This window comes from Lethenteron reissneri, chromosome 26 (genome assembly GCF_015708825.2).
Source record: "Lethenteron reissneri isolate LAM-NWPU_2019-01 chromosome 26, ASM1570882v1, whole genome shotgun sequence".
In the NCBI taxonomy this organism is placed as follows: domain Eukaryota; kingdom Metazoa; phylum Chordata; class Hyperoartia; order Petromyzontiformes; family Petromyzontidae; genus Lethenteron; species Lethenteron reissneri.
Window position 1 is genome coordinate 15,276,143 of NC_083804.1, and position 121,965 is coordinate 15,398,107.

The 121,965-nt window shown below is 49.4% G+C and overlaps 4 protein-coding genes across 11 annotated transcripts; all 4 read right to left on the minus strand.

Annotated features, from left to right (window-relative positions):
* Positions 1 to 1,062: 1,062 nt before the first annotated feature.
* LOC133347983 (trinucleotide repeat-containing gene 6B protein-like) lies at positions 1,063 to 52,481 on the minus strand. Of its 8 annotated transcripts, XM_061560753.1 has the most exons (23): positions 52,207 to 52,481; positions 39,063 to 39,171; positions 38,543 to 38,567; positions 23,846 to 24,175; positions 23,271 to 23,324; positions 15,049 to 16,758; positions 13,885 to 14,090; positions 13,326 to 13,406; positions 12,497 to 12,554; positions 11,761 to 11,885; positions 11,451 to 11,564; positions 11,155 to 11,274; positions 9,108 to 9,182; positions 8,207 to 8,504; positions 8,057 to 8,167; positions 7,368 to 7,565; positions 6,972 to 7,118; positions 6,700 to 6,834; positions 5,878 to 6,042; positions 4,661 to 4,864; positions 4,289 to 4,374; positions 3,830 to 3,969; positions 1,063 to 3,400 (listed from the first exon to the last, which is right to left on the minus strand). In XM_061560753.1, exons 2-23 carry the CDS (start codon positions 39,129 to 39,131, stop codon positions 2,971 to 2,973), a joined length of 4,881 nt encoding a protein of 1,626 aa, XP_061416737.1. In that variant the 5' UTR covers positions 39,132 to 39,171; positions 52,207 to 52,481; the 3' UTR covers positions 1,063 to 2,970. The 8 variants fall into 8 exon arrangements, with proteins under 8 accessions (XP_061416737.1, XP_061416736.1, XP_061416735.1 ...); XM_061560752.1 differs by having other exon boundaries at positions 8,057 to 8,504; positions 23,846 to 24,172; XM_061560751.1 differs by having other exon boundaries at positions 8,057 to 8,504; positions 9,108 to 9,179.
* A 3,634-nt stretch (positions 52,482 to 56,115) lies between these two features.
* RBBP6 (RB binding protein 6, ubiquitin ligase) lies at positions 56,116 to 79,599 on the minus strand. Its single transcript, XM_061560727.1, has 18 exons — positions 78,268 to 79,599; positions 77,824 to 77,920; positions 75,356 to 75,386; positions 72,857 to 72,901; positions 72,477 to 72,565; positions 72,270 to 72,366; positions 71,445 to 71,587; positions 70,084 to 70,253; positions 69,399 to 69,502; positions 68,531 to 68,802; positions 67,739 to 67,826; positions 67,145 to 67,217; positions 66,757 to 66,817; positions 64,477 to 64,911; positions 63,559 to 63,657; positions 60,701 to 62,160; positions 59,434 to 60,628; positions 56,116 to 58,131 (listed from the first exon to the last, which is right to left on the minus strand). Exons 1-18 carry the CDS (start codon positions 78,431 to 78,433, stop codon positions 56,550 to 56,552), a joined length of 6,207 nt encoding a protein of 2,068 aa, XP_061416711.1. The 5' UTR covers positions 78,434 to 79,599; the 3' UTR covers positions 56,116 to 56,549.
* A 12,373-nt stretch (positions 79,600 to 91,972) lies between these two features.
* On the minus strand, positions 91,973 to 101,098 carry CACNG1 (calcium voltage-gated channel auxiliary subunit gamma 1). Its single transcript, XM_061560896.1, has 4 exons — positions 100,704 to 101,098; positions 96,483 to 96,554; positions 95,916 to 96,053; positions 91,973 to 94,543 (listed from the first exon to the last, which is right to left on the minus strand). The coding sequence occupies exons 1-4, from the start codon at positions 100,945 to 100,947 to the stop codon at positions 94,311 to 94,313; spliced, it is 687 nt and encodes a 228-aa protein (XP_061416880.1). The 5' UTR covers positions 100,948 to 101,098; the 3' UTR covers positions 91,973 to 94,310.
* Positions 101,099 to 102,173: 1,075 nt separating this feature from the next.
* LOC133348034 (voltage-dependent calcium channel gamma-2 subunit-like) lies at positions 102,174 to 118,706 on the minus strand. Its single transcript, XM_061560856.1, has 4 exons — positions 117,229 to 118,706; positions 111,066 to 111,149; positions 108,562 to 108,702; positions 102,174 to 108,016 (listed from the first exon to the last, which is right to left on the minus strand). Exons 1-4 carry the CDS (start codon positions 117,443 to 117,445, stop codon positions 107,379 to 107,381), a joined length of 1,080 nt encoding a protein of 359 aa, XP_061416840.1. The 5' UTR covers positions 117,446 to 118,706; the 3' UTR covers positions 102,174 to 107,378.
* Between the last annotated feature and the right edge of the window lie 3,259 nt (positions 118,707 to 121,965).

Consider the following 121,965-nt stretch of genomic DNA (forward strand, 5'->3'; position numbering starts at 1 on the left):
TACGGGCAAACCGCATGGATTGACAGGTATGCTGTTTTTCGTGATACTGCATTGGAAATGGTGTACAAGCAACACAAACTTTCGTTAATAACACTGCCCTAAACGTGTTTTTTTAATGGGCAACGTTTTAGGCAGCAGCCTTTCTTCACAGAAAATGTCCCCGTCATGAAGGGCCATTGTCGAGATTGCCTATAAAGATGTGGCATTGTCCGAAACAGGTTTTCCATTGTGTGGAGTTGAATACATTTATTATAGCCAAGCAACCCATGTTGTACGGTCTTAATACAAACCCTCTGACCAGAGGAAGTGTCACAAATTGGCTCTCATCCCCTGTGCGAGCTCGAAACCGCCACCATACCTCAATATTCATGCATCAATCATAAAACAACAGCCCATTAATCTTTCTAAAAACTGTAGGGATCGTTTGAATAAAGTGCATGAAAGCACAACGGGAAAAAAAAAATCTATAAAATGCACAATTACTTTGGCAAGATAACTTTTTATTTTTACTAGAAATATCACCATAACCAGTTTTTTTATTGCTCTGTTGTGAATGTGGGACACGTTAAGCTTATTTTTCAATGGCAATGACGGCTTCACTAAATAGTAGCAGATACAATATTTGAACGTTCAGTGGCATTGCGTGGTAGGCATGGGCCCTGGTGCTAGGAGTGAAATAGGGGTTCCCTATCCAATTTTCCTCCTTTCGTAGCCTGCCATCTGCGCCCATGACCCCCCCCCCGGTGCCCACTACACCGCCTACACACTTCATAGCTACACCATTGTGAAGGTAATTTTCCATTTTTTTTTCAATTTCGTGACCTTTCAAACAGTTTTTTATATTTTTAACCAGGATTTCGCTGCAAAACAGCCTCAGGCTCACGTTGTCAGTTTGCAAAATGCCATCTCCCCCAAAATATGGCAGAAACGACATTGTCGACAAAACATCAGACCTGACGAAGAATCGGATCGATTGTCTCACACTGCTCACACCTAGATTAAATGTAAAAATACATAGATATAATGAAAACAACACACACAAGTGCAAAAGAGAACACGCAATGTATTTTTGTGATTTTAATATTAAGCAGCAAAAAGATAACATTTTTCCATTAAACCAGTAATTCAGAGTGCCTCTCCCGCTCACGTCCCACAAAATAGGTAAGCGGAGGTCTTTGCAGGTCGGGTCTCTCAGGACCCTGCATTGATTCACGTTTTCATGTCACAAGGCAAACACGTTTGATGCTTTCTTATCTCGTTTTTTTTTGCTCAGCGTTTTAAAACTCAACGTTTCAGAGCCGCACAACTCGGCAAAAAACACAGTAACCCTACCGCACGAAAATGCTGCATCGAAAGGAAACGGTTTTTTCTTCTTCAGCAAAACGATAAAATAATACAACACTAATCCAACCACCCCCCTCCCCAAACAACAATGAAAAAACTGTAAATACTCCTCAAACATTATGTGTAACCAAGCATGAGCATTTTAGATAGCCCAACAACAAAACAGATTCTTCTTAATCTAAATGCCTCTAAGGAGATGCATAGTGCGAGGCCCGTGCCCCATGGGACCCGGGTGGGCTTGAGGGTGTGCCCCCTCAAACAGGATCACCAGCCGATATTCTTCTGGCATTTGGCAGGAACCAGGGACCAGGGTTTGTGGAATACTCTGCAATGTCAGTGCTTGTTTAATTTTATTTTTAAAGATTTTTTGTACTTTTATATATAATCTTAATTCATACACTTCTTAAAAACTTGTTTTTATTTTCCTTTCTTTGTAACATCCTGAAAGGTTTATTTTTTTTTTTCTGACTCAGTGTTTCAGCGAGGTTTCCTGAGAACCAGGAACGCAGTTTTAGTCATCTTTTTGTTTTTTTTGGAAGTAAAAAAAGAAATAAAAATACTGGAATACGTGTTACCTTAGTATGCGTTCTACAGCCATGAGCCAATGATTTGAACTGAGTTTTAAATCAGCTCTCCCCCCCCCCACCCCCCGTTATTATGGAAGAGTAAACTTTCTCTGCAAGAAGGAAACAAATATATAGAAAAAAATTACTAAAGGAACCCATGACTACGGACACACGACGACTAGTATGGGCTGTAAACACTCGGTATAAGGACTCCATGCCCCTGACGTCACCGTCAACAGTTAAAGTGCTGTCACTGGTGGCGGGCAGCTCGGCCTTTGTTGCCGTCCACGGGCCACCCATTAGCATTCTGTTTAATTCTCTTTTGTATTTTATGTGTGTAAATAACATGGTGCAATCAATACAAGCTGTAACTTTTTTTTGTATTTTTTATATATTTTTAAATTTGTGTTATTTATCCAAATTTTTTTTTTACTAAACTGAAACGTCATTTAAAAAAAACACTTATACACACACACACGTTTGCACACACGCACGCGCACACAACCATCTTCACTCCGAGATGTGTGAAAGGTGTCACCAGCGACGGTGAATCAATCCCCTTCGGTAAACATTCAAATGCGTACGCACGACGCCCGTATTGCGTTGGTAAGGAGAGAAAAAAGCCCAACCAGCATTCAGTGCAAAGTAAGGAGCTGGGAGTCCCCAGGCTGCCCCTGTGGGCTCGCCCGTCAGACAGGGGGGCGAACACACAGCCGTGTACCAATGCCTCCATCTCATGGGAGAAGGAGAAGTGACATCTTGGAAGAGAGTACAACGTCATCATTAACATTTTTTTTACCTTTTTCACATTTCAGCATTGGCTTGCACGATTCAAGTATTCAAGACGATATGTTTTTTGGAAAACAAAAATGAAAAAAACATATCGGACGAACCTACAAAACGTACGAGAACGTATACCTACAGTACACGCTATGTGAAGTACGGTGTTCCACATTTCACTGCACTTCAATGTGGAACCCGAGTTAAAATATAAACACTTGAAATAAAAATAACAAAAGTAGTGTAGACTTAACAGCACGGTCTTGGGTTTGGGAGAATTCTAGTGGGTGTCTCCACCACCGAGCAGGTCTCCAGGCAGCAGCGGGGATGAGGCAGGGATGCTCCGTGGCTCCTCATGCCCCACCTTGGGGGCCCCCACCCCCCATAGGGTGTCCGTCCCATAGTGCGGGGCCCCCCAGAGGGATGGGGAGGGAGGGGGCATGTCGCTGTTCCAGCGTCCGAGGCCCACGCCCCCACCGCTCCCACCCACAATGCCATTGCCACCCCCGCTGGTCCGGCTGAAGGGGGGTGGCACTGCAGTGACCCCTGCCCCCAGAGCCGAACGCTGAGCTGGGCCGGTTGGCCACCCAGATGGGGTTGACGGGGGACCCATGGAGGGAACCATCGGGGACTGGCCCTGGGCCAGGTAGCGACTCGCCTCCTCCTCGCTTGCCAACTCCGCAACGATCGTCGTGTTACCCAGCACGCACCTGGCCAAGCACATAACCCACAACACAGCTCACCACACACACTACCCAGAATGCACATCTCCATATTACCTGGATTGCACCTGGCCACTCTCTCCACCATGCACACTACCATACTACCCAACATGCACTTGACTGCACTATTCAACCAGTAGCTAAGTGAACCAGAATTCAGATAGACCAGCATACATCTGAACAAAGATGAACTCGACTCATATTCTTGGTTCTTTCGGTAAAGTCACGTAGAAGGGAAATAATAAAATAATAATATTTATCTTTTTTTATTAATAATATCTATATTATTTTATTACTTCCATTGTACGTGACTTTACCAAAAAAACCAAGAATATGAATTCCTGCAGTCACGAAAGCTTTGAATCAAAAATTAACTCGACTATAAAGCCTGGCAGTGCGTGTGTGCGTTATGCTCACATGTGCAGGGACTTCTGTGCCTTGCTGGCCTCCTGGCGCGAGCTGTAGTGCACGTGGGCACTGCCCTGCGGCAGGTTGAGGTGAAAGGTCAAGAGCGGCCCGTGCTGCATACACAGAGTCTGCAGCGTCGAGCCGTCGATCTGCAGCCAGAGGCAAGAGAAGGGAAAAGGAACAGGCCGGATTTATAGACAAGGGCTGGCGTAATGAGTGGTTCACTCACAATCAATAGGTCATGGGTTCAAACCCGGACGTGGCGCGACTATATAATGCCCCTGGGTCAACCGAATGAGGACATCTTTTGTGGGAAGTCAACAGTGGTTGTCAATAGAACAGAACGGTTTCTGACATTAGCATGAGGAATTTCACTCATCGGTTCTTGATTGACAATCAACACTTGTCCGCGCACACTTTAATTTTGACTTTGCAAATCAACGTCAGAAAAGAGTCTTGTGTGCCCACCTGTGGGGTGAGGTTGCGCAACACCAACCAGGCACTGTTCCTGCCTCCCCCTGGTGCTGACCCTACCTCGTTATCCCAGGCTCCTCCTGCACGCACGTGCACACACAAGAATAAGGCGCACGCAAGTGGCAACAGCACACACAGGGCTCAAACCAACCAATAATTTTCATACCTTCATAAAAATGATCAAATTAATAAGGATACCTTCATATATTCCTCACTTGCTGTGTAATTTAATCTAAAGCTTACTGTGATACTCTTAGGGTTTTTCGGTAAAGTTACGTAGGTAAAAATAAAATAAATAGAAATAATAATAGAAATAAGTAATAATATACATTTAAATAGACCACAAAAGCGGGAATGTAATCTTACCTGGGGTCAAAGTTCTTGACTCGGCATTGGCCCACAGGTTCCCAGGTCCGCCCCAGGGTGAAGTGGGCTTCTGATTGGTCAGTCCCGGTGGCGGTCGCGGTGGAGGGGCTTGGCTTTTGGGGACCTTCCAAGGGTCGTGAGAGGTTAACGAGGGCCGGGCCTGGCCTAGGGTGGACCACGATGACTTGATGTCATGGAGCTTGGCTGTTTTGGGTATCGGGACAAAACAAACATTACATCATGATGGTCATAAAAGGAATCCTCTATGTGTGCCATTAAAATGCTCGTAACCTAGGTTACCGTGAATCAACATTTGCAGCTCTGGATTGAATGTCTCATATCATCTACCAGAATTTCACGGCCTTCAGCTATTCCTCTTCCTACCCACTTCAATGACACATAGTAAACTCATCTGTGAAAAGCCAATTTAGCTGGACAGTATTGTGGGTGATTCGAATTTTTTATATGGACACAAACATGTAAACTGTGTATTCAACCGATACAAAAAGTATTTCCTTCGTGCAGCACACAGGCGTGGTGATGTCACAAACCACACCGTGCTGTTTTCAATTACGAATTTGATGATGTGAACCAGGTGTGGACACTAATCGAGGCCAGAACAGCTCTGCTCCAAAAAATACACTGCTCAGGGAAACAAGGCAGCAGCAGTTTGGCTCTCCTGTGACCAACCACTGCCCTGTTAACAGGGGTCTCTGTGAGCAACATAGATGACAAGATGGCAAAAACTAAACATGCCTGATTTTGCTAATTCCCAACCAAACACTAGCCCCTACCCAAAACTAACGAGCCAACCAGCCCACTAGTACTAGCTGTCCAACTGACCCTATTTTAACCAAGCAGCTAACTATCCACTATGACGAGCTTTGTCCTCCTCTATTCATGTATGTTGAGCTTCTTTTGCACCGTACATAGCCAACCGTGCTACTGACCGCGGACCAACTAGTCAACCAGCACAATAGAGTTGAACGTGTAGGCTTTGGCCACCCACAGTGGTGGTGGGTTTAACGATGCATTTATATTCATGCGATCTAACCCAAAAAAACCCTCTATTGTGTATTCACACCACTCTCACCGACCAACCCTACCCCCCCCACCTCCAATGTTTCGCCAGGGCTACTCTTAACCGTTTTTTTTTCAGCTTGGCGGTGTCGATTCTCCCAAAGTCCTTGTTACAACAAACAGGCGAGCGTCATTACCTGTGGCGCTCAGGTCGGAGGGGGAGCCCCCGCCGCCCCCGTAGGCCGCACGCCGGTACACACTGGGAGAGGCGGAGCCCCCACCCAGGGACCAGGCACTCGAGCAAGGCAGGGCGGTGGGGGGCAGCGGGGGCGAGGCAGGGGGACCGCCAGCTGATACAGCCACTGGTCCCCAGTGGATAGACGGGGTACGGGTAGGGTGGCCAGGGTAGAGAGGCAATAGCTCATTTTAAATGTTATGGGTGAGGTACACGTCATGATTGGATGTTTAGATGCTGTGTGAGTGAAGTGTTGCGATGTCACGGGTTCAAGTGACTATTTCTTGCGAGAATTTTCCGCTTTACATTCTGTATTCACAAACATGTATTTCTAAAATGTTTCTGCTAATATTGCATGTTGTGAAACAGTGCCTCAGATAAGAGGTGTGTTTTCTTTTTACAAGGAAACGATTCAAGATTTTAAAATAGATATATATTTAGATCCAACATTTTTATTGAGGATCATTTCCCGCCCTTATCACTCCTAAATTGTTATTTGCTATGGGTCTTTTCCCATTTTTTATTTCAACGGAAAAAAATATTTGCTTTCATTATTATGATCAACTTCAAGTAAATAAGTCAAATTATTTTGCAAGGGTTGTTCATTTAATACAAATGCCCTTAATTCCAAAGCCAAATAAAATGAAAGGGAACATCAGGGATCAGAAAAGGCTCCGTTAGTGAGTCCTCAAGTCAAGGGATTGAGTGAGAGTAATTGCCGTAGAATTCAGCTCCATTCCTACGACGTATCGGGTCGCTTCACAGCGCGAGACTGTCAACTGACCGGGGCTGACGCTTGGGAACATGCAGCGGTCGGCCTGACTGCTGGAGGTTAGGCTGCTGGGGTCACCGGTATCGCTGGGGTCAAGGCTATCCTCAGGGCTCTGTAGTCCCTTCCAGGGCTCCCCAGGGTGGAACTCTGTGTGTGGAGGAAGAAAACAAGGAAATGAACACAGCAGGCAACAACAAGCTGAGCGAACCAATCCACTAAGGAGGAGGCTCTCTCTCTCACTGGGTCTGCTCGCTTCACCCAGGGATCATGAGAGTGCAGCGTACCGGGCGGCCAGCTCCCTGAGCTCGCTCCGTTTGACACCTTCTCTCCAGGCGCCTTTGAGCTGGACCAGCACTCCGAGGGGTCGGATGTCATATCCCGGCAGGGTGAGAGGTCGTAGGGGTCAAAGGGAGAGTCATCCAGCGGAGAGTCTGGGGGGGCGGGTGAGAGGACAGGAGAGCGGTGAGACAGGCAAGGCTGTTATATGGAGTTGCATTTACACGAAAGGCGGAGTTCTCTTTTTTTACAACGCATGGTTTTAAGAAATTGTGTTTTCCCTTTAAATGAATGCAGATGACAATGTAAGTGCACACGTTCACATGTTGGTGACCCATCATCACCTTTGCTCAAGGTCGATCACACTGTGTCGTCACCCACGCTGTCCCGCAGCGCTCGCTCACCATGTTTGCAGGGAGCGCCGTGGTCCATGGAGGGACCCCCATCCCCAGAGCCGTCCAGGCTGTGAGGCAGGGTCCAGCGGCGTAGGCGTGACTGCCCGGGCTGCATGCCATCCCGCGGGGAGCTCCCCACGGCCACGGAAGCCGGCCCCCCTGGCAACGGCCCGCCCAAATCACCCACGCCCAGCGAGGAGGGGAAGCCTGGGGGTGCGCCGAGGCAACAAGGGGGAGAAAAGAGTGAGACCCTACCTGCAGTTCAAACGGAACTTTCAGCAAATAATGAGAACAGACGTCTTGAAAAAAATACAAAAGGGATTGAAGGTGTCCTAATAAACAAAGGAAGCATGAAAGCAACAAAAAGGACATTCCCCTCTGGGCAATTTGGAATAATAGCACTTGAGAGAAAAATGTAACCTTAGAAAATAATCAACATACTAATGTGTATTTACACCTAACAAGATCACTAATGTGAATTTGTTAGGTGGTTTCTGTACAAATCCATGAATATGCATCATTGTGATTGTATGGTTCTGAATGTCTGTATGCATGAGAATGCTAGTATTTGTACAGCACACTTTTTAGTGTGTATGTGCATGTTAGTGCTCGTGTTTGCATGCGTCTGTGCGTGTTGTGTTAAATCGAGTGTGCATGCGTTAAAGAGTGTGTGCTAGTGCCTGCATGTGATTGCGTACCCCTGCGATCTCCTGGTGGCTGTCCCTGTCTCCAGCTCTTCCGCCGTCCAGGTGACCCAAGGCTGGGCCCCCGCCCATAGGGAGCTCCTCCCCCTGGCATCACACCCATGCCTCCCCCCATCACCCCAGGACCGCCCATCACCCCTGAGCCTCCCCCCATCGGACCCGGCCCAGCCCCCATGACATTGCCGGGTAAAAAGGGTAGGCCATGAAGTGTCTGAAACGCTGGAGACCTTTGACCTTCTGATCCTGGGTGCATGGGAAAGGCTGAGGGGTCGAGAAGAGAGGTAGGAGAAAGGCCATCCAGGGGGGGTGGGGGTTTGGAGGAGGCTGGGGGGCCGTGAGCGGGTCCTGGAGGAGGACCGGGAGGACGGCCGCCCAAGAGCTGCGCCAGCTGCCGCTGCTGGATCTGCTGCTGCTGCTGCATGGCACTGATGTTGCGCGACACCTGCACACACACAACACAGACGGAAGGGAGGGGCATGGACTCTAAATGTTCGGTCGCAGGCGTGGTGCATGTGACACCACCAACTCATTCGATGTCCTGGCCTGTACAGGCACTTGCTAACAGCACGAGTCTCTACATTGTATAAAGACGCATTGGGGGCCATTGGCTGCGTATACGTGTTTGTGTGGTGCGCAGGATGACACAGCGACTGGTCAGCTCACTGCGTTGCACACCTAGAAACCTGGGTCTAATTACTGAAAAGAGGAAATCGTCAGCATGTCCTGAGTCCTGCCAAAGTTGACAAAGCCCTAAACGAGTGTCTTGTGTGGTGTGAATGTCAGCACCGTGTGCGCGAGAGTGGTGCTCATCACACCACCCTCTTGTTTGCCACGATGGCCTTGACAGGTGTTAAGTACTCGCAAACAGCACGTGTCCCTAACAGTCTACGTAGGCTAGACGGGTAATCTTTTTCTGCGTCTAGATGAACGCATTTGCTCAAGTGTATATGCATGTATGTTAGGATTCACAGGAAGGACCTGTGTATGTGTGTCTCTGCGTGTGTCTGTGTGTGTGTCTGTGTGTGTCTGTGTGTGTGTGCAGTACCTGCTGCTCTTGGTGGCGGAAGGCAGCACCGGGAGGACGCGGGCACTGCTGCAGCAGCAGCTGCTGATACGCCTGCTGGACGGTGGAGAAGACGCCAAAACAAATTGAGGTGCACGAACAGCCCAACACAACCACCATAGGCACCTCCTGGAATGTTTATTTTATTTAATATATATGTGGAGTAATTATCCTAGCATGCAATTGTTCTCTCCAATTTCGTTTTTTTTGCCATATTGTTCTATTCCTGTTTGTCATCTCGGTGGTCCAGGTCACTCTTGAAAATAATACTATACTGGTTTGAAGAGTTCTCACATGGTTAAACAAAGTAATATCAACTCGACTCCCACCTCCCAACCCAATAGGCAGGTGTCAATTCATCCACACCCTTCACAACTCAATGAAATGTTACGATTTGAAGTTGCGACTTCATTGAAAAATACCAACTTTTATTTTGTTTCTACCGTCTCATTTGCATTGTCTTCCATGCTCCATATAGTATCTACAGTTCCTGCATGCTCAATGAAATGTACCATAATTTGTATAAATGTAAGAGTAAACAATTATCTGCCGTATGATTTGATGCACGCGTCATATACACAAGTCGTCACTTTAACTGATGGATTGATGCACAGCTACACGCTAACCCAACGCATCACCAAAACAATCAGGCACCACCAACTTAAAACCACCAACTAGTGAATGAACCAACCACCAAAAACATTAAGTCAGCAATTAAGCACAAAAAAACAATGGGCCACAACTGCTGCCCTTGCACCTATGTGTCAATTGTGTGCACATCAGAGTTGCCATGCAACAATTAAATAACAACGGGTTCTCGTGCTCACTTTTACATATCCAACCTTGTGTAATAATTTTATACGTACAGTAAGTAGACTATCGATTATTCGCGTGCGGTTAATCCGCAAATAGGATAAACCGCACACCTGAGATTGTGGGCGGAGCTTGATTGATTTTGATTGGCGTGGCACTGCTATCCAACTTAAAACATTATTTATACCTATATTAGTGGTGTTTGGCATAGAGATCCACGGAAAATGGATATTTTTGGATTATCCACAATTTTTAATTATCTGCGGCCGTCTTCCCCGTCATTAGTGCGGATAATCGAAAGTCTACTGTATTTTACAATTTGTGGAAATTATATGTAATTGTGGCCTTTTGGATAAAATAATGAATGTAACTATGTAGGGGACAAAAAAAACAACTCGTGAATCCAATGTGGCAAATCACGGAACTACGTTGGGGGAGAGCTAAAATGTTTGTCAAGTGCACATTCCCAAGGCAGCTCATTCACAAACCATTAGGCAACCACAAACCAGTCATCCAAGACACGGCAATTATCAGGCACATGCCATCAACCACAAACCACCACACAACCCCCCCGCCCCGACTCCAAACACAAGTTGTCAACAACTAACCAACTACACCACCCCACAACAACTGTCATGTTTAATCGAAGCTCAATCAAGACGATGGCAAAAAAGCCAGAGTGGATGGAGAGACACTTTGGGGAAAGTAATATTTATTTTATTTACATAGAAATGTCTAAGAGCTCGGTTTTTTTTATTCCCCAAAGCAGCCTGCATTACGATATTTATTCAATTCCACTTTCAGGAGTTTTGCAAGTGGGATGAAACCAGAGTACATGGATGGGGGCAAGCCAAACTTCAACTGACAGATACACAGGTGCCAATATAAACAAACAAGAACCCGGAGAAAAATTTTAAAGGTGAACACAGAATAGATCAACCCACTTGCTGTTCGACCATTAATGGTCACCTAGCAACCCCACAGCTTTGGGAGACTCACACATCTTAATAATTTACCAAGCATTTTCTCCAAAGTACTTGACACATTCAGGTATGTTTCAAATGAGTACTAAGGGTGTTGTTAATGCTTATTGTGCTTCTACTGCAGCTTGTTTGTGCTACTGTCTTTGCTGGCACTACATCTGCTGCTGGTAACACGTTTGCTCTTGGTGCTGCTGTGGCTGCTGCTGTGGCTGCTGCTGGTGCTGGACACTCACGAGCTGCAGCTGGTTGAGCTGGCTGAACGAGGCGAGAGTCTGCGGCGTCACCTGGGGCAGAAGCGCGGGGTTCAGTCCGCTATTCTTCATGGCGTACTGCAAGAGTTGGGCTGCAGGCACCTACATGGAGCACAAAGCAGCAACAGCAATAACCACCAGTCAGCAGTTTGTAATTGGACAGACCAAGCACATATTACCAACGCAGCAAAACATTTGCGGCAGCCTCACCACCACGTGCCGTGCCAATGATCCCGCCCCCCGTCCACCCCACCCCACACCCTTCCCCAGCCATGCACCTGCGGGTTGACAAATGGGGGCGGCGCCTGAGCCCTCAGCTGTGCAGGGGAGGGGCCGTGGCCCATTCCGCGGGATGGGGGGACATTGCACCCCCCACCGAACAGGCCAGAACCCTGGGGGAGGGGGATGGGAGGGGGCAGACGAGGGTAAAATGAAAAGTGGGAATGAAGGTCAGAAGTGAGAAGCGGAGCACAGACGACCACAATTGGAACGCGTGAATTTTATTTGCACGCATTCGCGCGCATTTGTTTGAGCGGCAAGATTGGCGACAAGAGAGGCGAGGGGGGGGGGCAATCCCGACGATCAAACCTTGTCTGGGAAGAAGGCGGAGCGATCGAGGGGAGCCTCCTTGGCTAGCGGGTGTCGCGGCCCAAACTTGCTGAAGTCAACACTGCCGCGTTTAGTGCCATCCACTTTCCGGTCGAGTAGCGCACCTGCATCGAGTGCCCAACAAAAAAAACATTACAATAAAATCCAAATTCATATTAACTTTCTCAAGCCACGGCTGGATGATGGCATCCTCAACTCGAGAATAGTGGTTGTTTGACCATGCAAACACTATTTTAAAAAAATGTTTTTAACAGGTAAGGCCCATGGATCGAGAGCTCTTTTCAGAAGCAAGCCGGCCACAAATGTTAGCTCAACAAAGTGGATTATCGCGTGGAAATTCATAGCAGCCAAATACCCAAAATGTATTTTTCTCAATGTGGAGGGAAAAACTGGAAAACCCAAAGAAAAATCCATGCAACCACAGGAAGAACAAGCAAACTCCAAATATACAGGCGCCAGGGTCGAGATCGAACCCACATCCTCCATACCAGGCGACAGTTAACATCTCACCAGCGCAGTACCCCCCGATGGCGAGATGTTAACTAAAGAAACTAATTTCCACACAACAGCATGTGCTGGGTCTACAGCTGCTTTACTTAACAAAAACGATTATTACACAAAGCCATGCATGCATTTATCTATTATCCACAGCCCCCTCTTCCTCAGCACTGTCAACAGAGTTCATACACGGTGGAATAGTAATTGGAATACTCACTCAGCGCCATATCCAGGTTCATGCTGTTCGTCTTGAGAGCTTCCTCTGCCGGGTCTCGCTGCAGGCGCAGGAAACGAACGTCACCACAAACATTAGCTGGTGCCCACGGTAAAAAGGGGGCACGCGCTCCGACTTACTATCTTGTACCCTCATCATTCACCGGAGTGATTGGCATTGAGCCACACGTCTCTCCTCATGATGGTAGTCAAAGCAACGATTGCCCTGGCTTCTCAGTTAGCGGGAAATCTTCAACTGTACAATTGCTTGCTTGCTCATATCACTGCTGGTGGAAGGTCCTCCACTGGAGGAAGCTCTAGTGGACTTCCATGCTGACAGGATTTTTTGGACGAGGTCGGAGTACCCGTATTTTAACCCCACCACATGTCATCTGCCTGGAGTAACTGTGGTGTTTAACCATTAAAATTGGGTACCATCAGGTCAACTGCCATGCCGGGATAGAATCAAACTGATGATCTTCGGATTTGAAAGCTAAGAATTACACCACTATGGTAGCTGTTTTAAATGTCCTAGTTAGAAGAAAAACGGTCATGTTTCTTTACCTAGAGATTTCTATATGTGCAGCTGAGAAGTAACCGTTGTTAGAATGTTTTCATGTTAGAGACTCAAGAATGATTCAAATATGATTTTACAGAGCCAAGCATCAAAATAGTCTGTCCCATATCTGAGAGTCTTTATACAAACAGGTGACAGGCTGTTGAGATGAATGAGTCTCAGTGGCTCTTGCTGCATGGGAGACATGGTTAATCAAGTTACATAGAGGTTATTTCTTAATTAAAAGCTAAAAGGTCAAAGCATGCGTGGGACTCACAGGGAAGCCCATGTCCATGAGTTGCCGAGTGAGTCTCTGCATCCTCCCATCGTCATGACGATTCATGCCCCGCGGAGGACCCTAGACACACCAGTACACATCCCCGTACACAAATACACACGCCCGGATTCAACAACACAATCACAGGAGTGCTTTATGCGAGTGATGTGGCACGGTTAACGTGTGTACGCGGTATGGTTCACAAGTGTTGTACTCCTTAGCTTGTGTGGGTTACAAAGTGTAATGAGTTACAAGGTGCAGTAAATACGAATTACACATTGTGGTTAAGACAGTTTGGTCAATGTGTCTTACACCGTGTGGTTAACATGCATTAAATCATGCGATTAATGTGTGCTGCGAGGTTAAAATATGGTCCAGTGAGTGGTTGATGTATACTATGGTGTGATTAACACGTCTTTTGGCGAGTGGTTGAAGCGCGTTATACGGAATGGTTAACGCATTTCACGGCATAGTTTACGTGTTACAGTGTGGTTATAATAATGGTGACAAGGCGTCATCAACAACACGTGCGAGCTGCACATGTGCTCGAGGTCGTTACCCGGTGTGGAGGAGCTCTGCGGCCACCCCACCCCGACGAGCCCTGGTAGTGGAACCCCGGGTCGTGGCCACCGACATCACTGCCGCCTCCCCACATGCCGATCTCGGCCTCGTCTTCGTCCCAGCTCGAGCCTCGCGGCCCCCCGGTACCTCCGGGGCGGGGGCCACCTCCTGGGCCTTCCCAACCATCACGTCGCATCCTGGGTCCTGGAAGAGAAAAATTTAAAGATTTTTGTTTTGTTTAAGTCGCACCCCATCACCGATAACATAAACCATGTAACATTGTAAGTTGAAACTCCCAAAATGTGCATTCACTTATAAAAATCTTGAAATTAGTGGAGCAGGCTTGAGGCTCAATGTTGAGACTCAGGGCCACAAAGGGGGTTTCGCGATCGGAATCTCGATTGAGACTCAGCTTCAGGACAGCAGGTTCTAGGCTATGGAGTGGGCATGCACAAATTAAGAATTATGGCTTCATTCCAGAGACAAGGCATCTGGCGTTCTCTCATCCCCCCACGGCACAACACGCTTCTCTCGAAGTGCTCTTTTCCCAGTTATTTCTGCATTCTATAAAATGTGTCCCAGGTTACATCGTCCACATTGTTCTTCATATGAGCATTTAAGCCTCCCTTGCTGATGAGTTCTATGAAATATATCAGACAAAACAATGATCCTGGTTATGTTGTCAGAAGTATTTAACATTTTCTCTCATGGTACCCAAGAAGTGTGCATCACAAATGTCACCCAGAAATGAGGTATCAGGATGCTCGGGGCATTGAAGTGCAAACTGCAGTGGATAACCACCACACCTCATGGTCTTAGTAGAGAACTCGAGTTAACTCGCACGCCTTTTACGTGGCGGTGTGTAATCGCTCACACGACTCTGCTTTGGTATGGGTTCGGATTCAAACCAAAAAAATGATCATGCCATTGTTAGTGGCAACCAAACCCATAACCATCCAAATATTAGCCCCAATCAAGCAGTCAAACCTTTCTTTAAAAATAAAAAAAATTGGCCAATCAGATTTGCTGTTTAACCATTTGCACTATCGTTATTAGCCCAAGCCGAATGGTAACAATGACCTGGCACCATGACTTAGCCCCTTTCATTTTCCCTCACTCTTCATTACACAGGAAGGGGGTGTCGTGCAGTGTGGGGTATTACCTGCGCCAGGAATAGGCGAGCGCCGCTGTTGGTCCTGCTTGGCACCACCCGGCAGCCCGGCCTCCCCACGGCCTCCCCACATGTTAACCGGCTTATAGTTGTAGGCGTCTGGGTCACCCCAGGCAGACGTCCCGTCGTCCACCGCAGGCCGGCGTCGTAGAGAATCTGCCGGTGACTCCTCCCAGCTGCCGGGGGGCCTCCAGGTGCCCCCCTCCACCTCCCCCCAGCCCTGGCCTGAGGGACTGTTCCCCATACCCACGCCGCTGGGGATGACACCTCCACCGCCACCCAGGACCTCGCGGTCTTCCCCTCCATCCCAAACACCGCCGCCGCCGCGGCCACCGCCACCGCCGCCGCCGCCACCTTGCCGGTTCTCCCAGTCCTGAGCCCAGTTCCCAGAGGGAGTGGAAGTGGGGCCAGATGCACCCCAGCCGGGCCGCTGCTGCCGACCTCTGGCTCCGTAGACACTCGCCGCGACTGTCTTAGACTCCGAGTCCCAACTAGGGCTGTCACGGCTATTACCACCACTGATCGCACCAGGGTAGCCACCACCGCCACCACGGCCACCACCGCCATTTCCTCCTGTCCATCCACCCCGTTCACCTCGCTCACCCCGCCAATTGTTCTCCTCCCAGGCAGGACCCCTTCCGCTCCCGCCTCCCTCATCCCAACCACCCCCGGTCCCACCAGCATGGCCCAGAGTGCCTGATGGGCCCTCATCCGGGCTTTTCCAGCTGCCTGCGTCCTGTTGGCTCCTCTGCAGCTCCTCGGCTTCCCAGGCAGCGTTCTGCTTCACAGGGGTCTGACCCCAGCCCAGGTTAGAGAGCACGCGGGGGTCATAGTCCCGGGAGGGCACCAGCGCATCGGAGGGTTGTTCCGCCGCCGTCACCGACCCCACTTCCTCGCCAGGTTCTTTGCCCTGCACGATACCGGCCGGGCCCGGCTCTGAAGCCCAGCCCTGACCGGGCCATGCGGCAGCCGTGCCCTCCGCTTTTACCTGCGTCCCTTCCCCCTCTGGCTTCACGTTGCCATTATCATCATCATCGTCGTCATCTTCATCGCTGCCATCCCCCTGTCCAGTAGCGCTGAATGGCTGTTGCTGCTGCTGACTCCAGGGGGTGGTGGCGGAGCTGGCTTCTGTTGCCCCCCAGCCTGAGCTTAGCTCGGCCTCACTGCCCGGGCGCCAGGACGATGGACCAGGCCCCTCGACGCCATCTAAGCCACGAGCCTGTGGCCTTTCCCACGCATCGCTAGAGAAGAGCCGCCCAGGCCCGTCTGGCCGGCCCTTCTCTCGGTGCTCATTGCGTCCATTGAGGCTGTAGCCATGGCGACTACTGAACCCAGTGGGGGCCGTCCACATGGCAGGGTCAGAGGGACCGGCATCGGCGGAATCCCATGCATCCCAGTGGCCCATGTCACTGCGCCCCTCCATAGCGACGCGCTCCGAGGTCACTGTCGCCGACGCTGTGGACGTCGTGGTAACAGCTGTTGTGGTGTCGGCCGGAACCGGCTGCCGCTTGCCGTCTCCGGGTGCCGTCGCGTCTTGGGGAGAGAGGGCCGGCCAGGCCTCACGGTCCGAGCCGTCCACGATCACAGACTCCCAGACGGCGCGCAGGCTGGGCTCCCCCTCCCCCTGGGATGACAGGGAGGACGGGGACCCCCACGGGGGCGAGCCCTCGCGCTGGGAGCCGCCGCTACCCTGGCTCAGCCCTGCAGCGTGCACCATGCAGGAGGGATGGGGGGCGACAGAGAGAGGGAACAGGCACCGCCGTTAGCTACGGCGACTGGAGAAAGGCAGTCAGCGCCATCACGAGCTCACGCTGCTCATGGTGAGAGGCGGAGCCAGGTCAGGGCTGCTGGGACTGATGAGCGCCACTTTCGCCGGCCCTTCATGGGCGCCGAACAACGCCCAAGCTCAATTTTTTTTATTTCTCGTGTTGACTAAAGAAAATGCTCCCTCACTATCATGGCCTGAATGAGTTGATTTAGCCAGGGCCTTGCCATACTTCTTTCAAACACGAGACATATCCTCCCACCCAATCCAGCATAAACTCACTTCTGTTCGCGGGTTTGTTTAATTCCAATTTTTGGTAAAATCAGGATTTGGTAGCGTCATAGCCAAGCAAGGCAATTGTGGCTGAACGCAGTGTGGACCTCGCCATCAGGAGCGTACCCATACCACCCCGTCTCCGAAACAACGTGCGGCACACGTTACGCAACCACCGTACTCGCCTTGCACCGAAAGCATTTTCTTCATGTATCCACAAAACAAAAACAATTACCACCAGAAAAATAATGAAAACGATAATAATTCCATGATCCTCTATGTACTTTTCTTGACTTAAATTAAAAATTAGGGTAGCGGACAGTGCCGCAACAAGGAGAGCGGCTGTGCAAGAACACAGCGGCCATCTTAACTGCGAGAGCGATCGCTTTGCGGCTCGGCGACATGATCCACTGCCGGAATCCGGCACACGGCAAATAAAAACACGACGACATCAAACGAAAGAAAATAAAACAAAAAAAAAATTCAAGAAAATATTAAATGCCTCTCCATAAACTCCGGCACGTACATAAGAAGGGCGAGCGGGCGAGCAGCCGGGCGAGCAAGCAACCGGATAAGCGAGCGGCGCAGTTCGAATCGGACACGGAGACGCAAAGAGAAAGAGGGAAAAATGGCCGGGCAGGAGGAGAGCCAGCGCGCAGACGCGAGTCCACACATACCGCGATTCTTCCAGAAGATCCTGTGCCAGGACGGGGCCTACAGATCCTGGGTGTCCCGTGCCAGCCGCCTCTCCCCCCCCTCCCCCCCCACTCCCCTTTTTTATCCTCCCACTTTATTGGGGAGGTGCATTTATGAATGCGGTGGGGGTCGCAGTCCCCCAAACCGGGCGGCCAAAATCCCGTCACCCGGAGCTGGCGCGATCCAACATGGCCGCACGCAGCTTGCATGCAGACGGCACCAAGCAAAAGCAGCCACGTCGTGTGCGAAACCGCACGCGCACGTACACGCACGCACACGCGCACGCGCACAGACACACACATGCAGCATGCCCCGTCCCTGCGCTCTGCCGTGCTGACGGCTTGCCAAAGAGTCGCCCGAATCGGCGTGCAGGCAGGGAGGGAGCAATCGTGACCGGGAAAAGAGGATGGCGGTGCACTGCAAAAGGGACGGCGAGCGAGTCTGGATAAAACCAGGGCGAGCCAGGGAGCATAGCGTACGCTCACCAGCACGGTTAAGTGCCGCCAGGCGCAAGCCTACACCGCGGCGCTAGCTGCTGCGACAGCGCCCCCTCCTCTCCGCCCCCGGTCTCCTCTACCTCTCGTGGAAAACAGAGCTCCTATTCCCCTTGACGGGGCCTTCCTAACCCGGCCAAACCACAGCGCTTGGCAGCAGGCTCAGACTCTACCTAAAAAAAACCGCTTCCTCTACCCTGTTTGGATGAAATAAAACGTAAACAAGAAACAAAAACAGGGCCAAGAAAATAAATCCAAAATAATGGAAAACATCACAAACAACCGCGGCCGCCCCCCCCCACCCCTGCTCGCTGCCCAATTCCGTGAAACAACAAGCATGGAAGCAGACGTAAAGGCGAGACGCACGCACGCACACAAGCGGACGGGCGGACACACACCCGCCGGCGCCCTCGCCCCTCCAGTCCCAGGCCGTTTAGCAGGGAGCGTTCGTTCCCTTTTGAAAGGCGGCCAAGGATATTAGCGTCTCCCGTCAGCTGCTGGGGCCCGTACAGTCACGGCCGCGTCCCGGCCGAGAGCCCGCTGACGGCAGAAAGCACACTGTACATTCCGCCGCCAGCTCAATCGCAACTAGAGCAGCTTGGGAAGTAATCGCGGGGTTGGAGGGTGGGGACGCCCAGCGTGAGCGGGGGGGGGGGGGCATGGGGGGGGCCGGGGCGGTAAGGTTTGGCAGGCACGGGGTGGCAGCAGCAGCTTTTAAAAATGCAGGAGCACGCACTGGGAGCGTTGGCAGTCACGATGGACTGGCAGCAATGCCAACTCGAGCTCGGCGCCCACACCCCACCCCTCGCCTGCCCCATTTCACCCCCTCCCCCCCTTTGCCAATCTGCCATGCACGCTGAAACAAGCAGGCAGAGACAACTCACATACGCACAAACAGACACACGCATTGATACACACATGGATACACATGCGTGCGTGCGCACACACACAGGCATACAAGGGCGCACGCACACGCGCATAGACACATGCACAAATCGGCAAGCAGGCCAACGAGCACACACGTACGAAGACCCGCGTGCCAACACGCCGTGTGTGTGGTTCATGAAATAATTAACACGGTGGCGAGCTAATTAAGAGGAGCAGACGGAAAGGGCCTCCACGGAAGGACAAGGCCATGAAGGGGGCCCCCTGTATGGCCCCGCGCATCCACGCTGTTGTCACGATGTCTGCGTCATCGTGTGACGGGCACGGCTACATGCATCACGATGTCTTCATCCACCGCCATCGCGAGGAAAATTAGGACGGCACCAAAAATCATCCAGCACTGGGCATCGCTAGTATTTGACATTTTGTTTTTACCCAAATGGGCACCTGCTCGCAAAAATGATCACTTTGTAAAATTTTATTTGCAAACTTTTTTTTAAAGGAAATAAAACAGCTTCGATTTGGTGTGTTTTTTTTCTTTCTGGGGGATGAAGGCTGACTGCCTCAGCAGCCTAGGCCCAGAGCCCAGCTCTAAAATAAACCCTTTAAAGGAAAGACAGTGGGGGATTTGTGGGTGGGGTCCTGACAGGCCACCTGGCTGCCGTCGATGCCACCCTCACACCTCATTCCCTGTTTTTACCCCACCAGGATATAGCAGGCAGAATGCTGCCTAAGACAACACCTACGGGTGCCAGGCAGCAAGGATGCAGAGAATCTGGCAGCAAAGATGCTGCCCTAAAGTCACACCTTGACTCCTCCCACCAAGCCGTGCTCCAGCCGCCAGCAAGCGAGACACTGCAGCCACCGCGAATGCCGTTGCTGTGGCAACCAGAACGTCCGTAGACAGGAGCGCAACCCCAGTGAGTGGTGATAAGGTGCGAGGGTTTGAATGGGCGGCAAAGTTAGAGGAAGCACGGATACCACTACAAATGCCCTGATGCCCCCAGAACGGCCACTGTGAACCTCGATGAAAGCCAAATCACCACACCCTGCCCACCAGTGTGATGTCACCACCGGCTCAAACCTCCCAGCAGTCCATTTTGGTGTTCACAGCTAAATGTAGCCCTGCGTCCTTTAATTATGCAATGATGAAAAAAAAACATCTCACTTTGTACCTATGCACTCAAGTCTACGTCCCAGGCTGTCCATCACGAGTTTATCGTTCATTTATGATAAGAAAACAACTGTAAAAAATGCAATCAGGTGCTTCACCATAGCACTGCACTGATGTAAATACAATGGCAATGTATAATGTGTGCCGTGATAAAAGTGATGTCACTACATAAGCCATGAGGCGGCTTTACAACATCATTCACCTTCGCCAGTCACTATCATGACAGCATTGGGGAGGCCTTGGCCTGGTGGTGTCTCGTGCAACATAAATGGCCTAGTCAAGGGTTCCACTGAACTACCACCAGTGCAGAACCTCACTGGCGCCTGTCAATTACTCACAGCCTCATTGACACATTCTTGAGATTCTCAGGTTAAACCAGGGATGAATTCTCCTGGTTTTTGGCTCTATTTAGACAGTTGCAATAGCTCATCGCGTCCTTGATTTCAACACTTGTCAAATCTTGCTGGTTTTACCAAAGTGGGGTAGTGTGCAGGTGAAACCTGTGGCATAGCCTCTCGTGGCTATAATGCTCATCATGCTCTGTATCAGTAAACCGCTATTGGTACAAACGATTTGTACATGCAAAATAACTGTGCACATTTTTGATGTGCACGATTTTATATTTGGGATTTTGGGGGCGAAGGAAAAAGCTCAGGATGGCCTTACAATGTCTATGTAGAGTCGTCATCGTCGACTTTCCAGCAGACGGCACCCGTTTGTAGCCAGAAATTAATCCTTGCCTGGTATGCAGGAGATCAGGGGTTCGGACCCGACTCTGACACCTGTATATTTGGAATTTGCATGTTCTCCCCGTGGTCGCGTGGATTTTGTTTTTCAACAGGTCCTCCGGTTTTTCCCTCCACATTTAGAAATATGCATTGAGATTATTTAGATTAATTTGCTGCTATAAATGTCCATATGATAAGCCACTTTGTTGAGCTATAGTTTTGTGACCAGGTCGCTTTTGAAAAATAAGTTAATACCTCAGTGGTGTTTGCCTGATAGGATGGAGATGGTTTAATTGTATTTGTTTCCTTTCTTGTACTGTACTTTGCACTACTATCATGTTTTTGTATTGTTTGTGGCAGTAACAGTGCCGACGTTGTTAAGACTGAACAATCATATTGGTGTGTGGTAATGTTTAAGGGGGGGGGGGGGGGGTGAGCTCGCAAGAGGCAGCGGTGAGGATGGAGATGCACCTCACACCATGGAGCCTCTGATTCAGAGATGGATGCCGGTCTCACATGTGCGTGCGCGAGTGAAGAAGGCAACTGGTATTTCAAGGCATACACAACCCAAAGCAAGCTCTCAACTTGCTGATACAAACCTCGGTAATGTGTGAACCTAACCCTTGTACTCGACTTCTATCACATGACACCCATTGTGGTCCGCGCTCCTACCCCACCGCCGCCTGCCAACCAGGCTTCCACCCGCAGCCTTGCCGTGCACGGGGGCTCTGCACAAGGTCAATGCGTGGCCAACGAGGCCCCATGGGGCATCTGGGTTAGCCCAGAGTGTAAAAGCAGACAGGTGCGGACTGTGATGCACGTACGGGAGAGGAGGGGAATTGATTTCCCTCTGACCAGACTAAACGGATGACAGCAGCGAGCATTGCAGACGAAGACGCTGTGGCAAAGTTCCTGGCTGTCTGGCAAGTTTGAAGCTTCGTTAAGGAAAAAAAATCCTTTAAAGTTACAGACAGGTGCTTCATTGTAGGATCGAGCAACGTCACTCTTGCACAGTTTAATGTTAATGCAGTGGATAGCACTATCGCAGCATAACCGCATGGCCAAATGTCAAAGTCAAGTCTATCGTCTCGTGAATGAAGATTTAAGGGTGCATTGTGTGTCCACAAGTGCTGCTGGTTATTTTGGATTGCATCTTCATGTAAATGGGTCGGGGTGGTTTCACTTTAATAAGACACATGGGGGCGATGTACCGCACGAACAAGGCCAAGTCGAGGTTTCCACTCACGTGCATACGTCTCCAGGTACAGAGAGCCAGGATGAGTCTTTCGGCCTTGAAAAACTTTTGAAGCACAGGTCTATCGCGTATTTTGTGTAAATAAAAATTGGATTGCATAAATGCCAGTTTGTAACCAATATGGTTTCGGACATTTTGCAGCCCTTGCAATGCAATTAACAGTCTCTACCAAGTATTGGGATACAGCAATCCATTTGATTTGAATGCTCTTCTAGAACCTGGAGAGGTAACGATCGCCAATTGTATACGTGTATGGATTTTAAAAGATCAATTCTTACATAACTGATTATACTCATGTATCATGAGCTGAAGAAGAATCGATCTTCATCAATAAATTGACCCATCCACATAACCATATTTACACACACGTACGCACCCACGTATACAAATGTGTGCACAGTTACACGAATATTTCAACGAACATCCAGCAGTAGAGAACCCAAGGCGTTGTGACGGAGAGGCGGGTACGGCGAGGTGGAGTACAAAAACACTCGCCCTCACTTCATTCAAACCTTCAATCCCTCCCTCCCTATCCCGTTTTCCTTTCTTTACAACCCTTACGCGTGACTGCACTTGTATTTTTACAGCTCGACAAATGCACGTCATGACGGCGCGTGTCTGGGGGCGATGCGGGGTGGGGGGGCGAGAGACGACGAGACGTCTGAGCAAGAGCGTCGATGCAAACCGCTTCGTCGCCTTTAATGGCGGCAGCGGCTTGTGCATTATCCCTTGAGCAAATAGGTCACTGCTGTCGAGTCGTGTGAAAATTTGCCTCGTGTTGTTGTCTGGTGTCTGGCTGGTTAATCCGTGAGAACCACTTCTAACAAGGGGGGGGGATGGGGGAGGTTACAGTAAGAGTGCACGACACAAATAAATAAAGGCGCAGTGGAAGACAGAGGGAGGTAATTAAAGCGGAGTGTAGAATGGCAGAGCGAAGACTTACCAGCCTGGGTTGACGAATGGGATCCTGCGTCTCGGATTGGAGCCATCGCTGTTCCTGCACAAATGCACACACAAGCATCCGTATGGAAGGAAAAGCACACAAAGAAATGTACAAACGTATGTGCACACAAGCATATGAGCAGGCATGCATGCGCAGAGGACAAGCATGAAAATAGACCCATAAAAATACGCAAACACACATATGCATACAATCGGACACGCAGATACAATTGCCCTTATAAACACGCACGAATGCATTCGCAGAACTTGGCTATTAATGTTAACACCAAACATACCCTTTGCCTCATTACATTCAATGCTGCAATTTGAATAAATAATCTTTAAAAAAATGCAACACAAATCATAATGTTCACATGCAAGCATACGCACTGACACACACACACAAAGGCACACCAGAGAGCACACTTCCCATTTACATACACGCACATATACAAAAACACAGCAAACACGCGGGACAAACTACAATGGGTGCACCAGCCAAACCACCATTCCAGTACGCGAGCAATCATTAACCCCTCTGTGCTCTGCTAACGAGTGACAGGAACGCCGGCGCACCTTGGTGAATAGGGAGCCTGGCCACTCGGGCTTCACCGCACGCCCCTCGCCGTTCTTCGTCGCTGCCCGCGGCTTGCCCAACAGCGTCCCGGGCCTGTGGCACCAGTGTCACGCCACGGTCCGCTCCGCGTTCTTGCGCCGCTGCAGCAGGCAGTGGAGCAGCGGAGTCGGACGGCGCCCAGTCACGCTGCCCTCCTCCTGTCCCTTTGCCACCCCCTGCCAGCGCCGCTCTCGGCTGCTTGTCTGGGACTCCAGACGGCGCCTTGGCATCGCCACGCCCGACCCCCGGGTCGCGGCCTCGCTCAGGGTCGCTGGCTCCGGCCGTCACTGCTGCATGCGACACGCAGGCACCAGCGGTGGGTTACAGTACAAGCAAGTGCACGCCATGATCCGGACACTGAAAAAGCAGGCTCCCAAAGGCACCGTCTGATGCGAGGTGAGCAGCACTGCCACAAGCTCTGCTGAGCAGGAGAGAGTTGAAATTGACCCAATTTAGATGTTTGTCTTTTTTGAAGTTTTATTTTTATTCGTCCTATCGGTGTCATGAGATAAAGTGTATGTATAAATATTTTTCACATTGCTCCACGCTCATAGAATGACCGGCAGAAAAAGACACCGCAGAATTGCTTCAGAGATCTCTTCGAGTGACCTTTTTTAATGCATACACTAGAGGGTGCACTTTCCCACACACCTAACAAGAGAAAGAAATGGCAGACAATCCAATATATTTTAATTCTCACAACTGGAATGATTGGCAAATTGAAAAAAATACATTAAGTGTGATTTGTTTTTGTTCCAATGACCCGACTATCAACTCGCTAAACTGGAGAACAACAGCTTCCTGTATTGAATCCACAATTCTGGCGGTGGCAGCTCAGCTCTAACGTCCAAGTGACGCAAATTTTACGTACAAATCTACAATATAAGAACCACGTTTTTTATGTTTCATCCTCTGTGATGTTAATTGAACGAGTAGGTAATTATGTGCCAACATTACAGCCCAAAGCCAATTATATTTACAATTAGGTTCAGCAAAAGTGTCTCCTGGCTCAAACAAAATACTGCACATATTTCAAGTAATTACATTTGTAGAGCAAACCCATAGCAATTCAAATTTGGCAAATACCATACTGAGTGCTCTTCTTCCCATGAGCTGTATATAGAGGATAGGTGTGTTTAAGTAGAACAAAAAATATCACCACATTCATCACTGCCCTTTGACAGGAAAACATAATACACCAATGCTTTGTGTAGTGACCCTTCAGAATGATGAATGTGCCAGTTTGTTTTATTTGAGCCTGTGCACAACTGCCAACACAGCCTCTTTAATATATATATATTTTTTGTTACGGGTGCTTACATTTGTGAACAGCACAAATTATACTTGTGTGTGCAATTAAAACTTGTCCTCAACATCCAATGTGAAGGTAAGTGCACTGCTCTATGAATCCGGCGAGCCGAGTTGGTTTTTCGGCCACGGCAAACATCAGTGGCAAGTGATATCCGTAGTTGTCCCCGCTTTAGAAACCTACCCGGACCAGCGAGAAAAATGTATATGTGGTGAGTTATTTTCATGACGAACATGGCATGAGAATACCTTCATTCAGCAGTGGACTGATGTCTGGACATTATTTATAATATCTTTGAAGGTCAATAACCTCCCCTCTGCAGCATTATCACCGTTGGGAACTTTAATGGAGCACTTCATTACGATCTATCTAATAATAAAGACAACCCCGTGTTTAAAAATACCGTCCGGACAAAAAAATTGTGTTAAAAATACAGCAGGTGATTTTTTTTATTGGCTACTAATGCGATTCATTTATCTTTTATGCATGCCAGTGCAAGTCAAGTTTTTTCCAAGAAAATCATTCGGACGAATGACAATATCGCCACCTGAAGACCAAACCAAACTTAAAACAGACATCAATGCGAGTCTCCAGACACACATTAGCTGCTGTACACTTCTAAAAAGTCCTAAGGTTTTCTGCAACACCAAAGCCCTCACCATAAACTGTCTTTGCCAAGGTCACGTAAAGGTGTCACCACACATCACTTTATTTGTTCTGCCAGATGCCATATTTGTGGCACATCTGACCTTCAACCGTCTGCTCTTACCATATTCCAACATCTGACTTAAGGTCTTCCCCTTGGTCAGTGACCTCTGCTGGGTGCCACTGCCATGCCAGTCTCAGTAACTTGCCTTCTCCACCCTGCACAAGTGCCCCACCCATCACAGCCTCCTTATCCTGATTATATCTGCAACAGTTTCTTGCCACGTTCCATAAAAAACACTTCCATGTTGTTTACAACGTTACTCCATGACAATTTAGGCATCCTCCACATCAAAGCAACTGACCCATATAGCAAAATGGACACTACTTTTGCATAAAACATCTACCTTAACACTTAATCTGAATTTTTTTTCCAAACCAGTCTTTGTCGTCACGAGTTGTTTTTGTCAGATTCCAACCAACAGTCGATAGACTAATCAAGGAGATTGGTAAATGCTACAAGCGGCTAGCGCCACAAGGGTCCACCGTACCTGCTGCACTACTCATGCCTCCTCGTTGACCGCTCAACCCAGGCCTCAAGGACGTTTGGTGTCCCCGCAAGCCTTGCCGCTACCCTCCACCGGAACAGCGCCGGGATGAAGTGAGATGCTAGTGGTCCGAATGAAGATGCGGCATGGTCGGAGGCATGGTGCAAAGAACATAGAATAAGTGATGGTGGGAAAACAATTAGTTTGTAAAAAAATTAGCATGTATTGCGCACCCAACATTTGTCCGGCTTGGCCTCTTAATGCTCAACAGCGTGGGCAACACCTACAACAGGAGCATGTGGAGGGTTCAGGTAGATGCGAGAAGTTGTGATGAGGAAGAGTTGGTGGGAGGTACGGCGCCTGGAAAATCAAGCAGACAAAGCAAGACTCCGAGAAGATAGACTGGGGCAGTGCTCAAAGAGCCGCAGTGAAACGGCAGCGACCCAAGCAAGTACAATATCGATAATGATGTACAGTAGTCACTCGGTTAACAGTTGGATCGGTTAATGGTTTTTCGGTTAACGTTTCGCCTTCCAGAGGAACCCATGGTTGACTAACGTAAACAAAAATATTTTACGGTCATGTTTACGTTATGCACGCGGGCGCCAATTTCGTCCAATCCGAGCCCTCGCAAGTGGGGCCGAGCCATGCCCTCGGCCAATCAGCAATGCCCATTTATGAGCGTTTAGACGACTGGCTTTGTTTACATTATGGATTTCTGTTTTGGCAGTGGAAACAGCTCTCTTGCAGACTATGATTTTTACTTATTTTTCAACTTATAAGTGAATTCGATTAACAACTATTTAGGTTAACAGTAGTTTTTGTGCAACGTATTAAAAAACGCTGAGGTACTATTGTATTCCCATACCAGCTAGGCTTATAATAACTCACCACCTCAACTGAAATCAATCCTTGGGCTCACAACACGTGCATCGAAATGTGCACGTGACCAGCGAATATTTATAATTGTGCAAAAATTCGTAAATTTCTCCTTGAAGTCAAACGGAACAAACAAGTACAATAAACAGGTATAAATTAGACTGTCATTGAGAATCTTGAAAATGCATCAAATGGAAGGGTGTTACATGTCTAACATTCGCTCAACCGCATCATTTAACAATTTACTTTCACACCAGTAAGAGTTCACCCATTACCCATGCTGCAAAAAGGGATGACACACCAAATGCCATCTAATTTTAATAAAACGAATCAATCTAAATCCTGATTGGAAAGACTGAATGATATGAAAACAAACTTGAGCACACAGTTTGGAGTCAGAAACAGCTGGAGAGAAGCCATGCATACATTTTCACTAGGTCACAAACTCACATTGTACAGCAATATGCATATACCTGCACAGCAGGACACAAGCAAGCGCCAGTACATTCAAGCTAGTCAAATATGCCCTGTATAGCCTTTAACAGACTTGAGGAAAGTGCTGTTAGCGACCACCTATGAAGGACGTCATGGCAAACAAGGGGGTAGAGGGTGGCCAGAACCACGCCCGACCACCTTTGTCTCCCCAGTGGCGATGTTTACACACCGCACTAGGTACTCATTTGAGGCTGAGCGGCCCTAGAGGAGGCCGAGGACCAGTTCAGATATTTGTCACTGGCGTTGACCGTGAGCGGGAATCAAACTCGGGTTGCTGGTTTATAGTGCAACGCGCTAATCGTTACACTACCGCTCAAACTAGAACACACATATACCACGACACTAAAACCACCAGCGCATATGCACCTGTAGTCAGCGGCATAAAACACCAAGTAAAATTGCCACTGATTTAAATAGTAGTCGAGGGAACTTTTCACTTAATTTGGTTTATACAACCAGGCTATGGTCGTAAAGAGACATTATGCAGACACACACCGTTGCACAACAGCGCATTCTGCCGAAAAAACCCAAGCTGCAATTAAGCAGCATGCACAAACACACACCAGGTCAGGTACATGCGTGATAACACAAGCACGTAACCTTAGCTGTCATACTTCAGCGTTCAAACTCAGCAGAGCCTAACGAACAAACTTTCCATCAAAACGTCAACATATAACCACCCCAGCCATGCAGAACGTTGTCAAACCCGCGATGAACACAGTGAAAATGCATGGAGAGATGCTAAGACTCCAGACACTCACGCCGAGATGCTGACTACATGCAGCTGCGCAAAACCCAGGAGAGGGTCATGAGCGGTCACTGGGAAACAGGCAACCGCTGTTGAGCTCGTCGCTTAGGAAACGCAGCTGTTACCAGGACGAGGTGAAGATGGTGACGGCACAGGTTGCCGTGCCCCCCACCGCCAGGCAAATAAGGCAGTGGGGGGGTGTTACTGCACCGCACAGAGTAGAAACACCACCTGATTCCAGAGGCATCATGCAGGGGGCTTTGCAATGTCTGCATATGGATGTGGCCGAGGCTGCCAGAAGGGGGGTTAAAGTTGGTTTCATCTTCTCTTACGACAAGTAGGTCAAAACACATAGGGCTTTCACAATTGTCATTGTATGAAGGGCAGCTGCAAGTCACTAATCCATGTGCAATTGCTAAACAAAATTGGACAAGATGAACATCTTGCTGCCTACGTAGTCCAGAACTCCCCTTTCCTCAGCCATCTGTGCATTGGACTCCCTGCCACTGTTCAAGTCCAATCCTGAATGTTTTCCTCTGCCTATGACTTACCTATTTCGGTGTAATATAATACCTCCTACAGCTTCGTTCGTATATTGAAACTTCATATATTTAATAACTTATACCTTTAGTACTATGAGGATGCAATTCCCAACCTTCGTAGCATACTATTTCATACGATAAAAACTTCGTAACTTACCATTCATATTGTAAACAAAAACTATTTATAATTAAAATAAGTTATATTGTACTATATTACAATTTACATAAATAAAATAAATCTAAGACATTTTTATTCTCATTTACATAGTACCAGAGATCGGCAAATGTATGATTTATTTCGTGATTTCAGTGTTTATTTATTATTTAAATGCATATTTCCTATAAAACTATAATAAAGCAAAGTCTGTTTTTACTCAAACTTCATACATCGAATATTCGCATATCGAGGTATTACTGTATAAAATATAAATGCTGTTTCTGTAAAAGTGGTGGCATTTTGATGCAATATATTCACATCAGTCATGACAAATAGGCCAGAAGAGATGGCCATTTGCCTAATGCTGCCGACGTCTTGGAGACATCACTGCATTGTCACCAAAAAAATCCCCAACAGATACAATTACGTGAAATGGGGAATCCTTAAGATACATTTTCCATTCAGCATAATTCAAAGCAGCACAAGATAGGGGAAAAAAACGAAATCACTGTGAAATTTTTGCAACCAACCGCAGTTGATTATCGTGAAGAGGGCTTGCCGTTGCCAACAGTTGCTTTGTATTTCGGCCCTCAGTACCTCGATTAAACTATGGATTGTAATCTCTACATAAGAGCCATTGCCCAAAACCTCAAGGCAATGTTAATGGATAAAGAACTCCTGCCAACAAAGTCTAACATTGTAATTTGCAAATGACAAAAAAATACACATTCAAAATCAAACAGCGATACACACTGCCGCACACGACACCTCCCATCTGGCAGCTCTCGCTGGCTATAAATAGTAAGGGCAGTGTTCACTCGCAAGCTCCACCGCTCTACTGGACCCACATTTGTGTTTGTTGGATCAGAACAGAGGGTGCTGCAGCCAAGAAGATCCAGTGCTTTGCAGGAGGTGGGGGGGGATAGTAGACATCTCCCTCTGTGCCCGAGACCACCAGCTTTGCAGGTGGCCAGTAGATGGCAATAAAGCAAGCAGACGACCAATCTAGCTATGCTTTTATCAAGGTGTTTCCTTCATGAGGGTCGACCCCCTTTGGATAGTTGGTTAACTGCGTTTGGAAGTAAAGTACTGTACCATGTTTCGTAAGGCGGAAGGAAACCTTGGGGTTTGGAAAAAAGTCATATCAAAATCCAGCCACAGCTCAGTAGTCTATTTATATTGGCTCAAGGCACCAGCTGTAAAAGACAATGTTACTCTACCCATACAGATTCAACCTTGATTTGAAGCTTTCGTGACTGCAGGAATCCATACTCTTTGGTTCTTTCGGTAAAGTCACGTAGGTAGAAAAATAAAACAAAATAAAATAATACATCATGACGTTTCGATCGCAACACAAGCGGTCGTCCTCAGGCAGAAAAAATAATCCAGCAGTAGAACTGCTGAACCAGCGAGAGAGCTGTCACAACAAGGTTATATATGCTTGCCCATCGCCACATATATAACCTTGACAAAACGGGCTGAAAATTATGTTTGTACTACTCCGATAACTCGCACAAACAAAATCAACAAGAAATTTCTCAAACATCCAAATGTCAGGGCTCTCGTGAAAAGCCTCCATACAGTGAGGTCTCCATGGAGTTGCCAGGCCCCAGAACCTGCCTCTGAAAAGTGACTGTAGCAAAACTTCACCACCAAATTTACCATCAGCGTTGTAAATCCACCACTGCCTTTACTCCCCGCAAACACCACACAACCAGTCAGCTCGTCCTTGACCCGACGTCAAACATGGCCACTGTTCCTGATGCAGATGCCCAATCATTACAGCAGTGCATTACCACAGTGAGCCCAATATAATAAAGCAGACGAAAGGCATTAAAGAGTATCATCCCACCATATGGTCGTAGGTGTTCCCCTTGGTCACCGGATACTTGGGAGACCATTCCAAATTCCCATATCTGCAACGAGTCCTCCACAAGCCTGCACTGTCTCCTACCCAGTGCAACCTTATTTTCCTTAATAATCTCATATTGTCTAAACAGCATGCCACCACTGTCCCGGTGTTATGGGCCAAACCCTACTTTTGAATGTCATCTCCACTTAAAAAAAAAAAGACGTGTTAATAACAGTGAGTTTTCATGGCTACTGTTATCCATGTCTCCCTGAAGCAGCGATGAGTCTCAACCACGCGCCCCAAGTGGTTGAGTAAAGCACACGTAGGTCGGCTCCGATTTTACTTGGGAATGGAGGCTGCTGAAACCGAAGTGCTGGTGGTGGTGGGGGGCGAGCAAGTAGCCCGGGCACCCCCCGCCCGTTTTAGACGCTACCCGGGGTATTTTTATAGGCGAGTAACTGCCGGGTACAATTAAAAGTCCTGGATACGCCGCTTTCCATTACACGTGTGGTGTTTGGTTTGCAAGGAGAATCACTAACTGAACACGTGTCGTATAACGCCCAGGTATGGTTTTGATGGCCTTCCAACACGATAAGGGAGTTCTTTGACCGTGCTTTATTACGCTGGTCAGTGAGTGTTTCTGAAAAGGGGGGTGAGTGGGGGGAACGACATGCGATTTGAGTATTTGGTTGCTGTAAATGTCCACGTGATGATAAGCCACTTCGTTGAGCTTATCATATGCGGCCAGGTTGCTTCTGAAAAATAACTGTTTAGTTGAGCGGGCCTTACCTGGTAAAATTAACAGTTTAGTTTCTTATGGTGGGATCATAGAAAGTACAATGTATGTTGCTGCCCTGCCCTCTGCTGACCAGCACGTAGAACAGCCCCGAAACCGCCTATGACATATCTGGCGTGTGTGTTGGTCGCCCATCTCGGCTCAAACCACTAACGTTGTGAACAAATACTGGTTCACGCCAAGAAACACACAAACACACAAAACCTCAACGACCGTTGCAGTGGGCACTGTACACAACCACAGCATGAGGAAAGCTGGGATTTGTATGGTTACGGCGAGTCACGGCCAGAGAGAGCAAGCAGTTTTTGGATTAGGAGGACCAAGGCTTAGTGGTGGTAGATCTCGGGCTAGATATAAAATGGTTGGGTTGTGTGTGTAGCCTCACGCTCTCTACCCGTAGTCAGAACCCACGTTGTTACTGGTAGGGCAATAGCGGGTGTTACGAGTGTTAGAGGTACGGCTAATAAACACGGAGTTAAAGATGTGAGTTCCTACCAAACATTGGGTTTGCGTGACAGGTAGAGTTCAGGGTTCGAGGTAACGTATTAAGCCTGTCAATTTTTTTTACCATGAGACGTTACAGTAGGGTAGATCAATAGGGTGGAACAGTGTTAACTAGCGCTTGTGCATCACAGAAAAAATGTATTGGTTTAATTACCCAACTCGGACGCCTTTCTGTGTGGAGTTTATAAATTATCCGCCTGTTCTGCATGGGTTTCCTCTCGACGCAAAAAAACACCATCAGAATGTAATTGGTATTGGATCAAACGTCCCAAAGCTAAAATATACCTGCAAATTACTCAATTGTGAACACATTCTTGCGGAGGGAGCTGGTAGGAGCGTTGGGTTGCTCGGTCAATGGCCTGCAGGGTCAAAGGCGGCATGGTGTATTCCGCAAATATGCCCGACTGTGAGGGCGGGCACAAGCCGGCGTGAGTAGGTTAAACGTTGAGTTTTATAAGGACACCACGGGGTGACCAGCCCCTCTCCACCCACCCAGCCCCTACCCACCCAGCCCCTCCCCACCCAGCCCCACCCCTCCCCACCCAGCCCCTCCCCACCCAGCCCCTCCCCACCCAGCCCCTCCCCACCCAGTTCCTCCCTCCACGACGGACGGACACAATAATCCCCTGTGGGCTGGTGTAACCAAGTTCCTACCAGTATTATATACAGCAACAATCATACCCGTCTGGGAAAACTTGGCAAGACCCTCATGACAAAATAACATTGATTCTCAGGCTTTCCCGAGTAAACAAAACGTAATAAAACAAAAACGAACAATCATTATCGTTATTTAGTGCACGTGTTCTATTTAGTGTTGGAATTATGTTTATGAGTCCACAATATCGTTGTTTCGTAAATTCTAATGCAATAATTTAATCGCGTAATTTTCGCCGCACGTTACAGTTTTTTGCAATGTGTGATATTGCTTTGGAGCTTATACTTTGCGACCACTTTAACGGCCTGTCATTAATCGAATTAAAACACTTGCGTTTTCACGATGCGATCACTCTCATCGCTGTGCACTTTCCGTGATGCTGAAGTTACTCGTTTTGAAAACGCAGAGGGGCAACCCCGAGGGAGGCGAGGGCACAAAGCTCCCTCCCTCCTCCCCTAGCGATGTCAACATTCGCGACGACGACGCCTGGGATATCCTGGCACGACACAACACGTGTGTGTCCCGTGTTTGTGTCCCTAAATCCATCGGCTCCACCGTCTACAGCGCCACGCTCACAGATAGGAGACAGGGGGGGGGGGGGGGTTAAAGTTTACATAACACGTGCACTGTACGCAACACTGTACCGTGGTAAACACAGCCGCGGTGATGCCAGAATCCCCGCCTCCCGCCGCCTCTCCCTCTGCTCCTGCTTTCTCTCCCTCTCTCCCGTCTCTCCTTTGCGCTCCTCTTCCCCCACGCGTCTGTCTCCAACCTCCTTCTCCTCTTCCTCCGCCTCTACACGACGCTAATTCTACACCACCACCACCTCCTCCTCCTCCTGCCCTGAGGCCACAAAATGGAGGCCGCGACCTTTCCTCGCCAAATCTCGCGAGAAGGAAGCGGGGGGAGGGGGCGGGGTAGGGGGGAGGGGGCGGGGTAGGGGGGGAGGGGGCGGGGTAGGGGGCGGGGCTCTCACTCACCCTACCCCCGCCCCTCTCCCATCCCGCGTCTCACACACCCACCCCCACCTTCCCCCATGACACCCAATTCGACCAATCAGCGAAGGGTACTGGGGGAGAAGTCATGGGAGGGGCCTCAACCAGCCGCCACTCAAAGCGGACCAATCAGAGAAGCGAGAACGATGAAGAGGACAGAAGTCACGCCCACTGTCCAGTGCGACCAATCACAACCGAGTCGTGGCAACACCGAGGGGCTTTGCTGGTTAAGACTGTAAATGTTCAACTAAAGACAATGAATATTCTTGGTTCTTTCGGTAAAGTCACGTAGAAGGGAAACAATAAAAGAATAAAAATATTAAACATATATTTATAATTTTATTTAATTAAATATTAGGCGTATGTTTATTATTTTATTGTTTCCCTTCTACGCGACTTTACCGAAAGAACCAAGATTATGAATCCCTGCAGTCACGAAAGCTTTAAATCTAAATTTAAAGACAATGCGTTTATTTTTGTTGTTTTAAAATTACGCGGTTCAAAAATCGTTCTGATAGGTCCCTGGGCTCGGTGACCACAAGCCATAATTCGACATTCACCAACCGAGGACTCCTTATTTAATAACGCAAGAACATCGATTCAGATTGTCGCACGCAGCTCTCACGACCACAAAGACAAAGCTCCCCCGTGCAGCCTTGACAGACTGCTGGGGGAAGAGTGCAATTAACAAGCACCTATCTCTATGAAGGCCGGCCCCCGGCACATGAGAGCAGGTTGGGGGTAGCCAACACCACGCCCTAGGTGGCAATGTTTAACATATCGCACAAGGTAACTCATTTGCGGCTGAGTCGACCTAGGGTTTGGATAATCTCGTCACTTTTGTTGGCCGTGAGCGGGAATCGAAGACGGATGGTCAGTTTCGTAGATGGGCGCGCTAACCAATACATTACCGCTCAACACACAACCATAAATGACAACAATCGCCATTCGCCACAAAGTGGCGGTGATGTCACACCACGACGCTTGTGCCAGGCTAGGTGCACTTTAAGGCCACGTGAAGTGTCGAACATCCGCTGGCAGGTCACGGGACGGACCTAGGTGGTGCCAAGGGTTGATTGACTGAGATGAGACTGGCCGATGCACCACCTGTGCCCCCTACTGTGCCAACTTGCTGCGCTTTAGCCACCCGGCGCTCCGCTCGTTGTTGTGAGCGTCGCTCCTCTGCCCTCCGTTGTTGCTGGAGGGCGACTGCCTCCAACTGCCCAGTAGCGTCCTTCAAGAGCCTCCTCCACAGAGGCCAATCTTGACACGGCTGGTGCCAGTCATAGGCAAGTCCACATCCTCTCGCGTACCACATCACTCCATCCCTTCTCTAACCATAAACACACACACCCCCATATAGTCTAGCGGACCCATACAAATAAAATAAAGTGTCAGATCGCACCCCTACGCCCAGCCAATCAGACAATGAGTTGGCAAGCGAATTGCAGGTGCACGATAACGCTCTCTTATCTTGAAAACGTGGGCGTGGAGGCGATTTTGTTGTTGTTGCTTGACCGCAATTGGTGTTTGAGAAATAGATGAACATTCGTTGATGACGGGAAGCAGCGCACATTGACATAGATTCCAAGGAACTGTTTGTGGGTGTAGAGAAGACTTGACAGATCCATTCCTGTCGACCCAAACGGTTTACCCGTATTGTTATATGTACAGGGAAATTGAGTTCAGGTCCATTCGGCGTACAGCCGTTTCAAAGCGGGTAGATTTTTTTTTGTCTATTTGTGTTTCTCCCTTGTGATGGGACTTTGTAGGATGAACGTCGAGATTTATAAGGGCACGGGTGATCAATAAGGTCTGAATTGGTCTGTAATAAGGTAGGCACTGATAAGGGGTTGACAGGTACGAGTTGGCCAGGCGACATCTGGGCTGGACGGATTGACAAGAAACAGAGATTGAGGCGCTATGTCCAAAACTCGTCGTCCCCCACTGTTGCAATAATTCTAAATGCAGATACTGTGTGTAGAGCAGAGAGGCGGCCACCCACATGCACATATCGCTTATGCCAAAATACTGCGGGAAAAATTAAGGCACTGGCAGCTATAAACGCAAGCGCCGTCCCCCCCATTTAGCAGTGCAGGCCATGCACGGATGAGGGCCAGTGCTGCTAGCGAGGACCTATTTAGGCCAGCACGGCGCCATGGTGCATCTAGCACCACGCTTAGCCGTCTTTGTCTCCCCAATGCTGATATTTGCACACTGAACAAGGTACTTATTTTAAGGCCGAGTTAACCTAGGACAAAGCCAAGTCCCGTTGCACATGCCACTGATGTTATTCGTGGGAGACAGCCAGGTTACAAGGATTGCAGCACTGAGGATGAAACCACAAAGACAAATATCCTCCGCATAGCCTGAAGAGACTGTTGGGGCAAGTGCTGTTCGGGAGACCCTATGAAGATCAGCACCGTACACGAGAGAGTCATGTGGCCAGCACCACGCCCAGCCACATTTGTCTTCCTCGTCCTGATACACACCGCACCAGGTATACATTTGAGGTTGAGTCGACCTAGGTCAGGACCACTACCACACACATGCCCCGTTTAGCCTTGTAAACCTTTGGGGCATATGTTGTCAATGAGAACCTATTAAGTCTGACACAGCACAAGACATTAGAGAGTTGTGCATCCACAAAAATCCATGAACAAATTGTGTCATGCACTTAACAAAAACACTACACCATACTTGTAGAATTGCAACAATAGAGACTCCTGTTTAGCCTTTAAGACTGTCAGGCCGAGTGCTGTTTGTGAGCAACTACCGAGACAAAATAAAAACAAAGGTCCCCCGAATATCCTCAACAGACTTTTGGGACAAGTGCTCTTAACAAGCACCTATGAAGGTCGGCACAGCACGTAAGGGGGTGGGGGTTGGCCAGCACTATGCACGGCCGCATTTGTCTCCCGAGTGGCGATGTTTTAAATATTGCACCAAACACTGAGCAGTCAGCACGACCGCTCCCGACACTATAGTAAACGCACGCGTCCACTCACTCACACACAAATGCTTGTGACCCCGAGAAACAGGGTCGTGATTGAAGCGAGCACGTGCAGTGGCGCATGTCCGCTCCACGTGAGACGGCATCAACTAAAACTTGTGACACTGCGACGAAAATAAACACAAATTCCCTCCAGAACCGGTACCCGCGCCTGTGAAACCGGTTGCAACGCGAGGTTGCCCCGGGAAGCGAAAGGTCTCAGCAAGTCGGTTTCCTTTTCAAATCGGTTCTCAGACAAAAACATAATTCGGCGAGATTTATATAGAACCAGGCGAGGGCGCGGCTGAGACGTACGTGACATGTGGCGCGGAACTAACTCAAGAGTTGAAGCGTCTCCCTGCTCAAAAGAGCAAAAAGGAGGTTTGCTCGCAGCCGCTGCCACTGCTGGAAATTCCACAGTTGCCATCAACACAAAGCAGTGATCGTTTTATCGACCCCGGAAGCAATGATGGGCCAAGTCAATCCCCGACAGCGATTTTGACTTGTAACCTTGCAAATGTGCGTCAGTCACCCTAATTGTAGCACAAACCAAACGGGATACACTTGCGTAATCAATAGTTATTTCCATCCATTTGTCAATTCACTGCTGGATAAAAGGCCCTCCCAGCAATGTCGATCATGACAATTGTTTGGCTATTCTTCACCACGCTGGTCAGTCTAGTTTTACATATATCACATGTCATTGATGAAATCCATGGCCATGAATCAAACTAATTTTTACTGGATTTCATAAAACTATACTGTTACTACGGCAAAAATAAACAGCACAAAAGATAATCATAGAAAGCAACATAGGAATACGCATAAAACAAGTGCTGTACTATAGAATTTATTAAATAATCAATTGACTCTGTCCCGATGACAAGATCTGGGCTATAGCCCCCAGGAGTAGAGATTCAGTTTAAGGATTGACCCAGAAGTAACTTTAAACCAGGCACGTATGGGGCTGCTGTGTCTAGGTTAGACTTAAGGCCAGGGCTAAACTCAGGCGCAACCTTAAACCTTACTTGAGGCTTTAGCTGGACTCGGCCGTAATCCTAATCTTGATTAACTTGACACATTGGGTTAGGTGTTAAGGTGTACCTATAACTTGGTTTATTCACGTGAGCAAGAAGGCTCATCCTCCTTGAGTGGGAATCTTGGCCAAATACAAAGTTACATTCAAACCTAAAATCCTGCCCTCACAATGACAACTGATCTCACTTAAACATTGCGCAAAACTTAAAATATAAAAAAGTGACAAGTTGAGCACATTTTAATCGTCCATCATTCAAAGTCTACGTCGATCGCAGCGAACCCAATCTCCCCCCGCCACTCCTCTAAACTCAGGAGCACAGCGTTCAGGACTTCTGTCCGCGGAGTTTCTGTACACCCCCCCCATGCCATGTTACGATTTGTTCTCCACTCGGCAACTCAACCGCGACTCGTGCCCAACCACACTTTACCACAACCGCATGTTTGGGGGAAGACTACACACGTGGTCACCTGTGACCAGGTGTGAACACAGGTGTCGACTCACCTCTCAGTGCATCCTCACCTGCGGCCTAGGGACGGGGAGTGGGGGCGACACACGAGACAATCGGCGGTTAGACAGCTCACATGCGTGTGCAGGTGAGTGAGCGAATGAGTGCAGGTGAGTGAATGAATGCATGTGTGCAAGTGATTAGGTGAGTTGAGTGTAGGTGTGAGTGCATGCATGCAGGCGAGCAGGTGAAGATGAATGGGTTGTGGGTGGGTGGATATGTGCAGGTACGTGTATGTACAGGTGAGTACGTGGGAGAGGAGGTGTGTGTAGTTGCATACATGGGCAGGTGATTGTGTGCAGGTGTGCACATGCAGATGAGTACATGTGCTTGGTGAGTGAGTATAGATAAGTGCAGGAGAATGCTGGCGAGTGTTTGCAGGTAAATAAATGGAGGCAGGTGTGTGCAGATGCATACATGTTCAGGCAAATAAGCATATGAACAATCGCTCATATATACGTGTAAGAGTGCGTCTGTCTGTGTCTGCGCGTGCGTTGGGTGCTTGTGCATACTTACCGCCCTTTGCGAGCAGCCGCCCTTCTTCCTGTGTCGCTCTTCCTGTTTCTTTTTCTTCTTTTCTTCCATCAACTGCTCGTCGCGCTCCGTCCCCGTGTCATGGGATCGCCTGTGGGGACGGGGGGGGGGGACAGAAGGGAGAGTGGTGGGGGGAGAGTGGAGGACAGGAGGCAGGGGGGTGAGGCACATGTACATGTCAGCCCTGCCTGTAGCAAACCCTGTCTGGATGAGAAACTTCAAAAACAATACAACATAAAAAAAACAGTTTGCTATAATAAGACCCCGCCCGGAGCAGTGTGGTGAAGCACAATCAACACAACCGCCATGTGTCACAGTAGACGACAATTTCACTGCAATTCAACCGAGTGGATTTTATGGGTGCGTGTATATAAAACGAAAACAAAAATACCCCGTATTGCCTCAAGATACTTTTTGGCAAGTGATGAGCACCTATGAAGGTCGGAACAGCACACGAGGGGGTGGGTGGCCTACACCACTCCCGGCTGTCTTTGTCTCCCCAGTGCTGATAAATATCGCACGAGATACTCATTTGAGACTGAGTCGACCTAGGATAGGCCTAGGACTGGTACAGTTAACCGACACTAGTGCTGGCTGTGAGCGGGAATTGAACTCGGGTCGCTAAACTGGACATGTCCACACTTATTCTTGTAGACTCTTATGGCAAATAGTTTGCAAGCACCTACTCAGAGGCCGACACAGCACATGACGGGGTGGTGTTACTAACACCACCCCGCCATGCAACACCTGGCAATATTCGTCTCCCTACTGCTGACATTGACACACTTGCACTCGTTACTCACTTGAGGGGTAGCCCAGCCAAGATGCTGATCCCATGTAACACTGGTGGGGGTGTGTGGCGAGGAACGTAGCCCTGGGTAGTAGCCAGGATCGTAACGCAGGCATGCGAACTTATCCACCGCCGCCTCCCTTGTTTATACGTATTATACACAAACTCGCCACGCACCGTCGTGTCACGCGAGCAAGTGTTCCGTCGTTGGGTAACGTTGGACTGCGGGATCTTCACACCGAGTACCCTGGACCCGGCTTGCCGTGCTTGTGTAAACCTCTCCGGAAGTGTCGACACCCTCCTCGAGATTCAAATCTCGTCTCTTCTCACTCCTCTCCGCCCTTTGCAGAAACACTCGACGCCGATGTTTGATGACCATCGCACACCAGCAACAAAACCTGCACGCTGCTCATCCTTCTGCTGCTGATGTTACCCTTGCAACTGATTTTTCTGCTGCTGCTTCTGCAGCTACCTCTGCTGCTATCCCTGCTCCGACTGTGGCTACCGTAATTGTTGCCGATTTCACTGCTGCTTCTGATGCTGCCGCTACTATCCAGGCTACTGCTGCCTCTACTCCAACTACCTCGGATGCTGCTACAGGATTTGCGATTTCTATAACTGCTGCTCCCTCTGCTACTCCTCTGTTGCTGCTGTTGTTAATGCCGTTGCGGCCCTCTGTTTCCTGTTGTAAGTGCAAGTTGCTAAGAGACGTTTCCTCGTTTGAACGAGGTGCCGCTCTCTCTCTCTCTCACCCAGCTACCCTGGGTTAGTGTCAGCAGGAGGGCAAACGTTATCGTAAAGGCTATGGTCAGTACGATGGTTCGTGTTGGAGTTAGCAGGAACATAAAGAGTCCTTAGCGTTAAGCCGAGGGTTAGTGTTTAGATTAATGTAAAAACTAGGGTGAGTGTTAGAGCCAGTGTTAGCATTAAGCCTAAGATTAGTGTTGTCATCAGTATAAAGACTAGGGCTAGTGTTAGAGCTAGATACAGGGCCAGGCAACTGGATAGGATATGCGGCACCTATGTTCGTGACTCGCCATTCCCTCATCGCCATTCCCCCCTTCCTCGCTCCCCCTCCCTGCCCACCCCCCCTCCTGCCGAAGTCGAACCACACACTCAGACCCCTGCGGGGGCCCCCTTCCTGCTGCGTTTTTCGCCAAAACAACGCCGGCCATCTCAGCATGGCCCGCCTCATCCCAGGCAGGTCCGACGGCTGCCCCATTCAGCCCTCCCACGGGGGGCCGTCGACCCCCTGAGCCGAGCAAGCGAGACCTAAAATACCAGTTCTGCGAGGTCGTGACGACAGCCGCAAAAAAACCAAACAAGGGCTCCTAACTGAACAGCCACATCAACAGAAAGGCCGGCCACTCTTGAGTCTTCCATTACACGTTCAAATTAGAGTTTTAACTAAGCAAACCATTACCCTGCCATGTGCCGATCTCCTTCCACGTGTTGAACCTTCGATAGGCTTTAAACTACCACGGGCTGACCTTACCACTTGTTGACCCTGCCATGCACGTTGCTAGATCTGCTGTGCAGGAGAGGTGTGTTGACTCTCAATGTACTCCCCAAGTTAAACAAATTATGAAGCAAAAGTTCAAGTGCATCAATGCTCAAAAAATCGTAACGCGGGCGATTTCCCACAAACCAGTTGTGGAAATTAAATATGCTCTATGGCAGAGCACAGTCTCCCCGTAAGACGTAAAACAATCTACGGTGACTTTCCACAAGGACTCCACCTCAAAAGGGATTATGGGTCGAATCAGCCGCCAACTGGGGATTTAAACTCACAACGGTTGAGCCGAGTCGGTTTGACACGTGGGCCTTTTGCGACCAATATAATAAAGGTTTTTTTCGGTTAGATCGTGGAAGTATAAATGTGCCGTTAACCCGCCACCACCCGACAGCCAATGAGTAAGATTTGTCACTTAAACAAAACGTACCAATTAGTTACTACCATTAGAACCTCATTTGCCAGTAAAAAATATGATAATTGTTTTTTTACCCTTCTATCTGGCAACAAAACTGACACCTGTTTTACAAGGAGTCATGTTTACATAGACCACAATACCTGCAGTCATAATGCAAACAAAATTTTTTTTATCATATTTTATACTGGCAAATGAGGTTCCAATGGTGTAAATGCTTACCCCGAGCTCTCATAATCTGATGATGCATTATCTTTGAGTTGTGCGCCTTTTGGCATCATCTGGGGTGTGGACCAATCAACTTCAAGGACAGTGAACATTATCAGAGTTATGTTTTTTGTTTGCATTATGACTGCAGGTATTGTGGTCTATGTAAACATGACTCCTTGTAAAAAAAAGGTGTCAGTTTTGTTGCCAGATAGAAGGGTAAAAAACCAATTATCAATTAGTCACTACTTCAGCTCACTGGTGTGTTGGAGAGTAAATCCACAACACTTACAATTTGAAAACGTTTCGCTGGTAATTACATCCAGCATCATCGGGCGACAATTCTGGCATAATAAAAAAAAACATTTATTATGAAAGCTTTTCCCATGAGAAATCATTCCATCTCCACGACGGATGTTCTTCCCCGCACACACCTGTGTGTTGCACACAAGGATGGACAGCGCTGCAAGGGAGTCTCTCTGCGTTTGAAGCTTTGAGCGGCGCGGGGAGAGAGACGTCGAGTCTCGGGGCCTCGAAATACAGGGATGCATTCGCAGCTCGCAACACCACAACCCAGCCCCACACATTGTCCCGACCCCAACCTCACCACTACAACCAGGGGCCACACACAAGAAAAATCCCAGTGGGTGGCAGCGCTGTTGCCTTGCGGTGCTGCGAGGGTTGGAACTGCGCTGCAGACTTCAGGGATCTGTCTGTGGTCTACAATAAACTACCTCCTGACCCCAAACACTACCAACACCATCTTCATCTACAACAATAAACCTAATAATGTTACTCAGGCAACCTCCTCGAATAATCCTACCCCTATGAATAACCATAACTCTGAACAATAACCATGCCCTCTCTATCCATAACCCTACCCCGAACAGTACCCCTGCCCCTAACGTCATACTATCCGTGCCAATACAGGACTAATATTGCCCAGGTCTTGCTTCGAAGCGAAAGTTTTAGTCACAATGACTCTTGCACAGCTAAATACAGGGTCATAAATAAAATTTATTTTTCAAGCACCTTTCACACCACAATGTGAAAGTTAATTCACACAAATCATGATAAAACAAGAATGATGAGAAATGACCAACCAATCCAAAACGATCTAGTGATCATGGGCCAAGTCGGTCAAAACTCGGAAAGACAAAAGGGGGACAACAACAAGTTTAGGACTGATAGGGGACATACCCAGAATAGATAGGAACTGACAGGAACCCACGGGCAGACAGGACAAGCTGTGGAATGATGGGCATGCCAGGGGAGAATCAGGGAGAGACAGAGAGAAAGCAAGAGACAGGGAGGGACAGAGGTACGGGGAGAGTCGGAGAGACACAGATAGACAACGAGGGATGGGGAGAGATGGGCAGAGACAGGAAGAAACAGCGAAGGACCGCATTCCGTGTTCGTCAGTGAAGAGCTTTCTGGCGACGCTCACCAGAGCTGCGTACGAAGCCGTGATATCCCTCATAACAGCAGCAGTAGCAGGAAGAGACGTGCGGAGCAATAACGCCCACGCTCCCACCGCGATATCCACGTTGTGAAAAGCGTGGCGCACTGCCACATTCCGATGCGGGGCGGAGATAAGGAGAGCGAGGCACCCAATATCACCCCCCACCCCGACGCACTCCCCAGCCTGGTTCTCACATGGAGGGAGTCACTGCGCGGTGAGAAAAGAGGTGGACCAAGAGGGTGACCTCACAGCCGAGCTGTTCCTTTCGACGCGTTCTCCCTCTCGGCCTCCTCCTTAACATCCCACGCCACCAAAGCCAGGAGCTCCTTGCACTCTGATGTCTTACCCACGCTGGTGGCAAACTTGCCGTGTCTTAAGTCCTCCTCTGTTCAACGCTCAACACTTTTGGGTGTATATTGTAGGAGGTGGTTAGATCTTGCCAGAGGTCAAGGACCTGCTCTTGAGATGAGAGCCGGTGCAGCAGCGGTATCGTCGGCGTTTATTTATGTTTTACTACAGGAGGTTGTGATCTCAGACCGCCAGAGTAAGGGGACATCAGGTGGGACAGCATAAACATCATGAGGAAGGGAAAACATCATAATTTACGGGATTTTTCCGGTCATATTGGACTTGCAGAGCGACACACAAGAGGCCTACTCTTGCAAACGACTTCATGGGGCCCTCTAACGCACGATTCACAGCGGACAACACGCTTGTAAATTCTGGGAGCGGTCTCGGAGTTCAAGCGATTTCCTGCTCAAACCAGCATAGGGCGGTGCTCATCTCTAGTTCATAGCCCAGAGCCAGTGCTGGAAATTCCTACGGTGGAGACGCGAGTCGATTCACACAGGACAGCCAATGGTGACTTTGCCGTTACTTTGTATTCATTTTACAAACCTCAGGAGGGATGGAAGAGATTTGAACTCGCTCTGTCGACAACTGCTGCTCGCAGCTGGACAGAGCAACCCAGTCGCTGCACAACACCAGGCCGGTGTAACGAGCAGCCCAAACGGTGAGGGGTCTGGCTCTGTGGCCATGGTGAAAGTAGTTGGGATACCAAGCGCCACCCGGGGCCACAAAGTCTCTTTTTCACAAGGAATGCACCGACATTTCTTGTTTGCTGGCCAGCGCGATCATTCCTGCCGCCACTCCCCGATCATTCCTGCTGCCACGCCCCGGCCATTTCTCAGCCCTGGGCACCACTAGAGCCGCTTGCTCCCATCATAGCGGATGGCCTCCAACGCCAGTGATGGTGGCCACCTGCACACGGAGGGGTGAGGTAGGAGCCGGTCCGACGGAATCGCAGACGGAGGGAGTGCCGTCAAGATGGGGGTTCCTGGTGCCCTGGTGTCCGGTTGTTCCATTTAACAGTTTGCTGGTAGTGGAGGCGAACACTGCCCCATGTTCTTTTGAGTGAAGATTTCCCTCAGACGCGTGACCGATTTATATCGAATTAAAGGTGGGTGTATAAGAAATAAGACAAATAAAAGCTAACACAGCAGGAGACTTTGGTGCAAAGGATGGAAACCAAGAGATGGCCATCATCAATGGCCTTCAACTGCCTCATGCAAGCAGCAAGGAGACGCTGTCCACACAAGAGCCGGATTAACGGAGAACTTAAAAGAGACCAAGTGATCGCCATGACCGGAGAAAAGGAGCAGAATAAGTTCGAGCAACCTCAATATCAACCACCATGGGATGACTGACAGAAGAGAAGAGGTGACGATAGTCGGGTATGGTGGAGCACGCCTGGGGTCCAGTCCTTGGGAGATGAGGGTTGGTGAATCACACAGGGATCACCGTGTGATGAGACCTCCCCCTGCTGCCAGGTGACCAGGTGACCAGGTGGTGGCAGTACTGCAAATGTATTGTGGACCTATCTGTATGGATTTTGAGCGTTGTCTATTCATAATACGTGGGCCGTCTCCAGATACTTAAGCGATTAAGCAATTGCCAATAGACCTCAATGTGACAGGACTCTCCTGAAAATTGTATTGAGACTCAATTAGAATTTCCAGGATACATTATTATTTTTACGATCATGATCGGTGAAGAGAGGTTGCGTGCGAGTGACTTCATGCGAAGGTCTCGAGACGCATTCCATCGTAATTAGTCACTTCACAAATCCTACTTTGAACTCTGTTATATTGTCGATGGATGCTAAATGATTATATGCTATCATCATTTTCATGAGCAGGCCATTATGAGCTGATAATTTGGAAATTTACGTTATTTAAATTGTGCCGAACTTAGTAAGCTTGCAACAGCTTCCCTCATCACCCTGGAAAAGAGGTAATTAATCCCAGTGGGATCACACCTGGTTAAATTAAGGCCAATTAATCCTCTCACCTGCTGATTGCCCCTCACACATGAACACACAAAACTGATATGGCATCTAGACCACATTAAAAAATGTCATCCCAATTGGGTCTTCAACAAGCCTTCACAATCTTTACCGGACACTGCGTGGAAGTGTTTTTTCATGTTTAATATTCATGTTTTGGTTTCATATACTGTAATCGCGCTGTCGTTCATACACGTTGCATCTTCACAATAGCTTACGAGCCACGGACAACCGAGAAGGAAGCATCCTCGCTCGCTCCTCCAGTCTCTCGTTAACGGCCGACTGCAACAGGCAAGGAGGCGACTTCACAGACGCGATGAACGCACACAGCAGCTGCTGAGTGCGCACACACCTGGCTTGCCCCCCCCCCACCGCGCCGACTCCAGGTAATAACAGCTGATGGGGGATGGTAGGGAATGGAAGGGGCCGCCCGGAGCTGCAGACGGTCGTCGTGGTGCGCTTGGAAACGCGTGCGGTGAGGACGGTCCCCAGCGATATCCCCCCCCCCCTCAGTCACCTCGTTAACATCGTTCAATCATACAAACAGTGTCCAATGTCTTTAGGGAGGTGAGAGTCAATTGAGACAATTCGTTTTTTTGCAAGGGAGACTTGGAGCAAAGAACAACCGCTACGTTTTGAAAATATGTACCGATGTGAAGATAAACACCGTTGCCTCTCGTAGCTGCTCTACGGAGACCCTGGCCGCCGTCATAGGAACGCGGAATTACCCTCAAGCTCAGGACTGCCAAGGCAGATGAGCAACAGCCAAGGTTAGTTCCATCAGGCATACACGAACGTCATGATGGAGCAGAGATAATTAATGGATGTGAAACTAAAACTTATTACAAAATATAAATATCCCAATTTACCAAGGAGAGCCTAACCCAGTCTCAAGATTTGGTTTCAGGAGGTTCCTCATAAATTGGGATGCTGGACTCTTCCATTAATGACCGTTTGCCGTGGGGTGAGAATCAAAGCTCCACACAGATATATTTAACAATCCATTGCTTAATATCATCCCCTGGCCACCTTGAAGAGAGCTTTAGAGTTCAACCAATGGTCGAGGTCTGAAATATGAGTGGTGAAGAGACAGCTGCTGTAGGCAGTAGGAGCAGCACACGAGGAGTGACCTCTCTTGCTGCAGAGGGAGGCCAGGAGCAGTGAATGTGTAGGCGGCTGTTGCCGAGTTATTCTTAGCTCTGTCGTTGCTGCTGTAATTGGGCCTCACCCACACTCGCCCAGAGCGAAATGGATCACGGGTAGGGCATGACCACTCCCCTAGCGTCTGGGTAACCTCGGTAACCCACAGGTAGCCAGGGTAACTCTGGGCAAAGGGGACTTCAACGAGAGGACACTGCCGCCCCATTCCCAACTGCGATTAGAATGTCGAACCATAAAACACAGGGTCGAGGCAGGCAACACTTACGCCGCACGGCATGCTGGGTGGTAAAAACCGTTCCCCACAATGCTGTGCAAGGCCCTGTGGAAGGTGCATGTGTGCGTGATGGTTCAGCCTCAAATGAATACGTAGTGTGATGTGTAAACATAGCCACTTTGGAGACAAAGGCCTTAATAGGTGCTCGTTAACAGCACTTGCTCCTACAGTCTGTTAAAGGTTATAGGAGGGATTTTTCTCTTTATCTTTCGCGATGGCTCTCCACGTGTGGGTGCGTTCGCCCTCACCTTGGCGTGCACGACGGATTATTCAATCGCTGCATCCACGCTTTAAGCTGGGTTTATCCGTGACCGCGTGCCACAAACAAGTTGGCAAAGTGAAAAATCCGGTCATTGTGGGACGTTTCTCAAAGCGGATAACACCAGCAGTGAGCGATATCTAAACCAGCCCTGGGCACCTCCCCCTTCACTAACCAGCATGGTGAAGTATGGTCTAACAAACCTTATGAAAGGCGTCTTCTTTTGTATAACTGATGTAGATGCAGAGCAACAACTACCATTTCATATTCAGGTGGTCAAGCCACATAACCATGTCACGAGTAGCAGAATATATTGCCGTGATGTCTCCTTCACATTTGTGGATTGGGCATTGCAACGTTATGTTTGGTATGGTCCGATCTGCATGACCACAGTCGCACACTGTTTTTATATTTTCCATTTGTGCATCTGGTATCCGCATCTACCATGGTTTGTGCAGATGTGGATTAGGGTGGACCATGAACTCCCTGCAAGATCAAACTGAAGGTTTTTCTGCGATGGGTCTTTCACAAAATGTTTGTGAGTTCTTTTGAACCCTATTCAGCTCACCAAGCTTCATTATTAAAGACTGAATGCAGAGGATTGCCACAGGCATGAAAGTAATGTATTATTACTTCATGTCGGGATTAGTGAATATTATGTAACCTTTGTTAAAACTGTTGATACTGAAACCCATCCCTGCCAAATCCTGTGGCAATTGCTCTGTCACAAGTCATTTTACTTTCGAGTGATTATTCTCGGTTTCATGTTTTCATCATCAACATCAGCCATGATCAATCCACTGCTGGATGCAGGCCTCCCTGAGCCAACACCACCTCTCACGATGCTGTGATACAACAATCCATACAGCACCGTGAACTGAACTCATCGCTCCTTGGCCGCCACTACTCCGTCATTATATTTGGCCGTCGCCCATCACCCCTTCTAGCCATGATGCGTCCTGCCCAAGCACAACTCGCTCTTCTTAAATTTGAATGATCAACCTGAGTGTGTTTTCTCATCCAAAGGGCTCCTCTTTCTTTCTCTCAACACAATTTCAAGCGTTCCTCTCTCCACGCTTCTTTGGCACGCTTTTCAGTTTTTGTTCTCTATTTTTTTTGTCATTGATCACATTTCTGAGCCCTGTGTGTCACAGGAGGTAATGTTTTATTTGTGTGAATGCTTTCTCTGATGTAAGCCGAGCTGCACTGTCGCGTTCCCTACACCGCATTGTACACGTCTACCCTCGTGAAGGAGACACGTCAACCCACCGGGCTCTCATCCTGTCACGGCCGTCCACTCATCAATTACCTCTTCACTCAAATCGCACAGACACATACGCACGGCTGTGGACTAATCAATTACCTCTTCATTCAAGCACACACTCACATACAAAAACAAAGACCCCCATGGAGCCTACAGAGGTTGTTGGCGCAAGTGCTGTTAGTGAGCACCTATTAAGGCCGGCACATGTGGGGATGGTGATGTCAACAACACACGTGGCCGCTTTAGCCTCTCAGGTGCTTATGTTACACACCGCACATTGTACCTGCATCAGGATGAGTCTGCAAAGAACGTACACATGGGGTTATGTCTCCCCCAAACTAGCACATTTACACACTTACCGGGCGTACACTCACTGGGCCGCCACAGAACGCTAACTACCAAGATACCGCTCTCCTAAATGTAAGGCAAGACAAAGATCCACCGTATAGCTTAAACAGACTGTTGGGTCAAGTGCTGTTAGCGAGCACCTATGAAGGCCGGCTCAGCACACGAGGGGGTGGGTGGCCAGCTCCACGCCTGGCATCCTTCGTCTCCCTTGTGGCGATTATTTTACGCACTGCACCAGGTACTCATTTGAGGCTTAGTCGACCTAGAGGAAGCCCAGGACCGGTTCAGATAATCGTCACTGGTGTTGGTCGTGAGCGGGAATCTCAGGTCCCCGGGTTCATAGAGCAGAGGGCTAACCGCTACACACCAATTAGCACGGTTGGCTACGTACGGTGCGAAAGAAGATCAACATACATACACTACCGCTGTCCTACACATACACACTACATATATATACATACACACTACATACTGTATAAACATACACACATGAAGTTTGCCTCTTGGTGAGATCCCACACGAAGGAAGGATCCTCTTAGCAAAAAAGACCTGGAGTGTAGACAAAGTACAATATTTCAGGGCATGAAAAACACAGCCATAACCAAAAAAGATAACCGAAGCACAATGTCACAAACAAAATACAGATACACTACATTACACAATTTGCACTCACCTGCATAATGAAATATGGTCAAACAACTTTAGTAACTGGCACGGCATACGCAGGCCTTCAACCAGCAGTGAAGGCCCCTTTATCTTCTTGCACTGCTGACAAAGACATCTCCTGTGTGGTTTTCTTTACCCAGCTGTGTTTGTGTGTTTTTGGCCAAGTGCGTGCGCGTGTGTGCGCAATTACCATTGTGGGGGGCGGTGGCGCAGTGGTTAGCGGGCAGCGCTAAAAACCCGGTGACCCCCAGTTCGATTCTCACTCACGACCAACCAGAGTGGCGAATATTTGAACTGGTTCTGGGCCTCCCCTAGGTCGACTCAGCCTCATACGAGTAACTGGTGCGGTGTGTAAACGTCGCACAAAACTAGGAAGACAAAGGCGGTCGGGCGTGGTGCTGGCCACCCCGCACCCCCTCGTGTGCCGGCTTTAATAGGTGTTCGCTAACATCACTTGCCCCAACAGTCTGTTCAGGCTATACGAAGGGATATTTTGTCTTTGTGCACTTCAGCTCATGCCTGTCTCACGAACCGAGAATTAAAGGTTTGTACCTCATTTAATCCGCCAGTCACCTCCTCCAACCTCAAGCCCTCAACACACCAACACCGTGGGGCCCTCATTTCAAGCGTTCTGCCAATTTAATGCTGGAAATTTTCGTGAAAGCCACGAGTTGACCACGTTCGCCACTGGGGGGGGGGGGGGGGGGGGGTGAGGGCCACCTTAGACACCGTCACCACGAGGGGTAAGAGGAGAGAGAGGAACTTCCCTTGCAAGCGCAACCGGGCCACAGACTCACGGACGGTCCGCGCGACCCCTGTATTGACTTAGAGGGGGGGCCCTTGCAGAGGGGGGGCCCTTGCAGAGGGGGGGCCCTTGCAGAGGGGGGGCCCTTGCAGAGGGGGGGCCCTTGCAGAGGAGGCAGTGACTGGCACCGGTGGCTCACCACCCCGCTAGGGTTACAGGGGCCCCTTTTGATAACCCTTCCACTCCAGGATCCCTACACCAAGGGTACCCCCTTCACCCAACGCTTCTTAAACCCCCACTCCCCCCCCTCTTCACATGTATTATGTTGAACTATTTTCGCACCGTACAACTCCAACCACAGCCACCCCCCCCCTCTCACAACCCTCTCCAGTATCCCTACCCAGGGCCCCCCCCCTTACCGAACACTTCTTACACCCCCCCCCTCTTCACATGTATTATGTTGAACTATTTTCGCACCGTACAACTCCAACCACAGACCCCCCCCCCTCTCACAACCCTCTCCAGTATCCCTACCCAGGGCCCCCCCTTACCCAACACTTCTTACACCCCCCCCTCTTCACGTGTATTATGTTGAACTATTTTCGCACCGTACAACTCCAACCACAGACCCCCCCCCCCCCTCTCACAACCCTCTCCAGTATCCCTACCCAGGGCCCCCCCTTACTCAACACTTCTTACACCCCCCCCCCTCTTCACATGTACATGTTGAACTATTTTCGCACCGTACAACTCCAACCACAGACCCCCCCCCCCTCTCACAACCCTCTCCAGTATCCCTACCCAGGGCCCCCCCTTACCCAACACTTCTTACACCCCCCCCCTCTTCACGTGTATATGTTGAACTATTTTCGCACCGTACAACTCCAACCACAGACCCCCCCCCCCTCTCACAACCCTCTCCAGTATCCCTACCCAGGGCCCCCCCTTACCCAACACTTCTTACACCCCCCCCCCTCTTCACGTGTATATGTTGAACGATTTTCGCACCGTACAACTCCAACCACAGACCCCCCCCCCTCTCACAACCCTCTCCAGTATCCCTACTCAGGGCCCCCCCTTACCCAACACTTCTTACACCCCCCCCCTCTTCACGTGTATATGTTGAACTATTTTCGCACCGTACAACTCCAACCACAGACCCCCCCCCTCTCACAACCCTCTCCAGTATCCCTACCCAGGGCCCCCCCTTACCCAACACTTCTTACACCCCCCCCTCTTCACGTGTATATGTTGAACGATTTTCGCACCGTACAACTCCAACCACAGACCCCCCCCCCTCTCACAACCCTCTCCAGTATCCCTACCCAGGGCCCCCCCTTACCGAATGCACCTCCCGAGGGGGTGCCCGCCGCCCCAGGCCTCCACACTCCCCACCCCCCAACGTGGATCCAAGGCACGCAACAGGGAAACAGGTGTGGGAGCTGCTATAATTAGCACGGGGGACGAGGGGCCGGGTGAGAGGGGAGCGACCCATCGAGTTGTAGAAGTGGACCTGGGAGCGGGGTGAGTGCGAGAGGTGCGGGGGTTGGAGTCGGGGTCGCGTTTCGACGACACAAACACGACGAGCTCACTCACGGCCTCCCCCCTACCTCAAGCCGAGCCGGGGTCTCTTGCAACACCCGCCACGGTACCGAGAGCCTCAACTCCCGTCCCCCACCTGCTCTGCTGCCGACGCCGCCTCCGCGCAGCCGAACGCGGCAGGGAGACGCCACAGGCAGGGGGCGCCGCCGCTGACTCCGGGCGAAACTCCAAGGGGCCGCCTAGTCCCCTCGTCTTTGCCGCGCCTCGTCCCCGGGAGGGGAGGGACTCGCAGTGGCCAGTCGCACGCTCGCTCGCTCGCTCGCACGTCTGGTTGCCTTGACTTGGGAGCCGGGCCGCTTACACTCGGCGCCCTGAGACGAAGACGACCACGCGGCCACGCACGACGGCTCCCGCGTGACGGCGACTGTCGTGAGACTTGGCCAACCTCCCCCCCTACCCCTACAAGCATAAGGCACGCCTACTTTTTTTCTACAGCCAATCAGCGAGCTTAAAGCTCTCCGCACCCCCACCCGCTGTTTTGCTGCTCGCCACGCCCTACGAGTGCCGTGCTCCAATAGGAGCGCTGCCCTCGCTGCGAGCCACGCCCACACCCCCCCCCCCCACGAATCGAGGGCGACGCCCACTTCTCGATTAGCCACACCCATTTCCGCCCACGTCCAATGGGCGAGCGTCGCCTTCTCAACGACGCCCACCTTGTGACGTCGTTCTCGACACGTCCGTCAACACCGTGGCCTCAAAAGGGTTGTACGCTACTGTGCACTACCATGTAGGGCCCTCTTGCTGTACTGTACTGAAAAGTACTGTACCGTACTATAGTGGTCATACTGTAGTGTTTAAACGTACTGTACAGTATTGTATAAAATAGGCGACGTTTCCAGCAAGGGCATTCATAACACATGGATGAACGGCCCTTCATATGCTATGAAAGGCCATTGTCCCAAACGTCCACTAGACAGTATTATATATTGCACGTTTCGGGCAAACAGCCCTTTGTGCTACGAAGAATGGCCATTGCCCAAAGCGTCAGCTATATTACATTGTCCTCGAATGGCCACAGCGTGTGTTGAGCTTTTGTTGTTATTTGTGCTTGCACTCCACTACCAACGCATGGGCAGCAGCAGCAGCATCCCCAACTAAATAACCTGTGGGTAAACCCCCTGGCTGAGCCAATCAGTGCAAACAGCAATCGAGTAGGCGAGAGCATGTCGAGTAGTTGTGATGACGTCTTTGCATTCGGGAGAAATCTATTGGCAGCCGCTCACGACGCAGCTGTCAATCAGGCACCACAACATACTCCCGCTCAACAATTTCAACCCAACCAGGGGGTCAGAGGTGGCTGTTGCTATGGGCATGTCTTTCTCCAGCTTTGAACAGCAACTATGATCTTTAACCACCACGTCTATCCGCTTGCTTAGAATGCCTCCGTATGCCCATCACCATCTTCCATGGCCCGGTGATGCCACAAGCCATCTCCGACCCGCACACACGCCTTCATCGTTCCATCGCCACGGTGCTTGACCTTCTGCCCATTCCCTTTGGCTGCCACTCTGTTCCCCTTCTCATCCATTAATCGTCTGCCCAACCTCACATTTTTCTAAACAATGTCTCTAATTTTGCGAGATCTCATCTGGTTAAATGGACGTGCAAATAATGGTTGCTTCAGCCAAATTACCCTGGTTGAAAGTTAATGTCACTTATACTCTTTGGGTCTTTCGGTAATGTCACGTAGATAGAAAAATAAACACATTCCTGCGGAGGGAGCTGGTAGGAACGTTGGGTTGCTCGGACAATGGCCAGGGTCAACGGCGGCGTGGTGTATTCCGCAAATATGCCCGACTGCGAGGGCGGGCACAAGCCGGCGTGAGTAGGTTAAACGTTGAGTTTTATAAGGGCACCACGGGGTGACGAGCCCCTCTCCACCCAGCCCCACCCCTACCACCCCCCACCTTCCCCACCCAGCCCCTCCCCACCCAGCCCCACCCCTCCCATTTTTTGATGCACGACGGACGGACACAATAATCCCGTGGGCTGGTGGAACCAGGTGGTTCCTACCAGTATACAAATAATAAATCACGTTTCGATCGCAACACAAGCAATCGTCTTCAGGAATAAATATAGCGAGGGCTACTGCAGCCAAAGGTTATATAGGTTCGAGATGGGTACAACCCAAGGCTAGGTGGGTGGGGCAAAAGATGAAATTTGCAAGTAAATGTAAAATTGCAGAGCTTAGGTATACCTCGGCCATTGTGTTGCTAGATTAGCATATCAATCTGTTAATGTCACCCCACGACTACGGCGCTGAAGAAGCCATTGTATTGCTCGAGATTAGCATGTCAATGTAAGAGATATTCAGCATATTAAACGAGCGCCACCGCCACATTGAGGAACAGCGGCTATGTTAGTGAGACATATAGCCTGTTAATGTAAAGACATTTAACAAGGTAATGTAACTCAGAGTCGGACATAACTAATAGCATAGGCAGGTAGGATGGAAGCATCACAGCCAGTTATGACTTTACCTGGTTAAGATCCTTCAAATGATTGCTCAGTTTGTACCCATCTTCTCGGTTGAAATTGTCTGTTTATATATCTGATTGGCTTCATGAACACATATTTGATAGCCAGTGGGTTTGCATAGTACCTTCGTCTTGGAGAAATCAATTTAATGTGTCCACAGCGTTAAACAATTATCAGCCACGGCAGAGGTGTTGGTCCTACCGTGTTTCAGATCCGCCTTGTGTTCGCAAACACGGTCTGAGACCTGTCGCTTAGTTTCCCCAATGTAACTACTGCCGCAGGCACAGCTTAGTTTGTAGACACCGGGGTATTGTATGTCAGGGATAACATCCTTCACAGATGGGATCAGATCACGAATTTTATGTACTGTGTTGAATCCGACCTGGATCTTGTTTGCTCATGATTTTTGAAAAAAATTTGGTGACCCCTGCTATGGCAAGGTGATGGTTTCAACAGAGATTTGTTCATGAAGCCATCCAAATATATAAAAACCGAGATGGGTACAGAGTAATCATTGGAAGGTTATTATAAACCAGGTAGTCATAACTGTGATGCTTCCATCTTACCTGCATATGCTAGCAGTTATTTACGACTTGTTAAATGTCTTTACATTAACAGGCTAAATGTCTCGCATCGCTGCTGCTCCCGTTTCCTCGATGCGGCGGTGGTGCTTATTGTTTAAAAGACGAATGTCTCATTAACACAGCCGCTGCTGCGGGAGCCGTCTCACATTGACATGCTAATCTCTAATCTAGAGCAATACAATGGCCTCTTCAGCACCGTAGCCGTGGGGTTACATTAACAGATTGACATGCTAATCTCTAGCAACACAATGGCCGAGGTATACCTAGCTCTGCGATCTTACATTTACTTTCAAATTCCATCTCTTGCCCTGCCCACTTGCCCTTGAGTTGTACCCATCTCAGACCTATATAACCTTTGGCTGCAGTAGCTGTCGCTATATTTATTCCTGCCTCAGCAGTCCGCCTGCTGTATTTCTCCACCCGAAGACGATTGCTCGTGTTGCGATCGAAACGTCGTGATTTTATTTTCTATCTACGTGACTTTACCGAAAGACCCAGAGTATGAAATACTGCAGTCACAAAAGCTGTAAGTCAAGAATGTCACTTATCTGTGTCAAAGTCAATGAAAGTCACTTTCGCTTACATACCTCTGAGTGTGAACAGAAGTCGCATTCGTGAACAGATCTCTCGAGGCAATGGATGTTGCTTTGCAAAACACATCTATTCGAGTTAATGGAGATCGCTTTAGCTGATATGGAAGAACGTGAATTGAGGTTGCTTCAGCTATCGGATCTCAAATAAAAGTTAATGCAGGTTGTTAGCCAACAGATCTCCATGAAAGTGAGTGGTCACTAAACAGATGCTTAATAGTTCTCTCGTGGTATCTGTGCTGGTACCAAATGGGTGATGTGACAATAAGACTAAATCAACCAGACCAGCAGACATTGCCAACAACGCAAAACAAAGCAGGGCTACAGGTGAGGTGCAAAATAAAAATCTCTCACTTTATTGGGAAATCGCAGCAATTACAGCACAGACTCCACCACCTACAGTAAATGAGCACACAAAGAGCCCAGGGTAGAGGTGGTGGTCAATAATTCTGACCCACTAGTAACGCGCATTACACGCAAGGGGCAACCGAAACGGATTAAATGCCCTCAGATGAGACTGCCGCAATACTTCGCAAATTAAGATTATTATTTTGAACGCACATGGGGGAAGTGAAATTTATTTTAAAAACCTAAAGAAAACAGCCTTACAACAACGCAAAGAGGGGTGCCAATTTTCTCAATCTACACAACCGTGGCCACTTGACTCAAGCGTAGATATCCGACATTGACTGCACGGTACTGTGCATTTCCGCGCCTCCCAAACGCAAAAAAAAATATTTACAGTGCAAAGGACGACGGTTTGACGCTCACACGGGCTGCGCCTCTTCGCGCTCCCTCTTCTCCCGCTTGGCTTTCTCTACTTCCTCCCTGGTGTCCTTTTCCTTCTTGTCCCGTTCCTTGTCCTTGATGTCCTTGTCTTTGTTGTCTTTTTCCTTCTCTTTGTTGTCTTTGTCCTTTTTGTCCTTTTCTACGTCTTCCTTTTCTCGATCTTTGTTTTTCTTTGATTTCTTCCGCTTGTGTTTGTGCTTGTGGCTCCGGTCACTGCCCGAGTCGGTTCCCACGTGCTGCCGTTTGTGTTTGCGGCCTCGCTTGCGCTTCTTGTGCTTCTTGCGCTCCTTCTTGCGACGCTTTTGAGTTAGGCTACCCGAGCTGGGGCTGCCTCCGCCACCCAGACTGGCACTACGCTTGCGCCGCACCCCTGTGACCCCGCGCTCCCCACCGCTCCCATCCCTGCCGCCTCCCCTCCCATCCTCGCTCTCCGAGCTACTGTCGCTCTCCGTCTCATTGTAATCGGGTTCAAACGTGGCCTCGTCGAGACGGCTCAGCTCCTGTGTCGACCCCTCTCGCGGCCGGCCCTTCCCACTGCGCTCGGGCCTGCCCCCCTCCTCTGGCTGTGCCCTCCTCTTGCCGTCTGGGCTGCCCTTGTGCCCCCCATTGGCAGATGCGCTGTCCCTCCTCGCCAGCTTCTCCAATCCCTCAGTCGTTTCTGGCACGGACGATCCCAGTTTGCTGCTCCCCTCAGCACCTTCCACTTTCTCCGCAGCGGGTGCCGTCATCCTCTTCCCCTGCTCTGCTGGTTCCTTGCTCCTGGCAGGGTTGTCCCCGTGCTCTTCCGTATGGGGAGGTAAGGCTCGGTCGACTTGGCCAACATCGTGCCTCCGCTCAGCTTCCTGCCCCTCATCGGTCACTATCGCATTACCGAAATCGGTGCCCTTGCCACTTATCACCACCCCCTCTGGCTGCCGGTCCCGACCATCATGGCTGGACACCTTCATCCTATCAGTCTCTCTCTCCAGCTCCTTGGAGCCGGATCTGGAGTCCCCATGGTCATCTCTGTGACCAGAGGATAGCTTCTCGGCAACATCCTTGGCCGCGTCCTGCTGTGGGTCCTCAGGTAGTGCTTCGCTGGACCCCCTACCACCCTGCAGGGCAGGTACTGCATCCACACCACCAGGCTGGCTAACTCGCTCGCCACCCTCAGTGCCTTTGCAATCACCTACGTCCACCTCCTGTTTGATGGCCTCGGCGGGAAGAACCCTCACACCACTCCCAGGAATCCTGTCTACTGTTACCACCAAGGACTCTTCGGTGGGTTTTAGGCCACCAGTGGAAGGCCCGCTCGCTCGCGACGGGGGCAGCACCCCCCCTGTTGGCCGGCCCTGGTTGAGCCCAGGGACAGCAGTGCCCACGGCACCGAGGGCCCTGCGCTGCGGCTCCTCGTCAGGCTCCCAGTCGTCACGCTCCCACTTAGAACGCGGGATGTGAATCATGACGATCTCATCGGCCGCTGGCGCTGTTGTGTCGTTGTTGAACTCCTCGATCGTCTTCACCACCACACGCCTCGCCGCAGCAGCAACGTCCTCATGCCTGCACGGGCTGCTGTCTCCACTGTTGCAGTTTCACACATGGGTGGGCATGGGCAGGCACACACAAGCACCAGTCATTTACACAAGCATATGTACTCGCCCGTTGAAGAACAGCTTAATGTAATGCTTTATCCATTCATCATCCACTTTCAACGTATTTGTGGTAACAATTTCTGTTCACATGGTTTCCTTGTATGGCATCTTAAGATGTTAATGTAGTTAGTTGCTTTTAAATACATGTTATTATGGTCATAATATAACGCATCAAACTGGACATGTGCGAATCAATTACTTCCAACTCACAATATTGTATCAAACTGGTTGATGGCAACCATAAAGGTTCATGCAAATTATGTAGCTGTTGTATTTTGCGACAAAAGAGGAATTGAGTATCATACCGAGGCAGATGTGTGACAGTTCATCTAATAATAATGCACAAGGTGAATCGTTGCATGTCAAAACTACTAACTTTCATCAATAACATTGCCTAACAAGGGAAAATATATAATAGGCGACATTTCGCACAATGGCCCATCTTCATAGAACATAGAGACAGTGGATACAACATGAGGCCTGATAACAATTACATTTAAAAAATGTTTCTGAATGAACAGTTTTCAAATTGTTATATGAAGTTAATGATTAGTAGTTACAAACCCTTTAATAACCAACATGTATCACTCCAAGTTATATCAGTGTAACTCCTTAGCACAAGTCAACAAAAACCCATGTCAAACTAAAACACTTACCATGGAGAAAACCTGAATACGCCGGGTGAAACACCAACGTCAAAAACAGCATTGTATTGCTTCATAATTTGCGACAGATGGGGTATTTCTTTTTCTTGAAATAATTTCATGCAACCTAATTATTATGCCATATTGACAATTACAAGCATTAATGCTGTATTGATCTCAATATACTTTTTAACCATCCACAACTTTTGCTTGTTCACTTCTCTCCACCTACCATTGAGCAATGGCCCTTCACAAAGAGACACCCGCATCACTTAGATCATGTAATGTTTATGGCCTCGGTGTTCAACCCAAGCTGGGTTAAAGTGCTCCAACGACAAAGAGAATAAGCTCAAAAACCCTGGTCAACTTGACTCAAGCCAATCATATCCCTCCAGGGTCGGTGAGAGACGACTTGCTTTTTGGGAAGTCAATAGCGGTCGTCGTACGTACAAAAATAACCTCTTGCCACAGGAATATGGACTATTCACATTACACAAGAATAAAACGACCAACATATATGAGCGCCACCCTGGGGCGTGCTGGGTTGGGGAAACGCTCGAAGTTTTAAAGAACATGATGGTGCTTACCTGGACTTATCGATCGCCGCCACCACTGCCCTGGCGCTGCGGTTCTTCTCCTTCCCCTCGGAGGCGCCGTCCGTCGGTGGTGCCCCTTCAGCTGAGCTGGAGAGCTTGCGCCCAGTGTCACGGTTGATCTTGATCTTCTTCGGCTGCGGTGCGTCAGCAACAACAGAGCCCTTCAACCTTTCACCTGCCTCCCCAGTGGGGCCACGGGCCTTCTCCGGGCCTCCCTGGAACCCTGGGCCACATGCCGCCCCCACCGCTGCCTCCTTGGACGACGCGCTCCTCTCCTCCGGTGAACGTTTGCGCTTTTCAGACTTTCCGTCTCCTGCCTTGGCGTCGGGCTTCGAGCTCCTCACTGCCTTCACATCCTCCGTGATAGTGCCGGATTTCTTATCACTGTCCTTGCTGCTCTTGGTCTTGTCGCTCTTGGGTGCGTGGTGCTCCTTGCGCACATCGTCCGAGCTATGCTTCACTGTTTGCCCCTCGCGTTCATAACGCCCTCCCATCTTCTTGCCTGTGTCGGAGCGCTCCCCCTTCACAGCTGGCGCCAGCTGCGACCGTGAGTTCTCGCTCTTATAATGGGTGTCCTCCCGCCGCGAGCCAGAGCTGTTCTTGTCTTTCTCCATCTCCTTGTCAAATGGTTTGGCAGATGACCTGTCCGAGTACTTGTCTTGGCCCGAAGCTCCCGATCGATCTTTCCTCGATGACTCACTGCTCACTTTGCGCTTGGACTTGTCCGACTTTGACTTGGGCTGCTTGTCCCGGCGGTCCCTGTCGCGGTCCCGTTCGCGGTCTCGGTCACGTTCCCGGTCACGTTCTCTATCTCGGTCAAAGGATGATTTGTAGCTACGTTCGTCCATCGGTTCATCACGCACGGGCGTAGCATCTCTGCTGGTTGGTGCCAGCAGCAATCCACCACCACCACCCCTGCTGTCCCCGTGCCCATCTCCTGAGCGGCGGCCGTCTCCTCGCAACAACCGCCCGTGCTTGCTGCTGCCACCGCTGCCGCCGCCGCCACCACCACCACCGCCTCCAGCGTCGGTCCCACTGCCCTCTCCGTCTCGGCCACTCCGGCGCTTGTGATGTTTCTTGTTTTTGCTGCTGCTGCTACTGCTGCCACCAACTCCTCCACTGCCATTTCCACCACCACCAATGCCACCACCACCCCCTCCACTTCCCCCACTGGATCCGATGCCACCCCCACCGCCACCCCCACCACCACCCCCACCACCACCCCCCCCACCACCACCACCACCTCCACCGCCCCCACTACCACCACCTCCACCGATCATAGTCATGCCAGACTTTTCACGCGCCACCTGCACTGTCACTTCCATCAATGGCTTGATGACTTTGGGTGGCTCCATGAGCGGTTTGACTAGCTTGGGCACCTCTCCCTGTCCCGGGGGTGCCATCGGCGGCTTCAGGAGGGAGGGCAGGGGGAGCAGCGGGCCCTTGCAAAGACGTCCATCCCGAAACATGAGCGGCTCTGCGTGAAAGAGTCTGCCCCCACCCCCTCCTCCCCTCCCTCCCATGCCCCCCCCACCAAGGTGACTAGGCAGACCTACTCCACCCCTCATGGGACCAAGGATGCCCATTCCACCCATTCCGCCCCCTCCACGCCCGGGGAGCATCGGTCCGCCCCCCACTCCGCCGCGCATCATGCTGGATGGCCCACTCCTCCCTCCGCCTCCCAGAGCGCCCATGCGCCCAGCAGCCTCGGGGCCATGGTCCCCTCGCCGGCCATGCGGAAATGGTGGTGATCGCTCACGCCGGATCAGCTGATTGTGCGGCACAAGCCCCGAGTAGTGCTCCGGCAGCTCCAGGAAGCGGTCGCGATGCACAGCGCCACCGCCACCACTGCCAGGTACCACGCCGCTCCCGCCCGGTGGCAGGGGGCCGCTCCCTGGAGGACCCCCGCCCTGCTGAGTGGGTCCCCCCGGTGGCACCGGGCCCCCTGGACCGGGGCCCGGACCCAGCCCCGGACCCAGGCCGGGGCCAGGACCAGCGGTGGGCGGCGTACGGGGGGAGCGAGACCGAGATCTTGAGCGGCGGCCCGGGAATGACTCGCCGTAGTAGTCCTTGACCTGCTCGTACCACTCGCGGTACTCTCGCTCCCACTCGCGCATCTCACGGTTGTAGGGTTCGTTGCGCGCTTCGTGCGCACGCTGCTCGTAGTAGTCATGGTAGCGCTCGTAGTACGCGCGGTCGTACTGCCCCGGCGGTGGCGGCGGCCGCCGGTAACCACCCCGAGGGGGACCCCCGCGTGGACCCCCTCCTCTTCGGAGGCCCCCTCCCCTCACATCACCCCTCACTTCACCCCGCACGGGACCCCCCCGAGGAGGCCCGCCCCTCAGCATGGGTGGTGGGCGGAAGCCGGACGGCCCCATGGAGCGCGAACGCGATCGGGAGCGGTAGGCTCCGTGCCGGGGCGGCGGGGGCGAGCGGGAACGAGAGCGGTACGGGGCGAAGGACCGCGAGCGAGAGCGGTACGCACGCCCGCCCCGCCGGCGCCCGTAGGCCGGGGAGCGCGAGCGGGAGCGCGAGTAGGAGCGCGAGCGAGAGTACGAGCGGTGCGAGCGGGACCGCGAGCGAGAGCGAGAGCGGCTAAGGGAGCGCGAGCGAGAGCGAGAACGGGAGCGAGCCCGGGACCGGGACCGGGACCGCGAGTATGAACTTCGCGAGTACGAGGAGCGTGAGTAGGAGCGCGAGCGGGACCGCGACCTCGACCTGCAGCACACACACACAAACAGACACATTCCCCATTAATTCTCATGCACATGCATAGCACTGCTTTTCAATCCACTGCAGGATAACTGCCTTCCGACACAGAGTTGCTTGTCGAGTTTGTTTGGCCAGCACAGTACAGCACCACCTCTTTCTCCGCCATGCTGTCTACACACCACATCAGGTACTCAGCGAAGGCCACACAATACGTTCAGATAGCATTAGTCCAAAACCGTTTCTCACATACACAGAATCTCCGGACCATAAATTTTGGAATTATAACGACTGTCATGATTTAAAGACGCAAGTTGCAAATCAAATCTTTTTTTTATGCTTTTCAACCTGAACGAGCTATCAGTATCTGTAATATTGGGTCACCACAGCACTCGTAAAAATACATTAAACTTTTAGTTAAAGATCAACTTGGGAGATGCGCTTACACCTTCCACAAATGGAAGGCCAAAGAATCGCTGTGCTGAAGTCCAAATCATCCAACATATCACTGACGATTGCACCTTCCATGCAAATCCTGGTGGTGTTGCTGCAATCCAGTCTACGGCTGCCTACTTGGATTGGTTGAGAGAAAAATAGCTTTCAACTATAACATCTTTCACAACTGTTTCTTTTCAATCCTGCCATAAGAAAAAAGTACAACATTTTGATTGCTATTAGGGACATACTGTTAAAGAACACCAGCCAAATCATAAAAGTTTTTTTTTTAAACTTAGCGGAAGAAAAATACGCCGCGAAATGGACAAGACATTTTAGCCAAAGAGCGATGATGTCACGTGCACCGTGCCTCCCCATGTCATGACGCGTAACATCATCCTGTGACACAATGCATCACGGGCTGTGACATCAACTTCTCGTGCGGCTGGACAGTTAACGTTTTTATCGCTAACCAAATAATTCCAAGGACAAATCCAACGAACGAGATTTCCTCATTTTTCTGCATCGCATTTTCTCAATCTATTAAACCTCCAGTGATGTGAATTCATCGTGATGCAATATCTAATGTGATATACCTATGTCTAAATCTGCAGAGTTCAAGCCATGTATCATGAGGATTAAGAATCGACATTAACCGATGTTACATTTAGTCCATGGGCCTGAGCAGAAATTGATACCAAATATTAGCAGCACTCATTAATTTATAAAGCAAAGAGTGGATTATTTGATGACCCACTTATTTGAAAATGTTATCGTGAATCACTATTGTTGTCCACAATGACATTGGAAGCAATAAGGTTATGCTGCCACCTCAAGTAGCACCGACAAGTGAAACATCTGGTCTGGACTCAAGGACCGATTGTGTGTAACATCCCGAACACACACCCTGCAACCGCAAAACCGCCAAAGAGTGGCACGTGGCAGAAATTAAGTGTGGCATCAGCCCCGTACCTGGACAGTGACCTACGCCGGTCGCGCTGTATCTTCTTGTACTCAAGCAGCTGCTTGGCAAAATCGTCGGTCATCTCATCCAGTTTTGACTTCTTCTCTCTGGAAAGTGGAGCGTACGCATGGGAAATTTATCAGGCCATTATAAGCAGCCATGTAATTATTCACCTCCATATTGATGTTGACTCATAACGATTCGGAGGTTACAATTATATTCAAATAATTGAGTTTCTGTACTGATTGTAACCATCTGGTTTATATTTCTTTTTTTATTGCTTGCTCGATTTTGTAAGCCTAAATGCAACATTAACATATAATTTTCATATAGTGGGAATAATCCAAAATTTATTTTTTACACAATTCCATTCACGAGGCAACAAAATGTAGTAAATTTAATAAAAGTTGGAGGAGAGCGAGACGCCGGAAAGAAAATTTTATTTTGGAAGAATTGAGAGAGAAAGTAAAGCCCCATTAGGATCGGATGGCAGCCAGGCAGGAGATACGAGATGAAAGGTCAGGGGTAAACAAAGAAAAGGAAAATAAGATTTGGGTATCGCCAGCAAATAAATTATGCTTGTGCAATGGTAATAATGCAATCTTCTAGGATGTTATCATTTTTCTTTTTCACGAACCCCCTGCAGTAGCCTCGCAGACCACCAGGGGTTTCGTGGACCACAGGTTGAGAACTGCTGTTCAAGAAAACAGAGCGGAAATTGGCCGATTCTTCCAAATGGGTAAAACGCCAACAGTGGCTGCCTCACAGGCAGCGCTCGTTTTTAAAACCGCAGCAGGGAGACTGTGCTGGGCCGAGTTGACCCACAATCGATATTTAAACTCACTACTACCAGTTTAAAGGATGTATAGCGAGATATGTCTTTAGAAAAAAAATGAGTGATGATGGTAGCAGGTGTGAACACGCACTCCTCCAGCAGACGCCGCTGCTCGCGGTAGAATTCCTCCTTGCTAAGCATCGGCGGCGTTGGGGCGCTGGGGGCCGTCACCACGGTGCCTGGCGCGACAAGGGGCCCAGGGGGTGGCGGCGCCATGGGGGTACCCCACTGCGGCATCACGGGCATCATTCCCTGAACGTGCGACTGGTATGAAGGCGCGTTAGGCTGCGGAGGTAGCACGTAGCCCGGCGGCACCATGTGCTGTCCAGGCGGCAGATAGTGCGGGTAGCCGAGCGGTGGCGGCAAATTTGACGGGAGGGCCATGGGGGGCGGCTGTTGGTAGTGTGCGGGTGGCAAGAGATGCTGGTACATCGTCTGCGGCGTGAGACCCATCGGGAGGGAGGCCTGCGGCATCCGAGGCAACATGGGCCTCTCAACGTTGGATGGGACGATCCTCAGCGGAGGCCTGCAACCGTCCGGGCATGCGGGAAACACAAGGCATGCTCAGCTGCTGCGCGCTGCAAGGCACGTCAGGTCTCACAAGAACAAACAATCCACCAAAATGTTGGCCGTTTCCCTTCTGCGGGCCGTTCTCCTCAGCCTCCGTCGCTCTACCCAGCCCCTGGCATGTTCCCTTTGTCAGCCTTCGTGAACTTGTCGCCACCTGGGTACCTCCTCTTTCCGCCTTCACCCCAACATCTTCATCTGGAGCTATCCATGGTCATTTCCAAAACTTAGCCTACCTCTTCCACCCTTGACCCCATTCCTGCCCCCTTGTTCCTTGCAAACTCCTCCCCTTTATCCTTCCCTACCTTGTATTCCTTTTTAACTCCTACCTTTCCAAAGGTGCATTCCCCTCTACTTTAAAATCTATTATTTTTCCACTCTGGAAAAAAACCTTTCCTTGACTAATAATCCTGGCAATAATCACCCTATTTTTCATCTGCCTTACTTATCTAAAATTCTATAACGTCTTATCCATAACCGGCTCTCACTCCACATTTATTCAGATTGTCTGCATCTTCAATTTCAGTTCAGTTTTCGCACTCTTCGTTCCACTGAAATAGCCCTTCTCAATGTACCGAACCATCTTGAAAATTCCTTCCAGGCCGGCCTTTCTTGCATTCTCATTCTTCCTGACCTTTCCTTCACACCTTTGACACTATTGATTACCCCACTTTTTTCCCCCACTCTGAAACCCCGGCATCTCTGCCCCCCCGCCCTCTCCTGGCTCAAGTCTCAGATTTTTTTTCTCATACTTCCTCTCTCCTTCAATCACTATATTTCTGCTTTCCTCATAATCAATTTGCTGACGATACCCACATCTTATTTTCCTTTCCTTAATTTACCCCTGACCTTTCCTCTCGTATCTCCTCCTGCCTGGCGGCCATTCGATAATAATGGGGCTTTACTTTCTCTCTCTCAATCCTTCCAAAAATCTTTTTCTTTCCGGCCTCTCGCTCTCCTCCTCCATTCCCAACCATCTCCTTCCCTCCTCTCTCTTTCACTCCTCTTTCCTCTGCCCTCAACTTTGATGTTACCTTCGACTCACTTTTTCCACCAACATCTCCACTACTCGCTCGCATCTGCCGCTTTCATCTGTTAAACAGGAAAACCCGTCCTCTCATTTAAATTTTTGCTGATGAACTTCTGGTTTATTCTCTGATCTTTAGCCATCTGGACTATTGCAATGCTCGACTTCTTGGTCTCCCTGCCTCTGCCCTCACTCCCCTACAAAAATTCAAAATGCTTCTGCATAAGTGATTTTCAAGCTCCCCTTTAATTCCCACACTTCAACTCTCCTCTTTCAACTCAGCTGGCTTCCACATTTGCTAGAATGCTGTCTTTTCAAATACCTGACGCTCATCTTTAAATCTCTTCATGTTCTCGCCTCTCATCTCCTTCCATGTCCCCTCCTCTCTTCCTCTTCGTTCACAATCTTGTCTCTCTCTGTCCCTCCGTCTCCCTGTGCCCAATTCTGTTTTCAGTCCTTCTGTCTCCTTACACCCCTCCATTAGAATAAACTTCCTTTGTACATTAAGTAGTTCTCCTCCTTAAACTTACCTCTTCTTTTATTGGAAAATGATCTTCCCCTTCTCTCAGTCCTCCACTCCTTCCAAATTCCTCCTCTGCCCTTTCGGGATCCATAAGTACCCTCTATCGCTGTCACTCATTCTTGAACATTGTACACCCCTGTCAACTACATCATTCCATTCTGTCATCATTTTGTAAAATATGCCAAGCACCTTGAGTGAAGGCGCTCTACAAATATCAATTAGTTTATCAGTGTACGGGATGCAGTCAAACTTACCCAAGCCTGGAAGGGGCTGGGACGGAGCCCAACATGGTCATGCCCGGTCTGCCGTGATGCACTAAACACAGATTACATTACACTCAGTCAGTTCCTCAATTTATACCAGGTGAGAACCTTAATAATAAGTGACATCGGTGACCATTTGCATAAGACAGTAAAACAACCTCCTTTTTATTTTAAGGCAGTGTTCATAACAAATTTACTCTGGTGTTCTCTATTTTAAGGCAAGGTTAAACAAGAACAAGCCAATTTTTTTTATTAGTGTTTGTGCTCCTCTACAGCACAAAACCCTCAGTTTTAAAATCGCTTGTCAAAAACATTCATTAACACACAGCGGCACAGAGACTGTCACATTGCTCCGTACGACTACACGGGGCCTATTTACCTGCAGTGTACGTCATGGTTTGATGGCGAGTCAGTCCCTGTCCAGAGGGTCCATGGTGCACAACCATAGGCAACTGTACAAAGAACACACAGTAATCCCTCATTTCGCCTTATAGACTACAGGGACATGTTAGTACCTATAATGCCAGCGCAGCATACAAGAGGATGGTGTAATCATCAACGTCTACACAGAGCCGCCTTTTTCATCTCCAGTGTTGATGTTTAGACACTGCACCGGTTATTTATGGCTGGGTTGACATCGGGAAAGGCTAAGACAGGTTTACCTAAGTTTTTGCACTGAAGTTCTGTCACACAGTCTGGAACTGAAAAGAAGACTAAGATTGTAGCATGGTGCACATAACACTCTGCACCATTCATATTTTGAAGGATGTACGATGATGTGAATTACATAGACCAGATACCATTGAAGAGAAAACCCATAGAAACATGCGAGCCCTAGCAAACCTGCACATTCACTGGAGCCTCATTATTTACCCACTTTGGTCTCCATGGAAAGCTGTGAACTACTTAAATGTCGATGACTATAAAACAATATTTGTCACTGTGTACCATGTAACATAACTGAGATTATTACCTTGCGATCTGATGCATTGTGGGAGATGCTGTTGGCGGCAGCAGGCCCCGCAGAAGCTGCAGAGCCAAGGCGGCTTCTGTCCACATCGCTGGGTCACAACAATTAAGCGCGAAACGTCAAAGTCACAGAAAGTCTCCCTACTCAAATGTAAATTCCCACATTTCAATGGCAAGGTTTATTCTCCATCAAAGCACAACCACTCTGGAACTTCTCGTAAAGCAGTACTCGATTTACCGACCATAAAAAAACGATGACCCGTGTCTACTCCCAACCAACATTTCAATTAACAACCTTCCACGTGCTGGTCTTGTGACGTATCACACTCAAGCCCACTTTACTTGACAGTAAATACAATGCATATAACTTACGTATGTTCTCTGACCAATGTGCTCCTATTTAAAACTATTTAAAAAATACTATTTTTATTTTAACAGGTAAGGCCCATTGAGCTATATAGTCTTTTTCAGAAGCAACCTGCCCATAAATGATAGCTCAACAAAGTGGCGTATCATGTAGAAACTTAGAGCAGCCAAATAGTCTAAAAGCATGTTTCTGAATGTGGAGGGAAAAACCGGAGGAACCGGAAAAAAAATACACGTGACCATGAGGAGAACATGCAAACTCGAAAAATACAGGCATCAGGGTCGGGATCATGCCCACAACCTCCTGTATACCAGGTGAAGTAATAAATCCAAGCATACACCTCTATACATGGGTTCCTTAACCTGGTTATGATAAATGGCAATGAACAAGGGCTAACAGCCTAGAGATTCAAAGACACCAAGGACTCACGTTTTATCGCTGTCCATAGCACTGGCAGCAACTGCTCCAGAGGACGCGCTGCTGCTGCTGCTGGCGGCAGCAGTGGTGGACGCCACGGACACGGTTGCTGGAGCTGCCGAAGAAGGCAATCCCCCTGTGCCAGCTGGCAGCCTCCCCGGCTGGGACGTCTGGTTGGCTGGTGGGGCTGCAGAGGCTACGGCCGCCTGGGCACCCTTGCCCTGAAGGCCAGGCCGCCTCATCTTTCGGATGTATCCGGTTTCATTCCCAAAGTTGTTGACGGCCTGAGGGTAAACATTCACATACATACGTACAGATTAGTATGTACACATGTATACATACCCATACACACAAAAACATCTCCCAAAAAGCCTACAGGCTGATGGGGCAAATGCCATTTGTGAGCATCTAGGAAGACTGGCAAAGCGCACGAGGGAGTGATGTGGCCAACACATCTGGTCTCCTTTGGCTCTCCAGTGCTCATATTTACACACTGCACCAGGTACTCAATTAAGGTCGAGTCAAACAAGCTGAGGTGCAAGGGCCAGTTCAGATATTATTACCACCGACATTAGTCATGGCTGGGATCCCAACCCAGGCCGATGGGTTCCTAGCAGTGTATTATTCTCTTTGCCACGGCGCCCTCCGACATATACAAAAATAACAAGTCGCCATTCACCACTAAGTGCCGGTGACGTTACCGCAGCGATTGTGCCAGTCTAGTTGCACTGAGGCCACGAAAATAATCGAAGGCTTACTCTGGCAGGTCATGAGACAGATCGAGGTGTTATGGGTGAGATGAACAGCAGTAGCACCTATGTTCCCGACAGAGACAAAGCAGGGCCCTCCACGTACTGCAACGCACCTACACAACACTCACCTGGCGCAATACTTTGTTGGCGATGAGCGCATCGGGCGAGACGTCACTCTGGTGGCATGTAGGGCACGTGTGATCCTCCGAGTCGAGCAGCACTGTGCGAACACCTGCAACGGAAAAATGGTCAGTAGGCTGGATGGCGTTACCTGCATTTACGAGGGAAAAGATGCGAGATCCTGGTTTGAATTTGCACCCAGTTGCCCGAGCGTGCTGCAAGAACTGCATGGAGTTGGTAACATGAGCCAACAATGGAAACCAGCTGCCTCCCTAGAGTCCATGTTTTGCCCCCATTTGATAATGATGGAAGGACATATGCTGTGCTCTCTCAATAGCCTTCACTACAGTGCTATAATGACAGGCCTGACCGTTGATTAATATCTATTTTTATAAAATCTATATTCTTTCAATTAAGTAAATTCCAGATCTGAGAATTAAACATTTCAGTTTGACCGCCATACGACGTACTTATCCCTGAAGTAGGGTACGTGGGAATGTACATCACGGAAGTGTGGTAAAGAGATCACTTGAATGCATGTCAAAAGTAGTTCTGTGATTATGTTCTTCCATGAGCTCTTAGAAACGGTGGGGGGTAACGCACTGCTCTGCAATAGTTCCGATAAATATTTTGTCCCATGGGGTAACTGTGGGGCCTGGAAGGGAGCGGTGCGATCACCGCGCCGCCACTCACAATCGTCGCAATAGCTGTTTCCGCAGCAAGGGATGACGACGGCGTCCACCATGAGGTCCTTGCATAGGAGGCAGAGCAGCTCGTCCGGGATGGGGTCCTCATCCGATGACGAGGACGACTGCTCAGTGACAAACGGGGGCTTCTCCTTCTTCCCCACAGCGTATGCCTGGCTGCAGTGCCCAATGCATGCACGAATATTTATGACTTTTTTAAACCAGTCAAATTACAGTCGCGTACGGTATGTTACATTAACAGAAAAAACACACAAGACAACAAATAATTGACTTTGGATTGAATCACAACCTTAAATTGTCATACTTCATCGAAGAGCTCAGTGGCGAATCATTATGCCAAGTTTCATTCACACTGTCCTCTGAAAGATATAAACAATTTACATTTCCAACAGCATTTCAGCATCCTGAGATACAGCTGCAATTTGATGTTGTATAAAAATTGTAAATGGAAATTGGAGTACACTAATTAACAGCTTGGTATCCCAATCTAACTTCTCAAACCGGAATTTATAGCTTCATTACCTTGATAAATTATTATTGTTTGATAACCCAGAAAGGCCTGACTTGAGTCTCAGGACTATTACAGGAGGGTCCTGCCAAGTGTATTGCAGAAGCGTGAAATATTGCAATGCGTAATCCCAATGGAGTAATTTGCAGATACATTTTCAGCAATGGGATGTTGGCCAAACACCAGTTACATTGCATGTTTTTTTTATTAGCTTGTGACGATTGAGAACTTATACAGCATGTGATGATTTAGAACTTATAAAGGTATGAAAATTGGTGGAATTTCAATAACTTTCTAAGGGTGACATAGCTTACTTCCTTAATCACAACTATCACAGCTGACCTCCCTAAAATGGTGCTCATTTTATTGACCCCGGGAGAATGAGTCAAATCACCACCCAAATCGGTTTTAACTGACAATCTTCCAATGATGAATCAACGACACGCTAACCCCGCAGCACTAGATGGCTAGAATCACCACCGCACAATATTGCACCGTGTACCGTTTCATTGGCAGGGAAAGCAATGCCTACATGTTAGCATAAAGGTGCCTTAGTGTACACCTCAGCCGCCAAGGCAAGCATTCATCCCCTGCATTTTTGAGCCTGTGCACTGCCCTACCTAGCTATTAATAGCTTCTAAAACACAACCTAATATTCATAACCAGGAAGCCGTCAGATCGCACATTCATGGGGTCTTCAATGCAAGTAATCATGTCTGCAAATTCATACCAGCGTGTGGAGTACGGAACTGATTCTCATACTTCAATCCCACACTGCACAGATGCCAACCCTCCCTGCCACCCCTGAGTGTGAATGTGCGCGACTGTGCAGCACTCACGCGTCGATGGTGGGCACGGCGTACTTCCCCGTGTTGGTGAGCATGGCACCCTTGATACTGGGGTCATTGACCTCGGTCATGAAGCTGAGTGGGATGCCGGTGCTCTTCTTGAGCCTGGGTACTGATTCATAGCTCTTCTCCTGCTGCACACGCCACGTACACACACGTTTCGATGAATTGTCTAGATCCCGGCTCGGCTTTATATGATTCACAGATTGTTTTGCCATTGTGGTTCAAGCAGAACACAGATTTAAAAATTTCCAATCAACTCAATTGCAATATAAATTTGGACCCAATTCTGACTTTTATAATTCAATCCATATAAAGCTTTAGTATACATTTATTTTAAGCAATTATCTGTAACATTTATATGATGCATTGCCCACTTCAAGTCTTCACATTCAGTGCCTAGCATGTCAATTGTGTTGGCGGACACCCATTTTAATTTAATTGTTGGAATATCCGAAAATAACGACATGAAAAGGAGCATAACAGTTTCTATAAAATATGGCTACCAACTGCCTTTTTGCCAACATATCAATAAAGTCAAATAGTACAAAAGATGGCTCCCACTAAGTCACATTTGCTGCTACACTTGTAGGTCACCACTCATCTGACTGAACAGCAGACCAAGATAAATCATCGTTAATTTCAACATAGAATCCTGTAAAAAAACACTCTTCTAATCTGTAAAAAAGACACATTCGTGCATTTGCTTTGCAAGGTTAGAGCATTATATTGATGTCCAAAAGGTTAAAGCATTATGTTGATGACAAAAACCAAACTCAGGTTCATCAGACCTAGCGCTGCCACGCCATCACATACCGCGTTCAGCGGGCAATTCTTGATGTAGTGGCCTGGCTTCAAACACCGGTAGCAAGTATAGGAGGATGGCGGAGGGCCTAGCGACTTCTTCACGTAGCTGTTTGTGGAGACAGAATCGTTTCAAACACAGCCGGCCACTCGACACATTCCCCGAGACAAATCAAAGAGAGGTGTGAGAAATGTAAACACGTATTTGCAATCGCTTACTTCACGGGATCGTAATCCTGGCCAGACTGGTTCATCACGGCTTTGATTTTGTCCTCTTCTGACGCATTGGCTTCGGCGATGTTGGCAGTCTGACGAGCAACCGAACACACACGTGTCTAGTGCAGGCGTGGTGGTGTGGATGGCACAATCCGCCACATGCTACCCAGTGGCACCGCACTGCACTGACCGGGCACCCCAGCTCACCACAGGAACTAGCTCATTGGCCATGCCTACCAGCTCTCGCTGGTTAAAGTGTGTTAGCAGTGGCCGCCCTACTCCGTAACAAAGCGGCTGTTTTGGACAAGCTTCGGGTGTGGCGAGTGGCGGTGCAACTCCGGTGATGTAACGAACAAGGCTGCTATTGCGCGTTTGGGATGTACCTTAATGAGACGTGCCATCGACAATGATGACGTAGGATCATCGATCTGTTGAAGGAATTGCATAAAGTGAGAGTCGGTTACCAGTTGCATTACACAGTGCCCTGTGGACGTCACTGCACGCAGAGCTACCAAGTCGACTTGTGCGTCCGTCGTCACATCAACATTTTTTTTAATGCAACCTTCGGTTTTGCAGTTCCGGTGGTGGTTTTGCGAGGCATGCAGTCACAGAAGCCAAAACACCCACCTCGGTCTTGTGTGGACAACCCTATACTCTTCCAGTTTCAAGCGTGCGGCATTGCCTAAATTTAGGCAGTAACCACAGCGTATTTGTATTTACAATAATGCCAATAATGTACCACTCAAAATTACATAAAAGGCTATTACTGTATTACTTCAATTGTTTCTGCTAGGTGAGCATACGTAAAGGCATACACATGGAATCACCACTCAGACATCAAGCAAAACACACACAGGCACACATAACACGCTCATTCACCCAAATAAGGCTGCGGACACAAACAGGCTTCTATTGAGGAGTAACGTGAACAATGCCTTGTTCAAAAAATCCAAATTAGCAAATGGCTCTGTGCTGCATCAGTTCAGTTACATTTAATAACAGCCGAACAAGTATACTTATTCTACGACTTGTGCAGATCCTTTTTATCCTTGTTTCTAGATTGAGGTTATCTGATAAAACTTGAAGGCATGTGGCATCTGTGCCACTGGAACATAACAATATACACCTTTTAGGCGAATATAGCAGCAGAGATGGCCGCAACTGCTAATTAGATCGCTCTTAATAAATATATTTATGGGGCTTGTATATGCATTTGCGACAAAGCCGTGGTGTGAGCACGACACGACAATCAACAAAGGAATATTTCGTCACTGCACACAGAAGAGTGATGCCACGCAGCACCAGGCAGCGAGTGCCAGAGGTGGTGGCGACAAGTGGGGATCCACTGCACACAGCCTCACGATTGTGAAGGGGTCACCCCAACCACAGCAACCGCTGTACCGACACATGTTCGCCCATGACAAATGCTGGCGATGACAAATGATGACGGTAGCCTCAGTCCCTACACTCAACTAAATGCTCGCCTAATGCTCACCATTGAAATTCCTACACTGCAATTTTGAGTGGTCCCATTCACAAGAGAACATTGCGAGAATAGCTTTAGCTTCTTTTTGAAACAAGCCCTGGCCTCAGCAAAGGACAATCAACAGGAAAGACACCCTTCCACGACTCTTTATTACTTTATTTGCATGTGACACAACACAGTACTGTCGGGTTTTTTTTTTACCCCGTGATTGACCGCGACGGGCAATGAAGCAACAGTCATACAGTGGCGAGGGGGGAGGCACATTCGGCTGCGGCATTCTCACAACTGCACTGCGATCGGCAGGGCTGGACGAGGCGGATGGGACGGGGGGGAACTACGCGCACGCGTCTCAGCGCGGCAACAGCTGTGGGCGATCGGTGTGGCTCATGCGGAGCGCCGTGCACGAGAGCCACCTCAACATTCTCGGCGCTTCGTGAACGCAAACACTGGACGTTACATTTGCACGGCAACAAAATGCGCGAGGTAAATAAACGAGGCACTTTTGTGCATACTGTGATTTAAATAAAAGCACGCACCCCAACACATACGGTACAGGTTACCAAATTCAGGCCACGTCTCGTCGAAAAGCTAGAACGTGCCCAAGGTACACATGAAGGTGAATGGTGTCGGCACAAAACGTTCCCACCAGCCTCCCATCCCCGTGCAAGAGAACACATCGGTAAAAGTCATACTTTTGATGTCATGCGACTGTATTCGTTATGATTAAACGTCAGTTTGATATAGTGCTTCTAGGTTCAGGCAGGCAGATAATGAGTCGCCATAGTCATTGGGTAATTCTATGAATACTTTTCAAGTATTAACCCACTCTCAATAATCTTTATTCTTTTTCCACACCATGTAAACCATATAGACTGCAATCTCATATCATGTTGTTTTTTTACCAATGGTTTGAAGCAACACAAAAACCTCCTGTTAGGCTCTTGGAATTCAACATTAAGAGTACTCAGTATCCTGCTGCAGGATTACATACACAGAGGGGTTCCCTTGCAAAGGAAATCAGGTATTTGCACAACACAGCTCACAGGAATTCCACAAGCTGCATTGGTAGCACAGCATCAAGATCAAAATGGAATGTTTAGATCTTCATGCAATTACTCATAAATACATCACATTAAGATTGCAACTTAAAATAAACTGCAGTCTTAAGAGAGAACAAAAACAATTAGTCCTGTAAGATGCTTTTGTTGACACAGAACCTTATGTCATGATAGCATTTATTTGAAAATGTGGGTCACACTCAGGTCTTCAACTCCTAAAGGAAAAACAATATTGAAAGCCCCCTTCCCAGTGTGGGTGATGTTCTCACAAGCATGTGACTATATGTGAGTATAGGTAAAGGAGGTAAAGAGAAATAGAAAATACTTAGGTTACATACTGCTTTTGCTGGGCCGGGATCTGATCGCTCTCTAGAAAACACAAAAAAATCGAATCAGCATGTGTCTTGGAAGTCAGGGAATGCACGGTTCTACACCTATACCAACAACTTCACATTGTACGTATTAATTTAAGCACGAAAATACAACATCCCAAGACTAAACAGAGGTGGAGGGGTAAACATTGTGGAAACAGGTGAATGAAAGCCCGAGGACACGCGCCAATTATTAATGTAGCTACGTTAGGAAAAAAAATGAATCATGGGCAGGAGTACTCTGGTGACATAACTGTAGCATTGCTCCCATAATTGAAATTTAACTGCAGTGGAGTCAATAGAATGCTCCTCACCAAAGCTTTAACTGCAGTTCCTACTAGTGGGGTAACAATTCCCCCCCCCCCCCACCAGATGCATTTCAATGTTGTAGTTCAATTTGAGAATCAATTAGTTTTTAATACTGTGGTACATCCCGACAGCCTCTTGTGACTGGAGGGGGTTTAAAATATTCACGATACAGCACACAAATAGGGTTTATTCTTTTATGCTGTAATGCTGTAATTTGGTCTCGTAAGCCCTGCAACCACTAAAGATTACATGTACCGCAACGGCAAATTGTTATTGAATTTAATCGTAACCCTGACGTATGGGCAATGAAAATACGAAGGAAGCAAATCGTTACATGCCCAATGGCACCATGTAATTATATTTATTACGAGAGTGTACTGTGTTTACATAATAGATAGGGTTGGCAAGTAAGGTCGGGTTCCATCCAACAATGCCTCAAGTTAAAGAGAATTGGTTGTAGCTAGAAGTTATTTGAACACACTTCATCCGCACACTGGAAAATTAAATGATTGTGTTATTAGGGACAACCCAAGCCATTAAATGGCCAATTCAATAGATGTGCCCACATACTGATAACGTAGGATTCGGTCTACACTCATTTACACAACGTGCGCAGAGCATAAAATCAATGCGTGTTCACCGCAAAGGGGACATTAATTAATCATGAATGTGTCTGTTTCGTTATGTCAAATAAGTCATATTCAAGTCAATGGACATTCTGGACCACAACGTAATTAAAGTCATCATTATCAGCCATGGTCTATTCATTGTTGGATGAAGATGTTCGTTTACTACCAACCCCTGCGGTCTCGCGATGTCAATTCATCACACTCCTGTATGATCTAATCTCATCACTCAATCTCATTGAGATGGAATTTTGTCACCAGTCTCATCCATCAGTCGTCATACTCCCTTCTGGCAATGTTTCCTGCACCCAAGCCCACCTGCTTTGCTTGATTTGACATGTGTAATTCACAGCTATTCCACAATATACAAATCCCCATACTTTTACGTAATACTATTCAGCTTTATTTTGTCAGTGCAGTTAACATAAGGACTTTTAAAATTTTCAGTCAACAAATAATGTTTTTTTCATTGGTAAATAAATTAAAATTCCTCCTCGCCTTGATCAAGGTTCACTTTAATAATTGCTCTAGCTATATATTGTGTTTTTTCCAATCGTGGCCTTCCAACAATGAATTTCTTTATTATTACTGTACGTTACTCTTGTTTTGCTATTTATATTGAGTCCAACATTTTAATATTTGTATTGCCAAGTTTATTTCTCTAATCCAGTTTTCCAAAAATGTATTGCCTTTGTGAATAGCCTTGGTGACAGCATATCTCACTGGCTAGCTCCTTGTTACTTTCCTCATGCAATCTCAGTGGAGTGATTACCGTACATTATTTGTAAACGGTTTTGATCATTTCTATACCTCTATATTATATTGAAGTCTTGGTTTCTGATAACTTCGATGATTGCATCAACTTTCACTGAATTAAACGCCTTTTTGTCCGGAAACCCGAAATGCCTGACTGATAAAAAAAAATCCAGGTAAGTTGGAAACTGTCAAGTCGTTACTTTAAATTAGCCGTTCTCAACCCGTGATGAACATCCCCCTCCCCCAGTGGTAACGGAAACGATCGTTATGGGGGCGCAGGCTGCGGCATAGATACCGTGCAGGAGAACTGTAGACTGTGCGGGGAACGTCAGCGCCAATTCACGGCGACAAAACACGCTAATTAAACACATTTATTAGCACCCCGTTGAGCAGTAGCATGGTCTTGTGACCTTAATGTACTCTGGTTTTAAGTGTTTTTGGGTCTCGGGAGTCTATTGATGGGGGGGGGGGGGAGCACTATACTAAAAGGGTTGAGAACCACTGCTTTAAACAAATGTTGTTCTGGAAGGCCGTCTGGTTAATTGCCTTACGTGGTTTTATTTATACGGTCAGTAATACATTTTACGAACAGTGTGCAATGGACTGATCTGTGATAATTGGTCAAACGTGTTGAGTAAAATTATTTTTGTATTGTCATTCTCATGGTATAAACGGCACGACTCATGTTTGCCTTGCTTGGCATCACGTCCGCGTGTGGCGCGGGGTGCTGGGGACGCTACTTACACAAAACCCTTGTTGACAGCCCGCACCCCTCCGATGGGGATGCGTTTTACGATCACAGACGAGTTTTTGGGGATTAGTGCAGTGTCTTCCGTGTATTCTGCAGGGAACAAAGATATTTGGGGGCATCAGAACACCATTTTGCAAAGTCCGAGAATACTCAACAAACATCGAACCTGGTTTGAAATGAATATTAAATTGTGATGCAAATTCCACATTCCAAATGGCATGACAGATCAGTCAACCTACTGATTGACCGGTTGACTTTTCAGTAGTATTCATTATTTCAACCCAAGTGATGGCAGTGGACCCTCGCCCACTATTTGATCCCGTAGCTTTCAGATTAGAAGCGAAGCAAGCTCCGACCGAGACATCCAATCGCCAGTCTGAATGCCCCATCTGTTCTAAAGGGGTCACTGCCTCATTTAAGAGGAATTGAGGCATTACCTTCTTTGTTCTGTGCGTTGGTGATCTGCAGGTCGCAGTCGGCAGCCTTGAGCCTCTCCCGGGCCATGATGGACTTCTTGAGATCGGCCAGGGAGATGTGCAGACCGTCAAACGTGACCGTGTCATAGTCGAGCTTGGAAGAGAATTTGTAGTGAACGCAAGACATGGCTCCGAGTGGGCGGGCGGGAGAGCGGCAAGGGTCGGACGGGCGGGTGCGTGCGATGTAGCGGCTATGTCAGGCCGATCTGCGGACCTAATGTACGGGTTTGGGACAGACGACGAGCCTCTTCGTAGACGAGGGGTCTTCGGGACGCTGGTGGGAGGAACGATCGAATAAGGGAAGTCCGGTGGTCAAAGCGGTGTCCGCGGCGATGGATGGGGAGTCCGTGGCTGTGGGGGCCGCTTCGGGTTAAGCGGCGCTGCGTGTGAATGTGCGGTCTGATGCTGAGCACAGCGTCAACCTTGAGAGACCTACAGCTCTCACGAGACCCGTGAGGACCCCACACCCCTCGATCGCACACCAATGTGCCCCCTCCTACACCCTCACCTCAAGACTGCTACAACCACACAACCCCTAACCTAAGTCTCGCACACCTGAACCCCCCACATACCTACTACACCTTGTACCACCAAGCCCACAGAAACCCTTAACACCTCGAAGACCCCTACGCACACCCCGATATATTGTTGTGCACCACACCCCTACAGATCACTGTACCCGACCCAACCAGCCACACAACCCTTTTACATAGAACCCCTCAAGACTCCTTGCACACCCTTCTTCACACCTCTACACTCAAACCCCCTCTCAAGACCCCTCAGGGACCCCCTCAAGTCTCCACCACCCCCACGCACCCCTGAGGGGGTTCGCGATTCCGACGTCGCGAGGCCTCAAGAGGCCCAATTCGCGGCACGGGGGCTCGGCTTACTGCTTGTAGTCTCGCTCTAAAGAAGCACTCACACTGTAGCAGTGGTTATAATGGTAGTTACTGGTAAGTGTTATGAATAATAATAACAGGATAAGAAAGAGGTCACTTCTCCGCGTGCTGCGGAAGCGGTGTCGTCCAGGCCAAGGCTTGCGGCCTAGCGCAGGCCTCCGCACCCCGCGCCTCCCTCATGCCGGCTCCGGTGCTTGCGGTTCACGCTTCTTCTTGTGGACGACAACGACGGCGGCGGCGACGATAACGAGTGAGACTCAATACATCCTGCGACGGATGAAGCGAACGTCGGGAATCGCTCGGGTGACAATTTTCTGTTCTCTCTGATTGTATTGTGCCGCTCGCAAGCAAACTGCGGGCGCCGCCAAAAAAAGCAAATGGCGGCCGCGGGGGCGACGGGGTTTCCGGAGCTTGGGACGCAGGGGGAGTGGGCGGGGCGGGGCGAGCGGGAGGGGGCGGGGCAGCGTGCCCACGTGACTCGCGAGAGTTTCGCAGCACGTGGTTGGTGAGCGTTGGCAGGTGAAGGCGCAGCCCCGGGAAGGGCCTTTCCACTGGACGGCGGAGCTCTTGTGTGCTAAACAAAAAAACAACCCACCCCCCCCCTCACTTCTTACAACCTTAATACAGGGGTTTTTGGGGGGTTAGGGGCCGTCCATAAATGACGTCACGCGATTTTGGACATTTTTGACCTCCCCCCCCCTCGTCACACGACGTCACAAAAAATGAAACCCCCCTCAAATATGACGTCACAAAGCTCTGCCCCCCCCCCCAAAAATATATATGAAACATGCTTCAAATCGCTTTAGACTATTATCATTATAGTGTGTATTTAATGTGCCGCTGGACTCTGATGTTGTAGGAGAAAACATTGATTTAAAAAAAAGTATATTTAATTAAGTAGAACGTGTTGTCTATATGTATTAAAAGTTGCGCATTTTGATGTGACGTCACATTTCTCAACCCCACCCCCCTCGTCCAACATCGTCACAAATGTCTGACCCCCCCCCCCCCCAGGTGCGTGACGTCATTTATGGACGGCCCCTTAGATCGCGTAAATAATAATGTGTCGTTAAACCCACTACCCCCCCAACACAGCCAATTAGTAAATTGTGTGTACTAGTAACGAATTGGCATGTTCTGTTTACGTGACAAACCTTACTAATTGGCTTTGTCGGGTGGTGGCGGGTTTAACGACACATTATTTTTTATTTATGCGATCTAACCCAAAGAAAACCTGTTTTATGGATATTGGTCGCGAAAGCCTACGTGTTAAACATACTCACTTTGCTGGTCAGTGCGGATTGATGCATGGAGGGAGGGGGGGGGGTGCATAGGACCGGTCCACATATCACTCGCCACTGATGATAGCCGTGACCGGGTATCAAATTGAGAGTGGTTTATACTTGAACGCGCAGTGCACCAACCACTGCGCCACCGCTCACCCATGTGAGACATTTGAGAATTGCTGAATACAAACGCTGAGATGCTGAATACAAACGCAGAGATACTGAATACAAACGCAGAGATGCTGAATACAAACGCAGAGATGCTGAATACAAACGCAGAGATGCCCTATTCCCGAATGTGTTGTGAGAAATGCAAAGCCTGTATTGTTTGCGTGATTTGGGGGAATAGATAGACGGCATTACTCACGTGATGTACAACATCTGAACACTGAACGCATTACAGCTTGTGTACATGTGTAGCCATTTATGTTAATCCACTGCTTGCTGTATTAGGGCCTTCTCACACCGTGTGAGTCGTGGGAATTATTTGACCAAACTTCGCCACGCTGTTCAGGTGCAGGTTGGTGCAGCTGCTAATCATAGATGTGGGAGCATAGCAATACTACTCAGTGCTGTACAACAATACATGTTTCTGCATTTCTGCTCACCACGTAGGCCCGCAGCCTCTACAACACCTATACTCTTTGGTTCTTTCGGTAAAGTCGCGTAGGTATAGCAGTTCCACTGCTGGATTATATATTTTTTCGCCTGAGGATAACCGCTTGTGTTGCGGTCGAAACGTCGTGATTTATTTTATTTTATACCTACGTGATTTTACCGAAAGAACCAAAGAGTATGGATTCCTGCAGTCACGAAAGCTTCAAATCTACAACACCTGTTATGCATGATAGTCGCCTATCCAATCACTATCTTGCCTTATACATGCTTAGCTTCCGAAATCTAACGGGATCGGGTGCATTCCAATTGATTTGGTCATAAGCGTGCGTAGCTTGTACGATTTGTAAATTAGCATCGCAATTCCCTATGCGTCGCATAATATCTGGGAGATACAAGCCCAGCATCATGAACAATTTACAATGACAATTCATGAGGTCTGATCCTGCTTGCCAACACGCAATCTTTTTCCAGAATTGTGACACTTGTCAACACACAAAATCTCATTCAACTGCCAAGGATTGTAGAAAATGTGCTGTCTTAACCTTGGTTTATTGTTGTAATAAATAACAAAAAATCAAATACCTTGTTGGTTCATCAACCTATCCAAATTCTGGAGCATTTGATTTAATGGCGAGTCGTGGCCTGGGTTTTACTTTCTGGGAGGCCACAACAATGCTGATGAAGACTCAACGTGTCTAATCTGGTCTTGGGGTTTAATGACTATATAAACTTTGCTGGGATATGTATATTGATCCAGACGACACCTACCAATAGATCTAAATGTTTTATCTTTGGTGGAAAAATACACCCTTGTGATTAAAACACAATAGGTTTCCATACAAATCCAAGCAAGGTAACATGCAATCTGATTACACAAGCCTGTTTTACGTTTCTTTAATTTGTCGCGGTTTCCCCCACTTTTTTCTCAATTGTACTATCGATACGATAGCATGAGACATATATTAAATTTGGAACTCTCGGAGAGACACGTGTTATAAAGAACACGGAACTAACATGTGGTATAAATTCAAGCGACATCTGATTACTCAAGGGCTCTCCACTCTCCGCACCCACCCTGCTACACGGAGTAATGTTGGTCGCAAACCGGATTTGTGCAAAAACTAAATATTTAGAGGGTTTTTTTTAGTCGTTGGTTACCAGGCTGAGATCATCAGCTCGCTATAATTGAGAATAATTGGCGGTTGCCTACCATAGAACCCATGATCTCAGCAGTGCCATCTCGATGCTGTGATCCCTGAGACACCGAGATGATTCCCTGGGCTTGATAAAAAACAATTCCTGCGGAGGGAACTGGTAGGAACGTTGGGTTGCTCGATCAATGGCCAGGGTCAACGGCGGTGTGGTGTATTCCGCAAATATGCCCGACTGTAAGGGTAAGGGCACCACGGGGTGACCAGCCCCTCCCCACCCAGCCCCACCCCTCCCACCCAGCCCCACCCCTCCCTCCACCCCCCACCCAGCCCCATCCTCCCCACCCAGCCCCTTTCCACCCTCCCCACCCAGCCCCTCCCCATCCTCCCCTCCCCACCCAGCCCAACCCCACCCAGCCCCACCCCACCCTCCCCTTCCCACCCACCCAGCCCCTCCCTCCCCACCCAGCCCCTCCCTGCACGACGGACAGACGGACACAATAATCCCCTGTGGGCTGGTGTAACCAGAGGTTCCTACCAGTAAAAATTTGATGTGCCAATACCAAGACATATACTGTATTAAGTGTATGTTCCGCCAGAGGGCGCAATGAGACATATGGCACCGTACTAACACATCCTCAACGTTGACCACTTACTATATATATTGGACTGTAACAACCTGTGTATACTGTTGACAGCCTGACTGCCGGTGTTGTGACAGTGTAAGCGGCTGGTGATGGTGTGTTTGACTGCGATGGTGTATGTATAAAATGTGTGTGATGATGATGTGTTGGTGATGGTCCCTGCCTGTGATGGTGTGCGTGTGAGAGTGATGGTGTGCGTGGTGGTGGTGATTATATCTGCCGGTGATGGTGTGCGTGTGACAGTGATGGTGGGGGTATTGGTGATGATCTCTGCCGGTGATGGTGTGAGAGTGATGGTGGGGTATTGGTGATGATCTCTGCCGGTGATGGTGTGAGGGTGATGGTGCGGGTATTGGTGATGATCTCTGCCGGTGATGGTGTCAGAGTGATGGTGCGGGTATTGGTGATGATCTCTGCTGTGATGGTGTGAAAGTGATGGTGGGGGTATTGGTGATGATCTCTGCTGTGATGGTGTGAAAGTGGTGGTGGGGGTATTGGTGATGATCTCTGCCTGTGATGGTGTGAAAGTGATGGTGGGGGTATTGATGATGATCTCTGCCGGTGATGGTGTGAGAGTGATGGTGCGGGTGTATTGGTGATGATCTCTGCCTGTGATGGTGTGAGAGTGATGGTGGGTGTATTGGTGATGATCTCTGCCTGTGATGGTGTGAAAGTGATGGTGGGGGTATTGGTGATGATCTCTGCTGTGATGGTGTGAAAGTGATGGTGGGGGTATTGGTGATGATCTCTGCCGGTGATGGTGTGAGAGTGACGGTGCGGGTATTGGTGATAATCTCTGCCGGTGATGGCGTGAGAGTGATGGTGGGTGTATTGGTGATGATCTCTGCTGTGATGGTGTGAAAGTGATGGTAGGGGTATTGGTGATGATCTCTGCCTGTGATGGTGTGAAAGTGATGGTGGGGGTATTGGTGATGGTCCCTGCCTGTGATGGCGTGTGCCGTTGATAATGTGCCCACATGTGATGGTGCGGTGAGTGTTCTTACAACGCCTCAGAAGCTTAGGCCATTATAATAACAGCTTTTTAGCCTTAGCTGATGGTGCAGCTGATTTTTTTGGCTGAAATGTTTCTACGCCACAATGTTTACCACTCGTGCCAGGCTAGGTGCACTTTGACCAAAGTGACGTGGCAAAAGCATACAAGAATCCCCCGTATAGCCTGAACAGATTGTTGGGGCAAGTGCTGTTAAGCGAGTATCACCTACGAAGGCCACTGCTACTGGCACTGTGGCACACGAGGGGGTAGATGGCCAGCACCAAGCCCGGCCGCCTTTGTCTCCCCAGTGGCGATGCTCACTACACACCTCACCAGGTGCTCATTTGAGGCTGAGTCCGCGAGCGGGAATCGAACCCGGCTCGTCGGTGTCTGTAGCGCTGCGCGCTGACCGCTACAACCACCGCTCCCCGCAAACGCGCACAGACACAGACCCAGTCACGCACAGGCAGACCCCATCATCATCCATCAGCGGCTCAGCCTCCTCCTCACAGCCTCCCCCCACCACCACCACCACCCCACCGCCTATCCTGGGTCCCGACCTCTCACGGACAAAATCAAGATCAATTGCGGCAATAAAAGCCGGGCGGGCGACGCTCGTAACTCGCGGGCGGGGAAACGTTTTTTTTCTTTAGCGGGGAAACAAAACCCCGACATTGGGATCGTGATCCCTATCGTCCCTCTCACACACACACACTGAACAATACTAATAACAACAAACAACAACACCAACAACAACGGTGATGTGCGTCTCACACACATCTCACGCATGAGGCGTGAGTCTCGAGGCACTTTGGTCCAGTCCTCACTGCTGGGACATCTGTGAAAAAAAATTAAAAAGAGCTTTGTAGCTCATCGGATTCATCCAGTGTAAATGAATATTCTGATTCTGAAAAAATATGCAGAATCTAAATATTCAAATATATGTTTGTGAAAAATAATATCATTCCGACTTGCTGTGCCCTTTCTCAGTGTAGCTCTCACGGCGCTGTAAAGCGATAGAATGGAGTTGAGGAAAAGGGAATCTTAGAGACATTATTGAGATTCCAATTACTCGCTCGACCCCATGCTAGATCCCGGGCACCACGGTAGTAAGATGTTAACAACCTCGCGTGGTATACAGGAGGTCGTGGGTTCGATCACGACCCTGACACCTGCTGTATGTGGAGTTTGCGGTGTCTCTTTCCCCGTAGTCGCGTGGATTTTTCTCCAGGTCCTCCGGTTTTCCCCTCCACATTTAGAACCCACGTGCGTTTAGAGCATTTGGCTGCTATACATTTCCACGTGATGATAAGCCACTTCGTTGAGCTATCATTTGTGATGGCCAGGTGGCTTCTGTGGGCCTTACCTGATAAAATAAAACATAGTTAATATAACGCGCCACAATGCCACAGCAGATTCTCACGCATTTCCCGTGCGCGAGAATTGCCCATCACATAATACTGTACACACATCTCGGCCAGGCTTCCCAAGAGTGTTTAGAACATGCAGAGGTTATAATTTCCGCTGGTTTCTCACGCAACCACGAATCAACCGCACTCAAACACTGCACACTCACGTATTGAAAACAAGTCGGCGATTTATTCTCGCTCTAAATTATCACGCGGTGCTTAGCGGCTCCCGTTTAAAGCCCTGAAGCCAGTTGTGGATGTCCACGTTCTTATGGCAGAGTTGAGTCTATCTATAGGACAACGGCTCTTGACTCCCACCCCACCCCCCTCAAAGTGGCACTAACTTTCTTCGACCCTCATGGGATGATGGGCTAATCATCGTATTACATGCATTTTGTGTTATTAACCAGTGCAAATTTATCAGAATTATTTTTGACTCGCTGATAGACTGGAATAAATAAGCATATCCAAGTCAGTGTATGACGTCTGGCCAATGCAACGACCAACGTTGACCCAACGTTTGCATTTTTACTGGGTAAATAATAAAATATTGGCTTTCCAGACCCACATTACTAAGCAGCATTTGTTCAATTAAACAAGCGAACGCTGGAGCGGTTCGACCTTCTCAGTCTCATCAGCAGAGTTAGGCTCGTTATTGGCAAGAGCACTCCGTATACAATACGCCATTATGAATAAAGCAATATACATCCCCATTGTGGTCCATAGTAATGCTTAACACAGTCAACATATTGTTTGGTTCTTTCGGTAAAGTCACGTATAAAGATAACTTTACCGAAAAAACCAAAGAATAATTCCTGCAGTCACGAAAGCTCCAAAATTAAGACAGTCAACATAGAATATTAGACCAACGTTCATCCGACGTCGCCCAACGGTTCCAACCACACGTCGTTGGCCCAACGTGGCATGTTTACTCGGTAATGAATTTGTGCATATTAGTAAAGCTGGTTACAGGCAGTCATGAAGTTACTAATTGAATCGTCATTTTAAAGTGCATGTTAAAGGCCTCTGTCCACTCCACCCATGACGAGTGACTGCCACATCCATCCGCTACGTTCCTCCGTCACGCCAAACACTCATTGATGGAGTTGGCCAAACATTCAAATTGGCCCTTGTGAAAACTATTCCTGAGACACCAATGTAGCTTTCTTGCATAAAGGTAATTGTTTTTATCTTACCGCAAAGCTCACTGCTTTTCCCATTCAACAAACCGCTTGTGTATTCAGTGTATGTAATATTGAGATGTCCTTGCGTCTAGATGCTTAATGAGTTAAAATTGTGTCATATCTTGCATTGACATTAACTCCATGAGCCTTGAGAATTAACATCGGCTCCTACAGAATATCTCCATTGCACTCTGGGTTGGAATCTTGGGGATTCAAAGTGACTCCTTAGAATATTGGGTACGTCAGTCTGGCTGTCCGAGCCTCAAGGTTTAATAGGCCGAATTAAGCCGACACATTCTGGTGGTTCCATGTGTCCCCGTGAGCCGAAGTTTTAACAATGACCCAAGGATCATACGTGGTTTAATCCACTTGTATACACCTCATAAATTAACTATGAAACATAACATATTCAGGTTTTTTTTGCTTGTGCTGTATCATTTATACAATAATGCAATGTATTCATTAATTTATCTCGGAGAGCCTCACAGTCTCAAGGGATAGAATATCGGAGTGGTGGAATGAGTACCAGAAGAAAACCCACCACGATGAGAGGAAGGTAAAAAACACTTAAAGATTCGCACAGATGGTTTCATAAATCTACTTCCTGTATTGTGATCTCGTGGTGTTTCGGACTTTCACAAATGTTAGTGAGCCACTGACCAGCCCTTGCCTCCAAAGCACTGGCTAAGAACCGTGTCATGATGTTATGCATCTTGTCGGGCATGCTTTAGTTTAGCTTCGTGAGCCTTGGGCACTTCCCCAGAATCCTGAGCCTCCTGTTATATTTGCCCTGGTGGACCAGGATGGAATTTTGGACGGGGGTTTCTGCGTAATGCCTTGCGGTGTAAATATGTTTGACCGCAGCGCGTGGCGGCTTCAGTGAGGCATGAGGAACAACTGGTGAGAGACCATCAGGGCAGAGAGCGCGGAGAGTGGGGAGAGAGCGGGGGAGAGGCAACAGAGAGGAGAGAGAGAGGAATATGACAGAGAGAGAGAGAGATAGGCGTTAGAGGGAGAGAGAAGGGAAGGGAGTGGAGCTAGATATAGATTTTTAGAGAGGGAGAGGGCTTACAGGGAGGGATGTAGAGTGGTAGACAGAGAGGACGAGAGATGCAGGGAGGAGAAACTGAGCAGAGGCAGACAGCGGGAGGGAGATATTGAAAGGGATGGAGATAGGCGACCTAGCGATGGGGAGGATACTATAGAGAGAAAGAGAGAGGCAGGGTGGGAGAAAGAAAGAAACAAGGATGGGAGAGAGATAAGGCGGAGAAGAGGGAATCGGCGCTGGGTAAGAGGCAGAGAGGAGGGACGGAGACGGTGGGGGAGTGGGGAGAGGAGAGGGGAGCTCGTTCCACGTGGCTGGGTCCGTCTCGCCACATCAATCCGACACGACCCATGCCCGCGGCCCACAACGCGTGCCTTTTACTCTCCGCCTTCCCCCTCCCCCGACTCGTCTTCTCTTCCTCCTCATTATCATGTGTCTGTCTGTGATCTATGTGCGTGTGGCTGCGTGTGGTGTGTGTGGGGAGCGGTAGTGTAGCGGTTCGTGCGCTGCGCGACGAACCCGGCGATCCGAGTTCGATTCTCACTCATGGCCAACTTTGGTAACAGCGATTAGCTGATACGGTCCTGCCGCCCCCCCCCCCTAGATCGACTCAACCTCAAATGAGTACCTGGTACGATGTGTAAACCATTGCCACTAGGGAGACAAAGGCGGCCGGGCGTGGTGTTGGCCACCCACCCCCCTCGTGTGCCGTTGCGGGCCTTCAAAGGTGCTCTCTAACAGCACTTGCCCCAACAGTCTTAACGCTAAAGTCACGTAGAAGGGAAATAATAAAGTACATAAAATATAAAACGATAAAAAAATGTGTTTATTAATTATTGTTAATACATTTTGTTATTGTTTTATATTTTTTATTTTATTTTATTATTTCCATTCTACGTGACTTTACTGAAAGAACCAAGAATATGAATCCCTGCAGTCACGAAAGCTTGAAATAAAAAGTCTTAAGGCTTTATATGTATGCATGCGAGTGACCTCTTGTGTCGTTGTGTTTGCACGTGTGTGTGTGAATACGTGCGTGGTATATAGACTGTATACTATACGTGTGGTGTATTTTATGTGCGTGTGTGTGTTTGCACGCGTGTGTGTGTGAATACGTGCGTGGTATATAGACTGTATACTATACGTGTGGTGTATTGTGCGTGTGTGTTTGCAGCGTGTCGACTCAGCGTCTCCACGCCGCCACTGGTGGTGTGAAGACGATCACCTCCCAGCCGTCAGTCAGAGGCAGCCTTAATAGGTGCTCGCTAACAAGTAGGAAGCATGTAGGAGCTGGGAGAGTTGCTATTTGTAGTTTTTTTTTTGGGGGGGTGGTCCCAAGGCGACCTTCGTTCACGTCCACGCTTGCTCTCTCGTCCCCTCTCCCCCCTCCCCTACTGCCCACCCCCAGCCACGGATTAGGGGCCCTAAAGCGGGGCACCAACATATTTATACCAGGATATGGATGCACTTAGCTTGGCACCAAGCTAGCCGTGCCGTGGTGCTGCTGCTGCTACTTCTCTCTCTCTCTCTCTCCCACAGACATCTCACATTGTCACATCAAAGACAAATATCCTCCCCGTATAGCCTGAACATACTGTTGGGTGTTGGGGAAAGTGCTGTTAGCGAATAGCTATGAAGGTCCGCACGGCACACGCCTTTGTGGTGATGTTTACACAGCGCACCAGGTACTCGTTTGAGATTGAGTCGACCTCGAGGAGGCTGTGAACTTGGCTCGACAGATTCGAAGCGCAGCGCGCTAACCGCTCCACTACCAATCCCCACATTGTCGCATCTCACAACCCTCACCGCCACACCCAACTCACACCTCTCTCACCGCGACATCTTTCTCGCTCTCTCCTCTCTCACGCTTACACATATCTCTCTCTGAAACACATCTCCCAGAGATACTTCGCCTCGCGCGCTCACGCCTCTCCCACACTCACACACCCACACCGCCTCTCCCACACCCACTACACCCACACCGCCTCTCCCACACTCACACACCCACACACCCACACACCCACACACTCACACACCCACACCGTCACTCACACACTCACACACCCACACCGCCTCTCCCGCACTCACACACCCACACACCCACACACTCACACACTCACACCGCCTCTCCCACACTCACACACCGCCTCTCCCGCACTCACACACCAACTCCGCCTCTCCCACTCTCACACCGCCTCTCCCGCACTCACACATCCACACCGTCACTCACACACCCACACACTCTCACACTCTCACACTCACACACCCACACACCCACACTCACACACGCACACACCCACACACTCTCACACTCACACACTCACACACTCACACACCCACACTCACACACGCACACCGCCTCTCCCGCACTCACACATCCACACCGTCACTCACACACCCACACACTCTTACACTCACACACTCACACACTCACACACCCACACACCCACACTCACACACGCACACCGCCTCTCCCGCTACTCACACATCCACATCGTCACTCACACACCCACACACTCACACACTCACATACCCACACACTCACACACACACCGCCTCTCCCGCACTCACACACCCACACCGCCTCTCCCGCACCCACACCGCCTCTCTCGCACCGCGGTGGCGAGATGTTAACTACCTCGCCGGGTATGCAGGAGGTCGTGAATTCGATCCCGATCCTGGCGCCTGTTGTGATATTTCGAGTGTGTGTGTCCCTCTCCCCGTGGCCGCGTGGATTTTTCTTCGGGTCCTCCGTTTTTTTCGTCCCTATTTAGAATCAACGTGCGTTTCGAGTATTTAGCTCTTATACATTGTTTCACGTGATGATAAGCCACGTCGTTGTGCAATCATTTCTGACCAGGTGGCTTTCTGACAAAGAGCTATATAGATAATTTGACATTACCTGGTCAAAAAAAAAAGTTATTATAGTCTTACTATAACGCCGATGCATATCTCTCACACATCTCCGTCTGATCCCTCCTGCACACCTCACATCGTTATCACTCCATCACCACCTCTCTCTGTCCCTCTCATTCGGGGTGGGCAATTGTGGCGGCCATCCAAGAACGCAAAGCCGTTTCAGGGGCGGCCAAGAATGCTACAGTCCTTAGCTCGCGTTAGGGAGGCGACGTACGGCATGCGTATGACAGGCAGCGCACACACACGGTGGCGATATGTTAACTACATCGCCTGGTATACAGGAGGTCGTCGTGGGTTCGCTCCGACCTTGACGCCTGCTGTATATTTGGAGTTTGCGTGTCTCTCTCCCCGCGGTCGCGTGGATTCTTCTCCGGGTCCTCCGGTTTGTCCTTCCACATTTATAATTATCAACGTGCGTTTATGGTATTTGGCTGATATAAATTTCCACGTGATAAGCCACTTCGTTGAACTGCTATTTGTGGCCAGGTAACTTCTAAAAAAATAGCTATATAGCTAAATGGGCCTTATCTGGTAAAATAAAAATGGTATGATTTATAACAAGTTTATAACACACACACACTGAGTCGCGAATGTCAAAGCAACTTTCAGCACTCGCTCAATTCTTGTTTGCCGCCAATCTACGCTGGTACTGCGGAGCCTATAATAAAACGTGCATACCAGGCATGGGGCAGAGCCGGATCTCGAAACTTCTCGGGCGGGGAGGTGACCATTGCCCTCCCCCACCCCATCCTGGATCCACCACTGGGCATGGCCATACTTTGGTTCTTCAAATGCGTGCTTAGACAATTCCCAAAGTTGTGGGTGGGAAGGGACATCCCGAGGTATGAACAAGACGCAAAATCCGCCGGACACCCTCATCACACAAAATAGACTGGAGACCAAGAGCGGTTACAGCAGCGTGTTCAAGTAGACACAAGTACAGGCAGTCATCGACTTACGAACTCCCGACTTACAAACACCAGCACTTACGAACCAGCTTCCATAAAAACTCGATTCTTTTTTTTTACATTGACTGAAAACGCGTACTCGCACTTGCAAACTGAACCGCGGAACTATTTTGTTCAGCTGAGCGATCCTCCGCGAGATGTAATGAGTCAGCCTCGTGCTGGGCGTGAGTGTGTGTGTGTGGTAATTTAAATACAGTACATTATTGTGTCCCGACTTACAAACCGTTCGACTTACGAACGGGTCTCGGCAACGAATTATGTTCGTACGTCGACGACTGCCCTAGGGGTTTTTGACTGGCTTGGCCTCACGTATTATCGAAACGTAGATAGGCGACGTTTCAGTCAATGACCCATCTTCACAGAACATAGAGAGGCCAGAGAAGTATGCTATGTTCTTTGAAGAAGAGTCATTGCCTAAAACATCACATTATATACTCTTTATTTTTAGGCCACAATATTATTGACGAAGATAGTTTTTTTTACTTGTTATGTTTGCTTGTGCACCACTGCCAACACAGCAGCAGTATTACCAGATACTTCAAAGACATCGGTGTTTAGATACAAAAAAAATTACACCAGTTTTCAGCACTTGCGTTATTTCCCCTGATGGTTCCGAGTTGGTGCCGGATGGATTTCACGTTCTATTAATTGGTCTCTGTCTCACACCCAAACCCTGGGGTCACTACATGCCCCGTGAGCTGCTTCACAGCTACGCAGCGACACCACAAAAAGAGCAATCAATGGCCTGCGCTTTAATTCCAAAGTCGGTCGTCGTGCTCATAACAAATCTTGCCGCCTATAAACGCGGTGGAAAATTACGAAGGCGATAACTGAACACTCGGTTACATTCCAGCAGGATAACAAAGTATAATATAATGCGACAAACTTCATCGCTGCGAGCTCCAAAACGGGTGAGCGAATCATAAGTGAAATGGGGGGTTGGAGAGAAGATAAGAGGCCAGGAGGTGGCGATTGTGCTAGGCCATCGTGGTTCGAGATCATGTTGCAATGCTCTGTGTGTTGAACTTCTTTCGCACCGTACGTAGCCAAACGTGCTAATCAAAGGTGCGGGGAAGGACAACAAATTGGCTAAAGTGTTTCGCCACCTGACGATGATCTCAATTAGAGATGGTTTTCAGATGTTAAAACAAATATTGATTTCGAGATTTTTGTTTAAGGTCAATGTTGGATAACAACAACATGAATTGGACCGTCAGATGTTTGGATCACAATGTTAACACGTGACCTGGCTTCGCACGAGAAAAGTAATGTCGACCGATGTCACGTGACGTGAAGTTGTGGCAAACTTTCTCATCAAACCAAAATATTCCGAAAAAGAAAAAAAATCCGCATCATCTGAAAAATGTCATATTAAGGCACAGTTTAGCGATTTTTTTCACATGCGTAAAAAAATGCTAACAACCCTAATCTCCATCACTCGAGCCAAACGTGGCTTTTCCCCATTTCTCAACCTCATTCTCTCCGAAGTTTTCAGCGACGTGAGCACTCCACCAACATGCGGTCACACGAATCCCAACATTTTGCCCACAACCACCACCCACACCCCCACATCCCGCGTGCCCCACGTCCCCACTCGACGATCCCTGTAAGGGGGGGGGGTCCCCCTGGGGGGGGGGGTCCCCCTACAGAGCGATTCCGTCACTTGGCGTCGATCGCTGGAGCGGGGTTTCAACCGCTCGCGTCGAGGGAAACACAACCGTGCATATAAAATACAACAACAAAAAACAACGATTCCAGCTCAGGCTCCACCTATCGATTAATCGTGCAATCGACGCAGGCTTGTTTGGCAGGCAATTAGTCGCTTAAGGTGGTGCGTGCAAATGTGATTGAGTATTTGGCATCTTAAACGCATTGAGTATGCGTTTTAGAGTATTTGGCTGCTAAACATTTCCGCGCGATAAGCCGCTTCGTTGAGCTATCGTCTGTGGCCAGGTTGCTTAGTGGGCCTTACCTGGTATAATAAAAAATATTTTAGTTTAAGTTTATAGATTGCATTTAAACGATTAGGGTAGATGCCGTGGAGTTTGTGATTCGCAAGGATAGAGCAAGCGGAATTTGCCGGAGCAGAGTAACGATTCTAACATTGAGGTTTGTTTTCTCGTCCCGTTTAACTTCTCTCGCTTGCTGCTTCTGTCAAATGCATTGTCTCATTTGCATATACAGTCATTTGAATACATTGTAAATGATACTCAATGGCACAATCTAATGCGTGCACCAACAGCGTAAGAATCGCTTTCAGTCGATGATTCGATTAATCAATATTCGCCTTGCAAAGTAGTTTACACTGTGAGCTCAACTTTCATCCTCGTGAGACAAGGGTTCTGTGTGGGATGAGACGAGCTTTCTGTAATGAATGGGATGAGGGTTCTGTATTGCACAAAATGTAGATGTATCTTATCAGACAAGGAGATGAGAACAGGGTTTTGTATGGGCTTTAGATGAGGATGTTGTATGTAGTAGGACGTGACAAGGATTATGTATAGGATTCGAAAAAGGCGCAATATGGGATGAGGGCTCGATAATTGGATGACACTAAGATTCTGTATAAGAGACGAGGCTTCTATATGGGATGAGAAAATGCTTCTCTATGGGATGGTGGGATGTAGTTTATAATTTTCATAACCCCTTTTCAACAATAAACGGATTCTCAAGGGCTCTACATTGGATGTGTTAGGGGTTCTATATGGGACGAGACTCGTTTTCTCGACTTCAGAATTAATCTCAAAGCCGTCGATCCGCCTGTTAAAAGTCGACTTCAAACGACGACGAACCCTGCTCTATACCCCCGGCAAAACGGCGATTCCTCCATCACCGCGTGCGCGTTGTCGTCTTCCTGTCGGTGACAACGTTGCGTCGAACCGCGCGACTATTGCTCGGGCACTTCGTCCGAGTCGTGGCAGCTCTCCCAGGGGTTACGCGGAATCCTGGGCAGAGAAATGAGCACCAGCGCCACCCCGGAGACGAAGAGGATGGTGGCGGCCGCCAGGGCGCAGCCGAAGGACCACGAGAAGGTGACCGCTTCCCACATGGTCGCGTGGCTGTCGATCATGCGGTTCACCGACTGACGCATCACCTCCACCGACACCACCACGCACAGGCCTGCACGCGCGGCAGACGTCGTAAGAGGCGTAGCAGCTCGATGTTATGGAATCTAGGGCAAGGTGCCATCTTCCTGTCCTCCCTCCAGCACCGCACCACAAAACATGTGAGCCACCAGCTGCTGCTGCTTGCCACTTTACCCCACTATACGGCCACACATCTTGGCGGTGCCCACAGCCCCTTTCCACACCCCGCCAACCCCCTGGGAGGGCGTCTGGGACAGCCGCCACGCCACCCTGTCTCGCTCCGCATTTGCTACAGCACTGGGCGTCGAGCCCAAAAGGAAAAACAATTCTCGGTGAATTCTCTTTCGTGTGCGATGCTTCTCGTGCACGGAAAGAAAACCCCACGTAATTGTTCTGCATGACACTTCGAAGCCATGCTGAGCGAGGAAGCTTGCACACATGTATCCTTCCGTTCTAAGCATGGGACGTTGTTGGTTCAACAACGGTTCCAAGCACATGTCAGCGATGGCCCAACGTTGCCATGTTTACTGGGTTGTTATTTCCACCGCGCAGAATTGCTTTTAGATTAGCCAGAGGTCTCTAGGTAGTGTGTGGGGGTACCCACACTTTGTCCCACCACGCGCGATCTTACGATCGCCTGCGGCGCGTCCATTTACACCGCTGCTTGAACAGAGGCAGTTACGGGAGATTTAAGAAACTCGCCACCATTGTTTGTACTGCCGTGCCGGGAGGTGGAATCGAACCGGTGATCTCTGGGTGGCAAGTCCAGTGCGCTGCGAACCATTCCACCACTGTGGCACATCCCGCGGTTTCTCACTTAAAATGTTTTATTATGGAGAGACATTTCTATACGTGTGGAAAAGCGGTCACCGACTTTTTTTCTGCCATATTTTCCACGCAGTGGCTAGTAATTTTTTGTTTGTTATCTATCATACATAGCTCATTTTCAATACCATATGCCCCTTGTTCCTTCCGGGCAAAACGAGCCCTAACTCGACTCTCTAAGAGCAAAGTTACTCGAGTAGGCGCTGCCACTGACTGACTGACAGATGGACGGAAAAACGAGGTGCGTTTGTGTATTATCTGAACCTGTCATGGGCCTCCCCTAGGTCGACTCAGCCTCAAGTGAGTACTTGGCACGGTTTGTAAAAGCATCGCCACTCGGGAGACAAAGGCGGCCGGGCGTGGCTCCTGGCCACCCACCCCCTCGTGTGACGTGTTGGCCTTCATCGATGCTACTCGCTAACAGCACTTGCCCCAAGAGTCTGTTAAGGCTATCGGGGGGATCTTTGTGTTTTGCGTGTACGTGCGTGTACGTGTGTGTACATGTGTGTGTATGTGTGTACGTGTGTGTACGTGTGTGTGTGTATGTGTACGTGCGTGTACGTGTGCGTGTGTGTACGTACCAGCGCAGAGGCACAAGAGGCCAGCAGGTCGCATCATGTAGGTGCGGTTCTTCCTGAGCCCCGCGCCCACGCACACCGCGCCCAGGATCATCAGCACGAAGCTCAGGAGGCCAATCACCGCCGCTGAGATACTGTACTCTGCGGGTTGCAGAGAGGGCGTTAGGGGGCACGTTGGGTGGTCACGGCGAGAGATAGGGCGGGGGTGGAGGATCAGGGCATGGGTCATGGGATGGGTTAAGGCAATGGGTCATTGGAATGGGTCAGAGCCATGGAGGATCGTGGCATAAGGTCAGGGCATAGGGTTATGAGATGGGTTAGGGCATGGGTTGGGATAATGGGATATGGCAGGGGTTGTTAAGGGATAGGATATGGAGATTCAGAGGGATCACACAGGGTTTAAGCTCTGAGGGGTCACTGGGGAGCGGGGAAAGAGGAGACCACGTGGGCCAGAAGGCATGGAGTTCAGCTTCGAGGGGTCACAGGGGCGCGTGGTGAGACGTGGGGTCGCGGATTTCGAGTGATGGCGCGGGGCTGTTTTTTTTCTCTCACAGAGCCTGGCATCTTCACCTTTCTGCGTGGCGACCTCAAAGTCATCTCCGGCTCCCAATTTAAAGTGCTTGAAGAAGGCGCATTTGATCTCTACAGAGAGGGAGTGGGCAGCGAGGCAGATGGATAGACAGTTTGTAGATAAGGACACGCATTATGATACAGATAATACAACAGACAACCGGACGAACAGACAAGCAAACATAAGACACAAAAGACAAACATACCAAACATACAGACGACAGACAGTCAATGAGACAAATATACGGTCAGGCAGCCAGCCAGGCAGAGACAGAGAGACACACGAATGATAAACAGACAGACAGACAGGCGGACAGGCTGATTGACCGACAGACGGACAAATACGTCAGATAAATAATAAGACCGACACACGAATCAAACGACTGACAGACAGCCGATTAGACACACACGAAGCGCTGTCGGTGGACTTTAGAACGCACAAATGACAACGAGGAAAGCCTCGCTCGCATCTCGCCCCAGGCTCTTGTCGCCGTAACAAATTCCCTTTTCCCAGCTTCGCTTCTCATCGCCACATTCCTCGCATTTCCTCGCTGCGCAGAGCGAGCGTTTCCTACGCGGTGTTTGTGTTCAATGCTTAGACCCTAATCGGTAGCGACGGTGGGAGGGTCGGGGGCGGAGAGGTGGGAGTGGAGGAAGGCTGCCCTTTATCAGCCCATTCATCGGTTTCGATGAAGGTGCTGATAAATGGAAGCTGAGTTAAGTCGGAGCAGCTGAATGAGGAGGAGGAGGAGACGATGATGATGATACGATGATGGTGATGGAGTTGAAGGACCTGGAGGAGTTGGAGGAGATGTGGACGGGCGGCACCACCACCTGTCAACCCGCTTTTGGCCGTTCCCAGGTCCCCTCGTGCGCCCCGTGCCCATCCCTCTCCACCCCCCTCGTCCCCTCTCGCCCCCCGCGCTAATTTTACCCCGAGCTCGACTCAGCTGTTGCCGTCCATCGGGCCCGTTTCACGCGAGCGAGGCCGATTTCTGTAGCCCACCCCGTGTCTGCCGCCTTAGCGACGTGCGGGGTTGAAACGGTGGTACTTTGAAAGGGTGGCACCATCACTGTCATCACCATTAATCACCACCATCGTGGTAATAATCAAAATAAGTAGTTTGCAATAATCATCACCGGGGTTTAATTGTCTCACTTGTGCTGCTATAGAGGCCTGGAGTAAGGATTGTCACTCGAGTACAAGGTACGCATACTCATATTGATGCGACATTATTCCACTCTTACACTCCTATAATCCTATGAGGACAAAACACATCTATAGTGAAGGCAAAATAAGCTGCGATGGATGCGGCTGAAATTCAGCACTGAACATAATAATCAGTTGTCGAACACTGTCATCATTCCCTTCGTCGTCATCATCCCGCGGAGTCAATGAACAACTGAGCACCGTCTGATTGGTGTTGGGACGGGAACAGCTGGTGCCGCACCCATGGCATGCGCATGGGTGTGTGTGGGCCCCGTCATAGCAATGTGGCGTTGGAATCGGCAGCTGGAGGGGCACAGCTGAAGCTGAGCATTGCCACATCGCGCGTTTGAGCGGTTAATGTCGGCTCACCATGTGATGATGATGACGGAGGTTGTTGATGATCATGGTCAGTATAAACATGATGGTGATGGTGGTGAATAGATGGTGGGTTGATGGCGGTGGTGAATAGATGGATGATGATGATGGTGAATCGATGGATGATGATGGTGAATAGATGGATGATTTTGATGGTGGTGGTGAATAGATGGATGATGGTTAATCGATGGACAATTTTGATGGTGGTGAATAGATGGATGATGGTGGTGGTGAATGTATAGATGATGGTGTTGGCGAACAGATGTAGGATGATGGTAGTGAATAGATGGATGATAATAAATACGTGTAAGCATCGTTTCTGCCTGGTGTTATTGTGGTTTCTGTTATTATGTATAATTTTATTGTCTGTGACTCAGCTGATTTGGCTAACGCTCGTTGCGCCAAATTAAGACGTCCCAACGACACGAGGGCGAGAGCGCCGGTCGGCAAGAGGGTTAACGGATGAGATAAGGGCTCTATGAAATTGTATGAGCCAAGGGTTTCGTATGTGATGAGACCTATGTTATATATGGCATGAGGCAAGGTTTCTGTCCTGGGTGAGGGGAGGGTTCTGTATGGGATGACCCGAGAGTTCCATATGACATGGCTAGATATTCGTTACAAATCGCAGAATCCCTTTCCACTGCAAGCCATTTTTTTTGTATATAACAAAAAGTAATCCGACAGTATCCATTTTTATGAAATAACGGCAGTGAAGTTCCTGGTGTGTAGTATTTGTTTACAGATGTTCAGTCGATTTGCTCCATTTGCCTGCATCTTGCACTGAGGGCTGAGCGACCCCTTGATGCAACACGCCTTTGAAACTCTACACGCGGCCCAATTCATCACAACAGGATCATGCTGCTCCTGATGCGTATGATGACAGGAGGATTCCTTGTGCGTGGGTTGAAGTGTCTAGCCACACTCTCACCACTCAACCGAGAGTGGAGGCGCCACTCATGCCCCACTGGTTAGTCACGAGCCAGTGGGGGATATTCCACATTACTATGGCGGGGGTCATTCTCCCCATGGGCGACCAATATTAGCTTGCACATTGCAACTCCTCGCTTTATCTCCCAAAGAAGGATGATGATGATGATAATTTGAACTTGACAGTTTCCGATTGTGAGTCAAGTTGCTTTAGCCACGGTGTCACTCGAGGTAATCAGCCATGATCTATCCACTGCTAGGTGAAGAATTTGCCAAGGCGTAACTATCTTTCATGGTTTCACGAGGCTGATTTCATCGCTCCATCTTCGAGGTGGAGACATCTTCTCGGATGCGTTCCCTCCTTCGGCTGCAATCCCGTTGTTAGTCTCGACCACAGATAAATATCGGATAATAATCATAATTACAGCAGTGTTATGTGTTTTGACGTATCGGCGGTACACCGGTGCAGCGTAACACAAACGGGCCTCATAAAAGTCTCGGATAACATTTTTAATCAGCTAATTCACCCTGTCGCCAAGTTTATTCACTCTCCTGAGACTTGCAACAACAAAAAGGGTCAATAATGACCGTTGAATTGGGTCCTTTGAATCGAGGAACCGTCCGACCAAGTGTTTGGCATCAGTCAAATCTGCCTTTGGAACACGAAGCCAGCCAATCGCCATCAGGCTGGGTGCTGCTATACGGCAACATACTGTGAAGCATTGTGATCAGCTGCTCATAAAACATTAGTTTTCCGACTGCTTCGTACATCACGAGAACTGAGTTTGACCGCACCACCACCACCCTGCAATATTTTCTGACCGGGGTTGCGAATCGTGGGAAAAGAAAAAAATTATTGCGAAAAATTTGGCTTTTTTATTTATTTATAAATACCGTGCACCACCGGTGTACCACCAATACGTTCATTTACCTCGGACTCTTTATCAAGAGGGTCCTAGCCTGCATTTGGGATCTTTGCCTAAGTCCATTCTAAAGAGAAAAAAATATGAACTTTTGATTGCCGTGGAAAGAAACGGAAAACCGGAGAACACCACACACAGCACGCGCATCGACGAGCGGAAACACTCAAACGTCCGCGCAGACGGGTCCACGAACCCACTTGCTGTACCGCCATCTCCTGGCGGCCCTCCGCAGTCCAGCGGGATGGAAGGTTTGAGAGATCCGCCAACCTCACCACCGCTGCTGCTGCTGTTGTTGCGGCAATTCAACGTAACTAGACTCAGGTCGACTCCACTGCGTTCAACTCGACTCAGATGAATTCAGTGAAACTCTTATCAACCACTCGATCGTACTCCATTCAATTCTGTTCATTTCGACTCCGTTTAACGCAACTCCACTCAATTCAACTCAACTCCATTCAACTCTGCTCCACTTAACTCAACTGTACTCAATTCAACTTCATTCACCTTTGCTCAACTCGACTCCATTCAACTCGACTCAACTCCATTCAACTCAACTTCACTCGATTCAACTCAATTCTGCTCAACTTTATTCAACTTCACTCAACTCAATTCAACTCAACACGATTCAACTCGACTCAACTCCATTCAACTCAACTCGACCCTATTCAACTCCATGCAACCCAACTTCATTCGATTCAACTCAATTCTGCTCAACTCCACTCAACCCCATTCAACTCCACTCAACCCCCATTCAATTCAACTCTTCCACACAACTCCTCGTACCGCTGGTGGGGAAGTGTGCTTTCCGACAGCCGCCGTCCTCCACCGCGGGGTCGCGGGCCGACTGCTGCCGGCACAGGCGCCACAGTCCGAGGTGCGCCGACTCGCACAGACTCGCGTTGGCCGTGCTCGCCGTGGCTTCCAGCACGGCCCAGTAGTTGGTGCTGATGGCCACCACCATGAGCGCGCAGCCAGCAAAAGCCAGGAACGCGGCCGCCTTTATCTTCCCTTCGCTGCCCTCCGACATCCTTGCGTTCGTCTGCCTCCCCCTGTGTAGCCTCTCTGTCGCCACCGGATCACGGTGGGGATTGTGTGATTGCGGCGGTGGTGGTGGTGGTGTTGGTGGTGGCTGCGCCGAAGTTCTGGGTGTGAAGTGAACTTGGATTTTGTGTTCGGGGGGAGGGGGATGATGAGAGGAGGGGGAAGGTATGGCCTCTGGGGGGCCGGCGGGGCTCTTGAAACCCGAAACCTCGGACAAATTTGTCGATGCGTGGGAGGTGGTGGAGAAGGAGGGAGGGAAAGGGGGAAGTTTGGGTAGTGGCGGTTGAGAGATTGTGGTAGTTGGCAGGATGAGGGGTGGTTTTGCTGAAATGGTTTGAGGGGTAGTCGGGTGGTTAAGGGCAGTAGTGAATCCATGGGGTGGGGGAGGGGGGCGATTGCTCCCCCCAGTCCCCCTCCTGTGAGGCCCTGGAATTTTGGGGATAGAATAGAATTTGTTTGATTAATTCTAGGGTCCTATTTATAAAGGTTGAACATTTGGAACTGTCACTCTTTGGGAAGTTTTTAGAACCGCCCTCTGGTTGAGGGAATGTGGTGGCTGAGTGGATGGGTGGGTGGTTGAAGGGTAGTTTTGGTCGGGTGGCAGCGTTGGTTGGGCCGTTTAGAGGTTAGCGTAGTTGCTGTTGTGACACTTGTAAGCAACAAATACCCATGACTCATAAACCCATACCCATCTTTCAGACATAGCCACACCCGCCCCCACTGCAAGCGGGATGGTGAGGGGACCGTGCAAGTGACCCACCCCTGGGTTTGTATCTGATTCCGGGCAGTGTCCCGTGGGTAGGAGGCCCGGATAATATTTAATGAGCATTTGGGCGCTAATTGACGATGCGGGATCAATCAATGGGCTTCGATGTCCGCAAGGAATGTGTTTATTTCCAGCGCCGGGGGTGTTCTGGGATCTGAGCCAATGGTGGTGGAAATTCCGCATTACCACGTGGAGAATCATCGATTGATTCATCTTTTGATTTTGGATGTGTTTAATCGGAAATTACCTTCTGGCTCACTGACCATCACCCATCACCATGACTCAGTGGTCTTCACCCATTAACACCACCACTACCCATAGCCATCATTCAATACCATCACTCAATGCCCATCACTATTACCCCTCACCACCACCATTATCCAGTGCCCATTGGCATCATCACCCATCACCATATCACTCAATGTCGACCACCATCGCCCATAACATCACTCAACTGTCCACCACCATCACGCCATCACATCACCCATTCTCCTTACTCGCACACGCAGGAGGATCACGTGGTGGTGAGCACGCAGATGCTTGCATTGGACCTCCTCCCTCCACGCTGTTCCCTTTATTCTCTCTCCACCCCGAGCCGAGACCAACTTAGAAACGCGACGCATGGACCAAGCCACCTTTTGCTTGAGCATTAGAAAAAATAATCTAATTAATTAGTCCTTTAAATATGATAATTATGGCTCTTAAACCCGCGCAAGGTTCAGCGTCTTGGAGCCGCGACGCACACGTGACGCTTCGACGCAAGCGATTAAACAAAACAACAACAAAAAACCCACAGTTTTACTCGGAAACAACCGAGCGAGTTGAATCCGTCTCTCGCCATTGGAATAAGAAGCGTTGCCAACTCCCGAGATGAGGAAAGTCGCCCCCTATAACAACCTAAAAAAGGCGCTAGATGTCGCTGTAGATATAGCTTGTAAAGTCGTTAAATCAGCCACTGAGACAACTTACCGGAGTTATTACACACAGTCGACTGATACATAGCCGTAGCCGTTCAGAAATCTGAAACAATGCATTTGCATGAGAAAGTCGTTAAAAATGTGTCGCTAGACCCAATTTGATCAAAACAAATTCTGCCACTCGACAAACCCAATAAGTCGCAGCCGAGAAACAGCGACCAAATAAATAGCTGAGTTTGGCAACACGTGCGTGGGAAGGCGCCCGGTGTCTCGCGCGGAACGGTGGCGCGCGAAACGCGGCGCGACGACTCTTCCGTGGGACACTCGCTCGGTTAATCGCCTTGATTTAACCAAAATCGCTTCGCGTGGACCAGGTTTATAAAGGCTCAGTGGCCGATTGGTTTTTAAACACCCCCCCCCCCTAAAGTGACGGATTCACTCTGAAATTGTTACACTTTCACAAACGACAAGAGTAATGGAATCAAATTCCGCTATATGTGTTTACCGCAACTCGGACACAGAACATTAGGACGCAAGACGCGTGCGGATTCATCTGGAAGCGAGTTTCCCTGCTGATAAATCAACCGCATGGGGGTGGGGGTGGTTAGGGAGCTGTCGTTACACACAGCTATAATACACAGCAGATAGACCGGACAGCTGTACGCACGGCAGAGAGACCAAACAGTTGTGCGTACAACAGACAGCCCACGCAGCTGTACGAACAACAGACAGAGCAGACTGCTGTACACACAGCACATAAACCACAGCTGTATGCGCAACAGCAGACCAGAGAGCTGTACACACGGCTGACAGACTAGACAGGGGTACACACAGCAGACAACGAGCTGTACACTAAGCAGATACTCTGTACAAAAAGCAGGCGCTGCTCGTAAAATAAGGAGACAGCTGTTGTTACTCAAATTTCGAGCAAATTGTACAGGGAGGCAATGAATCTGATCACGTGGTCACGATCAGCTAAACATAATAAATGCTAAATGAAACCCCTGATTCCAAAGCCTCAGTGTCCGGTTACATAAAACGCGAGTAATCCCTTCCACCCAGTAACATATATTGCTTTAAGTGTCAACTACACAAAGTGAGAATTACCCTTAAGTTATTTATGCAACCGGCCACTTTTATTTATGTAAAAAAAAATCCAGCTTTCTGGGTTTGTAGTTTGAAACCCAGACGACACCGACACAGCAGCAGAGAAACTCACTCCCGGACTCAAACGCGGCTCAGTGTTCCGAGGCCTTATGGGCAACAGCTCACGAGCTGGCACTGGCACCGGCACATTTAATAATGGACAGTAGCTCTTTGCACAAAACGGGCAGCCGCTTCTGGGGCTGTGCCCAACAAGGAATAGGGTCAGTGTCGGCGCGTGGCTCCAGTCTGTGGCGATCCTAGAGGATTTGGGGGGGGGGCGGGGTAGGGGGACGCTCCATGCCCCCTAATAAACAGCAATGCCCCCCCACTAACCACTCTGTGCCCCGAATTAAGAGGTAGCTCCTCGAGGTGGCTGGGGAGGCACTCAAGTTCAAATTGACAAATTAAAGAGGGCATCATCATCACGGCCACTGATGCTACCACTCCTTTCGCCATCGTTTCCTTCTGCCGCATCCCGCAGCGGGAGTGCAGGCAGCACGTGACCTCCAAAGTCTGCTCTCGCAATCTCACGCCACTTGCGGAGTTCTACACCGAGACTGTGGATATAGTTGCCTCTCCACACCCAAATCAATTCCGCCGTCCAGACTCTCCACTTGTTCCCTCTTGTTCGCTGGATACCAGAATCAACACTGGTGCGCCCTGGCTTTTCAAGTTTCGGATGCCGCGAGGTGTAGGTAGATTCATTGATGAGTGGATTGACACAAGGATCGAGTGATAGGTGATGAATAGGTGGATGACGAGATGCTGGAGTGTTGGGCTCTCACCAAGACCGCCGCGCTCTCACGTCTTGCGGAGAAAGCGCTGATGATGAAGCCACTGACAGCGCATTCCAGTGACTCCATGAACCCACCTGCACGTGCTGACACCTGATAGTGGGAAAACCGAGATGGAGATTGCAGCCTCCTTAACCTGGAGTCACAAGCCGACAGTTGATCGGGTCTGGTTGGGTAGGGTCATATAGGTCACATCAGGTTTGGGGGGGTCGGGTCAGGTCATATAATGTCGGGTAATATCATGACCGACACAGCTTGGGGAGGCGTTCATTCAGCAGTGGATTGACATCGGACTTTGAATGAAAGATGAATTAATGAAGGACAGGTCGGGTCGAATCGCGGAGGCGTGATGACAACCATGAGCGTAGGTCGCGACGCTATTGCTTCAGAAGAGAGAAGTCAGAAGAGGTGATAAAAGAGAGGTCAGGAGAGGGTCATGGTGTGAGGAGGTGAGAGAATAGTGGAGGAGAGGTAACGAAGTGAAGAATGAGGTGGGTGGAAGTAAGATGAGAGGCGTGAAGTGAGGAGGTAAGTTGAACTAAGAGCAGATGTCAGAGTGGCAAGAAGGAGAGAGGAGGTGTGAGGAGTGGTTTAGGAAACGCGCGGTGATTGGCTAGGGAATCTGTTACAAAACGACACTGCGCTCTGCTGGTAGACACGTGACCCATTCGCTCACCTGGCGTGGAGAGTTTTTCAGGTGTAATTAAGTAAATAAATAAATCGGTATACAAATAAATACATAAATAAATGTAAAAACTAATACAAAAAATACACGGTACAAATATAAATAAAATACTATTATGTTTCGCGCGCAGAGAGGTTTGGGAAATAAATTCTCTGAACACGTGACCACAGCTGTCCCCACTTTGACACCTGGAGGAGGTGAGGGGGGCTACATCACTTTGGGTCCCGAGACAATAGACATCCGCGGAAGTCACCTTCACACAAACAAAGTTACGCTCGCTCGATTGTTTATGCGTTGACACAGATCTGCGGCTGTGGTTGTAGCTATATATATACGGCTGTAAATTCAAAGTTGTTGCGCTATGGAGTAGCGAGAGGCGGAACTTCCGCGGAATTTAGCTGCTGCACCTGAATTTACAGCGGTGGCGAAAGTCAGACACAGAGCGGAGAACATCATCGAATTCATCCTACATCTCTCTACGTAAATATCTCTACACATCACTTCGTATAAGCACCTAGGCACACCTGGGCACAGTTTGGCACACCTCGCCCCCTCATCTGGATTCGAACCGAGTGACACCTCCCTGTGAGGACGCGGATTCTGAACCCGTCGCCCCGTTATTTTTAGCAGCGCGTTTTATTATTGTGATCATCATCATCGCCACTGTGGTTGAACTGCTCTCCGCACCCCCGCCCCAGTCATGGGAATGTGGAATTTACTCCCCTCTCCCTCCCTCCTCCCCTAGGCAAGACGGACCGTGGTCACGAGTGGAACACGGGTGTGAAGTAAGGCATTCATTCATACGAGTGTCGCTTAATGGCACTGAGAGACGCGGCTCGCTGCGAGCGGCCCCGCGGGAGAGGGGGGGGGGAAGGTATGGGGGGGGGGCATTGGGGTGGGGAAGTGAAGGGGGGAGACCACCCTAGAGGGGGTAGGGGCAGACAGGGATCCAGGTGCACACGGGATGACCCAGGTGTACACTGGGACGCGGCGCGTGGGCCGTCTCAAATGGCCATGACGTCTTCATTGAGGTCGCTTTATACACGTGTTCTGGGTTTATTTTATTTACGTTTGTATGTATGTTTGTATCGATGTGTGTATGTATGTACGTGTGTTGTATGTATGTACGTGTGTCTTGTGTTAGTGCGCGCATCTCTATTTGTGAATATATCTATGAGTGTGTGCGAATGTCAGTACGTGTGTGCGTCGTTAAGTACCTATGTGTGTTCTGTGTACGTGTTCTTTAATTTGTGTTTATTGTCGCTATGTACCTGTACGTATTTAGTATATCCGTGTGATCCTGAAGTGTGTATATGCGTGTTGTACGTATGTATTATATGTGTGTGATTTGTACAGTATATGTTTATATATGTGTGCATCTCTATGTCTGTGTGTGGGTGATGTGTATATACCTATTTGTGTGTGTAGCTATGTATATGTAGCTATGTGTGGGGCCACTGCCCACGTGCACCTTTTAAAACATTTTCTTTCAACAAACATCACAACATTAAACACTGAAATCTGGTCCCTGACCCATTCCCCCAGCACCATCACCAGCAACGGCTGCTTCGCCATCATCACTACCATCATCACTACCATCATCATCATGACCACCATCATGATCGTAAACACGACTACTACCAACAAAATCGTGACCACCATCGTAATCATCACCATTATCAACATCATATTCTTCAGCGCCATCATCATTATCACCACCGCCAGTTCATTATCATGACTGACATCAGTGAGCATGACAACTATCACTGCCAGTCCAGTATCTTGACAACCCTCTACATCATTGAGACACTACCGCTAACAATTATTACCATCAATACCACTAGTTCCTCATCGTGAATTTGATCACCACCATCTCCGCCACTTCATCCTTGTTACCTTCGTCTACATAAGCCACCACCATCACCACCATCTTCGCCTAGTGTGTCATTGTAGCTTTCATCATCACCACCATCATTATCATAATTACGATCACCTTGATCGTTGCCAGTTTCCTATCATGGCCTCCATCACCAGCATCACGCCATCGTGGGAACGTCCTGGGCGCCCCTCACCCCCACCCCACGTTCCTTGCCGCCCACCACCCCACGCTCACACGGGCGTAGTTCGTCGGTTCGCGAGCGGCAGCGTCGAGTCGTCAAAGTCGTCCTTGCTCGAGAACGCGTGGGGCTGCAGGAAGGGCCCGGGTGGTCCACGAACAGAATTGTAGGCGGAGGCTGACGACACATCGCGGCCTGGCGTGGCCTGCAGCGCGTACATGGGGATGATGTCCGTGACGGCCATTGGCATGGGAGGTCCCACCTGCGTCAACCTCGGTGCCCCCAAGGGCAGTAGCTGCTGCTGTTGGTGCTGCTGCTGTTGGTGCTGGAGCGACTGCGGAGGGAGGAGGCCTGGCGAGGCGTCGCGGGAGCGAGCGGGGTCGCTTGAGCGCGACGAGGATCGCGAGCGGCGGCGGTAGCGCGCCCGGTACGTGGAGTAGGGCCCCGGGGCTGGCACGGGCCGCTTGAGGTGCTGCAGCTGGTGCGGCCGGGCCCGTGCACGGGCCACCCGCGTCTTGTCGATGTACACGTGGACGGCAACGACACCCACCACCTCGGCGAGCACAAAGGAGAGCGCGCCGAAGTAGAAGGACCAGCCGTACTGGTAGCTGCTCTTCTTGGAGTCACTCTGCGCCGGGTCGTACGAGTTGCTCGAGATGTACACGATGATGCCGATGATGTTGCTCAGGCCTGGGAAAGGCGCGGGAGAGACACGCCGGAGGGGTGAAATATTTTCCAAGGACACCCCAACCACCTGGACTTCCCTCCGCCCCTACAAGCACCAGGAGGTGGTTGAGGAAACATTTTCTGGAGCTCAGCCAAGGACAGCTACCAGCTTCAGCACAATGAAGCCCTAATTAAGGCCGCATTATTTACAAATAAATGTGTTGAGGTTTTGTTTATTAATTGTGCCTATGCAGAGAGTAAACTAAGCATTTGGTGATGCTGCTGCTGCACTGGTGCACAAAGCAGAATGAACAAAAATACACACTCGTCAACAACACTGGCCATAGAATATAAAAAGACAATAGGTAATCAGCAACGTTTCGGGTAATGGCCCTTCTTGTGCTGTGAAGAAGGGTCATTGCCTGAAACGTTGCCGAATATATGAAAATACACGCATACATTTAGTTTTCTGCAAAGGCCCACAGTGTTGTTGACGAGCGTGTTGGAGATTTAAGTGGGCAGTGTGGTGTTAGTGCTCGAGTTTGAGAGCCGGAGCTGGCGGTGCTCACCCGCGGACACGCAGAAGATGCCGGCGCCCAGCAGGATGTTGTGCTTGCGCTTGTAGAGTTCACTCGCTGCCACCGAGACGCCGCCGAACAGCAGCAGCGTCGCGCTCAGGATGGGGAACGCGCTGGACGCTCGCACCACGCCTATAACAACGACGACAACAACAACAAAACCGCCATTCACTGTTAAGTGGCAGTGATGTCATCGTGGCGTTTGTGCCATGCTAGGTACACTTTGAAATCAGGTGAAGTATAAAAGGCCCGCTGGCAGGAGGTCACGGAACAGACCCATGGGTTTTCTGCCTGAGGTGACTGGCAGATTGCACCAACTGTGGTCCCTACTGTGCCAACTGTCTGCGTTTTAGCCACCCGGCGCTTCTGCTCATTGTTGTGAGCATCACTCTCCGTTGTTGCCGGAGGGCGACTGCCACAAACTCCCAAGGAAGTGCCCGTCACGAACCTCCTCCACAAAGGATCGATCTTGACAACGCTGGTACCAAACATACATATGTAAAAACAAGACAATTCTTCCTGGCAGTCGCCCCCCAGCAACGAAGGTGCCAGCATACGCTCGGTCGCCTTTGTCTCCCCAGTGTTGATTGTTCTCACACCGCACCAGGTACTCGCTTATGGCTGAGTCGATCTTGGGGAGACCCAGGACCGGTTGAAATATTCGTCACATGATTAGTGGTCGTGAGCAGGAATAGAACTCAGGGCGCCAGGTTCGGAGTGCAGTGTGCTAACTACTGCACTTCCAATCCCCACGCAGAAACACACACACAGATCCCTCTTACAGCCTACATAGCCAGGCGGGGTGTGCCAGGTCTGTATGTGTATAAGAATGGCCAAGTGTACCCAGATGTGTATACGAATGTTCAGGTGTACAGGTTTGTACGTGTAAAAGATAGCGCAGGTGTGCCAAGGTGTCGCCAGGTGTGTATGTGTATTAGATTGTCCAGGTGTGCCCAGGTATGCATGTGTATACGAATGGCAAGGTGTGCCTAGATGTGGTTGTGTATAACATTGCCAAGGTGTGCCCAAGTGTGTATGTGTATAAGATCGCCTAGGTGTGTCCAGGTGTGCCCAGGTGTGCCCAGGTGAGTTTGGGTAAAAATCGTCCAGGTGTGTATGTGTATAAGATCGTCCAGGTGTGTATGTGTATAAGATGACCCAGGTGTGCCCAGGTGTGTAAGATCACTGATCACCCATGTGTGTATGTGTATCAGATCGCCCAGGTATGCCCAGATGTGTATGTGTATAGATCACCCAGGTGTGCCCAGGTGTGTATGTGTATCAGATCACCCAGGTGTGTCCAGGTGTGTATGTGTATAAGATCGCCCAGGTGTGCCCAGGTGTGTATGGATATAATATCGTCCAGGTATGCATGTGTATAAGATCACACAGGTGTGCCCAGATGTGTATGTGTATAGATCACCCAAGTGTGCCCAGGTGTGTATGTGTATCGGATCACCCAGGTGTGTCCAGGTGTGTATGTGTATAAGATCGCCCAGGTGTGCCCAGGTGTGTATGGGTATAAGATCGTCCAGGTATGCATGTGTATAAGATCACACAGGTGTGCCCAGAAGTGTATGTGTATAGATCACCCAAGTGTGCCCAGGTGTGTATGTGTATCGGATCACCCAGGTGTGTCCAGGTGTGTATGTGTATAAGATCGCCCAGGTGTACCCAGGTGTGTATGGGTATAAGATCGTCCAGGTATGCATGTGTATAAGATCACACAGGTGTGCCCAGGTGTGTATGTGTATCGGATCACCCAGGTATGCCCAGGTGTGTATGTGTATCAGATCACTCAGGTATGCCCAGGTGTGTATGTGTATAAGATTGCCCAGATGTGTATGTGTATAAGATCACCCAGGTGTGCCCAGATGTGTATGTGTATAAGATCACCCAGGTGTGCCCAGATGTGTATGTGTACCGGATCACCCAGGTATGCCCAGGTGTGTATGTGTATCAGATCACCCAGGTATGCCCAGGTGTGTATGTGTATAAGATCACCGATCACACAGGTGTGTATGTGTATCAGATCACCCAGGTATGCCCAGGTGTGTATGTGTATAAGATCACCCAGGTGTGCCCAGGTGTGTATGTGTACCGGATCACCCAGGTATGCCCAGGTGTGTATGTGTATCAGATCACCCAGGTATACCCAGGTGGTATGTGTATAAGATCACCGATCACACAGGTGTGTATGTGTATAAGATCACCCAGGTGTGCCCAGGTGTGTATGTGTATCGGATCACCCAGGTGTGCCCAGGTATGCACAGGTGTGTATGTGTATAAGATCGCCCAGGTATCCCAGGTGTGTATGTGTATAAGATCGCCTAGGTATACCCAAGTGTGTATGGGTATAAGATCGTCCAGGTATGTATGTGTATATGATCACCCAGGTGTACTCAGGTGTGTATGTGTATAGGATCACCCAGGTGTGTATGTATATAAGATCACCGATCAACCAGGTGTGTATGTGTGTGTGTGCGTTCTCTCACGCAGCAGGTACTCCGCGCTGCCCTTCTCATAGTCCTGGTCGTCGGGGAAGTAGTCAATCTTCTTGCAAGCGCCCTTCAGCTCCCCTGGGGGATAGAGCAAGAGACAGCACAGGCCATGTCACAACTCTTTGCAACATCAGCAACAGCAGCTGCAACAGTCAGAGTGATACTCGGCAGGAGCAGAAGTGGCGATAACAGCAGTAGCAGCAACAATAACAGCCCAAGCTGTAACAGCAGCAGCGCCATTGCCACCTATAGCAGAAAAAACACTGAAATTATCATCTTCATCATCGTCAATACTGAAAACAGTGAGTCATTTACCTCATCAATAACATCAACGTTGAGTTTACCTCATAATTTGCCACAAACCATTAACATCAACAATTTAGTTTACCTCATTATTTACCATCATTAACATAATCACCGCAATTAAAATCATCAATAACGTCTGTCATTGGCACAGAGACACTGCATTTACCATAATCAGTAACATGAACACTGAGTTTACCTCACCATTTACCATCATCAACACTGAGTTTACCTCAGCATTCACCACCATCATTAACATCAATACTGAGTTTACCTCAGCATTCACCATTATTAACATCAACACTGAGTTTACCTCAGCATTTACCACCATCATTAACATCAATACTGAGTTTACCTCAGCATTTACCACCATCATTAACATCAATACTGAGTTTACCTCAGTATTTACCATCATCAACACTGAGTTTACCTCAGCATTTACCATCATTAATATAAATACTGAGTTTACCTCAGCATTTACCATCATCAACACTGAGTTTACCTCAGCATTTATCATCATCAACACTGAGTTTACCTCAGCATTTATCATCATTAACATCAATACTGAGTTTACCTCAGTATTTACCATCATCAACACTGAGTTTACCTCAGTATTTACCATCATCAACACTGAGTTTACCTCAGCATTTACCATCATTAATATAAATACTGAGTTTACCTCAGCATTTACCATCATCAACACTGAGTTTACCTCAGCATTTACCATCAACAATGAGTTTACCTCAGCATTTACCATCATTAACATCAACACTGAGTTTACCTCATCATTAACATAAATACTGAGTTTACCTCAGCATTTACCATCATTAACATAAATACTGAGTTTACCTCAGCATTTACCATCATTAACATAAATACTGAGTTTACCTCAGCATTTACCATCATTAACATAAATACTGAGTTTACCTCAGCATTTACCATCATCAATACTGAGTTTACCTCAGCATTTATCATCATCAACACTGAGTTTACCTCAGCATTTACCATCATTAACATCAATACTGAGTTTACCTCAGCATTTACTATCATTAACATCAATACTGAGTTTACCTCAGCATTTACCATAACATCAGCACTAAGTTTACTTTAGCATTAACCATCAGCACCATCGTTATTAACAAACATTGCATATGCATCGTGTTGCTTGAACGATTGCTATTGGAAAGCATTGACAAACGAGGCGCATATCGATTGGCTGATGGGCATAACGTTGTGTTCAAGGTGCGCCGTGACGACCCATTGTCAAATTACATTTCTTTATGCCTCGTGTACTTTGAAACAAAGATCACTGCCCGAAACGTCGCCCATTGACCCCACTGTGTAATTGAACATGTGTTCAGTTTTTTGTTGTTGTTAGATGTGTACTTGTGCGCCACTGGCAGCAGCAGTAGCAGCAGCATTGCCGCATCAATTGTTTAACTGCAATTTACTTCATTGTGGCTCCTGGGCTATGGCGTCACCGGACGTGCTTCATTCGCGGTGACGTCATCCGCGTGATTCATCGGCGATGACGTCACCGCGTTTAATGCTAGCCGCGATGACGCCACGCATTGTGACCCACCTCTTCTCCCTCACTTCGTGATGACGTCACACGTCTGGTGGGGTGGGTTGGAGGTGGTGGGGGGGGGGTGTTGAGGCGCTGTCCACGCGCGCCGGTGCTGAAGGGCGGCCCGGAGCGAACAGAGACCGGGCGATGTCCGTTATTTAACCAGGCAAGGAAGGACCCTTTGAGATTAATTAGCCGCTGTGATTTACGTCCTTTGTTTAAGCCACGTGAGAGCGAGCCCATTGAGAAATCGCTATCGCGTGCGATTCGCGTGCGTTAGGTCTTTATTAAAATCCGTGCGAGCCATTGTCCGTCGCGATTGACGCCCTTCAACTTGCTGTAGGCGAGAGACTCGGAGTTTATTATTTCAGCTGGTTAAGGCCCATTGAGCTAAGCGGCTCTTTTACAAGGACGACCGCAGCCCCTAGAGAGACCGCTGCGATTAACTGCTTCCTTTGTGCTGACATCTTTATTTAGCAAAATGCAAGCTCGTTTTGAGATTATCCCGTGCGATTTGAGTCACGTATTTAAGCGTTCCAAAAAAAATCCCATTCTATCGTGATCGATGCCATTTATTTTACCAACCGAGATTCAATGCCTCTTTCCTGTGGCTTGACGTTGACATAATTTAAGTAGGCGAGTTTTTCATTGAGATATGAATCGCCTTTGGTATTGACTCCATCTATTTAACAAAGTGAGAGCTCGTTGAAATTGAACGAATCTTGTTATTCAGTTTGAGAGTCGTTTAAAATGCATTATCGCTGTAACGGGAGACCAGGATCCCACGTCCACAGAGACTCGCGTGCTAATTTCATTTTGATGTTGGATTTTTTTTAATATATAATTTTCACCGATGACACCCGCAGCCTACAACGGTATTCTCTTGCTGATGGCGATGTCATAGGGTATGCACATTATCTTTCCCGCAACAGTAAGGGGCAATACATTACACCATGCACACGCACTACTTTAGCCAATGGCGAGTGCAGTGAATGTCAAATCGTAGTCGAAATCGCTCAACAAACGCAAATCAGTGGCCGTGAATCCCGGCACTGTAATGTGGACAGTCACGCACCCGCGCCATGGGGCTAAGCGCAAATTTCGATCCTTCCACTGCCTCTTGGGTAGTCGGGAGTGAGATGGAGATCAGCACGGTGAAAGGGAATGGGGAGAGATGGCGAAAGAGAGGTGGAGAGAAAGAAAGGAGAGAGTCTGGAAGGAGAGAAGAGACAGTGGTTGAGGGGGGGGGAGAGTAGAGGAGATGGATGGAGACAGAGGATGAGAGATGGAGAGAGTCGGAGATGGGGAAATAAGTGAGAGATGCAGCGAGATACACAGTGGAGAGGGGATGAGAGATGGAGTAACACACGCAGAGGAGGAGTTTAAGAGAGGCTGGGAGGGAGGGAGGTAGTGTAATGAGAGATGGAGCGACAGACACACGGGGAGAGGTATGGGCGATGAATAAACACACAGATGTCAGGGAGATGGAGAGAGACACAGAGCTGGGGTGAGAGAGAGGAAGGAGATGGAGTGAGAGGCGCAGACGAGAGGGGGAGGGAGGCAAAAGCCAGCCATGTCCCCTCCCTCCCTAACAAAGCGCGTGCCCGCGACGCCCGTGAAAGCGCCCAACGCCCCCGCCATCTTGTTGTGCACGCGCATCTCTCCCGCGACCCCCAGGGGGTCCTAACCCCCTTCGCCCCCCCCCTTCGCCCTTGTCCTCCACCCCTTTTTACCCCACCCCTCAAAACAACAACAATATCAACCGAGCATCCTTTATTTCTCCATAAAGGCCTCACTGAGTCTCAAAAGGTAATTTTCAGGAGCGTCCCGCATAGGGCTGTGTCGCCAATTCCTGGTTGAGTGTGTATGATGAGGGCACACGAGTGACCGGAGAAACCCCCACGCGTGCTAGAGGAGAACGCTCGAAACGTCTGGACGAAGAGCCGGCAGTATAGACGCACCTTGGGATGGTTATTTTTTCGCCAATAAAACAGAAAGAGCAGCTTAGCATAGAGGTAGGAGCAAGGATAGAGATAGGGGTAAAGATATATGGATAGACATAGGGGTATGAAAATAGATGTGGCTAAAGATATAGGGGCATGAATAGAGATTTAGGTAGCGATAGAGATATGGGTAGGGATAGAGATAGGGGCAGGGATAGAGATATGAGTAGAGATTGTGCAGGGATAGGAGTCGCAATAAATATAGCGATAGGGATAGAGATCAGGGTAGGGATTGAAATACATACCGAAAGAACCAAAGAGTATGGATTCCTGCAGTCACGAAAGAGAGATAGTGGTAGGGAAAGCGTGAGACCGATGTGTGACGTTACAATCCCAAACCCCACCGTGAACTGGGTTCTAATCTCAGTTTTTATTCTATTGGTGACACAGCCGCCCCCCTCGCTCCCTTGCACGCCACCGCCTCCCCTCACCCGCCACAAACCCTCCCCTCACACCCCCCCCACCTCCCGAGCGCCTCGCACTCGCTTGACACAACAATGGACCTGAGATTTCACCGGTGCCGCCATCACCGCCTTCACGCAGGGACTGTGGGTCGCAGTGACCGGCCGCACCGGCCTAATAAACCCCAACACTCACCACAGCCACAACACTCACCACAACACTCACCACAGCCACAACACTCACCACAAAACTCACCACAGCCACCACACTCACCACAGCCACCACACTCACCACAACACTCACCACAGCCACCACACTCACCACAACATTCACCACAGCCACCACACTCACCACAACGCTCACCACAACGATCACCACGGCCACAACACTCACCACAGCCATCACACTCACCACAGCCACAACACTCACCACAACACTCACCACAGCCACCACACTCACCACAGCCACAGCACTGAAAACAGCCACACCACTCACCACAACGCTCACCACAGCCACAACACTCACTACAGCCACCACACTCACCACAACGCTCACCACACCACTCACCACAACACTCACCAAGGCCACAACACTCACTCCAGCCACAACACTCACTATAATTACAACACTCACCATAACCACAACACTGACTATAACCACAACACTCACCACTACCATAACTCACCACAGCCACAACACTCACTACAACGCTCACCACAGCCACAGCACTGAAAACAGCCACAGCACTGAAAACAGCCACACCACTCACCACAATTCTCACCACAACGCTCACCACGGCCACAACACTCACCATAACCAAAACACTCACCATAACCACAACACTCACCATAACCACAACACTCACCATTACCATAACACTCACCACAGCCACAACACTCACGGCAAAACTAACACCACAACCACACTACTCACCACAACCACAACACTCACGGCAAAACTAACACCACAACCACACTACTCACCACAACCACATCACAGCCTCAACACTGACCACACCATTCACCACAACCACAACACTCACCACAACCACAACGCTCAGTGCAGCCACAATCCTCACCACAACCACAAGACTCATCATATCCACAACACTCCTCAAAATATCTACCACAACGCTCACCACAACCGCGACACTCATCCCAACCACCCCTCTAACCTCACAAACTCACCCATACCTCAAGATTCACCAACTCACCCACACCTATAGCCTCACCAAAGCAACCACTCTTTTACCCTCACACACTCCCCTACACCTCGAGCCCCACCAACTCACCCACACCTTTACTCTCACCAACTCACCCATACCTCTAACCTTCACAAAATTACCCACCCAACTTGCCTCACCAACTCACACCATTCCACTAACCTCAACTCCCCCACACGTATAGCCTCACCAGTTTCAGTGGCTCCTCCAACCACCCAACTCAACTAGCCTCACTAACTTGTAAAAGCCTCATCAGGCTCAGCTACCCGACAGACGTCACAAGTCTCACCAACCCCCCCAGCCTCAACAAACACAAGTCTCACCAAGCCCCTCACCGGTCTCACACAACCCTGAGGATTGCGCCTACATTTCCATCATCGCCACCCTCACCATCCCGAAAGACCTCACCTATATATTTATTTTGCCTTACTACTCTCACTAAACCCTTCAATCCTCACACATCCCTCAGGATCGTACGAGCATTGCTAGCCTCACCAACCCACCATCGGCTCCACCATCCATCACCAGCCTCACCGCTCGCTCAAGATCTCACCAACATTTTGCCGCCGAATCAAACCTACCACCCCTCCTCAACCACCTCACCCGGGGCCATCACCAACAAACAACCCTTGCTCTCACCCCCCCCCCCCCACCGCGTACCTTCGAGGCAACACTTTCTCCAGAGGCCCGAGTGCGTGAGCACCTCCTGCATCTTCTTGCCTGTGTCATTGTCGCCGTTGTCCTTGCTGTGGCACAGGCCGCGCGCGTACAGCCAGTAGTCGGTGCCTACGGCGATCGTCATGAGACTGAAGGCGGCGAAGGCGCCCAGGGTCGCGAGCAGCATCCGCCCTCCGCGCTCACCCGCGCCCACTCCCATGCTGCTGCCGCATCCTCTACGGGGCCCCCGGTGGCCGGAGGAAGCGGGAACGGGGTGGGGGGGGGGGTTCTGTCTCCCTTGGGGAGGGGGGGGGCTGTCCCTCGGGGGGGGGGGTCTGCTGTCTGTGTCTTACTAGGTGTGTACTGCGCTGCCTGTCTATCTACTCGCGAGTCTGTGTATCCCCCGTCTCCTGTCTCACACACTCCTGGATTCTTCTCGAGTCTCTTATCCCTCTGTCCCTTACCTGCGTCTTTGTCTCTCGCTCTCTTGTCTCTGTGTTTGTGTCTCTCTGCGTCTCCGAAGCAGGATCAGCACTCTACGTTGTCTGCGTCAATATCTCCTTGCTTCTTTATCTCCCTTCTCGCTACAACGGCAGCGTCTCCCTCCTCTTTGCCTCTAGCCGAATGCGTCTTCTCCCCCATCAGCTGCATCAGCTGCAGCAGCTCTCCTTGACTCTCCGCGCCTCCATCAACAGCAGCTCCTTGTTCCTTCGCCGTGTGTCTCTACAGTAACCCTTCCGTCTGTCTCCGCGTCTCTCCCCCGTGTCTCACTCGCTGTTTCCCTGCTGGTATCTCTGTCTCTCTCTCTCGCCTTGTCTCTCCCGTCGTGTCTCTCTACAGCGGCTTCTGCACCACAATAAGCTCCCTGCACATCAGCGCTCTTCTCTCTCCTTCCCCCAATGACTTCTCATCCCTTCTACAGCGCCTCTGTCTTCCTCCATACCACCTCGCTCTCTGTGGCTCGATCTCTCTCCTCCTACAGCCTTCCCCAATGTCCTATCTACAGCATCCTTCTCTCCCTGCAATATCGTCTCCTTGTTTTTCACAGCATTTCGTAACCTCGTACCGTCTCTCTCTCGCCTCCCTATGGCACCGTTCTCTTCATTCCCACAGCGTCTCTCTTGACAGCTGCTGTCTCCATAGCGTGTCGCTCCTACAGCATATTCCTCTACAAAGCATCTCTCAATGTAGCAAGCATCTCCTTACAGCTGCCCTCTATAGCATCCGCATCCTAAATCATCACCGCACCTTCTCGCTCTGTCTCATCTCTCTCTCTCGAACAGCCACTCTCCCCCCCCATAGCATCACGCTCTATGCTATGTCTCTCTATAGCACGACGCTACACACATCACCTCTACAGCATCTTGCCCGACGGCAGCATCTCCCCCCGTTCCGCAGCTCTGCCCGCGTCTCCGCGTCTCGCGTCCCGGTTCCTCCTTTCCAGAATCTCACTCCCGATTCCATGAGCAGCCTCGGGGAGAGGGTGGGGGGACGTAGTGGGGGGAGGGGAGGGGGTTGGAGGGAGGGAGAGGAGGTGGGGAGAAAGGAGGGGGTGGGGGACGTCAAGGCGCGGCTGGCGGAGAGGAGGGGCTGGGTGCGAAATGTTCCGAGCCGAGATGGAGGGGAGGGTTTTTCTTTTGGAGAGGGGGGGGGGTCACTGGAGATAGGGGTCACGGGAGGGGGGGGGGCAACTGAGAGGATTTGGAGGGGGCCACTGAAATGAGAGCCCACACACGTGCAGCAAGACTTTCTACCCCTCTGCTTCTCTTCTCACTCTCCCTTCCCTCTGTCTCCCTTGCCTCTCCTCTGACTTTCTCCTCGCTCTCCCATCTCCCTCCCCTACCTCCCCTCTGACTCTGCTCTGCATTTACCTCCTCTTCTTGATCTATCTCCTCGCTGTCTCCTCTCTCCCCCTTGCCTCTCTCCTCTCACTCTCTCTATTTCCCATCTCCTCTACCAACGCTTTCTCCATCTTGGCTTTCTCCTCGCTCTCTGGTGGTGCAGGAGGTGTTGGAGAGGGCAATGCAGGTCCTGGGCCTCTCATAGGTCGACTCAACCTCAAATGAGTACCTGGTGTGATGTGTGAACATCGCCACTGGGGAGACAGAGGCGGCCGGACGTGGTGCTGGCCACCATACCCCCTTCGTGTGCCGTTCCGGCCTTCATTGGTGCGACTCGCTAACAGCACTTGCCCCAACAGTCTGTCTTTGATGTAGAGCAACAGTGATAATTATACCTTGAGGTGGATGAGCCAAATAATTGCGTCACGAGCGGCGGAGTGGCGCATGGCAGTTGATGATGCATCCTCCTCCGTGTTTGTGAATCAGGCATTGAGTTTCTACAGACGTTCCGCGGGTCTGTTCTGCCTGGTGGTGACCACAGTCTCCGCACACTGTCGGATAGTTTTTTTTTATCTCCATAATTAGTTTGTTTTATACGGTGTCATAAACGGATATCGCAGGCGAATGCAGGGATCATATGGGATAGACGGGGTTGCGTCGGGCATCGTAATAGGGAACGTATAGGGGATAGACAGGGGAACGTATAGGGGATAGACAGCGGGATGAGTAGGGGATAGAATGATGTGTGGGGGCTAGGGGTACAGGAGGTATAGGGCGTGTATAGTAAAAGAGTTTGGTTCTGAGTTGATAGGGGGGGGGGTCCGGGTTTGTGTCTGTAGTGGGGGGGGGGGGCATTGGCGCAAGAAGGTGGCATTATCTGGCTAACAGAAACCCCGAGTGCGCATGCGCCGAGCCTGGTTAATTAGACGCTGCTCGCGTGCATGCGGGACAAAGGGAGCGGCCGCTCCAAGAGGGGGGTGCGGGGAGGAGGAGGAGGAGAGAGCGCGTCAATGAGAGGGGAGGAGGCGGAGGGGATGTGGATGGATGTTGTTTGCAAAGCAAATCAAAGTCCACTTTGTTCCCCGCGCCCAAGAACGAAGGGTATCTAATAGAGGGCTGCAGGAGGGGAACAATATGCAATGAACTAAATAATACGGACGCAAGAGCCGCCATAGGAACGCGGAATGTCCAGTTGTTGCCTTGAGTGGCCAACGAAGATGAGCGCGGCCCCATTGCTCGTTTACGATGGGAGGCACAGGACTCTTGAGGATGGTTGTGTTGATAAATATAAATCTACATACGTCAGTTTGTATACTAATTTCAACCGGAGCTGTCCAGGGCTGAATTCCGGAAAATATTCCCCCGACTCTCGGTCCCCCTCCAGCCCTGTCTGAGCCCCCCCTCCACTCCGTACAGCAGTGGAACCCGGTCAAGGTCAAGAGGTCATCACGGGCAATATTTTTGATGTCGCCGCACCTCGCCATCGCTTCCTTCCACCTGCCAGACTCCACACGTCCAATGACCGCTCTCGTGGTATTATTGGCGTCATCTGTCTGTCATCATCAGCCGTGATCAATCCCCTCCCGGCTCTGCGATACGAGCAGTCCACCGACAGCACCTGCACGCGAGGTGCCGTTATCGCTCCACCTCGGATATGTTCCCATCACGTGTGGATGGCCACTCCTTTGTTCGTGTTGACCATCGGCCCTTGTAAGCGACGTGTCTTATTTTTGTTGAAAAAAATGTTTTACTAGGAAAGGCCCACTGAGATATTTTGCTCCTTTTCAAATGGACTCAAGCCAAGACCGACTTTTCTTATCGGGCTTACAATGATGTCGTTCACCTGCTCTGTACGTTCTCTAATCCGCGTCTTCCTTGGGTTTTTTTTCCATCTTCCTGTCTGTCTCTCAATGCGATTCCGCGAAATGCATCTCCCTCCTCCACGTGTCTTTACGCACTTTTCAGCGTTTGGCATCGCAGCTCACTCCGCACGGCAGGGGGTTTGCTCATGGGCGGAGTTTTCAGTAGTTCACAATGAAGAGCACAATTAATTAATTAAATGCACCCGCGATTCCTAATATGATGGACAAAGCGAACCCGCCCCCCCCAAATATAGAAGTTCAAACTCCGCCTATGGCCGTTTGCTCGTAGGGATCCGATAAGCTCAAGGGAACCACGGAATCACGAAAACAACGGAGATGCAACGAATATCATCTCGAATTCAGAGCCTGAAGAGACAATTGCCATGAAGCTAACGGATTAATGTCTCTCATCTGAACTCGATCTTGTCTTCAGCTTCTCTCTCGTCACACATTTCTCTTCGCTTGCACCTGTATTCAATCCACCGGTGTGTCATCTGTATACATATCGTAACTATCTCGTAACACCCTCGATATTTTGTCTACGTTACGCTCATCTCGCTGCATCTCTATCGCGAGTCGATATCTCTTCCGTCATCTCCTATCGGAGTGTATTCATTGAAATGGAGGGAGGGGGTGTGGGGGGAGGCGATCCCAGTGGAGTTTATACCGTGTACAGTATGGATGTGTGGTGTGCAGTGCGTGTGCAGTGTGCAATGTGTATCGTCGGGAGCGGTAGTGCTGCGGTTAGCGCGCTGCGCTATTCACCCGGCGGCCCGAGTTCGATTCTCGCTCACGGCCAACACCAGTGACGATTATCTGAACCGGTCCCCAGGTTGACTCAGCCTAAAATTACGACCTGGTGCTGGCCACCCACCCGTTAGTGTGCGGTGCCGGCCTTCATAGGTGCTTCCTAACAGCACTTGTCCCCAACAGTGTGTTCAGACTATAGACGATATCTTTGTCTTTGTGAATAGGGTGCAGTAGGTGTGAGATTCAGTGTGTCAAAGTTCAGTTCTATAATGTGCAGTGTGTAAGGT

What these genes read in the sequence shown, in the direction of transcription:
- RBBP6 (XM_061560727.1), bottom strand. Translation starts at nt 78,433, where the DNA reads ATGTCTTGCGTTCACTACAAATTCTCTTCCAAGCTCGACTATGACACG. An exon ending in GCCGTGCCCACCATCGACGC is followed by an intron (nt 70,254 to 71,444) that starts GTGAGTGCTGCA and finishes TGGGCACTGCAG; the next exon opens with CCAGGCATACGCTGTGGGGA. An exon ending in CAGCGGCGTCTGCTGGAGGA is followed by an intron (nt 63,658 to 64,476) that starts GTGCGTGTTCAC and finishes TCCACTTTCCAG; the next exon opens with AGAGAAGAAGTCAAAACTGG.
- LOC133347983 (XM_061560748.1), bottom strand. Translation starts at nt 39,131, where the DNA reads ATGGAAGAAAAGAAGAAAAAGAAACAGGAAGAGCGACACAGGAAGAAG. An exon ending in CCATTCGTCAACCCAGGCTG is followed by an intron (nt 16,759 to 23,270) that starts GTAAGTCTTCGC and finishes TGCACGCTGCAG; the next exon opens with GGCTGAGCCAGGGTAGCGGC. An exon ending in GTCAAGAACTTTGACCCCAG is followed by an intron (nt 4,375 to 4,660) that starts GTAAGATTACAT and finishes ACGTGCGTGCAG; the next exon opens with GAGGAGCCTGGGATAACGAG.
- CACNG1 (XM_061560896.1), bottom strand. Translation starts at nt 100,947, where the DNA reads ATGTCGGAGGGCAGCGAAGGGAAGATAAAGGCGGCCGCGTTCCTGGCT. An exon ending in AGCACACTTCCCCACCAGCG is followed by an intron (nt 96,555 to 100,703) that starts GTACGAGGAGTT and finishes CCCTCTCTGTAG; the next exon opens with AGATCAAATGCGCCTTCTTC. An exon ending in TGAGGTCGCCACGCAGAAAG is followed by an intron (nt 96,054 to 96,482) that starts GTGAAGATGCCA and finishes TGCAACCCGCAG; the next exon opens with AGTACAGTATCTCAGCGGCG.
- LOC133348034 (XM_061560856.1), bottom strand. Translation starts at nt 117,445, where the DNA reads ATGGGAGTGGGCGCGGGTGAGCGCGGAGGGCGGATGCTGCTCGCGACC. An exon ending in CAGCGCGGAGTACCTGCTGC is followed by an intron (nt 108,703 to 111,065) that starts GTGAGAGAACGC and finishes TCGTTGTTATAG; the next exon opens with GCGTGGTGCGAGCGTCCAGC. An exon ending in CATCTTCTGCGTGTCCGCGG is followed by an intron (nt 108,017 to 108,561) that starts GTGAGCACCGCC and finishes CGCCTTTCCCAG; the next exon opens with GCCTGAGCAACATCATCGGC.